Source organism: Mesoplodon mirus, assembly GCF_964341445.2.
Source record: "Mesoplodon mirus genome assembly, chromosome: X".
Classification (NCBI taxonomy): domain Eukaryota; kingdom Metazoa; phylum Chordata; class Mammalia; order Artiodactyla; family Ziphiidae; genus Mesoplodon; species Mesoplodon mirus.
Window position 1 is genome coordinate 838,345 of NC_138981.1, and position 137,231 is coordinate 975,575.

Below are 137,231 nucleotides of genomic sequence, written 5' to 3' on the forward strand. Positions count from 1 at the left end.
AACTGGGCCCGTGAGCCACAACTACTGAGCCTGCGCATCTGGAGCCTGTGCTCTGCAACAAGAGAGGCTGCGATAGTGAGAGGCCCGCGCACCACAATGAAGAGTGGCCCCCGCTTGCCACAACTAGAGAAAGCCCTCGCACAGAAACGAAGACCCAACACAGCCATAAATAAATTTTTAAAAAAAAGAAAGAAAAAAGAAAGAGTGGGTCCTTTGCAACAGGCAAATGGAGCTTTGCCGGAGACTCAGAAACCTGTGTAAGCCCTTGTCACCCTCACAAAGAAAACAGTGCAGTTGCAAAAGATACCATAAAAAGTAAAGAGCAGAGATGTTCAAAGAAAGGGCATTTCAGGCAGACAAATGGCTACATTTGCCAGCGTTGACTTACCCAGCTCCATTTCTTCTGAAGCCTTCAAATGTCCCAGCAGGAAGAGAGCTGAGGCTGCCCAGGGCAGAAAGATACGCCTCATGCTTGAAGGAGGAGAAAGCAGAGAGCAGAAGGTCAGCGCGTCGGTTCATCGTACAGAGGTCACGCCGTCTTTAAAATGAGGAAAAGAAACTAGGGAAATGACTACAGGAAACAGCCATGCTTTATTTTAAAAGATGACTCTTGTCAAAAAAAAAAAAAAAAAAAAAGTGCAGGATCATTTTTTCAGCCCCGCCGAGCACTTTTGCAGCCCCAACGGATACATCTCACTTGAAACATTATCAGATATGATCTACACCCAGGATTCTCACACTATGGTGGGTTGTGAGAATCCTGTGTTTGGAGGTCGAGGTCCAAGCGCCATCCTGCAGCCCTCATCTTGCTGAGGTTTCCTGGCTGCTCACCCAGAAGCAGGGAGACTTGGCCCCCCTCCCAACGGCCTCAAGCCAAGCAGGGGACAGCATGGTATCTATAAAGGACAAAGTTTGGGGACTTGCAGAATCCCAAGGAGAATCGTTTCCCAGATGTTACCAGGGAGATTTGTAGACGGGCTTTTTCCCACAGAAGCAAAGCCTGGATTGATCCTCAGCGGCCGGTTTATGGCCCCCATGTCTGCCCCCAAATGTGCCCCCGGGAGTGGGTGACTCTAAGGAAACATAACACCCACCGTGATAACTGTGCTTGTCAAATCATGTCAAAACTACAAAGCCCTTTCACAGATATCCACTGACAGAATCTGTGGGCAGCAGAAGATGGGCGGAATAAACACGAATTGCTCCACTGTAGAGTTAAAAACTCAGTTTCCCAGAAGCGGACAGTGGCCGATTGACTTCCAGTTGCGTATTGCAGGGCAGGCTGAGACTCGGGTCTTCCTGGCCCCAGATCAGGGGTGCTTCCACCGTGGGCATCCTTCTGGAGGTCAGAGGTCCAACACTGCTGTCCCTGGGCTGAAGTCCAGGTGTGAGCAGGGCTGGCTCCTTCCGGAGGCTCTAGGGGAGAATCTGTCTTCTTGCCTTTCCAGCTTCTAGAGGCGCCCACATTCCTCAGCTCATGTCCCCACGTGACACCAACCTCTGCTTCTCTGACTCTGAATCTTCTGCTTCCTTCTTGCAAGTAAGGGCCCTTGTGCCCACCTGGATAACTCAGGACACTCCGTTTCCAGATTCTTTTTTTGGCCATGCCGTGGCGGTTTGCAGGATCTTAGTTCCCTGACCAGGGATTGAACCCAGGCCCCCTGCAGTGAAAGCACGGAGTCTTAACCACTGGACCGCTGGGGAAGGCCCCATCTCCAGATTCTTAATCACATCTGCAAAAGGTCTTTTGTCCTGCAAGGTGACATATTTGCAGTTGCCAGGGATTAGGACGTGGACATCTTTGGGGACATTAGTCTGTCTACTACCCAGGGATTATGACGTGGACACCTTAGTGTGATAGATGATAGATTGAGAGACACAGGCATGCATATATACTCCTGTACATTGATGACAGATTGATGATAGATAAGTAGATAGATGATAGTGCAATAGATGGTAGATAGATAGATAGATAGATAGATAATTGATAGAAAGTCTCTGATGCTAGGTCAGGGCTTCTCAGTCTCAGCACGACAGGCATCTGGGGCTGGAGGACTCTGATGTGGGGCGTGCTGGGCCCTGTGGGGTGTGCAGCATCCCTGGTCTCCACCCACCAGGTGCCAGGAGCTCCCCTCTCCCCATCCCCCCGCCCCCAGCCAGGACAGCCAAAGGGCTCCAGGCATCCCCAAGCTTGCCTTTGTGGGGGGAACTCTTATCCCTTCATCTCCCCCCACTGCTCCCTGCTTCCCGCCATCCCGGGCAGCTAGAGCTTCTAGCTCTTTTCCAGAGCGGACCTTGCCCTGCAGGAACTGTTCGTTTCAGAAATTTTACCTAAAAAAGGAAATACTCAGGCAGACCACACGGGGAGAAAAGGCCTGGGAGGCCATTCTGAGGTCGGAGAAGAAAGCCAAGCCTCACCATGGCGCTTCTGCAGCAGGGATGGGGATCCTGTGAGATTAGGATTTTATGGGAACAGAGACGGGTGGTCCCCGAAGATGGGCTCTCACAGCTCCCCGGGTCAATGACGTGAAAGGGAGTTTGCCCTTTGGGAGGACCAGAGAGGCACAAAGAGAGGTGCGGAGTCCGCAGTGCTCTCTAGCACTTCCTGGAAAACTGTGACAGGCTGTCCCCCCATGTTTTGACGGCTCTGAGACGCTGGACCGCTCCGAGAAGGGTGACCCGGTGGGAAAAGCATGACGGCCGGGGTTGTGCTACCCCGGTGAACTGAGCGGGAAGGTGTTACGTTCTCTGGTCCTGCCTTCACGGGCACATAAACCTGGGCGGGGGGAGAAAGCGAGCAGGCGAGCCCTCCCCTCCCTTCTGCATTCCAGAATGGAAACAAACTGCACGTGAATCCCGGAGGCACGGTCATCTCTCGTGGAGATGACACATCAGCCCGCGGGCCACCACTGTCCACCCTCTGCGCTCAAAGCCACAAGCGGATGCTGTGCTGTGCGTTTTTCTCCGTATCAGATGTGCAGGGTGAGTCAGCAAGCGAGAAAAGCAAAGGGGAGGGAGGTTATAAAACGTGGGTGTGAATGGAGCTGAAAACGCCAGTGCTTCTGTTAGTTCTTCTATTCTGCCCACTACCCTTGCATGTGGGAATGATTTTGGTGATCTATGGATGTGGCACAAAACACCCCAAAGCTTAGAGGCATCCATGAACAGCAGCTTGTCGTGTCTCCTGATTCAGAGGCTGGATGGGACTCAGATGCTCCATTCGGTGTTGGCTGGATCCATTGTCAACGGGAGGATTGATTGAGTGGGAATGTTCTAGAAGCTTCACTCACACACCTGGCCTCTGGACTGGTGTTTGACTGGTCCCTTCCCTGACCGGAAGACTTGACTGCATGGAATGTTCCACAAGGTCCGGTCACTTCCTTTATCTTTTTTTTTTTTTTTTTTTTTTTTTTGCGGGTCGCGGGCCTCTCACTGTTGTGGCCTCTCCCGTTTTGGAGCACAGGCTCCGGACGTGCAGGCTCAGCGGCCATGGCTCACGGACCCAGCCGCTCCGCGGCACGTGGGATCTTCCCGGGCCGGGGCACGAACCCGTGTCCCCTGCATCGGCAGGTGGACTCTCAACCACTGCGCCACCAGGGAAGCCCACTTCCGCTATCTTTGATTGGCCAAAGCAAGCCACGGGCCAGCCCAGACTCAAGCGACAATGAACCCCCTTGGAGGAGCTGTAAGAATTCACACCCATCCAGATTTCTCCACAATAGCGATCTCTGTTTGATCAGGTTCCACGTGATTTCCAAAAAAAGTTCATTCTTACATGAAGTCAAGATAAGATGTGTTCACAGCAATGATAATGAACCACAGTGTTGGTTCCACCAGCCTTAATGTCAAGATTCTGCCGTACCGAATTGTGTCAGAATGTGCAGCGTGACACGACCTCTCACCTCTACGCCGGCACCAGTCTGTTTCTGAATCTGCCCAGCGCTGCTGGATGTAACGTCAAAAAGGCACAAGGGGCGCAGCCGAACGCCATGAGCTGCGCGCTTTGCTATCAGATTCACCTCAGCGAACGCGTGTCAGGGTTTACTGTGTACTGAGAACTATTACGTAACAGACAGATTTCCCTGCCCCACCAGAGAGCAGAGACCTGGGAGCCATGAACATAGCACAGCAGCATTTTTACAGCACACTGTGCCACCAGGGAAGCCCCTGTATAGGCATAACCTCTAGAGTTCTGGGTTAGCCAGGAGAACTGGCAAAGAGAAAGAGGGGCTGCAGGTGTGGAGGGGTGACTGACAAAGTCCAGGACCTTTTCTCTGGGATGCTGCCTAGATTTAGGGTTCTAAGCCTTGCCTAGGATGTGGAGTAAGTCTCCAGGGATAGTAACGCATCGCCCCCAGTTTGCCAGAGCCTGAGGGGTTAACGTCCAGGGCTCTGAAATCTGGGGTCACAATTTCCTTCTTAGTCCTTTCACCCCTCAGCCACAGGCTCAGAGACCACACTACGTCTCTGACCTGTGGGCCCAAAAGGGTGTCCTGAGCACAAGGGTGTCATCGGGGCCGTGCCTGGCCTCGGGAGCCCTTGAAGGCTCTTCCTAGGGCACCAAATACCCCTGTGCTGACGCAGTTGTTCCAAGGACGGGGCAAGGCCAGCACTTCATGTCCTGGGCACCACTGACCACATGGTCCATCTGTGTAGGACCTTTCCTGTGTTCCTAAAGGAATGGATCCTTTATAGGACAATATTGGATGAACTAAACATTCTGAGAGGACCAGAACCCAGCCTGGGTGCTCGGAAAGGGATCTCTACCTTCTCAGGTGTGGATGCCTCTAAACAGGATAACTTTGTCCGTGAAAAGGACTGAAGCCCTGACACAAGGCTACCACGTGGATGGACGTTGAACACACGATGCTCAGTGAGAGAAGTAGACCCAGGACACACAGTGTGTGATTCCGTTGGTAGGAAACGTCCAGAACAGGCAAATCCCTAGACACAAGAAAGGAGATTTATGGTTGTCAGGGGCTGGGGGAGGGGGAGGGGGAGTGGGAGTGACTTTTCATGGGGACGGGGTCTCCTTGGGGGGATGAGAAGGTTTGATAGAGGTGATGTTTGCACAACAGTGTGAAAGTCCTAAATGCTTCTGAGCTGTTCACTTGAAATGGTTAAAATGGTCAGTTTTATGTTATGTGCATTTTACACGAATAAAAACCTAAAAATATGGTGTTTTGGCTTTTTCTTTGATTTCTCCTTTCCCGGGTTCTTGGTCTAACTCTGTACCGGAACCAAACTTGGGTCCGCTCACCTGTGTGCAGTAAAGCCAATCTCCTTCACCCCCGTGGCGAGGGAAAGTGCAGCTTTATTGCAGGGCCCAGCAAGGAGAACAGGGCTGGTGCTCAAAAAACCCAAACTCCCTGAAGGGCTTCGGCAAAGCCTTTTTAAAGGCAAAGTGTGGTAGGCGTGTCCCAGGAGGTGTGATCAGCTCCTGCACAATTCTCTGGTTGACGGTGAGGTACCAGGACAGGGTCACAGGGGTTAAGGTCATCAGTCCTCAGGTGCCAGTGGGTCCGGGAGCTGCATGTTCATGATCACAGAGATTTAATTTTATTTATTTTTTCTTTATGGATGGCCCATTGTCTACCGCCTTCTACTAATGCACCCACCTTTCCCCACCGTGTGGCCCTCTCTGCCATAAACAGAGTTTCTGTTTATATAAGAATGTGTTTCTGTTCTGTTAGTGTGTTTGCCTATTCATAACCCTAATCTCAATATTCAGGAGGGTACTCCTCTATCTCTCCATTTTTTTCTTCTTAAAAATGTCTTAGGGGCTTCCCTGGTGGCGCAGTGGTTGAGAGTCCGCCTGCCGATGCAGGGGACACGGGTTCGTGCCCCAGTCAGGGAAGATCCCACATGCCGCAGAGCGGCTGGGCCCGTGAGCCATGGCCGCTGAGCCTGCACGTCCGGAGCCTGTGCTCCGCAACGGGAGAGGCCACAACAGTGAGAGGCCCATGTACCGCAAAAAAAAAATAATAATAATAAAAAAATAAATAAAGTCTTAATCCTTTTTTCTTGGCTTCCCTGGTGGCGCAGTGGTTAAGAATCCGCCTGCCAATGCAGGGGATACGGGTTTGAGCCCTGATCCGGGAAGATCCCAGCAACTAAGCCCCCGTGTGCCACAACTACTGAAGCCCGCACACCTACAGCCCATGCTCTGCAACAAGAGAAGCCACTGCAGTGAGAAGCCCACGCACCGCAAGGAAGAGTAGTCCCCGCTCACCGCAGCTAGAGAAAGCCCATGCAGCAACGAAGACCCAACGCAGCCAAACATAAATAAATAAATTTATTAAAAAAGAAAGTAGATGGTGGGTCCAGGAGCTGGGGGAGGGTGATGGGGAGTGAGTGTTTCATGGGGAGAGTCCCAGTTTGGGAAGATGAACAAGTTCTGGAGACGGACGGTGGGGAGGGTTGCACAAGGTGCCCCTGAACTGTGCACCTAAAAATGGTTAAGATGGGAAATTTTATGTTGTGTGTTTTTATCACAATTAAAAATAAATTTTTACAAGTGTACGTTCTGCCTCTGAAGTATAAAAAGAGTTTTCTTTTAGAGGAAGGACCCAACGTTGGAAGGCAGGGCCAACAGTAGGCAAAGCCGGCAAAACCCTAAAGTCTCTGACGTTTGTAAAACAGCAGAAAAGTGACATTAGAGGTCGCGCCTTAGGTACCACTGGCCCTTATTTGGCGCTGAGCTTTGTGTTACATGAAGCCACATTCAGCCGTGGTGTCTTTCCCCTCGCACTTTTCGTGGCTCCTGCTTCCCTTTTGTGGCAAGTGTCTTTTGGGATTGGCCGCAGGGAGCTGGGCGGGGCTGCCTTTGTGGGTGTTTGTAGCTTGTGTCGTGTCTAACTCTGTGGTCGCTAGCCAGCCCAGTGGGGTGTCATCTGTGAATATCCCTACCACCCACGGTCCTGACTCACCGGCCCATGATGGGAGGGGCCAGGGGTCAGTGGTAGTCACGCATCTCTGTGTCAGGGCACATGCACCAGGAGCATGTGTGAAGATGCGGAACACCGAGCCCAAAGCCGGTGCGTGGAAAGAGGCACCAGAGCCGTACCCAGCAGCCTGTCCATCAGAGTTTCAGACCTGGTTCCCGGACGCTGGGATATTTGGGAATCTGTCAGCGTTTCGAAATGTGCCCCTGCTTGTGCTCCCTCGCTCTGTTCCAAATTTACGTCTGCTTTCCTGTCGCATGTTCACTGCTTGGACCTGCCCCCCGCAAGTGAGCAGTTTGATGCTCTAAAATGCATGAAAACTAACATTCCTTTCCCCAGAAAATCACATCTTTTCTTCGCTGTTGTTTTGATCGTTATGTGGGTCTTTCCTTCTCCCTGATGCGGCAGCCAACCGCGTATATATTCAGCCCATAATATTCCTCTCTCATCATTAAGCAGGTTCCGAGCGGCTACAGAGACTTTATTAGCATTATAAGTGGGCGTGAAAAAAAAACGAAACCGATAAGCCCTTCCTCCAGAAGATCAGGAGACACACTTCGGAATACATTTCAACTTTCGTATATAGAAGTGATTGAAATTACAGCCCAAGATGCAGTAACTGTAAAATAAGCGTAGGCCTCCTGACACCGAAATTCTTTACCCTGAAAATGGATATTTTACCCCAAGCAACAGCCCTCCAGGGGATCGTCCCCGGAGGCTGACTTAGTGAAACCAGCTTTTGTAACCTTTGGAAGCACACGGAGAACTTAATCAACCGGCTCAGAGAGGGCTTTCTGGAATCCCGGGGCGGCCGTGCAAACTTTTGCTCTCCTGGTTTGGAAAACTTGGGAGGCTGTGTCCCTACTCCCCGCCACACACACCCCCCAACACACACACACAGACCTCCCCAGCTTGGTCCTAGGGCTGTCTCCTTCGAGCTCCTTGGAGCCGAAGACCCAGGTGCACCTAAGCAGGTATGAACCATGAAACGCCACGGCTATTAACCAGAGTTAAGCACCTAGAAAGGCTGCAGAAATTACCTTGGGATCAAGTGATCCCTTGCTTCCTTAACGCGGGATTCTAAAACCTCCGGGGGCCGTGCAATGATGCCCCGAGTCTGGGGGAGAAAACGTGACCTTTGCATTTCCAGATTGTGCCTTAGGTAGGATGGCAGGTGGAAAACGGGCAATTACACTGAACTTGCTGCTGATGTATTTCTACAGCCCTGGTACCCACATCCCTGTGGCTTCGGGTACTTGGGTTGCCAGTTATCTTGTCCATTTCATTTACATGGAAGCACCCCGGGTGGAAAACGCAGTTAAGGTTGTGTACACTGCTTAGCTGGGTTCATCCAAAGAACCTAATATGTGTGTCTGGCAAAGGGAGACATGGATTTTTCTGGTTTTGCCTCCTCCGATTATTATTTTTCTTTTTTAGTGGGCAAAGAAAGCAGTCCCTGACGTTCTCTGTCAATGCTTTGTCCGCATCTCAGAAGCGTTTCACTGTCCCCCAGGAAGGACCTTGAAATCCCACAGAGCAGCCCTCTCGGGGAACACAGCAAGTGGTTAGTAATCCACCACCCGGGATCATGAAACAACAGAGTGCGTCTCTACAACCACGTCTAGGACACAGGAATCTATCCTCCGCTTTGGTTTCACAGAAATAGAAACTCTGCAAAGAAGCTGGGCAGGAAATACAGAATTCAGGAGAGGCGAAAGCTAATTTGGGATAAGCAGAGATTCTCCAACAGTGAGGTGCGTCTGAATCACGCAGAGGGGAGGTCTGGGGAAAATGCAGGTTCCGAGTGGTGGATCTGGCTGGGACCTGAGGCTCTGCGTTTTTAACCTGCCCCGTGGGATGCTGATGCTCCTGGTCCCGGGACCCCTCCATCCCCGCTCTGCTCGTCCCCTGGAAAAGCGAGGTCATAAAAGGTTTATGGGATGGAGAGAAAGAAGGATTGAGGGCAAAGTGAGTGGTGGTCTCTAAATTCCGCTTAGACCTCAGCACCTTGTGGAGAATACAGTTTTATTTCCCACCCACAGTGGGTGTCGGCAGCATCCCTACCCCAGGGCCCCCAAGGCTCTAGACCGAGGAGATTTTTCAAGCAGAGACTAACGCTGAGTTGCTGACACGCAGCCCTCTCCCCGTAGAAAAGCTCCATTCCTCCCATCCTGGAAGTTGTCAGCAAGCCTCAGGGACTGTGGATAAGGGATGGAAATTTGGGGTCATTCTGGGGTCTCTGGGGTGACTGATAGAAATTTGGGATGATCCTGGGGGGGTCTCTGAGCTGAGTGATAAAAATGTGGGGTGATTTTCGGGGTTTTGAGGGATGAGGAATGGAAATGTAGGGTGAATGGGGGTCTCTGGGGTGAGGGATGGAAATTGGGGTGAATGGGGGAACCCCTGGGGTGACCGTCACAGCGCCTATCAGAGCTTCGCACTCTTGAGGGGTGCGGGGCGCTGTCTCCACTGTGAACCCCTCCCCGTCACCCCGCAATCTCTCCTGCATCTGACCTCTGCCCACGGGTTACCTGCTTTTCCAGGAACAGAAGCTCCGCTCAGACACAGCCCCGGGGGCTGGGAGGGAGTTTCCGAAACTGCAGCAGCAAAGGAGATAAACCCGGGAGATAAGCATGCCCTTCTCCTATTTAAATTAAAAAAACAAAAAAACCCAAAACTGTTACCGAGCCTGTTCTGCAGCTCCCCCTGCAGGTGAGGTAGTGCCTGGTGTGGAAGAAAAAGTGCAAATGGGAGAAGGAGGCCCCCTTCGTTGGGCCCGGTGGCCTCTCCCGGGCTCCAAATTTGGGCGAGGGCTTCGTACCAGCCCCTGGCGGCGCGGTGTCTGGCTGAGGTTGGAAACCCGAAAACGGAACGGCCAACGATTTCTCTCCTGGGTTGCATCCCAGGGCGTCCCCGGGAAGAATAGTTTCTGCATTCGAAAGAGAATCAATCTGGGGCTTCTGAGAAGCCCACCGGCCCAGAACGACCCCTGTGCCCAGTGGTACCTCTCCCACGAGGGAGGGGCACATCCCAATCCCCCACTGCTTACAGCGAGCCATCCACGATGGGGCACCAGCCCTGCTTTGCCAAAGTCCTGCGACGAGGGAGGCCCCCTTCACTGGCCGCAGCTCTTCAGACCCCAGCTCGCCTGGACCCGGTTTGCCTAGAGCGGTACTGACCCCTAGTGACCAAAACTTCCCAATCAAGGCACAAGCCCCAGGACAGGATGCCGCCCTGCTCCCTGGCGGGCAGCTTAACAACATTTACCATTCCTTGGGGGCCAAGAGCACCCTAAATATGATGCCCCGCCTGAAGGTGTTGCCCAGAGCGCCTGCCCCCAAGCTTCACCCTGAGCCCCTGAGCCCTCCGTCCACAGGGACCAGGGTCTACCCATGGCGGTGTGAGCATCATAAGAAACAGATCGATTCCCAATAGAAACCCAGTTCTCAGCGTCCCCTTGAAGACTTTGGGGTTGAATAATTAAGGGGTGACATGTAAGTATTTCAGAAGATGCAACCCCCCCAAAAAACACCCTATATTTTCACGGATCCCCAAACGAGAGAGACCTTTCACCAACAAGACAGTTGGGCAAGAAAGATTCAGGGGGGTCGCCCTGAGCTGTCCACCCTTGCACGGAGGGGTGCAGAGGGAACCCCGGACGTAAAGGTCAGCAGGGTCCTTCCACTGGATTTCTGAGACGCATCCGTACCGGAATTTGTCTCTTCTTTTAAGGACGCTGGTCCAGTCAGATAAAGGACCCACCCTAGGGACCTCATCGCAACTCATTACTTCTGCAAAAACCCTATTTCCCACTGCTGTCAAAGTCACAGGTACCAGGGAGTCAGATTTCAGTATATCTTTGGGGGGACAATTAAACCCACACCAGGGGACATTGGCCAGAGCAGCTCTGACCACCCACCCAGCCACCAAAGCATCCAGGGGCTTCCTGCACCTTCTGACTCAGAAAATCCTGAGCTACAAGGAAGGCCTTTGCACTCAGGTCCTGCTGGGCGGAACTTGGGAGGGTCGGTCTGTGCTGAAAGCTTTTTGCCTTGCTGGGCTAGGAGCCCGGCTGGCTAGCATCGTGTCCTGGGGTTTGTGCTTTCATTGGGAAGTTTTGGTCACTAGGGGCCAGTAGCGCTCTCTGCAAGCCCGGTGCAGGAGCGCTGGGCTCAAAAGTGAAACTGAAGCTTGAATTGGGCACCGTGGTCGGGGGTGGGAGTGGTGAGGGAGGCCGAGCTGTGAGCCTGGGGGGCACAGTCCAACACCTGGGAGCCCCCAGGGTGGGGAGGGACGTCTGGAGCCCCGGAATATCTCATGAGGGCAGCTCAGAGGTGGCCCAGGAGCACTGCACACTGTCCGAGCCGTCCCCCAGGAGCGACCCCTCCAGGGGACCCAGAGTAATGGGCCAGCACCAGACTAAGTCCTGCCTCTCAGGAAGTTGGAGAGAAGTGTAGCTCAAAGGCAGGACCTGAAAGTAAGGAGGTCACATTTTCCATCAGGCATCCTGGAGGGTGTGGGTCCCAGTTGGTTTTGTTTGGAGATTTCTGACTGTGTGTCCAGCACGTTCTCCTAACGGTCTGGGCAGAGGATGCTGTCCTCTGGGTCCTGCCCTGTCTTTCTTCGGTCCAAACTATGCACTACGTGATTTTGACTCTGTCTTGCCATGTTGGTCGATGTATTTTCTTGTTCTTTTCATCTCTGCTGAGGCTTTTCAGTTCTTTCTGTAAACTAAGGCAGAAGGCTGGGATGAAGAGTCTTAACGTTTTTAAGAATGGGTCTTGCTTATGTCTACCGACCTTAAACTTTATATATATATATATTTTTTCAGATTATTTTCCATTATAGGTTATTGCAAGATATGAATAGTTCCCTGTGCTGTATGGTAATTCCTTGTTTTTATATACTTTATATAAGATAGTGAGTAGAGTTCCCCGTGCTATACAGTAGGTCCTGTTGTTTATCTATTTTATGTACAGTGGTGTGTATCTGTTAATCCCAAACTCCTAATTTAACCCTCCCCTCCCTTTCCCCTTTGGTACCCATAAGTTTGTTTTCTATGTCTGGGAGTGTGTTTCTGTTTTGTAAATAAGTTCCTTTGTATCATTTTTTTTTAGATTCCGCATATAAGTGATATCATATGATATTTGTCTGTGTCTGACTTCACTTAGTATGATCATCTCTAGGTCCATCCATGTGGCTGCCAATGGCATAATTGCATTCTTTTTCATGGCTGAGTAATATTCCCTTGTATGTACATGCCACATCTTTTTTATCCATTTGTCTGTCGATGGACATTGAGGTTGCTTCTAAGGGTGGGTCTTTAACCCAGTATAACCGGTGTCATTATAAGAAGAGAAGAGGGCTTCCCTGGTGGCACAGTGGTTGAGAGTCTGTCTGCTGATGCAGGGGACGCAGGTTCGTGCCCCGGTCTGGGAGGATTCTACATGCCGCAGAGCGGCTGGGCCCATGAGCCATGGCCGCTGAGCCTGCGCGTCCGGAGCCTGTGCTCTGCAACGGGAGAGGCCGCGACAGTGAGAGGCCCGCGTACTGCAAAAAAAAAAAAAAAAAAAGAGCAGCCCAGCCCAGCCTTCCTGTGCCCTGAAGACGCTCCTTCTGGAAGTTGGGACGAAGTGGAGCTATGGTACAACTTGCCGGGCTACAGCCTCCCCAGAATGTTCACTCACAGAGGTCCTGCTTCTAAGTAGCTGCTGCTCTCACGTCTGTTTTTCTCTGGAAGAGTGACTGACTTGCTTCTCCCACCCCCCTTCTCTGCCCAGGAGGAGAGTCTGGGGAAGCAGGAAAAGTGTGACTCTGAGGGGGCGGGGGCAGGTGTCGGCAAACGGTTAGGCTCACCCAGCACCTGGGGCGGGCTTCTCAGCCTCACCCCACGGGCATCTGGGGAGGGAGGACTCTCTGATGCGGGGCGTCCTGAGCCCTGTGGGGTGTGCAGCAGCATCCCTGGTCTCCACCCACCACATGCCAGGAGCATCTCTCCCCGCAGTGTGACACCGAAAACGTCTCTGGACATTGTTATTTGTCCCCTGGGGGCAAAGTCACCTCTGGTTTGGAACCACTGCCACAGACAGACAGACAGAGGAGTGACAGCCTGATAAATGGACAGATGCATGATCGGTGGAGATGATAGATGAATGATGGATAGATGACGGATAGAGGGATGCACAGATACATAGATAGATGGATAGATAGTCTCTCATGCTAGGTCAAGGTTTCTCAGCCTCAGCACTACTGACATTTGGGGCTGGGTGACTCTCTGATGTGAGGCGTCCTGTGCCCTGTGTGGGGCAGAGCAGCGTCCCCAGTCTCACAGCCAAAATGTCTCCAGTTGTTGCCAGGTGTCCCCTGGGGGCAAAGTCATGTCTGATTTTGAACCACTGCCACAGACTGACAGACAGATAGAGAGGTGATAGATGGATGGATAGATAGATGCATGATCGATATACATGATAGATGAACGATGGGTAGATGATGGATAGTTAGGTATGTATTAAGAGATACACAGAGATAGATGATACATAGATACACAGAGAGATTGACAAGAGATAGATACATAGGTAGGTAGATAGATGATAGAGAATATAGATAGATGGATAGATGGATAGAGAGATAGAGAGATGATAGGTGATAGATAGTCTCTAATGCTCGGTCAGGGTTTCTCAGCCTCAGCACTGCTGACATCTGGGGCTGGATGACTCTCTCACATGGGGCGTCCTGGGCCCTGTGGGGTGTGGGGCAGCATCCTGGTCTCCACCCACCATGTGCCAGGAGCTCCCCCATCCCAGCTGTGACAACCAGAAATGTCCCCAGACATCACCAAGTGTCCCCTGGGGGTAGGAAAGCAAAATCCCCCCCATTGGGAGCGTCAGCAAACCTGTCTAAAGAACACATTCCATGGGAGGTGGGGTGTGAGGGCAGGTCTGGTGTGAAATAGTGTAAAGCAGAATTTAATCCTGCAGGAAGGCGGGAAAGGGAGGCGGAAGACGGGTCCTCACCCGTCTGCTGTCAAAACTGTGATCTCCGGCTCTGTGTATCAGCAACTGGGCTTTAGACGCGGAAGCTCTTTGCAAGCTGGGGGCCCCATGAAGCTCCCCGATGTCGGGGTGGGGAAGAGGAGTGTCCACACTGGGTGGTAAATACACCCCCAGCACCCGTCCCTGTTGAAGGCACACCGTGGGATCCTGTTGCCAGGTGAGGCGATGGACACAGGTTCCCCACCAGCGCCTGACACATCAATGTTCTTATGGGGGGGACGTCGGGCTTCAGTGGGTGTGGGCGTCTCACAGCCAGGCTGTGGGCAGACCTGGCTGCAGGCCCATGAGTCATCGCCGCGGCCCTGTTGATCAACCAGTGTCAGGGGAACTGCTACAGGGGGTGACGTCAGTAAAAACCATCCCAACGTAGATACGCAGCGCCTCGTCATTTCTGTTACAGCTGTGACTTTCAGACTGGCTGTCCCAAACGTGCTTTAGAAAAAGCCGCTTTGCAGAGGGGGGTGTTTTCTTTGAATTTTTTAAAATTTTATTTATTTTTATCTACCAGTTTCTTCAAATGTCTTTTTAAAATTTTTAAATTTTTAAATTTTAAATTTTTAAAATTCACCACAGATGATTAGTGAAAATGCAGAGCATCATACTTTTCTTCTTGCACGTCAACTACAGAAGCAGTTTTGTGCAATGAGAAATACTCATTTGTGTGACTTTCCATGTTAAACTGCTGTGACGTTCAGCTTCATTGCATGTAAGGTAGACCTAGTCCATCTGATCGTGTGTTCTGGAGAGTATTCTTTATTCAATAAAGTCTTAATTTAGTATAAAAGAAAGAAAAAGAAAGACATAACCTGTTTCTCATCAGGAAAAAAAGATTAAGAAGAGAATGTTTTATTGTTTCTCATCAACATTTGGAATATTTTGAAAAGGAACGATGAGGAAAATCATATGACAGTCATGGGACAACCGTGCGCGGATTCCACAAATGTTAATCAGCTGCACTGTTTCTTTCTTTTACTCATTCAGTAATCCACTCTTTCTTTTCCTTCATTCTTTCCGCAAATAAACACTCACGATGATATTCCAGCCACCTTGCAGGGGTTGTGCCTACAGCCAAGATTCCCTACCCCAAGCCGGGCAACCAGACAATCAGCAATGCAACTAAGTTTTCCAAAGCAAATTATATAGAAGGTGTAAGTTTTAATCGCTGTGGAGAAAAGCAGCAGGTGTAGGGCCTCAGGACAGGGATGGGTTTGTAAATTATCCAGTGTCTTGAGTGAGCAAGAAGGTGACAGCGGGCTCTGTGGGCAGAGGGGACAGCCAGGGCTAAACCAGCACCCCTGCAGGATAAAAACAGTCAACAAACGCGGGACGTCGAAGGGTGTGTTCTCCACCTGATACAGGGCGTCTACCCACAGCCCTCATTCTACTCAGTGAGGAGAGAGTGAAAGCTTTGTCCCCAAGATCGAGAGCAAGCCAAGGAGGATATTGCCATTTGCAGCAACGTGGATGGACCTGGAGATGATCACACTTAAGAGAAGTAAGTCAGACGGAGAAAGATCAATATCATAGGATACCACTTACAGGTGGAATCTAAGCTATAATATGAATGAATTTATTTACAAAACAAATAGATCCACAGACATGGAAAACAAACTCATGGTTAGCAAAGGGGAAAGGGTGGGAGAGGGATAAATTAGGAGTTTGGGATTAACACACACACACTACTATCTATGAAATAGATAACCAACAAGGACCTACTGTACGGCGCAGGGAACTATACTCAATATTTTGTAGTAACCGGTAAGGGAAAAGAACCTGACAAAGAATATATATGTATATAATAACCGAATCACTTTGCTGTACACCCAAAACTAACACAACATTGTAAACCAATAAAAAAAAATCTTTTTAAAACATGCAGATCAGAAAAGAGAAGTAAAACTATATGTATTTGCAGATGGCTATGAACATCTTAAGGAGTCCACTAAAAAATTCTTCGAACTAATAAACAGATTCAGCTTGGCTGCAGGATACGAGATGCACACGTAAACACACATGTGCAGTGGGCCATCCAAAAATGAAATTAAGAAAACAAGCCCGTTTACAATAGCATCCAAAAGAACAAAATACATCCGTTTTTACTGATGAGTAATTTTACCCATAAATAAATAAATAACATCAGTTTAACCAAAGAGTGCAAGATTTATACACTGAAACCTACAAAGCTTTGCTGAAAGGGATGAGAAGACCCAAATAAATAGAAAGATATCCTGTGTTCGATCAGAAGCCTTAATCTTAAGACACCGACACCTCTGAAATCTTCCGCGTGGTCTTCAGATTCAATGCAATCCCTTAAAAAAGCCCAGTTGCCTTTTTTTGCAGAAATTGACAAGCTGATCCTAAAATTCACACAGAAATGCAAGGGATCCAGAAGAGTCAAAATATTCTCGACAAAAAAGAAGGAGTGAGGGCTCATGCTTCCTTGGAGCACGTGATGGCTGCTGAGTCCCCAGCCTTGGTGGCCTGTCCCCGGGCCCTGAGGTGCTTCCAACCCACCCCATCCTGATGCCCGGAGCAGCACTGGACCGGAGGGATGGAGCTGTTGGGAATAGTTTAACATTTCCTCCTCCTTTGTGAGTTCCTGGAAGGCTGGAGTGTGCCCATCCAGGTCCACATTCAGTTCTCAGAATGTGACCTATGACAAAGGTTACACTTACCCTTTAATAAAGGGTAAAATGTATTGGGTCAGAAAAAAACAAAACAAAATACCCAAGCCCCAAACAGGGAAAGTGAGAATGAGAACACACAGTGCATTGTGCCAAAGTGACAGTCTAATGGTGAGAAGCCCTGTGAAGTTGGTGGTGGCTAGAGAGGACTCTGGCGCCCATGCCCCCACCCCACCCTGCATGCTCTCCCCAGGCTGTCCCAGAAGGACCCTTACAAGACACCCAAGACCAGGCAGCATCTCCTTTACTCTCCTTCCCCTTGTCTACACCCTGGTGGGAACTCTGAGCGAATCTGAAAAAGCCAGGGAAAAGCACAGAAGATGAAAACCAGACTGAGAGAGGGTCATACAGAGTGAACTAAGTCAGAAAGAGAAACGCAGATATGTGGAGTCTAGAAAGATGATACAGCTGAACTTACTGGCAAAGCAGAAATAGAGACACAGACGTAGAGAACAGATGTATGCAGGCCAAGGGGGAAAGGTGGGTGGTGGGATGAATTGGGAGATTGGGATGGACATCTATACACTACTATGTATAAACTAGATAACCAATGAGAACCTACTGCCTAGCACAGAGAATTCTACTCGGTGCTCTGTGGTGACCTACATGGGAAGGAAATCCAAAAAAGAGGGGATATATGTATACATACAGCTGATTCACTTTGCTGTACAGTACAAACTAACACAACAGTGTAAAGCAACTATACTCCAATAAAAATTAGTTTAAAAAAAAAAAGATGAGCACCAGGGGGTCCCGAGAAACATCACGCTGTCGCTTGTCCAGACCTTTAGTTATTCACCTTCTCTCGTGTGTGTCATGCTTGACCAGACATAGCGGCCTGCACGACGGTAAACAGGTAGTGTGTCGGGGTCCCTAAGACCACCCTCGGGTTCTATGATTCACTACAAGGACCTGCGGAAATCAGCAAGACCGTTATATTCACAGTTCTGGTTTCATACGGCAAAGGGATACAGACTGAAATCATCAAAGGCAAAAGATGCAAGGAGCAGGGTCCAGGAGGGACTAGGCTTCTCAGTGTCGTCTCCCTGTGGGCTTGTCTGGACAGGGCTTACTTCTCCCAGCCATGATGTCTGCTGACAGGCATGGGGTATTTGTCAATGGGAAAGTTCAGCCAGCCTTGGCGTCTAGGCTTTTTATTGGGGTCGGTCACATAGCACGGAGCGTCCACATGGCTGACCTGAGTTACTCAGCCCCTCCCGAGGTCTGGATATGGCGTGACCCGCAGTCCCATCATAACTCACATTGGAACACAGACCACTGGGCATGACCCAAGGCTCTAGGCAAACAAGGCAGGATGTTCCAAGGTTTCATAGGTGACCTCCTAGGAGCTGGTCAAGGGTCAGACCTTTCTTTGCAGTGGGCAGGGTGTGGACCACCCAGGGCTGCTGAGGTAACTCTTTACTACCCAAGTGTGTTCATTCTGCAGCCACTCAAATCCTGTAAGAATCAGGAACAGGAGTCCTGCCCGGAAGGAAAGCTCAGGAGAACGTCCACTGCTCAGATTTTCAGATGTCTCCCTTGAGGCTGAGCCTTACATCCAACTCCCTGATGGACGCCTCCCTTTCGTGGCTCATCAGGGAAGCCACTTAAACATGGCAGGACTGAGCCTTCCCCCAGCTCCATCCCCTTTGCCAGTACCTCCTCTTTCCCTAACTCTGATCTGTACCAGCATTCCTGCATTTCTGAAGCCCCGAAGCCCCCGTTAGCTTGGGAGACATCATCTCTCCCTCACAGTCAGGATGTACTCCCCATGAAACCCCACCCCCGCTCTTGTCCAACCCCTCATGTGATGGACCCTCCTTGGGGACACCCAGTGCTGCGTTGGTGTCCCCAGCCCCCATGACCCTTCTGTTCAGCCTTGTCCCATCATGAGCTGGAAAGCCACTTCCTACCCACTCTGGCTGGTTTTAAATCCCTGGGATACTCAGGAACGTTCTGATGAACTGAATTGAACGGAACTGGGTTGGTTGTGAATGTGAGCAAGGGGGTGTCCTCCACCAAAGACATGAAGCCCCACCATGGTGGCCACTCTGTGAAGACCTGGTGAACTATCTGGTCCAACTCTTAGGAGGATGACCTTCTCCACGTCAATGATGAAAATGGGCAGTGACACGAGAGGCCCACCTGGCAGCTGGTCTGGGCAACCTCATGGGCCACCTGCTTGGACTTTAGGGAAGGTGACCTTCTCTGTATCTACGGTGAAGGGGGCAACTCCACCACGAAGGTTTCCCAATTCCTTGTAATGAGAAACACCACAGACGGGGGAGGAAATCAAGGAGGAAAAAAAAAAAGGAAGATATTGAGCTGAAACGTTCTTGTCGTGCAATCTGGGCACTTGCTTTCGGACGAGGAAGAGACTGAGTTATCAGATCGGCCAGATGTGGGAGCTTCAGGCAGCAGCATGGAGGAACACAGGTTGGCAGGGGCGAGCGTGGTACGGTGGGGTAGTCCGGCCCCCTTGATCCTGGGGTCCTCCAAAGTGCCAAGTCACTAGGGGACCTTTTCCTGCTTCTGTTGCTGCTCCGGGCAGCTGGCGCTCCAGGTGGGTGAGAACTTGAGGGTGGGCAATAAAAGCTTCTGGGTGAATGGCACCCAGGTGAAGATGGTTACCGGTGATGGGTACGTCTCGTAGCACGTGAAGCTGCATTTTAAGATCTGAATGAGTCCCGGGGAGTGAGCCAGCTTGCAGTGGGAGTTTGTGGAGTTCCCCGCACAAGCCTGTGCCTGGGACGCGGCTTGGATTTAGTCCAAAGGCTCGGGTGGGACGCCTTCGTGAAGCTGTGTGTCCTGCGGAGCGGGTAGCCTGGCCAGGTTACAGGTGCTGTTGAAGAGGGTGGCGTTGCATTCTGTGTCTGTGTGTTGCCCGATCACAGTGGTGCGTGGTACCCCCAGAGCCACAGCGAGATCAAAACGCCAGCTTGTGCAGGGGTCACCCATGGACCCACGCCCCTGTAAGGCGTTTCCTGTGTGCCTCGAATGTGAGAGAGGTTGTTCTGAGACAAGGTCTTTCCAGCTGACATCTGTGGAAAGCTGAAATCTTTAAAAGAGGAAAGAAAACCCAGCCTGGTGAAAACCAAAAGAAGTGGGAAAGTGGGTACAAAAGGCAAAATATGGCATGATTCCATTTATAGGAAACAACCAGAACGGGCAAATCCACAGAGACAGAAAGTGGGTTCATGGTGTCCGGGGGCTGGGGGAGGGGGATGGGGAGTGACAGCTCATGGGGTCGGGGTCTCCTCTTGGAGGGATGAGAAGGTTCTGGAACCAGATAGAGGTGGTGGGATATACAACATTGCGAATGTGTTAAGTGCTGCTGAGCTGTACGCTTTCAAAGGGCAAATTTTATACCATGTGAATTTTGCCTCGACTTTAAAAAAAATCAAGGCAACAAATAAAGTAAAAGAATGAGATTTCACTGGGCGGCTTTGGTCTTCCAGCCACTTCTGTGCGGGTACCAGGAGCCGCCTCATAGGACGGGGGTGAGAATTAAACCAGGTTATGTCTGAACATGATACATCATAGCACTGATTATCTCACACTCTGCGAGAATTGTCCTCTGGAGGTTTCTCAGCATCCTCGACCAAGAGCCGGGGGCTGCGATGAACTGACGATTGCAAGCAGCAACCTTTGGGTGGGTTTCTGTGTCCCTTTGTGGTGTGCGAGAACTCGGTTTTTTTTTTTTAAGTCAAGTTTACAGAAGTTTCTGGTTTTGCCCCATCATAATGAGCAAGAAGCCAAGGGAGTTTCAGTTGAGAGGAAGCTGAATGGGGAACCGGGCTGTAGGCTGTCGATCAGTCTAAGATAGTGTGTATCCTTGGGTGCCCGCTGCGTGTCCACCCCCCTCCCCAAGGCAGGGACGAAGCGAGACACTGAGGAGGAGAAAAGTGCACCCAGGAAGCTGATGGGACGGAGGGTCCGGTGATGAACGCAGGTGCTGTAACCACTGAGGACTAAGATGTTTGGACTGTGGCCCTTCCGCGGCCCATCCCCCGTCCTGTTAAGTGAAGCTCAGCTCAGACTGCAAGGGCATTGCACAAATTGCGGATGTGAAAATCAAGGCAAGGCAAGAGTCGCTGTGGGCGTGCACTGACCCAGGAAGGTCCTCTCCCAGAGCCTCTGGGGTGCAGCTGGAGGGTGCCCTGGCCCCAGCACAGAGGATCGGGGACAAGACCCAGATGAAAGCTGGGTGGTCCAGGGTCCCGTTCGCAGGTGGAGGAAGCTGGGTGCTTTCCCACCGTGGGAGGAGGGCAGGAGATGTCAGTCAGGTGGGGAAGTTGGAACAGGTCTGGTCTGTGGCTTTTATTTCCTCTCTGATAGCAAGTGAGGTCCCAGGGGGCGGGGTGGGGGGAGTTGGGGGCAGGAATCTGAGGCTGGGTGCTTGTCTCCAGGTGTGCGGTGGCCCAGGTGTGCACACCTGAAAAAGGGAGTGGGTGGGGTCCTCCACTGTTGGGATCCATCCAGGAGGAGATGGTGAAGGTTCAGGGAATCTACTTCCTTTCTCCCTCCCTCCCTCCCTCCTCCCTTTCCGGCTCCAATAGATGAGCCAGTCCAGCCTTCGACAGAGGAGGTGGGATAGGAGGCGCGTTCATGGAAACAGCGAATTAAACGTAGGAGGTGCTGGCGGCTTCTTAGCAGAGGCAGCTGGGGTGTGAGGAGAGGGTGTCCGGTGCTTGTGGAGCATCAGCAGGCTTGGGACACTCATGAACACGTCTCCGAGAGGGGGTGTCCAGGTGATCACAGGCCAGGGAGACTGCATGTATGAAGGCAGCTGGGGTGCAGGGGAGGGTCTTTGCTGGTGGAGATGGCTCACGGAAGTCGGGAGGCCCCCCTTGTACAATAGATGCCAAAGTCACCCAGGGTGACACAGGCAAAGAGTGCAATGCCACTCTTTGGCACACAGGCCGCTTAGTTGCTCCGCGGCATGTGGGATCTTCCTGGACCAGGGCTCGAACCCATGTCCCCCGCATTGGCGGGCGGATTCTTAACCACTGCACCACCAGGGAAGCCCCCCAAAGCATCTTATAATCACTGTGATGTGGTAGCCGTGGCTTCATGGGTCACCTGAGCCACGAATTCCACGTCCTGATCCCCGTATGGTCGACAGAAAACGTCCCCCAAAACACCTATGTCCTAATCCCTAGAAACTTTGGCTATGTTACCTTACATGACAGACAGGACTAAGTGCAAAGTACTGAGATGGGGGATTATTCTGGATTATCTGGTTGAGCTCAGTGTCATCACAAGTGTCCTTATAAGAGAGAGGCAGTGCTGTGATGATGAAGAGGCTGGACTAATGCACTTTGAAGATGGAGGGGGACCATGCACCCAGGAAGGAGGTGGCTTCCGGAAGCTGGAAAAGGCAAGGCAACACGTTACCCTGTGGAGTTTTCACAGGGAAGCAGCTCTCTGCCAATTCCTTGATTTTACCCCAAAGGGACCCTGTCAGACTTCTGATCTCCAGCACTGCAAGAGATTAAGTGTGGAGTTTTTCAAATGCCAAGTCTGGGGCTTCCCTGGCGGTGCAGTGGTTAAGAATCTGCCCACCAATGCAGGGGATGCGGGTTCAAGCCCTGGTCCGGGAAGATCCCACATGCCGCGGAGCAACTAAGCAGCCTGTGCGCCACAACTACTGAGCCCGCGCTCTAGAGCCCATGCACCACAACTCCTGAAGCCCGCGCACCTAGAGCCCGAGCTCCGCCACAAGAGAAGCCACAGCAGTGAGAAGCCCGTGCACCACAATGAAGAGTAGCCCCTGCTCGCTGCAACCAGAGAAAGCCCGCATGCAGCAACGAAGACCCAACGTAGCCAAAAATAAATAATATAAATAAAAATAAATTTATAAAAAAATTAAAAAATAAAATGCCAAGTGTGTGGGAATTTGCTACAGGAGCACAAGAAAAGTAACAGAGGCCACAGTTTTCTTGGCGAGCAGGAAAATCTCCCCAGTTTCCACGCTCTGTGGGGAACTGTACATCCACGTCAGGCTCAGCCCCTACAAACTCATGACATCTGTCTGATTGTGTGTCTGTCCTTCTGCTCATTTATCAACTTCCCTCATCGGGTGTGAATAATGAAGGGATCAAACTGTGAAGTCTCCTAGCATAAAGATAATATAAATAAGGGACAGGATGTCCTTAAGTATCAATATTATTTATAAAATTGTTCATATTCATACAAACATGACTTATTTCTCTATAATTCACATTATATATACAATTTTATATGAAGATATATATTATAAATGAAGAGATAGATTTTATAATTAATACATAGGGGAATTATATAATAATGTATATATGTATATAAATGGCTCATAGTTTCTTTACATAGACCATCCCTGCTATTCTGTTCCCAACTTCAGCAGCTGCTCCAGGGGCTATACCTGCTTTTAGCACAGTCTGCTCTGGAGAAATAGTCCACTCAATTTGTAAAATGTGTATCCAGTGCCCTGATACCCATATGCTGGGGACGCATTTCTGGGGATAGAGAAACAGCTATGGCCAGGGGCTTACAGTCTCTCAGGGCAGAGAGAAAGACACAGCACAGACGGGTTCCCATCCACAGACTCTGATAACCACGCTGGAGACTCAGGGTTTGGGTTTCCCCAAATGCACTGCATGGAGCGACCCTCATCCTCAGGCTCTGGAGAAAGGATGCTGAAGGGTCAGGTGGAGGGTCTCCCAAGGATCTCCCACTGCATGAAGGAGCCCCAGCCTCAGGCGTGGTACATGGCCTTTCATTGCCTTTGACTTGGGAGTTATCCCCCCACCCCCCCACCCCTGCCACCAGGTTACAGACCAGGCAGGTGGGCAGCTTGCTCAAAGTGATTCAGAGGGTAACTGGGAAGACTGGACCTGGTGCTCAGGCTTGAGGACAGGCTCTTGGTTCTGGGGCCACCTCTGAGGCTTACTGAAGCCTGAGGACCCTCTGTCGCCAACAGTGACCCAGGCTGGCCAGGTCACCATGCTGACTATCACCCTGGAGAGAGTCCTGTGTTTTTTCCCTGGACATCCCCCCAGGGAAACATCACTGGTCTCCATGTCCAGACCCCCATGAAAGCTGATTTTCTCTTCCCCCAGCACTTCCACATCCTTCGGGCAGCCCCATGTGTGCCCTGGCGATGGCCATTCTGCTCTCCACGCTGCTGGTCCCCTCACTCCTCCTGACCCAGGAGCACTGGGATAAACGTATGAATGTGCTTGACCTCTTCCTGTTGCTCCCATTCCCACGACCCTGGGTTCTGGGGGACACATCCCAATGCCTGCATCTAATTTCATTTTATCCTCATATGCAACGGTCAACCAGCATCACGCCTCCTGTTGTGTTCCCCCCCCTTCTGGGGATGTGAATTCTCCCCCACCCATTCTGCAGACACAGGTGATGGTGGCCGACTCCCTTTACTATGGCAGGATCTGAATAAATAGCCTTTGCTGCTTCCTGCTCTGTTGACATCTCCCCTTGTAGAAAGGGCAGGAAGGAGAGGTGGGAAAGGGGTAGGGGGTGATGAGGATGTGAGAGGGGTAGGGGGACAGTGATTCCCAGCCCTGATCTCTGCTCACAAGATGGGAGACGCCTTGGTTAAGGGAGAATGGAGACGCGAGAAGAGTAGTTTCTGACTCCTGAGGCTGTATGTTTCAGATCTTCCAACCGTGGAACAGAACTCCAGTCTAAATGTGAAGTTTGACCCAAAGACGACAAAATTAACTTGGGACTGCCAGGAAAACGCTACCTACGGGGAATGTGTGTTGATTCACAAGGAGAAGGGTCAGATTAAAAAAAAGGTAAGATGGATTGGGTGTGCTCAATCACTGGTCTTTGTAGAGCTCTCGTCAAGCAGGACAAATAAGAAACATACGCCTGACATTGGGACACATCACAGACTCACGGTTCCAAGTGTACCAGCAAAGTGTTGCTCGTGTCCAACATGTGTCCAGAGGGCTGATTCCCTGAGAGAACCCCATTCCTCCCTCAGGCATCCCTATTCCAATTAACCTGGGGGCTCCTGGCTGCTTGCAATGGCAGCCTTTTGCTCAGTTAGTCCATCTGCAAGTCTTAATCCTGAGAGAGAAATAGCATTAGCTCTGCCTGTTCAATGGAAATAAAGTAAACAGACTGACTTGGATACAATGTAAACATGACACCTGTGAGAGAACGGTGGGTATGAGATAGGACAAGAAAAGTCAATCCCATAAAAGAGAGTGTGAAGTTCCCATACAGTTTAAAGGGATGAGGGCTCTCATATTAAAAGGTGAGCTCTGGGACTTCCCTGGTGGCACAGAGGTTAAGAATCCGCCTGCCAATGCAGGAGACATGGGTTCGATCCCTGGTCCAGGAAGATCCCACATGCCGCAGAGCAACTAAGCCCATGCACCACAACTACTGAGCCTGAATGCCACAACTGCTGAAGCCCTCGCACCTAGGGCCTGTGCTCCACAACAAGAGAAGCCACCGCCATGAGAAGCCCGCACACCGCAACGAAGAGGAGCCCCCGCTCACCGCAACTAGAGAAAAGCCTGCGCGCAGCAACGAACACCAAACGCGGCCAAACATAAATAAATAAAATAAATAAATTTATTTTTTTTAAAAAAAGGTGAGCTCTATTCTGACCTTCTGAACGCTGCTAGGTGGTGTCTTCCCAAAGAAGGTACCTGGGGGAGATGTCACAGAGGGAGGTGGATGTCATCACAGGGTCAGGGTAGGAGCAAACAACATCAGGATGTAACGAAAGAAGACTGGTTCTTAATTCACTGACTGATGACATCTTTTCAGGTCAAAGACAACGAATGTCAGTGCACCTTTCAGGACTGTTCTCTCCATGGGGGAGTCACGCTCACTGTCGAAGTAAATATCAACCAAAGACGAATTTCAGAAACACTGGTCTACCTGAACCCAGGTAGGGAAAACATGGTGGTGATTCTTCTCCTCCCCACATGAGCATCAGGGTACATTCCCCCACTTTTTTCTGCTCTATGGAGATAGAATTGACACATAGGAATTGCATATATTTAAGATGTACATTTGGTGTTTTGTGTTTTTTTAAATCTTTTTGGCCATGCTGTGCAGCTTGTGGGATCTTAGTTCCCAAACCAGGGATTGAACGTGGGCCCTCAGCAGTGAGAGTACACAGTCCTAACCACTGGACCCCCAGGGAAGTCCCACATTTGGTGTTTTGATGTATGTATACTTTGTGAAATGATTACCACAATTGAGCTATTAACGTATCCATCCTGTCACATAGGTTTTTTTGTTTGTTTCTTTGTTTTTTTGTGGTGAGAACCCTGGAGATCTACTCTCTTAGTGAATTTCAAGTGAACAATCCAGTATTTTAACTATAGTCACTATGTTGTACGTTAGATCACTGGAACTTACTCACCTTATAGCTGGATATTTGTACCTTTTGATGAACATCTCCCCATTTTCCCCACCCTCCCCAGCGCCTGGAACCCCCATTCTATTCTGTGTTTCTATGAGTTTTCTTTAGATTCCACATATAAGTGAATCATATAGTATTTGTCTCTCTCTGTCTGACTTATTTCACTTAGCATAATACCCCCCAGGTCCATCCATGTTGTTGCAAATGGCAGAATTTCCTCCCTTTCATGGCTGAATAATATTCCTGTGTGTGTGTGTGTGTGTGTGTGTGTGTGTGTATCACATCTTCTTTATTCATTCATCTGTCCACACAAACACTTAGTTTATTTCCATATCTTGGCTTCTGTGAATAATTCTGCAGTGAACATGGGGGTGCAGATATCTCTTTGAGATCCAGATTTTATTTCCATGGAATATACACTCATAAAAAGGATCGCTGGATCATATGGTAATCCCACTTTTAATTTTGGGGGGAATCGCCACACTGTTTCCCATAGTGGCTGCACCAATTTACATCCCCACCAACAGGGCACGAGGGTTCCCTTTTATCCACATCCTTGCCAACACTCGTTATTTCTTGTCTTTTTGATGAGAGCCATTCTGACAGGTGTGAGGTGATACCTCATTGTGGTTTTAATTTGCATTTCCCTGACAATTAGTGATGTTGAGCATCTTTTTAGGTACCTGTTGTACATTTGGATGTCTTCTTTGGAAAAACGTCTATTCAGATCCTTTGACTGTTTTTTAATCCGATTATTTGTTTTTTAAAAATTTGGTTTTTGCTATTGGGTTGCTTGAACTCTTTATATATTTTGGATATTAACTCCTTATCAGATACATATGGTTTGCAAATACTTTCTCCCATTGCATAGGCTGGCTTTCTGCTGTGTTGGTTGTTTCCTTTGCTGTGCAGAAGTGTTTAGTTTGATCCAATTCTAGTTTTCTACTTTTGTTTTTGTTGCCTCTGCTTTTGGTGTTAAATCCAAAAAATCATTGCCAGGACCAATGTCAAGATGTTCTTTCCCTATGTTTTCTTCTAGGAGTTTTACAGGTTCAGATCTTATATTTAAGTCTTTAATCCATTTTGACTTGATTTCTGTATGTGGTGTGGGATAAGGAACCAATTTCATTCTTCTGCATTTGGATATGCAGTTGTCCCATCATCATTTAGTAAAGACACTAATCCTTTCTCCCTGGTGTGTTCTTGGCAGGTTTATCAAATATCAGTACACCATAAGTGTGGGGATTTATTTCTGGGCTCTCTAATCTGTTTCAGTTATCTCTATGTCTACATTTATGCCATCATAGTACAGTTTTAATTACTGTACCTTTGTAATATATCTTGGGATCAGGCAACATGAGGCTTCCAGCTTTGTTCTTCTTGCTCAACATGGTTTTCACTATTTGGAGTCTTGTGGTTCCATACGAATTTTAGGACTGCTTTTTCTTTTTCTTTAAAGAATGTCATTGGGTTTTGTTTTGTTTTGTTTTTTGCAGTACGTGGGCCTCTCACTGCTGTGGCCTCTCCCGCTGCGGAGCACAGGCTCTGGACGCGCAGGCCCAGCGGCCATGGCTCATGGGCCCAGCCGCTCTGCAGCATGTGGGATCTTCCCAGACCAGGACACGAACCCGCGTCCCCTGCACCGGCAGGCGGACTCTCAACCACTGCACCACCAGGGAAGCCTATCATTAGGGTTTTGATAGGGGTCACATTGATCTATAGATCACTTTGGGTAGTATGGACATTTTAACACTATTAATTCTTTCAGTCCATTAACACAGGGTGTCTTTCCATTTATCTGTGTCTTTTTTCATTTCCCTCATCAATGTCTTGTAACATAGAACTTACAAGCCTTTCACCTCCTTGGTTAAGTGTATTCCTAGGTACATTACTCTTTTTGTTGCTATTGTAAATGAGATTTTTTTTTCTTAATTTCTGTTTCAGCTATGTCATTGTTACTGTGTGGAAATGCCACTGATTTGTGTATGTTGATATTGTATCCTGCAACTTTACTAAATGTATTAGTTTCAATAATTTTTTTGTTTAGTCTTAGGGTTTTCTACGTATATGATCATATCATCTGCAAACAGAGATCATCTTACTTCTTTCTTTCTGATTTGAATAACTTTATTTCTTTTTCTTGTCTAATTGCTCTGGCTAGGACTTCAGGTACTATGTTAAATAGGAGTGTTGAGAGTGGGCATCCTTGTACAGTATCTTAGAGGAAACGCTTTCAGTTTTTCTCAATTGAGTATGACATTAGCTGTGGGATTTTCATATTTGGCCTTCACTGTGCTGAAGTAAATCCTTTTTATACCTATTTTGTTGAGAGTTTTTATCCTGAATGGATGTTGAATTTTGTCAGACACTTTTTCTGTATCTATTGAGATGATTATGTGGTTTATCACTTTCACTCTGTTAATGTGGTTCATCACGTTGATTGATTTGCATATGTTGAATCATTCTTACATCCCAGGGATAAATTTGACTTTTAACATGCTGTTGGATATGGTTTGATAACATTTTGTTGGGGATTTTTACATCTATGATTATTAGGGATATTGGCCTGTAATTTTCTTTTCTTGTGTCTTTTTCTGGCTTTGGTATCAGAGTGATGAGTGATGCTGACCTCAGAAAATGAGTTTAGAGGTGTTCCCTCTTCTTCTCTTTTTGGGAAGAGTTTGAGAAGAATTGGTATTGATTCTTCTTTGAACCATGAAGCCATCCGGTCCATCCCCCTTTAAACTCCACGTACAAATTATTTTGTTTCTGTCTCTTCCCAGGTGCGGAGGGCACAGCTGCCCAAAACTTCTCCTGTCTTATCTACAATGCGGATTTCATGAACTGCACCTGGGCCAAGGGCCAAGCAGCGCCCAATGACGTTCAATATTTTTTGTATATAAGAGACTCAAAGTAAGTGTTGACCTCATGTAGACAACCCTGAGAAATACAGTGAAGAAAGAAATATGCCCTGATTATCCTCTGAACACTTTGGAATCTTACAGGAAAAAAATCGAAAGAGAATGTCCTTGTTACCTAAAAGACTCGGGAACCCATGTGGGATGTCACCTCCAAGACCTCTCGGGATTAACTTCGTACAGTTACTTCCTGGTTAACGGTACCAGCCAAGAAACAGGAATCCAGTTCTTCGATTCGGTTTTGTTGTTAAAAGAAATAGGTGAGAGCAACCACCTGTGATTTAACCACTGCCTAGTAGGTCCGATAGAATTTGCATTGAAATCTGCATAAGTTTCCTGGAGATGCTGTAACAAATGACTACAAACTGGGAGGCTTAAAACAATGGAAATGTATTCTCTTGCAGTTCTGGAGGCCAGAAATCCAAAATCAAGGCATTGACAGGGTTAGTTCCTTCTGGACTGTCTGAAAGAAATTCTGCTCCCATGCCTCTTTCCTAGCTTCTGGTGATGGCCAGGAGTCCTTGGCTTATGGATGCATCATTTTAATCTCTGTTCACATGTCCATCTTCCTGGTATATCACAAATCTCCCTTCCTTCCTTTTATACAGACACCAGTCATTGGATTTAGAGCTCACCTTATTCAGAATGACCTCATCTCAAGATTCTTAATTACTCAATCAAACATGTCCACAAATTAGAGAGACAACCACCCGAGAAGAGCAGACATGGTAGCTCCACACCCTTTGCCCATGCCTTGCCCTATGCATCTCTTCTGTCTGTCTGCTCCTGAGTTATGTCCTTTTATCGTAAAACAGTGATCTAGTAAGTAAAATGTTTCCTGAGTTCTGTGAGCTTCTCTTGCAAATTAATCAAACCCATGGAGGAGGTCAGGGGAATCTTTGATCTATAGCAGGTCAGTTGGAAGCACAGGTGATGACCTGGATTTGGGATTGACATCTGAAGTGGGAGGGCTGAGCCCTTCACCTGTGGAATCTGACGCTACCTCCAGGTAGATAGTGTCAGAATTGAGTTGAATTGTAGGACACCCAGCTGGTGTCAGAGAATTGCTTGGTGGTGTTGGGGGTCAGAGGGAAGTCCCACACATCAGAACTGGGTGCAGAATCCTAAGTCCAGATCACAATGATAGGCCCAAAGAGTTATATCCCTTACTTTGTTCTGAGCTGGAAAATCCAGTGTAAGTATCTTAGGGATAGAGCATCTCATCTCTAAAGTTAAAGACGATCAGATCTACTCAATGTGGATGTGGAGTCCATGAGATTCACAGTCACAAGAGAAGCTTCACACAGCCAAGCTGTCCAAACAGACCTTCAAAGGGTCCCACAACAGAATTGAGTCTCAGCTTTTAGAATGGAACAGACGCCCATCAAAATGCAGTCAGATACAGAACTTCCATCCTGTTGATTGCTGGCATGCACCGTCATGGGGTCACTGTTTGGATATCTGTTCAACGATGAAGGCCACTAAAGTTCCTTGACCTTTTCAAACATGCATCAACTCCCCCATTTGGAAACCATAACTTTGCTAGCTCCATGTGGACCCGATTCCTCCAAGCCCCCATCTTTCCCTCCTTCCCTCCCTTTGGGTAACCTGCTACAAGGACAAGTGTACACCCAGTTGAATCTACCCAGATGCCACCTCCTCTTTCTCTCCTTAGGATCTGACAGTCCAAGCCCCTCCACCCATCCTGGACCACTGTGAATTCACGTCTTCTTCTTCTTTTTTTTGCCAGCTCTTTCTCTTCTTTCTACCGCTCTGCTGCAGGCTGGTCTCTTGAAGATACTCCCGTATGCCAAACAATGTCTTCTCTTGAATGCCAGCCTCCTCCTTCTACCTGCAGGCTCCCTGACCCCATAAGATAGTCCAGGCCTCTTAAGGCTAAAAACATCTCAAACCAGCCTCTCTCCTGCCCTCCAAACCTATCACCACCTACCTCCTCAGGTCTTCTTTTTTAAAAATTTTATTTATTTTTGGCTGTGTTGGGTCTTCATGGCTGCACGTGGGCTTTCTCTAGTTGTGAGGGTTACTCTTTGTTATGGTGCAGGGGCTTCTCATTGTGGTGGCTTCTCTTGTCGTGGAGCACACGCTCTAGGCACGAGGTCTTCAGTAGTTGTGGCGCATGGGCTTCAGTAGTTGTGGTGCATGGGCTTCAGTAGTTGTGGCTCACAGGCTTTAGAGCACAGGCTCAGTAATTGTGGCTCATGGGCTTAGTTGCTCTGTGGCATGTGGGATCTTCCCAGACCAGGGCTCGAACCCATGTCCCCTGCATCAGCAGGTGGATTCTTAACCACTGCACCACCAAGGAAGTCTCCCCAGGTCTTCTTGAACCCAAACTTCCTCCCTTCTGCACATGGCGGCCTGATGATTGATCATCTTCCCCAAGAGCCAACACTCAGACCCACCCTTGCCTCCCAGTGACCTTGGTGAGCTACCATCAATGTTGGGAAGGCAGAACTGGGTCTCCTCTCTGTGGTCCAGGGGAAGCATTCTGGATTAGAGGTGTCTGCTGGGTTCTCATTACAGAGCAATACAACCCACCCACCAATATCACCGTGCACTGCAACGAATCACACTGCTTCATCCGGTGGGAAAAGCCCAGGACCCGAAAAACACTGTCCATCAGGGAGTTCCAGTACCAGCTGGACATCCAGAGACAGGTGAGTGGACACTGCTACAAGCAGGGCACCATGCCTCAAGAAGCTTGGCAGCCACCCCCATGACCCACCGTGAGAATGTGGGGTACATGAGGTGGGCTCAGAATGGGTGAACATCTGGGAAAATTCAGGGTCTGCTCCAAGCCCACCTGCACCCAGTGCAGACAAGGAGGAACCCTCTCCCTATGTCCACCTGGACCCAGTGCAGACAAGGAGGAACCTCTGCTCCAAGCCCACTTGAATTCTTATTAGTATCCATTTCCAGCTGAGGTTCTAGAAGGAGCCATGAACAGGGGCACCCTCCCTCCTGTGGACATGCTCCATCCTTCTATGTGGAGTCCACTGTAGGTTAGGGGGGACAAAAGGAGCTCAACCCTTTGTTGGGCCCTGACTGTTTCGGTTTTTCCTGACTGCACTCAAAGGGAGAGATTGGATGATAACTATGAAAAACCTTCAAAATGGAGAGAAATAAACATTCTATTTTGGTTTGGGTTTTTTTTTTCTAGAGTAATACCGGAAGCGGTAGAAATCAACTGGTGAGTTACAACTCTGACCCAAAATATCACCCTTGTAGCTTAAGTGTACAATGTTGGGCAATGGACACATGCCAACTGCAAACTTGGTCCAGTGGTGGCCAGGATGGGGATGGGGTAAAAACCAGAGGATGGAGGTTCCCTAGAGTACCGTCCAGTCAGTGATATAGGGGCACCCCCCAGTAGCCCCCTGGATGGGGTCTCCCTCTTCTATCCATGTTGGTCAAGGAAATATTCCTTGGAGTGTCAAGGAGATGATGTCTTCTTCCAAAATTCCTCTCGAGGTTGATCATCAAAGTACTTTTTGTTGATCTTTTCTAAGTTTCACCATCACTCTGACCTCAGTGTCCTCCTCTGTCTGATGAGGAAGTTGAACTTGGTCCTCTTAACATCCTTTACAGGGGCATTATCCATCCATGGGTTGGTTCATACTCACTGTAGCTCTTGAATCATTTCTGCCTCTATACTTACGATCCTAGCAACCCCAGGAGTGGTTACTCGGAAAATGGCAGAATCACTCATTGTCATTATCCCCTTAAGCATTCCTCCCAAGTTCTCAGGACGTAAAATACCACATTCATGTCCAAATTGGGAGAGTGTGGCTTTGAATCTTTCTCTTCAGTTGGGCAACTGAAAAGACACCCGCACTTTGTTTCTCAACACAGGCAACAACTCTGTCTAACTTTCTGTTTTCTCCAAAGATTGTGGTGTCCGGTGACTCGGGGAATAAATACAGCTTTCCGAGACCAGGGTTCAGAGCCAAACATACTGTGAAGATCAGGACAGCAGATGCCCGGAAAGCCCACTGGGGTGCCTGGAGTCAGCCAGCTGAGTTTGGTACGTGTCCAAAGATCATCACTGGACAGATCCTGGCATCCTGAATTCATCTCTGAGCCATTCTGGGAGGGGTTCCTGTCCACCGGCCCCTGCAACACTGTTCCCCTGGCAACAGCAAGGGCTCGTGAGAGGGACCCTTTAAGAATAACTAAGAGCCTTCCTAAGCCTCCGCCCCACCAGGAAATGACCCATCCCTCCTGGTCACGCCAGACAGCTATCACGGTCCACCTCTGGTCAGGATACAGCTCACATCCAAACTGGCTCCGTTTCTTTCTAATCGGGGGAGGGCTAGCGTGACAGATTTTTTTTTTTTTTTTTTTTTTTTTTGGTGTGTGTGTGTGTGATACGCGGGCCTCTCACTGTTGTGGCCTCTCCCGTTGTGGAGCACAGGCTCCGGACGCGCAGGCTCAGCGGCCATGACTCACGGGCCCAGCCGCTCCGCGGCATGTGGGATCTTCCCGGACTGGGGCACGAACCCGTGTCCCCTGCATCGGCAGGCGGACTCCCAACCACTGCACCACCAGGGAAGCCCTAGCCTGACAGATTTTACTGCCTTCCTCCTTCTAACTTTGATTAGTTGGCAAGAATATAATGGTTTGGCCCTAAAGCCAATCTGATACTTAAGAGTCTACCTTCCCTTACATGCAGTCTCAAACACCTTCAGTGTTTTAGCAAGCATAGCATGCATACGTTGGTTTTGTTTTTTTCTGATCCAAGATCAATGCCTTTGATACCTGCCGGTGTAGAATTTATGAAATGAAATAAGGATTCAGCAATATTTCATAAGCTGGAAGGGAGAGCTGAGTACAATAAGGAATTGATTTGCCATCTTGCATTTGTCAGTGGGTTCTTAGCCGTGACACCAAAAGCAGGAAAGATAAAAGAAAAAAATAGGTAAACCGGACTTCATCAAAAATGAAAACTCTTGTGCATCAAAGGACACGCTCAAGACAGTGAAAAGACAACCCATGAAAGGGGAGAAAATATTTCAAATCATTTGAGTAGGGCCAAGCCTCCAAAGCATAAAAAGTATTCTGAGAAACCAAGAACAAAAACACTGACAACCCACTTTAAAAATGGGTTTAAAATATGCCCCCACCACCACCAACAAAATAAGAATAGACAAAAAGAATAGACTTTTCCCGGAATAGAGCTCTAAACAGATTTGGCTGACATCCATGTGACTTTTTTTGGTTTCATTTCCCCTCCAGAGTATGCACTTTTGACAATTAACATATTGCTTTATAAAAATAATGTACCGTAAAGAGCACTTATTCTAAATGACATGCGAAATTAAAGCTTAAGAATAGATGGGACGCAATTTTGTTTAAAACCGCACGCCTGGAAATGTGTATTCATCCTTTTTTGGTCCGTTTTTAAATTGAATTCTCGGTCTTTGGGTTGCTGTGCCTTAAAATCACTTTATGTGTTTTGGACGTGATCCCGGGGTCGTGTTGTCTCACGAACATCTTTTTGTGAAAGTTGCAGGACTGGGTCCTTTCTTTAGATGTCCGTCCTGCTCTGGGCATGTTTCCTCCTCCGTGAGCTAGTGAGGACATAAGCTGGCTGAGTGGTGACCGCTCATGCCCCGGCCCCCGGCATACTTGGCGTGTTCCCCTCTCACTCCCCAGGCTCTGCGGAACCAGAATCCAGCCTGCTGCATGTCTACCTGCTGGTGGTCCTGGGGACCCTTGTCTGTGGCTTGATCGTCAGCTGCCTTTTCAAAAGGTAACCCCAGGTCGTCCTAGGTGGGCATCCCGGTGGTGAGCGGAGGGGGCCGGTGTTTATTCCAAAGGCAGGCCCAGTCGGCTGGCAAAAAAGAGAGGGCAGCCTGCAAACATCCCAGGCAGTCCTAGCAGCCAATTGGCGTGTGGGTTTTCTGGAGGAAAACTTGTCTGGAAAAAGGGAAGGAAGTTGGAGAGATGGAAAAACACACAGGAGAGAAAGAGCTCTGATGCTCCATCCGTCAGTGGCAGGCGGGCTGGCAACCAGCAAGGGTCTTTCCTGCCCCCAGACTCCTGCCGGGCACCCCTCACAGCTCTGCTGTGCTCCGAGTTCTGCCTGCCTTCAGCCCCTGGAGCTTCTGGGGTTCTCAGAATGTCTCTCCTCCTCTGACTTTCATTTCCCCCAGCACAAGTTATTCAGCCCTGGCTCCCAGACCACTGCAATCAGCCTGTCCACGGGCACCTCTGCAGGCATCTTTCCTGTTGTGTGACCCTGGCATCATGCAGGGTCTGTGACCACCGGGCAAATGCTTTGCAATGAACATGCAGACTAAAGTTGCATGCGTATGGCATGACGCACTCTGCAAAGCATGGGGAGATTTTGCACCTGGAGACCCTCCTGCAGGATGTGGGGATGCTGTGGGAGTCCACCTGCGGCCCCTGTCCTGATGCCCCTGTCTTGGTTGGGCGTCCTGTGCTAAATGTCCCCCAGGACCAGGCAAGACACTGGTCTGCCTTGTGAAAGCAACTGAGAGGCACCCCTGTTCCCAGGGACACTGGACCTGGGAGCAAAGGGGCGTTTGGGCAGCCCGGTCACTGGCTGTGGTAACAGGGACAGATCTCATGCTTTACACGGAAGACTTATCTTAAAGGAAAGCTGTGTGAGTTTCCTGTAGCTGCCGGAACCAGTGACCACAAGCCAGAGGCTTAAAACCACAGGCATCCATCCTCCCCCAGTCCTGGGGACCAGACCTCTGAGGTCAAGGTGTCCCAGGGTCACGGTCCCTCCAGGGGCTCCAGGGGAGGGTCCTTCCCGCCTCTTCCAGCTTCTGGGGGCTCCAGGCGTCCCTGGGCTTGTGGCCGCATCCCTCCCGTCTCTGACTCTGTCTTCACGGGGCTTCTCCTCTGTGTCTGTGTCTCTCCTCTTCTGTGTCTTAGAAGGACCCTGTCATTGGATGTGGGGCCACCCTCCTCCAGGGGGACCTCATCTCAGACCCTTCACTGCATCACACCTACAAAGACCCCGTTTCCACATAAATTCCCGCTCCCAGGTTTCAGGGGTCAGGAGTTGAATATATCTTTGGAGGCTACCTTTCAACTCAGTACAACCTCTCCTGATGATGTCACAGGATTGGAGGTACCATTCGTGTGGTGAGAAAGAAAATAAACGCCCCTGTGAACATGCAGCAGGACTAGGGTGCTGCGGGACCATGGAATATGCTGGTTAAAAGATAGCATTGAAAATACGTGACATCCACAGAAGGCGGCCCAATCTGGAACCCGTGGGTTTCAAGGTTGGATAAGCCTCCTGGTCTTTAAACAGCAGAGACCCCAGACTCCTCCAAGCTGCTGGAGACTGAACATGTCCCCCACTCCCATCCCTGGGCCCAAGGGAGTGAGTGAAGGTTCTAGAAAGACCCTCACAGAGTCTATCATTTTCTCCATGGTCTAAGCCTGGAGTTGGTCCTTCTGTGATTCTGAAAGGAAATTGTTCTGAAGAAATGAGCCTGGATGGCGTGTTTGCACGTGACATGACAACGTGTCCCCTTTGGGTGCAGGAAGGAAATTGGACGTCTAGGTCTTCTCTTCACACATTTTTTGTCTCACCAGGTTCCTAGGGACGCACAGGTTATTCCCGCCAATTCCACGGATCAAAGATAAATTGAACGATAACCATCAAATCGACCACGAGGTACATATGGGGTGGGGGGCAAACCAGGATGGAGAAGAGGGAACAGTGACCCCAGAATCTCAACTGTGTCCACCCAAAGGGGTCCACAGGAAGTGGCTGCCATCCCGTGTCCTGCTCCCTGGCCTTCTCAGGGATCAGGGACGGGGGTTTTACCTGCGAGCTGTGTCTGGGGAAATTGGGTGGGGGCAGAGGAGAGACGGAAGATGGGGAAAGAGAAAGAGAGAGGTGGAGGCAGACTGAAAGGGTTCTGACCAGACCTCCGGGAGGGGACAGCTCCAGACAGGATGAAAAAGGACAAGGGACAAGGGACACCCCCATACGTGAGACCGCCCTTGGGTGCACCCATCACGTCTGCCTCTCCGTGGGGCGGGGGCTACGTCTACCGACTCTGCTGTCCAGTGTCTGCTCTGCATATCCCCCAGCTCTCAGCTTGCTCACCCCCTTTCTTGAGCTGGGCATCTCTCCTCTCAGGAGCACCGACCCACACCCTTTCCGGGCCTCTGGGACCTCCAGGGTCCTGCCCACCCCAGGGGGCCAGGATGAGCCACGTCCCACTCCCCCTGAGCTCCGGGTGGCCCTAGCGTGTGTGGTACCCTAGGCTCAGATGTCCCTCCCACAAGCTCATCTGCCAGCTACAAGATCTGACACAGAGAGCCGTCTCCGATTTCTAGCTAAACCCCCCGTGGCCACTGCTCACGGGGCTCCTGACACCTCCATCCTTCTCCCCATCAGATCCTCTGGGAGAAGTTTACACATGATGTGGGAAAAGGTGACAAGGAAGAGGTCTTAGCCGTGGAAGAAGTCACAGAAGCCCCAGCGAATGCGTGAATTCCAGATGTCTGTATCCCCGGGACTTTCTGGAAGTTGTTGGGTTTTTTACAGTTTCTTTTAATGTTTTTTCAATGTTTTGCTTAATTTTTTTGAATGTAGGTTTTTGTTTGTTTGTTTGTTTGTTTGCGGTATGCGGGCCTCTCACTGCTGTGGCCTCTCCCGTTGCAGAGCACAGGCTCCAGACGCGCAGGCTCAGTGGCCATGGCTCACGGGCCCAGCCGCTCCGCGGCATGTGGGATCTTCCCGGACTGGGGCACGAACCCGTGTCCCCTGCATCGGCAGGCGGACCCCCAACCACTGCGCCACCAGAGAAGCCCTGAATGTAGCTTTTTAAAATTGTTTTGAGCATTTTTCTACCTTTCTGTTTTGTTTTGTTTTTTTACTCTAAAAAATAATGTGATGTTTTGCAAAGACGCTTTGTAGTTGGAGGGATGTTTCGAGGCCCGTCGATCCTGACCACGTGATGCGCCTTCCAGCTCCTCCAGGGAAACACCATCCCTTCCTCACAGGAAGGGGTCCGAGCTGCTGCTGGCCGCTGGGGCTGGGATGAGGGCCTGTGCCGCCGCCCGCTTCCACTGGCAGAAGATTTACATCCTCTTTTTTTCTCTACTAGCTGCAGTTTAGAAAGGAATGACTGTCCAGTGGCTGCTCTAACAGGACCACAATTACTGAGTCGACACAGAGGGTGCCTACTTGTTATAGCCTGTAAGCCCTCCTGCCTGCTTATAAGGGATGCTTGTGGATTATGTCACACCCACCTGGGTAATCCAGGACCAAGTCCCCATCTCGAGATCTGGGACTTAGTCACATCTGTAAAGTCCCTTCTGTCAGAAGGCAACATTTTTATAGGGTCCAGGTATTAGGATGTGGACCTCTTTGGGGACATGATTCTGTGCACCACACGGAGATCAGAACCTGAAGGTCCTTGGGGACATTATTCTGTGCACCACACGGAGCCCAAGGAGGGAAGCTTGGTTGAGCGGCTGTGATGGGCGAGCTCAGAGCCGCCCTCACTCCCCCGAATTCGCACCTGACCCCCTGGGCTCTGTGTCCCCTCCCCATACCTGGCCTGTGCATCCCTCCCATCTGATTGGACCCTAAGTCAAAACCAGCTGAGTTACATGCTTTATCATAAACCAGCAAAGTCTGTTTTCAATTCCAGTCTTTGCCTGAGTCCCGTGAGCAGTTTTAGCAAATTATCAACCCTGCGGAGGCGGGTCATGGGAAGCCCTGATTTATAGTCAGTCGGTTGGAAGTCCAGGCTGCCCGGGACTCCCAACTGGGGGTCTGAAGGGAGTAAGGTCTGGAGTCTTGGGGAGCCGGTTGTAGGTGTTGGAAAATGGCCCAGAAGACCGCACACACCCACATGAAAGACACAGCAGCTGAGCATTTTAGGGCACGGATGTCACATCTCAAGAGAAATGAGTTATTTATGTCTGTGAGTCTCTTTCTGCTTTGTATATAAATTCATTTATTTTTTAGATTCCAAAGTGATGATTACCAAAGGAGAAAGGAAGTGGGGGAGGGGATAAATTGAGTTTGGGATTAAGAGATACAAACTACTATACATAAAATTGATAAGCAATGATTTACTTTGTAACACAGGGACAATATTCAATATCTTGTAATAGAGTGGAAAATAATCTGAAAAAAATATATATATATATAACTGAATCACTTTGTCGTACACCTGAAACCAACAAAACATTGTAAGTCAACTAGACTCCCATATAAAATAAACATTAAAAAAGAAACTAAGGTCATTCTAATGGAAAAAAATGAGTTCTTGGACTGATGCCCCAGGCACTAAGCACCTAACGCCCCTGTATCTTTCTGTGGCCCCGGTGGTGATCGGCTCAGGCTGCAGGTGCCTGCCCGTCTCTGCCACCCGGGAGGCCCAGCCTGGACCCTCCTGGTGACTGTGTGGTTTGCACAGTGGTGCCCCTGTGCTCACACGAGGGGTCAGCGGCTGCAGAGGCAGACTTTCAGGAACTTGCAGGCCAGAGCATTGCCCAACAGGATGTGTGAGGCTGGCACAGCTGGGGTGGTGGGACTGGTCCCAGTGACACCAGCCGCCTCCCCGCATCCTCTCCCCGTGGGAGGGCAGAGGGCGAGCATGTGCTTCCTGGGGACCCCTCTCGGGGCAGCTGTGCAGCTGCCTAAGTTGCAGCCTTAAATAGACAGTTGAGGCACTCGGTCAGCAGAGACTGACCTGGCACAGGTTCACACGCCGGGCTCTGTCCTAGGATCACGGGGTACCAAGGGGCACTGGAAGGGGGAGACTGAAGAAAACTCACGCCCCGATGGAGCTCCCCTCCTGCTGAGGCAGCCGACCACTGGACAGCAGGGAAAGCCGTGGACAGCGTGTGAGTGACATGTTCCGGGGGCAGAGGGGAGACGGGGCCGTGTGTGGCCTTGGAGGGGCTGCCAGGGAAGGATCCTAGGAAATGTGGTATCCAAGGAGAGCCATGGCCTGATGGGGAACTCTGAAGCATGTCCCAGGGATGATCTCACTTTGGCATGAACCCTCTCCACGGGGTTCTAAAAGAAGGACTTTCCTTCTTTTGGGCTGGAATTTCAGACAGGAGCTGACGCTGCCATCATGAGTCAGAATTCCTTCTTCTCTGGGAAACCTTGGCGTTTGCTGTTAAGACCGTCGCCTGATTAGATGAGGCCCGCCACCATATGGCGCATCTTCTCTTTACTTCAAGTCAGCTGGTTGTGGACTTGAGTCACACCTAGCAAACACCTTCCCAGCCACCCCCAGGTAAGTGTTTGAATGAGTGGGGCTGTCACCTGGACATCCGGACACACGAACTGACCACCACAGGAATATTTACAGCAGGTGGACACTGCGACATGTCCTCACATGGGGCCGTCCAGGCTCCGGTGGGTCCCTGTGCTCTTCCTGGAGACTGCCCACCAGGAAGATGGACACCTGCCCCCAACAACTGTACCCCCAGCACCTGTCCCCTCCCACAGCATTTGCTCCTGACAAAACCCCAGGGAAAAAAATTGTATGTCCAGGTCCTGAAGCGACCTCCCAGCTCCTGCACGTGACTTCAGAGGCATGAAGTGCCCCTAAATTGGTTCACCCAGGAAAAAAAAAGTCCTGATTTGAAGCATTCGCAGATTCCTGTGGAGTAAAGGTTCCCAGTGCAGCTACCAAGGGCTTGACAGCAGCTCCCAAATCTCCTGGATGGTCAAGGTGGCCTCAGATCCGGTACCAGGGGGCTGCAGCTCACCCCTGCTTCATGAGGAGAAGCACTGCTGACGTTCCCATCCACCTACCCACCTGTAAGATCAAGCACGTGAGCCGGGAAACTCACCTCCCCTTTATTCCTCCAGTGCATCACCCCCTCACTCCCAAGTGCCCCAGGTCCCATCCTATGGGCCATTCCTTCAGGTCAAGACCTGTCATCAGAAAGGAAGTGCCGCCCAGAAGCCTGAGAGACTAGACTGCCCTCCCCAATGACCAGACGTCCGTCTGCCCATCCGAGGGCGAGGGTAGAGGAGGGGATATCTGTGCAGTGGGAGTGTAGCAACAGCATCAGGGCACACACCGGGTTGAGAGGGGACAAAGGAACTCGAAATTGCCTTCCGCTTTGAAAGTTTGCCCTAGAGTGGTCCAGATGGGGGAAAAAAATTCTACGAACAAAAAAAAACAACTTCTGGTAACAGCTATCCAACAGCAAACAGTGGGTACAGGGCCATGCGGAGGACATGGTGAACTAGAGACATTTTATTTTTAGGATTCTTTCTATTCCACTTTTCTTCTCCATTCTTTCTTAACATCTTGACTTCCTGCATTTATGAGCAGATCCATATCAGTCATTACCACTTTAGTATGAATTTGCAAAACGCCTCCCAGACAGGCATATTTTATTCTAAGTCCCCGTTAAAGGAATTTAAATTCAGGGGGACGAGGGACTGGACACATTTTTTGTTGTTGTTCAGGAGATGTTTTCAGTGGCCCCGAAATAACACCATGAGAGTTGGTGAAGTCGTCATCCGGAAGATCAAGAACCCTCACAACCTTCTCTCTCTCTGATTGATTGGTCTCTGCAAAGCCCCCTCCCTGGGTCATGCACACGAAGCGCCCTGATTGTCAAAGGCTCCTGGGAGACTGGTCCAGCTCTGCCCTCTTATGGGGACTTCAAGCTAGAAATCATTTTCACCAAGGCCACACAAACTTAGTCAAGGTGAAGATGCTGGGGCCATGTGAGCAGTGTGTTGCTGTGAGCACCCAGATTTCAACTTATTTAAAACAGAGAATACCTGTCCATACAGGTAAACAGGCAGACCTTGGAGGTGCTGTGGATTTGGTACCAGACCATCGCAATAAATCGAGTAGTTCCATAAAGTAAGTCACTTGAATTTTTTGGTTTCCCAGTATATTCCCCTGTATGTATACACCACATCTCCTTCAACCAATCATCTGGTGATGATGCCGCATTTTATTTTATTTTATTTTTTAAAATTTTATTGGCCATACTGCATGGCATGTGGGATCTTCCCCAACCAGAGATCAAACTCATGCCCCCTGCACTGGACTGTCAGGAAAGTCTTTTTTTTTTTTTTTGGCAATGATGTTGTATTTTAATCACAGGGCAGCCTTCCCTATGGGCTGCAATGCCCAAGGCCCACCTCCCCTCCATCCATCCTGACCCTCCTTCTGCTCCACCTGGGCTGGGGGCCACGGCAGGGGCTGGGGGCCACAGCAGAGGCCGTGGGATGTGCCACTGGGGATGGCGGGGACTGGGCCCCAGTCATGGTTGCCATCGTTGTCTTTGCAGCCCATGCTCCTCGGGGCTTCTTTACCTTGACAACAGGGGCCCTACCCCCACCTGCTTCTGGGAGAAGCATCCATCACACACCTGGGCTGAGATGTCTATCAGCATCCAGTTCACGTGCCCAGGTGGCTCCTGTGCAGTCACGTGATCGATGAAGTCTTGTGAAGGTGTAACAGGGACGAGCCAATTCTGACTCCACGTTGGATCTGTTTCTTTCACTTTAACCCTTGCTTCCCGCTGCTTTTCTCACGAAAAGGATACTGTCTATACACAGTGGTCTGCCTCGGGGAACCCTGCTGCCCTGCCTGGATGTTAAACCAAAGTGTCTTTGTTCAGGGAAGCATCCGGACCCTGCCCACCTGCGGATGGCTGCGAGAAAGAAGAAATGAACGCACCCCCTCCCCGAGGCTGGCCATTCCAGGGGATATTTTCAAAACTTACGGCCTTTTTACTTTACTTCCTCATCTCCTCCCCCTCTCTGTGCTATAAAAGAAACTGGCATCCAAACCCCGATAAGATAGATGGTTATTTATAGACACTCGTCTGCCATCTTTCCAGGCTGCCGGCTTTCCAAATACAGTCGTACCTCGTTTTCAGGCAGAGCGCGCTTGGACTCAGAAACACCTTGTAGTTGAGGGTGAGCTCTCAGCCCCGTGCTGGGGGGAAAGGGTTCTCCCAGGAAAAACTAAAGTTGGGCAAGTGCTGACTCTCGTGGAGGCCAGAGAGGGGATTCCGGGTGTCTTCACGTGCACAGGCAGGGTGAGGGGTGTCCAGACTCTGCCAGGGACCAGGGAGCAGGGGCAGTGATGGCTGGGTGGGGGGGAAATGGGGACCTTTGGAGGAGAATCTGAGTCTGGTTGTACAGGCGGGAGGGCCGGGGTGGGGGGAAGCATGGACAGTGTCCTGGGGTAGCAGCAGCACATGACCGCAGACCCGGGGGCGAAACACCGCAGGCGTCCATCCTCCCCCAGTCCTGCGGACCAGACGTCTGAGGTCAAGGTGTCCCAGGGCCGCGGTCCCTCCAGAGGCTCCAGGGGAGGGTCCTTCCCACCTCTTCCAGCTTCGGGGGCTCCAGGCGTCCCTGGGCTCATGGCCGCCTCCCTCCCGTCTCTGCCTCTTGTCTTCATGGGGCTTCTCCTCTGTGTCTGTGTCTCTCCTCTTCTGTGTCTTAGAAGGACCCTGTCATTGGATGTGGGGCCACCCTCCTCCAGGAGGACCTCATCTCAGACCCTTCACTGCATCACCTCTGCAGAGTCCCTGTTTCCAAATCAAGTCACATTCTGAGGTTCTGGGGGGTCAGGAGGTGGACTTACCGCTTTGGAAGGAACAGAGTTCTGCCCACTCGCCCCTCTAAAGAGGCTCCTTCCCGACTGTGTGCACCCCCAACCCCCAGCCCTGCCCTAAAGTGCCCCCAACCTGCACCCACAGCCCTACCTCCATCCACTTCCCCCAAGCATCCGCAAACGTTCGCTCCTGTGAAAACCAGACACTTAAGCCTCCGCAGGCCACGCGCATCTGTCAACCAGATCCAGTCTCTCTTTTTTTGTTGTTAACAACCCTTTAAAAATGTAACAATTTATTCTTAGCTCACAGGCCCTCCAAACACAGGCCAGCGTTTGTCCGGTAACCCCAGTGCATGCCCTCTTTGAGGTGAAGGCCAGGTAAATGAGAATTGTAAGGAAAAACACAAATTAACATTAAGGAAAAGAATTTTATTTATCTTTAAAATTAATTTTTACTGGACTAGAGTTGCTTTACATTGTTGTGTGAGTTTCTACTGTGCAGCCAAGTGTATCAGTTATACGTATACACCTGTCCCCTCTTGTTTGGATGTCCTTCCCATTCAGGTCACCCCAGAGCACTGAGTAGAGTTCCCTGTGCCTGTACAGCAGGTTCTCCTTAGTTACCTATTTTATACATAGTAGTGTGTATAGATGTCCATCCCAATCGCCCAGTTCATCCCGCCCCCCCCACCCCGCCTTGGTAACCATACGTTTGTTCTCTACATCTTGTGATTCTGTTTTTACTTTGCAAGTAAGTTCATCTGTACCATTTTTCTAGATCCCACATATAAGTGATATTATATGATATTTGTTTTTCTCTATTTAGAGAGAAACACACACCACAGACAGAGTGTGGGCCACCTCAGAAGGTGAGAGGCCAAGAAAGATCGTTTAAACTCTCTCTTCTGCGACATTAGGTCAAGTACGACCTCGCTCCAAGCTGCAAGCGAACCTACTGGCAGAAAGCTGGGAGACGCGTGGTTTTTTTCTCCGGAGAGAGGCAACTGGTTAACGTAGATGGGGCCCCGATAAACCGGGGGGTTTAGGACAAACCCTCCGCGGCCCACGGGGCTGTCAAGACCTGCTGGTTCAGGAAATAGAGATCGTTTATCCAGAGAACAAGGCTGGGGCTGGTCGTCCCCTCCGGGCTGTGCGAGAGGGTGGGACTCTTCCGGTCCCTGCCGGGTCTCAGCCTGTGATGGGCGTCCCTTCCTGGTGCTGGGCTCCTCCAGTGATAAAAATGTGTTCTTCCCCTCCAGTCATTGTGGGAAGGTTTTCTGGGTTCACAGGACGCTTGGGGTTAATTATATTTCCCCAACAGCGTGAGGCTGAGAATCTGCTCACTATGGCATCACGCTACGTGGATCCCCCAATGTCATAAATGACCTCCACCCCGTTCTAGGGACCCCTCTGCACATCCCCACAGACACCGAGTGACTGGGCCATACCCGCCCTGCAGGGTCTTTGCGTGTTTGCCATACCTGCTCACAGAGCAATGCTTTCTTTGTTTAGCTGCGTGCAGACTCGGAACTCCAGGCAACAGTCCCCAGGTGCGCACAGGGGATACGCCATCACAGCTGTGTGACTTTGGGCAGCCTGCTTGCCCTCTCTGGGCCGCATCTGTGAAATGGGATTGAAGACAGTGCTTGCTCCACTGGGTTGTGGGAATTCCAGGGAGGCCCACAAAGTCCCTGAACAGAGCCCCGAGGCTTGGGGAGGGGAGGGGTGGAAGGGGAGGGGCTTGCGCAGAGAGTTTTGTCTGTACTGGGTCTGGAGGGGCCAGGATGGGGTGGGGAGGGAAGAGCCCGGAATAAAACCAGCATTTTCCTGACTTTCTCAGAGCCCTGAGGATGCACTTTCCTGCCTCACCCCAGCACACTGATTCCACCTCAGGGCTGTACCGGGGACCCCAGTGCTCTGGGGGCTGATGCCTCCCTGGGATGGAGACGCTGGGGTGCTACAGGAAGACCACCCACAGGAGGAGGGGCCAGACATCACCCCCCCACAGGGACGCAGGGGTCCAGCCCTACAAGACAAGACCTGCCAGGGCATCTCACACGGTGGGAGGGTGTCCAGGACCAGGGACCCATGACCACCCACCTGGACTCAGGGAGCAAATCCAGAAGCCCCTTCCCCACCCTGCCAGCTTAAATTCTGAAGTCCAGCCCGGCCGCCCAGACCAGACAGACCCTGCTCTGTGACCAGCACAGTCACTACCCACAAACCACAAAACACCAGATGGTTGTAAAACCCCCTAAGGAAGGAACACGGCTGAGTTCATTAATAAAGGGTCCCACTTCTTGCTGAAACAGAAAAAGAAATTCATAGATGGGTTGGGGGTGCAGGAAGGAGGGCAAGGAAAGCGGGGATGAGGGTAGAGTCTGGAGCCCAATCCTCTCCCCATGGCAACTGCAACTTCTCTGTTTTATATGCGGAAAAAAGAAATTGAAAAGTGGGCTCTGGGTCTTTGGAAGCCCTGGTTCAGACAGGGAACCGGTTCTGTGTGGCTACACTACATGCCAGCTAAGACCAATGTTATCAGTATCAACGTATCCATGGTAACAGACGCACCACCCAACGCAGGATATCTCATAAGAGGAGGGTAACAGGGGAAACTGGGAGAGGGTGGGAGAGGGGTCCATGGGAACTCCGTGCCTTGCGCTGAGCGTCTCTCCGAAAAGCGAAACTGCTGAAAAACTTGTCTGTTAGTAAAATGAGGAGAATAATAATATTAAAGGCCCAAGGGGGAGAGGCTAGGGGAACAGCAGAAAAACAAAAGGCGAATATCTCCAAAGCGTATTAGGGTCTTTGGAAGGAAAACCGTGTCTCGGCAGACTCTCTCTTTTAGGTGATGAAACACAGAAGGAACACAGAATAGTGACAGTTCAGGAAATGTCATTTGCGGACAGACCGCAGTACAAACTGAGTCACCGCCAACTCGCACTGTTTCCGGAGCTGTCTCTCTGTCTCTGTCTTTCTCAGTGGAGTCCCCAGCGGGCAGTGGCTGACCTGCAGGACCTGAGGGTCCCGGGGAGGCCCCCCCCTCATTGAGACACAGGGGACAGACCCCGGCCGTGGGTGGAGTCTGCCGCCTCTGGGGTCCACGCCAGGGACCCCGGTCCATCGTGGGCGGCCAGGTCAGAGGGGGAAATGGCACGTGGACTCGTTGACTCACTCCCTGACCCACAGGCCACCCTGCAGGGGGAGGGCCTGTCTCTCCCCCAGGGTGCTCTCAAGGCGTCCCACCCCTGAGCTTTCAGGGCGATGCAGCCCTCAGGGTCCCTGGGACCAGCCAGCCCGTGGGGTTAGTACTCTGCGTGGTGACACTGCGCACGGGGTCTTTCCCAGCCCGCATCACCCTGTGCGGTCCTAAAAGTTCGGGGCAGCCGGGGACCCCATGGCTGAGGGCGGCACAAACATCTACCAGGGCTGGGATCTCCTTTTCTAATCCTGGGGCGGAGGGCGGTGAGTGAGGAGGGGCAGTCACATCTCTCCTAATTCAACCTCTCCTAGGTAACAGCTCGAAGGTCTTCTGGAAAACCTGCCGGATGGGGGGGATGATTTGAACTTCCTGACTGCGGTCTCGCGAGGTTTAGCACGTGGACAGACCCGTGTCACAAGCACGATGTGGAACGCTTCCCTCTGGATTCCCGGTGCCTCCCTCAGCCAGGGGACACCCCGGCCCCTGTAGATGAGACGCACCATCTCCCAAGTTTCCTAGAGAGGGAAGCCCACGGTATGAATTCTGTTGTCGGGCTTTCTTTCAGCTCAGCGTGTTTTTGAGATTGGTCCACGTCCTTGAGTATCCGGGTAGCTCGGTGCTTTTCATGGATGAGTCTCACTCTACCGCAGCGCATGGCTATGTCACAGTTGCTAGGTGCATTTTCCCACTGATGGGCGTTTTGGTCATTCCCAGTTTGGGGTGACCAAAAAATCAAGCCGCTGTATGACATTTGGGTACAAGTCTTTCTGTGGAAGGGAATCTTCCTTTATTTGGGGTAAATACCTGAGAGTGAAATTCCCGAGCCGCATAGGAATTGTATGTCTGACTTTATAAGGTCTAAGAACTGCCTGCTTTTTGCTGTGTCCTCCCCAAAATTTATATGCCAAAGCTCTGACCCCCAATGGGATGGTGTTAGGAGGTGAGGCTTTTAGGAGGTGATTAATTAGGGTTACATGAGGTCATGAGAGTGGGACCCCCATGATGAGATTAGTGTCCTTAAAAGAGAAGAAGATGCACCAGAGCCCCTCTCTCCATCACGTGAGGTCACAGTGAGAAGGTGGCCAGCTATGCCAGCGCCCTGATCTTAGACATTCAGCCCCAGAACTGTGGGAAATAGTGTCTGTGGTTTAAACCACTCGACTAATGGTATTTGCTATGGCAGCTCGAGCAGATTAATGCCAGACTGTTCTCCAAGGCAGCTGCACTATTTTAGACCCCCACAAACAGCGCTTGAGGGTTCTGGGTCGTCAGCATCCTTACCAGCTCTTGTTATGATCCTTTTCATAACCTTCCCGCTGCTTGTTTCTATATATTTATGAGCTTTGATAGAATGCCTACCCTTAGATATCAAAACGTCTGCCTGCCTAAAATAGTGATTCCAAAAAGTAGCTTTATTTAGTTATTTATTTAGGCCGCACTGCATGGCTTGCAGGATCTTAGTTCCCTGACCAGGGATGGAACCTACGCCCCGTGCAGTGGAAGCGCAGAGTCCTAGCCACTGGACCGCCAGGGAAGTCCCTGTCAGTAGCTTTTAGCTGAAAAGAAAGAATGATTTCTCTGCTCAGTGATACCGTCTTATGGGCTCTGCCCTCCCTGGGAATTTGGTTACAACTTTGCTGGTTTAATTTATAAAAAACCTTTTTGAATCCTATACCATACCTGTGTGTGAAGTTAAATTTTCATAACACCCTAAACATCCCCTACCCCGCAAAATCATCTTGCCGTATATTCAGTGTGCTCATCAAGTGCGTCTAAAACCTATAGCAGATGGTACCCCGTAATGGACGTCGTTCGAGCTCTCTGATGAAGGTGCAGGTTTGACAAGAGTTCTTGTGACCCCCAAAGGGGTTTTGTTTTCTTATCTTGTCATGGAGGATCAATAGACATACAGTGAATTACACATGATTATAATGTGAAATGCAGTCAGTTTTGACTTAGGTAGACACCTGTGAAATCATCACCACAGCCCCTATGGTGAGCATCTGCATCACCGCATCAATTTCTGGGTGCCCCTTTGTAGCCCACACACTCTTCCCTACCGTGTCCCCCATCCCCAGGCCACCTGGGCGTTGTTAAAGTGGCACTTCATTGACCAAAAATTATAGGTTCCACATCTATCCTTGTCAGAACAAAAACTTTTTTATTTTCGGCCGTTATTTGAGTCATTTTCTCTTGTATCACACGTTGTGTAATTAATCATGAAGACAGTGAGGGTTTCTGTCTTCAGAATGACTGGAAAATCTGCTGATCACATGGTCCCCGCCTCCGCAGGTCCGTCTCAGAGCATCCTTATGTGGCATCACCACGAAGCCCCGTTCCTACTTACCCCACCTCGTTCCTGCCTTACTTGTCCTGGTTAAGCATCACCACCGTACGTGACGGTTTTCTCCATTTTTGTCACCCTTCGTGTGCGAATGTAAACTCAGTCAGAACAAGAGCTTTGTCCATCTCTTCTTCTTTTTTCCTTTATCCCCAGCGCCTTGGACAGCACCAGCTCCGGCACAGATCTGCAGTCCATATCTGTGGAATTTATAAATTAAAATGCCGACCGATGCATCCCTTCCTGCCCGTTCTGGCTCCTGACATCTGATGGAGCTTGGTCACCATCTGGGTGGAGGTCTTACTCCCTAACTCCCAGGTGTCTGGAGGGAGCGGGTGCCATATTTATTTGTATTATTTTTTCTGCGGTACGTGGGCCTCTCACCGTTGTGGCCTCTCCCGTTGCGGAGCACAGGCTCCGGACGCGCAGGCTCAGCGACCATGGCTCACGAGCCCAGCCGCTCCGCAGCACGTGGGATCTTCCCGGACCGGGGCACGAACCCTTGTCCCCTGTATCGGCAGGCGGACTCTCAACCACTGTGCCACCAGGGAAGCCCCAAGAAGTCACTTTTAAATAGCTGAACTTAGGGACTTTTCTTCCTAAATGAAGAGGGGAAAGGAAAGAAAGAAGAAGAGGCTTCAATGGGGAAAAAAAAATGGGTTTCTTTCAAACCCGGGTCTATGGCAGTGAAAGCTCCCGCCAGGGAATTTCCTACAGATGGGTATCTTTAGGAAAGACAGATGGGTTTCTAGGAGAACAAATGGTGCAAAAGAAAATCTGTGATAATGTTTGTTTATGCCAGTACGAGTGGTACTTTCTTCGAGGCCATAAAACTTCCCTGGAGACAGAATTTATGATGGTTTCAACTCTTTCCTGGGAGTGAAGTGTCCCCAGAGGGAATTGATGGCATGCCTCCCTCCCAGAAGTTTTTGCTTTCAGTTTGATAAGAGAAACTCCGAGAAGCCTTTGTTTTCCTGCATCTGGTGAACCCCAAATATCTTCCGCTTAAAATAATTTCATACCCATCCTGGGGTTCCGAGGGGGTTCCCACATTTGCAGACAGTGCTGAGAAGAGAGCCACTTACCATCTTCCCTTTGTTCTGCCTTTACAGGGCGGCCTCTCTAAGAGAGACCCCGTAAGCACCGCTCCCTTTCTCTGCAGCCCCCCTGCTTGGGTCATAGATGCTCAAAGTTGAGCCCTCAGCGGGCAGCAGGCTCAGCTCAGCCCCGGGTCCCACTGAGCCCCTTTAGGGGTCACCGGGCTTTGTCTCTGATGGTGAAGCTGCGATTTCCCGAATGCCTCTGTCTCAGCTCAAGGAGCCGGTTGGCACCCGCCCCGAGGAGAGGGCAACGTCCTTCTTCCTAATGGAGCTTCGGACACCTTCTCAGTACACAGTGTAGTGACCTAAAAGCGTCCCCCTAAAAGTCATTCCACCCAGAACCACAGAATGGGACTTTATTTGAAGCAGGGTCTTTGCAGATGTGATGAAGTGAAGGGTCTGTCTTCTGTGTAGAAAGAGTCGGAATAACCCCAACCTCCCTTCCCAAGGGCATGGGGACCCTGCCCGAGATGTGGGCACAGACGGACAGCTGTGAGACCCAGGTGCAAGACGGCAAAGCCCCTTAGGGCCCCGCCACTGCGGGGAAGGGTGGGGGGATATGGACCGAGGAAGCGGGTCCCCTGTGTCCGCCCGGTGTCAGGATGCTCTCCTGCGAGGTGCATACCCTCTACCTTCTCCCTGTTCCCAGCCCGGCGTTTGTCACCAAAGTCCATCACAAGATCCTCTTTTCTTTTAAAGGTTTTCCAAAGAGGAGGAGATAAAAATGAGCACCGAATGCCCGATTCTGCCGTGACGGTAGAGCACACCGTCCGCATGTAGGTGAAGCTCGTGTTCTATAAAATCTGGAGAGAATGGAGCTCCACGCAGCATTTCGGTGAGTCTCCCGGGAACGCCCGAGGCCACCGATGCCTGGCCAGGAGGGAGGGAAACAGGGGCCCTTCCTTTGAATCCTACTGCTTGCCCCTCCTTCTTTATTTGGGGGGGGGCAGTTTCTCTTTTATTTCAAATAGTTTCACCTTCATTAAGAGCTTACAAAACGGTCGAGTATATGCATTATCTCATTTAATCTCCATTTTGCGAGGAGGTAACTGTAAGTGCAATTTTAATGTTTGTTCTATAAATTAAAAACTTGCACATTAATAATTGAACTGTTAAAAGATTATGTGTTCCTGGACACCATCCTCCTATGGAATGGTCACAGTACAGAGGTTGGTTGGTAGGAAAGAATCTTCTGTGTCTTAGAAGGACCCTGTCATTGGATGTAGGGTCACCCTCATCCAGGAGGACCTCATCACAGACCCTTCACTGCATCACGTCTGCAGAGACTCTGTTTCCAAATAAGGTCCCGTTCCCAGGGTATAGGATGGGGACACATCTTTACGGGGGTCCACTGAGCCAACTGCAGGGCCCCTCCCAGCAGAGGGGCCCCAGGGTGGGTCCCGCAAGCTCTCTGATTAAACACATTATCTGCAGCCTGTCCTGCGGCCCTACGCCCCCTCCCATGTTTCTGGGGTCACCCTATGGGGAGGGCCCCTCTCAGCTGCAAGCACAAGGACACAAGCTGCTCTGGGTCACTCCTGCCTCAGTCTCACTGGGATGTCTCTGAGGCTCTGGCTGCCGGTCACCCCCCACCCCAGGGATGTCATCCTTGTGGGGTCAGCCAGGGTGTCCCCACTTCTCTCCCCACATGAGGGGGCTCTGACCTCCAGAGTGCCTCCCTCCCTCAGGGGGCCGGGAGGGGTATCAGAAAGTGAGTTGCCTGAAAATCTGACAGCCGCCGTCTGTCAGCACGGCTGGCTTGGCTCCGGGCAGGAAATGCCAAGGGTTGGCCCCGTAAGCTCAAGGTTGGCAGACCCACTGGGCACCTCATGCAGCCTCATGCCTGTCCTGTAGGACCAGCAGAAGCCCCACAAGGTCGGGATCCACCCAGTCCCTCCCTGCAGGACTCCCTCGGGATTCACTGGGAGCCAACAGGGCATGAGCTCTAAGTATGCACCTGCTGAATGCCTAAAAGACATACAGGCTGCCCACCCTTCCCCAGAGAGCAGCTACCAAATCCATGTTTGAGCCTCCTTCCCCATAGGCAGTGGGTTCATGGCTTGCAGAAGGGGTCCAGGCTACACGAGTCAAGTCAGAGTTCCCCCAGAAAAGCCTCATTTGCAATTAAAATGAAAACAACACACACACACACATATCTTTCTCTCATCCTTGACATATCACAATTACACATTCATTCCTTTGGCTATGCAGTGCAGTATTGGAAGTTAATATCCATTGAGAAGGAAGGCATTGTGTGGTATTAGCTGTGTCCTCGTGGAAATGTAATTGGTGGGTCCTCTCTTGTGAGCAGCAGGGTGGGAAAGATAGGGACAGTGAAAAGGGGTGGGGTGGGGTGGGACAGGATCTCAGAAGAATCGATTCTTCACTGCCAAGATTCCCACCTTCCTCAGGCCCCTGTGTCTGGAAGTTCTCTCCTCCCCTGCTCAGCCCTGCTTCCCCCACCCCATAGTCTGATAACGGGTTGGCAGCCGATGTGTGCAAACCTGACCACCCGGTCACTCCTGACCCTCTGCGCCTCTGCCGCAGCAGGTTTCCCAGAGAACTTCCTTGTGGTCCGATCGGGCTGCTGGTGAGGGCAGCGGTTTTGCCCAGCATGGACCTGAAGTTCCTCTGTAAAAGGGAACACCCACCGCCCCCCCCAGAAAAAAGAAACTCGAGAACAGCATGACGGAGGCCACACACAAAAGGGCCCACGCCTGTCACCCTGTGCACGCAGAATGGCCAGAAACCCAGATTCAAAAAGCAGATTTGAGGTTGCTTAGGGCGGAGGGAGGGGAATGAGGGTGGGGGGCGGCTGCTAATGGGATGGCCCGTCTGCTGCCTGAGCGCCATACGTGGCCCAATACCCGCACTGGTTCTCTCCTGATGGCCGGGTCAGGGGGGAGTTTGACTTTCCCGTGTGCTTGTGGGCTTGACGCTTCCTGAAAAAGGCAGTCATTATTTTGTGCCTGAAAGAATAAACTTTAAAAAGAGATTAGGATTGACATAAACACGCTACCATGGGTAACAGATAGCCAGTGGGAACCTGCGGTATAGCACATAGTGCTCAGCTCGGTGCTCTGTGATGACCAAGGTGGGTGGGATGGGGGAGGGGGATGGAAGAAAGGTCCAAGAGGGAGGGGATGTATGTATACATATAGCTGAATCACTTCATTGTACAGGAGAAACTAACACACCAATTATACGCCAATAAAAAATGAATAAATTAGTGTATTGATTAAAAAGAAGAGGCTTTCAAGAAAGAGGCAAAGCCAGGGGTCTCTGCAGAGAGCACACGTGTGTCTGGAAGACGGGTCCTGAGGACGCCACCAGACAAAGTGACTGTGAGCTCAGTACCGGTTAGGGGCTGTCCCTGGTGTCACAATTCAGAACCACCTGCTGGGTGACCGTCCAGGCACAGGCGATGGAGGCCGGCTATAGTCACAGCCACCACACGGGGGCAGCGGTGAGCGACCCGCCCATTTCCCGGCCCCAGTTTCTCAGCTTCCCAGGCCCAGAGGGGGGTGGTCTCTGGCCCGAGGGGTCGACTCAGGGTGGTGGCATCAGCCCTGGCTGCAGATGCAGGCTCTGTCCCCTTGGCCAGCTGGCTCTCCACACCTGTGCAGGATGTGTTGAATGCCAGGTGACCACCTGGAGGGCCTGGAGCGTGGGCATCCCTAGGAGACCACCCAGGCAGGGGGCTGTGGGCGTGTGGAGGAAGGTGGGGGGCATCCCATGCCCGCTGCGGACGTCTGTGGACCACTGCATACACAAGGACCAAAATCATTGATGGAGCGTCTTGGGGTTATCCTACAGCATGCAGCCCTGGGGGACATCTGGAGAGACCTGGGGAGTCCTGGGGGGGGGCTTGGGAATGTGTAGGGTCCCCAGGGTCTCCGTCTGGGGGGATAAGAGTGCTTTGGAACCAGACAGAGGTGATGGCTGCACAACATTGTGAATGTGCTAAATGCCCTCAGACTGTGCACTTAGCATGAATTCTGCAGCTTGTGAGTTAAACGTCAATAAAGCTGTTTTTAAAAAAGAAAAGAACGAACACATCATGGGCATCTTCATCTCCGAGATGCCTGCAAACCAGGTGGAGGGATGGGTTTTCGCCATCTCTTGGAGGGCAGACAGACAGACAGCCTCCGACTTACGACAGATGGCCCCATCCTTGCCGTCACACTACCATGTGCAGACTTTGGAGCTGGCATCTGTGCTCCGCCCTGACCCTCCCCTGTCGGGGTGTGACCTCTTTCCCTTTCAGGGAAAACTGTTTATAATAAGTAAAGAAAACGAAAAATTGCCTGGATGTTTATTCACGGATTTGTATGAATGCAATGGTGTGGGCTCTGTAGAAGTTGTAAGGAGACGTAGATTCATTTCTGCACCTAAGGAAAGATATTCGTGGTGTATTTTTAGTAAAATTAAAAAGTGACAGGACTTCCCTGGTGGCGCAGTGGTTAAGAATCCACCTGACAATGAAGGGGACACGGGTTCGAGCCCTGGTCTGGGAAGATCCCACATACCGCGGAGCAACTAAGCCCATGCGCCACAACTACTGAGCTCACGCGCCACAACTACTGAAGCCTGCGAGCCTAGAGCCTGTGCTCCGCAACAAGAGAAGCCACCGCAATGAGAAGCCCGCGCACCGCAACGAAGAGTAGCCCCCGCTCGCCGCAACTAGAGAAAGCCGACGCGCAGCAACGAAGACCCAATGCAGACAAAAATAAATAAATAAAGTTATTTTTTTAAAAAAGAAAGAATGAGCGAAGGCATTGAGGAAAATAATCACAAACTGCCCCCCAAGGTGGCCAACACGGGGCACCCCCAAAACTCGATATGAACAACAAAGTCACCTATCTCCCTGCCCATGTTCCAGCCACGGAGGGAAAAAGGAAAAAGGGAGTATAGACAGGATGAGGATGGAAAACGCCCAGCTGCGGACAGTTCTCTTCGGTGGCACGTCTCTACAACCCCACATTAAATATCCGGGCTGGGTTCCGTCCACACCCAGAAGAGACCCATCTCCCAGGCGGGGCTCGCTCAGGCTGCTGGCCAGGGAAGCGAACAGCAGAGTCACGCCCTAGACACAGAGGGAGATGCCCACTCTGATTTCCTGCGATGCCCTGAGCCCAACTGAAGTCAACACTACGAAGAAACAGGCGTTTCACTAAAGGCCGCGGCCGCTGATAAGGAAGATTTCATTTAGAAACTTCCATGTTTGTGGTTGGACCAGAGCTAAGAAGCCACCTCTTTCGAAAGACGTGTGGTGCTTCAGAGAAAAGATGAGATCTAAGTTGAGGAAACGCACGCTATCGCTGTGGCCGAAGAACCCGTGACCCCAAGATACCCTGAGTCATCACCCCAGAGAGCCTCTGGCCAAGGCGCCACCGGAGACAACCTGGACCTGGAAAGATGGGCTTCTCGTGGGAGCATCAGCTCTGGCTACAGATGGGCTTGGGCCCGTCAGACTCTTATTTACACGGATGGGTTTACAATAAAAATCAGAACCTGGCAAGTCAGCCCAAGCCTGGGTTGGCTACCGGCAGGTTCCAGAGAGTACCTGTGCACCAGTGGGACAGGGACCCTATGGGAAGGGTGAGTTTGCTCCCTGGCATGGGGCCGGGGACCCGGGCAGGTTTCAGGAGGCCCGAGGGAGGGGGTAGGGGTGCCTGGTTAGTGTCAGGAGAAGAGTGTTATTTTTTATAGCAGAGTCCAGGGCGGCTCTAACAACCACAGACTGAGGGCCTAAAACCACAGGCATCCATCCTCCCCCCAGTCCTGGAGACCAGAAGCCTGAGGTCAAGGTGTCCCAGGGCCGCGCTCCCTCCGGAGGCTCCAGGGGAGGGTCCTTCCCGCCTCTTCCAGCTTCTGGGGGCTCCAGGCGTCCCTGGGCTTGTGGCCGCGTCCCTCCCGTCTCTGCCTCTGTCTTCCCGGGGCTTCTCCTCTGTGTCTGTGTCTCTCCTCAGAAGGACCCTGTCACTGGATGTAGGGCCACCCTCCTCCAGGGAGTCCTCATCTCAGATCCTTGACTTTATCACATCGGCAAAGACCCTGTTTCCTAATAAGGTCCCGTTCTGAGGCTCTAAGGGATGTGAATTTGGAGAGTACCATTCACTGAGTACAGTTATTAAAAAGTGCAGCGAAGATCCACACCCCCAGCGGACAGGGAGCTGGTGACCCCTAAGTGCCGGGGCCCCCAGAAGCAGCAGCTGGGAGGACAGGTCTGCAGGCTCCCCAAGGACGCAGAGGGCGCAGCTCACCTGAGCCGTGTCCGGAGCACCAGGCCAGGAATCTTAGAGCAAGGCGTGTCCCCTCCTCCAGGAAGACGCTCCGCCACCACGGCCGGAAGTGCTTTTGCTGGGAAAGGTCATGAGGGCAGCCTCTCCTCTCGGGAGAATCCAGGAAGCGGTCGGAGTCACGGAGACCAGGCTGGCCCGACCCCGAGGGCACGGCCAGCCTTGTGCCGGGAAGTGGCCCTGGAGGGTCTCTGGGGACCTCAGACCGCACGGGGTACCCTGTATCTCAGCCTGCGAATTTCTTTATTTTTCTTTCTTTTTTTATTTTTTAATTTATTTAATTTCTTTCTTTTTTTTTTTTTTTTTTGCGGTACGCGGGCCTCTCACTGTTGTGGCCTCTCCCATTGCGGAGCACAGGCTCCGGACGCGCAGGCTCAGCGACCATGGCTCACGGGCCCAGCCTCTCCGCGGCACGTGGGATCTTCCCGGACCGGGGCACGAACCCATGTGCCCTGCATCAGCAGGCAGACTCTCAACCAGTGCGCCACCAGGGAAGCCCAATTTTTCTTTCTTGTTTTTAAAAATATTTATTTATTTATTTGGCTATGTCGGGTCTTAGTTGCGGCACGCGTGTGGGATCTCAGTTTCCTGACCAGGGATCGACCCCGAGCCCCCTGCATGGAGAGCGCGGAGTCTTAGCCACTGGACGGCCAGGTAAGTCCCCTCAGCCTGTGATGTTCACTTCTCGCTCTTGCCCTGGGCTCTCAGACTGGCAGGACTGCAGGTCCCGACGTGCACCCCAGCCCTCCCATCTGCAGCTTTGCAGAGCTGGGCATCGGCCAGCGAGGTAGGTGCGGCGCAGCTCAGGGGTGCGGGGTGGTCCCCCGCCCCAGGTCATGAGCTGCGGTTCGGAGCCTCCTGCCTGAGACACACCCCCCTCTCCCCCCAACTCCCCGCCCAGAGCTGTGTTCTCCCTCCCCGGAGAGGGGGCCCCCTCGCATCCCGACCCTGGCTTCCCCGAAGGTCCTGCTCTCGGACCAGGTGATGACCACCTACGTATGGAGAACACATGCAAGATCGAGGGACTTCCGGTTTAGAGGCGTGGGGGGAGGGGGAAGGCGGGGGTGGGGGTACTTCCCGGAGACATGAATTTCTCTCTGCACGTTTTTCTGGACGGAAAACTGGATACAAGTCTGCCCGTGAGAGAGAGGTTCCTGAAACACTTCAGAGCAGGGGTGGGTGTTGGCGTCTAAACCAGAGTGGATTTGAAGTGGGTCCGGGGTCCCCCAGGGGGTGGGGATGGTGGCCCCAGGAAGGTCAGGTTCTGCCCTCTGGATGGACCCGCTGGACACAACAGGGTGTGTGAGACGCAGGCCACAGGGTGACGGGCTGAACCCCGCCAGAAACACGCGTGTGTCTGTAGCGACAGACAGATGGAACGTTTGCCCTTAAATAAATAAACACACATTTAATATTTAATGTATATGAATGTCCTTATACACCAGGGTTAATCAATAGGCATTAGTGCTATATAACATTGATGCAAACATTAATTAATGTACACCATGTAAGTCATACATTAATGGACCTGTATGATTATAATAATATACTATATACATGTAGTCTCTTTTTAATTTAGTTATTATTTACCTTTTTTTAAATTAATTAATTAATTAATTTTTGGCTGCGTTGGGTCTTCATTGCTGCACGCAGGCTTTCTCTAGTTGCAGCGAGTGGGGGCTGCTCTTCTTTGCGGTGCGCGGGCTTCTCATTGCGGTGGCTTCTCATTGCGGTGGCTTCCCTTGTTGCAGAGCTCGGGCTCTAGGCGTGCGGGCTTTAGTAGTTGTGGCACTCAGGCTCAGTAGTTGTGGCGCACGGGCTTAGTTGCTCCGCGGCATGTGGGATCTTCCTGGACCAGGGCTTGAACCCATGTCCCCTGCATTGGCAGGCGGACTGTCAACCACTGCACCACCAGGGAAGCCCACTTTTAAACTTTTTATTTTATATTGGAGTGTAGTTGATTACCAGTGTTGTGTTAGTTTCAGGTGTGCAGCAAAGTGATTCAGTTACCTATATATATTCTTTTCCAGATTCTTTTCCAATTAGTAGTTATTACAAGATATTGAATAGCATTCGATACACGTTCAATGTGCTACACGGTAGGTCCTTGTTGGTTATCCATCCTATATATAGCACTGTGTACACATATTCTCTTAAATACGTGAGCCTACTTGGATACAAGGTGGTCCTGCAACTGTTTCATCATAGAATCAGTCACTAGTACTTTTAGCATTTTACTGTGGTGTTTGGAGGACATGAAGCAAAAAAGCATCATCTCATGGCCAAACCCTGCCCCACAAACGTTGTTGGGAGGATGGGAAGCCCGGGCGCCTGGATGATAAGGATGGGAGCCCATCACTTTTATGTCCACGGGCAGGTCGAAGCTCTGTGCCGAGGCCTGCGTTCTGGTTACACGGGTCCAGCCGGAGGCCGCGTGGGAAGGGGTTTAGCGGCTGCGTTTCTGGGCAGTGACCGTGGCCACAGGGAGGCAGCCCCCCGGGAACTGATCCACTGCATCCCGCGGGGGGCGTCCAGCCCCTCGGCAGGTCCCTAGGAGCCCCGTTGGGCGCCCGACGGGCATGCGGCCTTGGGCTGTCGTCTGCCGTCCACGGGGCCACGGGTTTCCTTGGGCGGAGGCGCTCCGGCCCCGCCCTCCTCGCCGAGCCGGCCATGCCCCCGGGGCCGCGTGGCAGGTGCCAGGCGCTGGCCGGACAGGCTGCTATTCTTGTCTCTCCCGGCCCAGCTGCTGCGTGCCCTGGCCTCGCCCAGCCCCTTTCCCGGTTCCCCGTTTCTGTTCCCCGTAGCTCCTTCCCCACATGGAGGGCTGGATTCCAGGCACACAACGCACGCTCCCCGCGCCGCCAGCCCCCGGGTGCGTGTGGGCTTTTCTGAAATTAGTCATTGCTTGTCTGACGGCACTAAACCGCTGATGGGGACGGAGCCGGGGTCCCCGGAGTGGGTGGCCGAGGGGTCTGCGGTCCCACTGAGGGAGACGGCTCAGCACGCATGCGCCCCTGGGCCTCTGTCGCCTCCTCTGGGTAGCGCCATCCTCCGCCTCGCCCGATCCCACCCCCCCATCCAGAGACAGCCCCCCCAAACACTGAACCTCAAGTCTTCCCCCGGGTTATAGGGACACTGCCGGGGCTGCGGGCGGATATGGGGGCGTGGCCTTCATGAAACAGACCTGTCACCAGTGGCCCCTGTTTGTCCCCTTCTCACCCCACGTACACACGCCCAGGGCCTCCCGTTGGCAAGGTTCCCGGGGTTTGTGCTGTGCCCGCACGTTTGGGCTGCCTTGGGGCTGGATCTCCCCACGGACAGTCAGGGCTCAGCTTTTTTGGATCGGCGGAGCCAATGAGCACCCGTCCTTGGCCTGGAGGCCCCGCGGTGCTTTTGTGTTGTGTCTTCCTTTTTTACTGGGGTTTTGGGCTTTTAAGGGAAAACTAAAAGGGAAGGAAGGAGAGGAGGAAGGGAGGGAGGGAGGGAAGAAAGAAATGGAAGAAAGAAAGAGAGAGAGAGAGAGAGAGAGAGAGAGAGAGAGAAAGAAAGAAAGAAAGAAAGAAGGGTCGTGGGGCATCCCCCCCAGACCCAGGGGTCAGAATCCACATCTGAACATCACCCCCTCAGCATCTGGGGGCACACTGCCAGGAAAGGGGTCCAGCCTGGGCTCAGCCCCGTGGGTGAAGTCCACTCTGGACTGACTGTCGTTCCTCAGCTTTGTCATCCATGCCCACCCCTGCCCCGCACCACGTCTGCCTAGACACCCCCTGCCCCGGCATCACTGTGCTTCAGCCCCAGACGAAGAGGGACCCTGGGCAGACAAGAGGTGTCCACCAAGAGTGGTCACTGCCTAGCATGCATTTCAGAATTGCCTCAGTTCTTAGCAGGATGCACATCAGCCCTGAAGAGGGCTGAGGGGATGGGCGTCTGGTCCTTCCCTTGCGGAGACACGGCTTTTGTCTCTCAGAGGGGCTGGTCAGCCACCAAGACTCATGCTCTGTGGGAGGTGGGCGGCCGTCACGAAGGACCCCAAGCTGCTCGGCTTAAATCCACAGACCTGCATCCTCCCCCATCCTGGGGACCAGACGTCTGAGGTCAAGGTGTCCCAGGGCCGCGCTCCCTCCAGAGGCTCCAGGCGAGGGTCCTTCCTGCCTCTTCCAGCTTCTGGGGGCTCCAGGCGTCCCTGGGCTCGTGGCCGCCCCCCTCCCACCTCCGTCCTTATGTGGCTGTGTCCTCCCTGTGTCCCTGTCTCCCAGGGGCCACCTTCTCATAAGGACAGCAGTCCCGTGGGACATAGGGACCAGCCTGTTCCAGGGGGAGTCTGTGTTACCTTAATCCGCTACACCTGTGACAGCCCTGTTTCTAAATAAGTCGCGCTCTGAGAGTCCAGGTGGATGTGCCTTGGGGCTGTGGAGTAGACAGGCAACACTGGAGGAGACAAGAGGACCTGCCTCAAGGGAGAGGGTGGAGGGACGGACACGTGGGGCTGGAGCTTGGGAGCGGTGACAGGCGGATGACGGGTGTCGGGCGAGGGCAAGGGATGCCCAGGAGGGCCCGGGTGAGGGGAGGCCACCTGGGAGCAGGTTGGTAGGGGCCAGGCTGAGGGCTGCGTGAGTCCCGTGCAGCCAGCGCATCGGGGGCCCGGGGTCACCTCCCTGTCCCCTTGGGCACGAGCGGTCATTCCAATGGGACCTCGAAGGAAGGGGGCCAGGGCCCCGGCCATTCATGCTGACCGGCTTTACCCACGACACCGCTCCAGGAAACTGCCCAAGCGGGGGTGAATGGCGGGAAGCCATTAGGATTGTGACAAAGAGGAACCTACAAACAGAAGTGAGAACAGGAAAAGAAGACTTTGAAGAGAGTGTGTTGCGTCCAGGAGATCACAGAGCTGCAGTCATGCTCCTGACCCCAGACCGTCACTCTGAGTTGAGGGGTGGAGAGGGCTCCTGGACCGGGTCACACCCCCCACACAGGCTGCCCTCCTCCCGGGCTCACTGGGGCTTAGTTTTTAGGGGTGGGGCTGACCCCGGAGGCTATAAAAATACTGGTGAGAGAAGAAACAAGGTTCTTTCTCTTTCGGGAGACTGCCTGCAGCACAGCCGAGAAGCGAGGAGAGCTCGGGGCCCGGCACCCCCAGGCCAGCTGGACCAGCACCAGGAGAGGCTGCCTCTCTCCGGCCAGACCGTGCTCTGCATCCCAGGTGAGACCCCGGGGCCGGGCTGGGGGGCAGAAAGCAGGCAGCGTCATCGACTGCTGTCCCTCGAGACTCAGTACTGACCGCCAGCGCCGGGGGCGGGGGAGGGGACCCCCAGGATTTGAACACAGCTCATGGCAGCTGAGATGTGTCATCCGGGGCACCACACAACGGATTCAAAGCCTTTATGCCCGAGGAGGACGCTGAGTGTCTCACTGACCCCGGTTACGGGATCCGACAGCGGTGTCACCCGGTACCAGGCTGGATGCCCGGGGCGTCTTGACCACCTCTGTGTCTCGCGCCGGGTCTTATGCGTTGGCCGAATGGATGAACGGTACGCAGTGGTTTTCCCCGGACGAGAGGCTTCCCCCTCATCACAGTGCCCCCGACTCTTGCAGGCTCACATTTGCCCCCAGACGCAGGCAGGCGAGCTGCCGGGGCGCAGAACCCCAAGGCCCCTTATCTCGCCCCGCTCCTGCTGAGTCCCGCCCCATCCCCGGCCTCTGGGGGCGTGGCTCTGCCCAGGCACGCCCCTTCCCGTCGCGATCTGGGGGCAGCAGGATACGACGATGACCCTCATGCAGTGTGGGTCTTTAAAGGACGTGAGCTTCTCCGAGCGGCGGGGAGAGATGCCTGCGGGTGGTGCGCAGTGTCTCGAGGCTGGAGCCGTCTGCACCTGTGGGGCTCGGCTCACCTGAGCAGACGCCAGGAACAGACACCCACCCCTGCCTCGACACCCACGGGGGCCTGTCTTCATCCATTAAAGAGGAGCCCGAGGCTGTGCTCATCTGATACTTGGTCACAGTTCTGATCTTTTCCTGCCCGTGGATCTGTTGCTTGGGCCTTTTGTAAGCACGGCATTAAACTGCTCTGGATCGTGGGGCTCGGCTTGGAGGCACCCTCCTCTGACGCTTTGTGCCCGACGCCTTGCCCTCCTCACCCTAATCCCTGTATTACAAATGGATTGCGTGGCATCTGTCCCGGGATGCCTCCCCGTGATGGACAGTTCTGGACCTGACCCGTTGCCTGGTCCTGGAAAGGGGTCTCTCGGGCTTCCCTCCGCCCAGTTTAGCAAGAAGGACGCTGGGTGTCGGCTTCTGGTGTCAAATTTGTGTGAAAGTTGGCTCTTTTGGGGGACCAGGTCAGTCCTGGGGGATCTGGTGGGAGCCCCAGCCCTGGATGGGGGAGCAGGTGAGACCCCAGATGGACGGAGTCCGGGTTGGGTCTCATGATGGGGGTGCTGGACAGGCCCTAAATGAGGTAGGGTGCGTCCTGGGCCCCCTCCTCAATCCCAGCCAAGATGCTCCAGGTGGGATGGCGGGGAGTGGCGGTCAGGTCTTTGGGCGACCCTGACCGGCACAGAGAGCCTGCGGCCCTGCTGAGGGTGTGGCCCCCGAGGCAGCTGAGGGTCCAAGGCTCTGCTTGGGTGGCAGCCCCGGGCCGGCCTCTAGGCGCCAAGGGCATTTGCATGAGTGACTCGGGTTGGGGGGGAATGGGTGGGGTCTGTCAGGAGACCCTGCCGCTGGGGCCCGGAAGGTGCAGGAGGTGGACCCCCGGGGGAGGGTCCAGGAGAGCCGGCCTGCAGAGGGGGGCTTCATGGGGACCTGGGGAAAAACTCTGGCAGGAGCGAGGAGACAGCGTGGGATTTACTGACCGTAACTCGTCTGTTCAGGAAACTCCGCGTCGTACTTCATGCTCTTAACTAAACTTCCTTCCACTGTTTTGTGAGCCCAGCGTTTCCTGGTGCTGCGTAGAGGGTGCTTTCTGGGTTCCGGGATGGGGCGGGAGCCAAGGGTGAGCTCAGACCCCAGGGCGGGAGCACACATACACACACACACACACACACAGAGGCATGCAGGCATGCAGACACATATGTGCAGACCTGCATACACGCAGGCATGCATGTACACATGCACACACGGACCTGTGTCATGTGTGCACACAATACACACAGATACATGCACACACACATGTATGCACACACACACAAAGACCTGTGTCATGTGCGCACACACAGAGACACACGTATGCACACACACAGAGATGCACAAACACATGTAATGTGTGCAGACACGCATGCATATGCATATAGAGACATGCAGTGCACACAGATGCATATACAAGACGCAGAGATATGCACAGATGCACACGTGCACACACGCATATGCACACATGCACACACACGTGCACACGCACGGGAGGCTCTCCTCCCAGAAGCAGCTCCCTGCCCTCTGAGCAAGACACCCCCTGGGGGGCTCAGCTCCCTCCCTGCAGCCACCCCATGCGGCCACTGTCTCTTCTCCTCCAGCTGGCGCCCACCCTCCTGTGGGAGCTGCCTTGGCCATGGCTTTCGTCTGGCTGGCGGTGTTCCTGGTGCCCGTCTCCAGTCTGCTGCCACCGGACCACGGTAGGAAAAGCCGGAGGAAAACCACGTATGGTCTGTGGGTCCCTGGGGCTGTGTTGTTTTTCAGTGAAACTGTTTACGTTGGGGTCACGGTCGAGCCACTCGGCTGCCATAAGAAATAGTGCAGACACCTCCCATGTAGCCTTCCCCTCAGTCACCCCGGCGGGTTCATCTTGCAAAACTGGTACCTCACAGACAGGATGTTCATCCTGATACGGTCAAGACACTACATCCAGAGCTCTTGGTGTAGCTAGGGCGCTGGGACCCATCAGTTTTCCTGGATTTATCGTCACCCTCTCTCTGGGTCAGAAGAACCCCGAGCAGACATTAGGGCGATGGGCTGAGCTCTGTCCTTCCCAGATTCATGCGCTCAAGTCCTAACGAACAGAACCTGTCAATGGGAGTTACTTGGAAATAGGATCTTTACAGACGTCCCTGAGTTCAGATGAGGTCATGTGGGTGGATCCCCGTCCAGAACAATGCGTGTCCTTATCAGGAGGGGAGATTTGGACCCAGGCATGGACACAGGGAGAAGCCAGGTGGCGATAGAGGAGAGATTGGGGTGCAGGAACAAGTGCAGGAACGCCTAGGACTGGGGTGGCGCAGCCCCCAGAAGCTGCAGAGGTTCTCCAGCTGGAAGGGATTCTCCCCCTGAGCCTCTGGGAGGAACCAATCCTATAGCATCCTGGCCTCCGGGACTGGGAGATATAAATCCAGGTGTCATGAGAGATGCGTCGTCTGGAGCTTGGACAGGCAGATGAGCAACACGTAAGATGCGTTTGGGGCAACTCCATCCTGTTTTTCTCGCGTTCGTAACGGAGATTTATGGGGGATAGGGTGCAAACCAGGGTGTCCGTGGCGTCCAGGAAGTTCCCACCATCTTCAAGCACGATGGTGATGGATAGGAAACAATTCACGACGTGATAGTGAAGTTCGACCGTGACACGCGTTAAGGAGGCGAAAAGACAGTGATATAGATTCTGAAGCTGCCGTGCCCGCCTCTGACTGCCAGTGTCCGGCTGACTTCGGGTGACAGGTGTGGCTGGGAGAGAATATCCCAGGTGGGGCGGGGTGCAGAGCCAGTCTGCTGCTGGTGGAGAGCGCCCACGACCAGGCAGCAGAACCCCCAAGGGAAGCCACGCCCTCGGCCCCGGGGTACGGAGTCTACGTTTCCTGGGCGCCCAGTAGTGAGGGCACCCAACTCGGGGTGCAAAGACCGGGATGCTTACAGGAGTACAAGAGATATGGTGCCCTCCAGGCGGGCATGCTGCCTTGGGGAGGGTCTGCAGGGAAGCCCCTCCCATCAGGGCTGCGCTGACCCGGGACAGTGACCAAGCCTCCTGTCCAGCTCGCACAACGCGCACATGTGGAGCACAGCTTCAGGCAACGGGAGCTGAGCTGGTTCCCCCCACACCATGGATGCTGGGTGCTTGCATCAGGCACGGTGCCCTGCGCTGCCGTGACGGCCACAGCACTGCCTAAGCACAAGAAGTTCCTTCCTTCCTCAAAGAGTCGTGGAGTTCAGATGGTGTGAGTGTGTGTGTGTGCGTGTGCGTGTGTGTGTGTGTGTGTGTGTGTTGGGGCATAGGTATCATTCTTCTGGGGACTGCTGGCTTACTCAGCTCAGGCTGCCTTAACAAAATACCATAGTCGGGAGGACTTAAGTGACATACATTTATTTACCCCAGTCCTGGAGACCAGACGTCTGAGGTCAAGCTGTCCCAGGGCCGTGCTCCCTCCAGAGGCTCCTGGGGAGGGTCCTTCCTGCCTCTTCTGGGGGCTCAGGCGTCCCTGGGCTTGGGGCCGCCTCCCTCCTGTCTTCACAGGGGGTTCTCCCCGGGTGTGTCCCTGTACCCAAATTTCCCCTCTTCATAAGGACACCAGTTGGATTGGGTTAGGGCCACAGTATGGCAGCGGGACTTCATCTTAATTAATTACATCTGCATTCATCCTATTTCTAGCTAAGGTCCCATTCTGAGGTTAGGAATGCAGCATGATTTGGGGAGGGCTGGGGAAAGGACACAGCTCAGTCCATCCCAGGTGGCTCTGTTCCATGTACAGACCCGGGATCCTTACATACTGATGGACCCGGGAAGCTCCATCATCTCCTTGGAGGAGTTTGTAGAAGGATCACACGGGAGTTTTTAGAGGTCTGAGCTAAAAGGACCACACATTGCTTCTGTCCATTTCCTGGACTCCAAGTCAGTCACGTGGCCATACCTGGTGACCAGAGGGGCCGGGAGATGTGGGAGGTCTGGGAGGGGAGGGGGCTTTCTCCACGTCTGAGGCTCCCACCCCCGCCTCCTGTCTTTGTCTGCCCCTCTTGTTCTGGGCTGAGGCCGCTGCCACCTTTGTGGTGACTTCAGGCCCATGGGTATTCTGGGGTCACTGACCACAGGCAGGAAGTGAGTAGCTTTCTAGGAGCCAAAAGCTGAAGGAAGCAGTCAGCATGTTGTACAGTTCTAACATCTCCCCCCAAAGCGCCCTAAAACTACAACGTTGGTCAAAGTGCATTAGAGGGGCCGTGGGTACAGGACACCATGCAATAGAAGCGTTGAAACCAGACACCTTGTCTTGTTCGAATCATACGAAGAAGTGGTTAGTCTTTCCCTACTGAGTCTGAATTAGCGCCAGGATTTTCATAGATTTATCAGGGGAAGGATGTTTTCGTCCATGTCTAGTTTGCTGAGAGTTTTTAATCCCAAAGGGGTGTTAAACATTGTCAAAATGTTTTCCTGCTTCTGTTGAGAAGATCACCGGTTTTCTGTTAAAGGGGCAAATTATAGTGATGGTTAAAATAACCTTGCATTCCTGGAGTAAATCTCTTGAGTCAGGAGGTGTTACCACTTTTATACTTTACCTGATTTTATGTGCTAGTATTCTGTGAAGGAATTCTGTGTCTAGGAGTATAAGGCGTATTGGGCTTCAGTTTACTTTCAATGTTTTGATTTTGGTATCGGGATAAAGCTGCCCTCATAAAGTGAGTCAGAACATGTTTCCCGCCTTTCCTCTGTTTTTGGAGAGTTTGTGCACATTGTTACTATTTCTTTTTTAAATTGCTGGTGGAATTCAGCCGCGAAGCCGTCTGTGCCTGATGCTTTCTTCTGGGGACGCGTTTTCATTGTATATTTCTATTCCTTTAAAACTTAACGGGATTATTCAGGTTTGCTACGTATGTCAGTACTGCTAATGTGTGTCTTTCAAGAAGTTGGTTCATGTCATACGTTGTTGAAGGTATTGGCATAACTTTTGTTCAGATTACCCCCAATTCTTCTTTCAGTGTCTTTCAGGATGTGTATCAGTGTCCCCTCTTTCATTCCTAAAATTGGTCTTTTTTTTTGTTTTTTTCTTGATCGGTGTAGCGAGAGAGAGGCTGTTCAATTATATTGTCTCTTGTACAGAACCAGCTTTTGGTTTCCTTGACAATCTATATAGTTTTTCCATTTTCTTTTTCACTGATTTTTTTTTGTTCCCTTTATTTTTTTTAGGGATTTTGCTTTAGGTTTAATTTCTTTTCAGTTTAATTTGTTCTTCTTTCTCTATCATCTTCATATGGAAACTGATTCTTGAGTTTAAACTCTATTCCTAACATAAACATTTAATGTTAAAAATTTCCCTGTAAGCATTGCTGTATCTGCATCACACTTTTTTCTTTCTTTTTTTTTTTTTGCTTTCATTTTCATTCAGTTCAAAATATTTTCTACATTTCCTGTGATTTCTTCTAGGATGCACATGGTAATTTATCAGTATGTCGTTTTGTTTGCAAATATCTGGTGTGTTCCAGATTTTAAAAGACTGATCTTGAATTTAATGAAGAGAGAACTGTAGTCAGAGAATATATACACAGTGAATGATTTAAACCTTTTTAAAAGGACTGACACTCCCCATGCCCGTACGAGGTCTACTTTGATGAATCTTCTGTTTGTAGTTGATAAAAATGTGCATCCTGGGATTTCCCTGGTGGTCCAGTGGTTAGGACTCTGCACTTCCACTGCAGGGGACGCGGGTTCCAGCCCTGGTCAGGGAACTAAGATCCCACAAGCCGTGCGGCTCGGCCCCCACAAAAAAAAAACAACAAAAAAATGTGCACCCTGCCATCATTGGTTTGAATGTCCCAACAATGTTAATTAGGTCAAATTGTTGATATTTCAAGTCCTGCCCGTTTTCTGTCTGTTCTATTAGAGAGGGAGGTGGTGCTTATCCTTCATGTATTTTGAAAATGAGTATTGAGAGCACATATATGAGGATGAATTGGCCACTTAATCACTTGAAATGGTCCCTTCTTACCCCCGGAAATAAAATCCTGGGATAAAATCCTAGGTTTTATACAACTGGAGTTTGCATAACATATGCTTTCCTATTATTGCCATTTAAACTATATTGAAAGTACCTTTCTTGCAGACAGTATACCATGGGGTACTTTTAAAATCTAGGCTGACAAACTTTCCTTCTCACTGGAGTGTTTACACGCTTTGCATGCAATGAACTTATTAATATGATGGAATGTAATTCTACCATTTTGCTATTTGTTTGCTGGTTGTTTTTTTTTTCTTTCAGTTTTTCTTTTTTGTTCGCCCCCTCCTTTCCTGACTTCTTTTCAGTTACTTTTTTAGTGCTTTTTTTTGTTTTTGTGTTTTTCTCTACCATTGGCTTTGGGGCTAGCCCTCTTTGTTCCGTGGCTTGTGTGGCTCCTCTGGGATGATTCGTTCAGTACATACTCTCTTCAAATAATGTTATTCTACTTCACATAGAACATAGGAGTCTCAAAACAGTATACATTTACTTCCTGCCTCATCCGTTATGCCCTGTCGCACATGTACTTCTATATCTCTATAAGCCCACGGTACACAATACAATATTTTTCTTTTAAAGAATTATCTTTTTAAAACGTTAAAAAATGGGAAAGCTTTCCATGTTTGCCTACATTTTTACTATTTCTGGTATGCTTTGGTTGCATCTCTGCTCACCGTGTTTCCACATTCCTTCGTGAGTTTCCATCTGGTGATTTCTCCTTCAGACAGAAAAGCCTTTTTTGAAAACATTTCTTACAGACCTGCTCTTCTGGCAAAAAAACAAACAAATTAAAAAATACAAAAAAACCCTTTCACTTTCTGTTACTATAAAAAGTCTTTATATTTCACCTTCCATTTATCGCTAAGATATAGATTCTAGGTTGACCAGGATTTGTACTGTTTTCTTGCAGCATTTGGAGAAGTCGTTCTGTTATCTTCTGTCTCCCACTGTTTCTAAACAGAAATCAGCAGAAATTTTTATCTTTGTTCTCTCATAGGTGCTGTGTCTTTTTTCCGTTGGTTTCTTAAGATTTTCTTGATACCACTTTTTAAAAAGGCATTTGAGGATGATGTGTCTTAGCGTTTGTGTTTGTTGGTACGTGTGTGTCTGTGTATCCTAGGTAGGGTTTTGGAGCTTCCTGGGCCTGTAGGTTTATAATTTACATTAAGTTAGGAAAATGTTTGGCCATAACTTCTTCAAATATTTTTCTTTGGGGGCTTCAGTGTAGATCATTTCCATTGTCTTCCAGTTCATCCAAGTGACTTTTTTCATCTCAGATGCTATATGTTCTACCTTTAAAGATTCTGTTTGGTTCTTCCTTTATATCTTCCATTCCTCACTGCATAGTGTTCATGTTTTCCTTCAAGTCCTCTAACATATTTATAATGGCTGTTTTAATGGACTTCTCTGTTAATTTCATCGTCGGCCACTTAGGGGACGATTTCTATGACCTGATATTTCTTCTGGTCACAGTGAACACATTTCTGCTTCTCTGCGTGTCTAGTAATTATTGGGTGCTGGATATTGTGAAGGATGGGTTGGTGAGGGTCTGCTTTGGTTGCCTTCTTTAAAGATGGTGAGTTTTGTTTCAACAGGCCATTCCTTTATTGGTGGGTCACCTTGTTTTGAAGCTTTTTCAAGGTGAGTCACCTTTAGTTTTTTCTCTCCGACAACAAAGGCATGACTCTTCTGGGGTCTTTACTGACTTCTCAGTGTTCAGCAAGGAATCTCCACCTTGTCCCGTTGGATTGCGAATGTCTCCCACCCCAAAATACACTCTCAGAATTGTTCGTCTTAGTTTTCAGAAAGCCTAAAAATAGTTGATTTATATATTTGGCCCAGTTTTCTAGGGGCTTATGGTGAGAGATACATCTGAGACTACTTTATCATGACTGGAAGAGTATTTCCCACCAACTATAGTTTTTCAGAAGCTCTAGGGTTGAGAACACTATGTCCCTTTTCTTTCAGAGTACTGGACGGTCACGAGTATATTGCAGTAAACACTCTTATGTGTATTTGCATTGATTTTGTTTCATTTTATCTTTACAGATTTGCTTTTACTTTCTTCTTTTTGCATTAAAGTTCTTTTTTATTTGTGAGCACAACTGTAATTGGGTGGATAATAACCACTCTAAAGGACCATAGGTAGATTTTATGGAAAACATAGTGACAGAAAAATCCCTTGTTACGTTAGTTAAATATATATGGGCGTATTTATATAAATATATATAATTTTATATATGTATATTTCATATTAGATTATGAAGATTATTTAAAAATTTTAATTTTAAAATAGTTAAAGTTGTAAAGTTATAAAAATTAAAAACAAACTGAAATGTAATAAAAATACACTAAAACTCATATTTTCTACTGCATCACTCATAGCTGTTTTAATGATATTTACTGTTGTTTTGGAAGAAGTGAATATAAGTTCTGAGGCATAAGAATCCATTAAAAATTACATTTTCACTTGTAAGAAATTTCCCTAGGGAAGTTGTTTTTTAAGGAATAAATTATCCTTATAGTTTGGGAGACCATAATGCCAGAAACCAGGATATTCATAGGGTTTGGTCTTACTTGTCAAACTAAGGTTTTTGATCCTGATAACTGATCACAGTGCTTGCGGTTTATAAACAGTCATTTCTGCGAAATCCTCTAAATGAGGGGTCACAGATAACAGCTGAAGAAATGTCTGATGGACCTTTATAGCTCTGAGTTGTTGGCCCTATGTGATTGCTTCATGAAGCAAGTCATTGATAAAACACGTGGAATCCTTTGGTCTGCAAACTCTGACCTCCGTCCCCACTGACAGCATTATACAAATATATATGTGCTTTGATTACACTTCAAAATGTATTTAGATGTATGCATTTTGGGTGGTTTTCCAAGAAGATGAGAATTCCTCTGGCACTCTGTATAAGAACATAAATATCATTGTGTAATGATCAGGTCTCCTACTTTATGAAAATATATATTCCATTATATATACTTGTATATAAGTTTGTATATTTTTATATATTACATCTCATATATGCATGGTATATATTACATTTAGAAATATATTACATTAAAATTTATATATTTTTAATATATCACATTAAAATTTCTTTTTTTTTTTTAAGATTTTCTGATGTGGACCACTTTTAAAGTCTTTATTGAATTTGTTACAATACTTTTTCTGTTTTATATTTTGTTTTTTTGGCCCCGAGGCATGTGGCATCTCAGCTCCCCAACCAGGGATCGAACCCGCACCCCCTACATTGGAAGGCGAAGTCTTAACCACGGGACAGCCAGGGAAGTCCCTACATTAAAATTTCTATTGCAACTTGCAAAGCATTCCGAAATCTCAGTCTGTAGAGCAGACACTGAGCCAACTCTCTAAGCCTGAATTGGTTTTCAGTGAAAACGACCTTCTTTGACCTACATGGTTAAGAAAGGTACATTTCACATCAACGCGGACGGCAGAAGTGATCTGCTTTTCTGACTTTCTTCCCCCATTGTTGGGAGGGTGAGCTGGTGAGCTCACTAAGGTCCTACAGATTCGGGGCCTCTGCCTGCTTCAGGCAACCACTTCTCCATGTGGAACTCAACTTCCCAAGGGGTAAGTGGGTAGGACAAAGTTTAAGCGTTGTGTGCCTCTCCCCAGACTCTTACCCTATAGACATTTCAGATCCAGACCCACCAGTTAAGAACCTAAGGATGGAGCCAGAAAGAAAAAGATTGACCTGGGACCTCCATGGAAACATTTCCGAAATTATGTGCTTCATCAATTCAAAAGTTTTCACTAAGGTAAACCGTCTTCTCTGCACTTAGCATCACAGAGACACGGGTTCTACTCCTGGGCTCAGCTGTGGAATGTGGGGTCCTTTACGGGCACTGCGGCTTGGGGCTCCTGATCTGTAAGACATCCAGAATGGTACCCACCGGAGAGGGTTGGTGTGGAAATGGGCTGAGATACTGCAGGTAGAGAGCTGAGCCCAGTTGAAAGTGAGACCTCGGGAAACACTGTCCCCCTCCACCATCCCCTGCCCCCCACTCAAATCCCCTCCTGTATCAGAGGGTTCGGAGGGCGTGAGAACTGTGACACATCTCACGGGAAGGCCGTGGTGAGAATTCCAACCGTTGAGCAGTTTCATGAGAAGGACGCACCTATCAGCATCCTTGGGAAGAACCTTGGTTCCCTCAAATTACTCCCAACTGAGTACCATCCAAATCACACCCCATGTTAGTCTGCTTGGGCTGCTGCCGTAACACAGCACCACACACGGGGCGGCTTAAACAACAGACATGTATCTCTCCCAGTCCTGGAGGCTGGAATCTGAAATCCAGGTGTGGGCAGGGCTAGTCCCTCCCGAGGCCTCTCTCCTGGGCCTGTAGACGGCCGTCTCCTCCCTGTGTCCTCACGTGGTCGTCCCTCTGTGTGTGTCTGGGTCCTGATCTCCTCTTCTTACAAGGACAGCAGTCCTATGGGATCAGGACCCACCCTAGTGACCTCATTTTACCTTCATTCCCTCTTTAAAGACCCCCAACTCCAAATACATTTCCATTAAGGGTTTGGATTTCAATACATGAGGTTTTTTTTTTGGGGGGGGGGGGTTAGGGCACAATCCAGTTCATGACAAACCCCTATGGGATTTTAATGGAGCTTGGCCAGTTGACCCTAAACTCTATCTGCAAGAACAAATGTTGCAGAAGAACCAAGAAATTTTTTAAAATTAATTTATTTATTTACTTTTGTCTGCATTGGGTCTTCGTTGCTGCGCGTGGGCTTTCTCTAGTTGCGGCGAGCGGGGGCTACTCTTCATTGCAGTGCATGGGCTTCTCATTGCGGTGGCTTCTCTTCTTGCAAAGCACGGGCTCTAGGCACACGGGCTTCAGTAGTTGTGGCGCACGGGCTTAGTTGCTCGCAGCATGTGGGATCTTCCCGGACCAGGGCTCGAACCCGTGTCCCCTGAATTGGCAGGCAGATTCTTAACCACTGAGCCACCAGGGAAGCCCAGAACCAAGAAATTTTGATAAGGAAGGCTAGCGATTAAGAACTTGCCCTCCCAAGTATCAAAATGTACTAAGAAGCTACCATCGTCCAAAGAGAGGTATTGGCTTGAAAGGGGTGGTGTGGATTAAAGGAACACAACAATCCAAAAACAGAAACAGGCATTTGGGGGAATTTTCTACATCATTAAGAAAATAGTTCTGATCAGTGGAGAAATGACAGTCTATAGAAGAAACGGTACTTGCCCAGTTTCCAGAGGGACTAAAATTGAGGACTTCCCTGGTGGTCCAGTGGGTAAAGCTCCATGCTTTCAATGCCAGCGGCCCGGGTTTGATCCCTGGTCGGGGAACTAGATCCCACGTGCCGCAACTAAAGATCCCTCACACCGCAACGAAGATCCCACGTGCCTCAGCTAAGACCCGGCGCAGCCAGAATAAATAAATAAATAGGACTAAAGTTAAGTTGGATGATTCCTTCACACACGACATCAATAGAAATCAAATATATTAAATACATATTTAAATGTATGTATATTAAATATATAAAATATCTAGCTATTTTTCTAACGGCTGAAGTAGAAGCCAATATAGCGGACAATTTCAAAATATGGGACCCTCTTGGGATTCCCTCGTATGCTGTATCTGCATCCTTGGGTGGCAGTGACCACAGTTTGCTCCCTTGAGGACAAGGACCACTCAATTCTCAAACCTTCTTTTTGCTTCTCAAATTTTCCTGCCTCTTTTCCTGTTTTTTGTTTTTTTGTTTTCAAATCAAAGCAATACCTGCACAGAGTTTAAAGAGGAAAATAGTCGTACGGGGTTCATTATGACAAAATAGCAACTTTTCAGTGAGACATCACTTTTTCCCTTTTTACACCTGATGCTGTTGTTCTAGACCTCTGCATCTCTCTATAACACACATTCTTGATTCATTCAGTTTAGCCAAAATGTGTTGATTTTTCTCCTAAGTGATCCCCAACTCACCTCCCCAGCAGTTGCCATCCTCAGCTCACACTCTCTCCTCTCTCGACAAATATTCAGTTTATTATAACCATATAAACACTGTTCACACCTGAGCCATGTGGTTAATGGGGATTTTTCTTTCCTTTCTTATACAAATGTTCGTTTCTCCTAAATTTAATAATTTCCGTTTCCTTAAGGTTTTATCTGTTTGCCCAGTTTGTCCATCACTACTTTACCATCACATTCTTGGCCAAATGGCTAAATATCATCTAAAAATATCAAGGCATTCTGCCAACTCTGTCTTAGAACCTTCTAGGATGTTTTTTCCTTTTGGTGAGTGATTTCTTCATTTTCATCTCCCTCTCTCTCTCTCTCTGCATGAATACCAAGCCTCCGGCTTTGGATGTTGAGGAAAACTAAAGAAAACCTATAGTTTTCTTTCTTTCTTTCTTTTTCTTTCTTTCTTTCTTTCTTTCTTTCTTTCTTTCTTTCTTTCTTTCTTTCTTTCTTTTTTTAATCTAAAGTCTCAGTGTCTTATTAGTTCTCCCCTAATTATGAATAGATTGTTCTGTCTCTCTCAGGCACGGAAAAGCACGTATTGCAGTATTCCTGACTTGTCATGCCAAGCTACAAACTACAGCATCAAGGTGACCAAAGGTCAGCCATTCTCCACGTGGATTCAGTATCCTAGTCAAGGTGAGGGGAAGATGCTCTTTCAGGGTTTCCTTTGCTTTCAATCATCCGTTAGTGCTCTGAATACCAAAATAATGGCTTTTACCTTGGATGGGTATCCAGGGACATAGCTTCGTGGAAAAAAGACCATCTCGGAGGGTCTCCTGCAGTTTCACGCATGGCACCTGCCTGAGTGAACAGAGCTGTAGAAACACAGAGCAGTTTTGTTGTTGTGGTGGTTTTGCTTTTTTGTTTTGTTCTGTCTTTTTAGTTTGAGAACAGAGTTTTATCATTTTCCTCATGCCAAGCAAGCAAATTGGCTGATCCCATATACAGCTTGGACAAAGAGAACACCAGTAGCAAGTCTGAACACTCCTTGTGCTCTTTGTCAGGAAGTTGTAATATCACAAAACTGTGCTCTTCTGAGAATGGGAAAACGAGGAAGATAAACTCTGGCTCCAAATTGTTGCAAATGCAGTTTACGTTGTTGGATTTTTCTTTTCCCCTTTCATTAAAAAAAAAAAAAAAGTGTCTTTCGTGACTCTAGCTGATCCAGGTTTCATCCAAAATATGTTACTTCTTAAAAATAGGGTTCTGATGGCAACGGACTTTAGCTGAGGAGTAGGCAAAGAGAAAGATAGTTTCTAAAAAACTGTTGGGTGTTTCTTTTTTTTTTTTTTTTTTTTCTTTTTTTGCGGTATGCGGGCCTCTCACTGTTGTGGCCTCCCCCGTTGCGGAGCACAGGCTCCGGATGCGCAGGCCCAGCGGCCATGGCCCACGGGCCCAGCCGCTCCGCGGCATATGGGATCCTCCCAGACCGGGGCACGAACCCGCATCCCCTGCATCGGCAGGCGGACTCTCAACCACTTGCGCCACCAGGGAGGCCCCTGTTGGGTGTTTCTTAGGCTTAGGGTTAGGTGGGCAGGGTTGGGGGCAGGAGGGGTCCGGTGAGGGTATATAGGGTCATGGGGGGGCGGGCCATGGGCGGGGAGCCTTGCAGGGACCGGAGTTGTTACCACTGCAGAAATGGTAAGCGCTACATGGATGTCTCTATTATTATTATTTTATTTTTTTTTTTTTTGCGATACGCGGGCCTCTTACTGTTGTGGCCTCTCCCGTTGCGGAGCACAGGCTCCAGACGCGCAGGCTCAGCGGCCATGGCTCACGGGCCCAGCCGCTCCGCGGCACGTGGGATCCTCCCGGACCGGGGCACGAACCCGTGTCCCCTGCATCGGCAGGCGGGCTCTCAACCACTGCGCCACCTGAGAAGCCCCTCTATTATTTCTTAGAACCGCGTGAGAATTCATAAGGATCGCTAAAAAGGGACTCACTTAAAAAAATTTTTTTTTAATTTTATTGACGTATAGTTGATTTACAACGTTGTGTTAATTTCTGCTGTCCAGCAAAGTGACTCAGTTATACATAAATTTTCTTTTTCATATTCTTTCCCATGATGGTTTATCCCAGGAGATTGAATAGAGTTCCCTGGACTCTACAGTAGGACCTTGGTGTTTATCCGGGACTCAGTTTTTTTTTTTTTTCCCTCTTCTTTGCAAGCCCAGAAGGGAATCCCAGGGCGGCTGCAGAAAACCTGACCTGCTGGGTTCACGACGTGGATTTCCTGACGTGCAGCTGGGCGGTGGGCCGGGAGGCCCCGGGGGACGTGCAGTACAGTCTGTACCTGGAGAACCTGGAGTAGGTGTGACCTGGGGCTCGCCGGGGCTCCCCCGGGCTGGAGCGGGGGCTCCAGGGCCGGTCGTGACGCAGCCCCACCCCTCACAGCTCCTATGAGAAGTGGCCGTGCTCCCAGTACACGGCAGATGAGCAAGGGACGAACGTCCAGTGCCGTTTTCACAACATCTCTGTGCTGTCCAAGGATCAAACGCGTTTCCTGGTGAACGGCACCAGCAGTAGCTCCGAAATCCCCTGCTCTGAAACGAGCGATAGATTAGCCAAAATCGGTGAGTAAGACGATGTGGCACCTTCTTCGTGTGCCGCACTTGGCTGGGAGATGCTGCGTGCTGTCCTGCAACCGAATACCCCAGGCTGGGGGCTTAGATTACACACTTCTCTCCCACAGTCCTGGGGCTGGGAGTCGGAGCTCGCGGCGTGGGCGCGTCAGTTCCTGGCGAGGCCCTCTTCCTGGCTTGCGGGTGGCTCCACGTTTGCTGTGTCCTCACACAGTGGAGAGCGAGCTCTGGTGCCTCTTCCCCCCGCTTCTTTCTTATTCTTTTTTTTTTTTTGCGGTACGCGGGCCTCTCACTGTTGTGGCCTCTCCCGTTGCGGAGCACAGGCTCCGGACGCGCAGGCCCAGCGGCCATGGCTCACGGGCCCAGCCGCTCCGCGGCATGTGGGATCTTCCCGGACCGGGGCACGAACCCGTGTGCCCTGCATCGGCAGGCGGACTCTCAACCACTGCGCCACCAGGGAAGCCCTCTTTCTTATTCTTATTTCTTACTGGGGTAGAGTTGTTTTACAATGTTGTGTTAGTTTCTGCTGTACCGCGAAGTAGAGTTCCCTGTGCTGCACGGCGGGCTCTCATTCGGTATCTATGCTACACACCTTAGTGTACGTATGTCCGTCCCAATCTCCCAATTCATCCCACACCCCCTTGCTCTGATTATAAGGGTACTGATCCCATCGTGGGGGCCTCACCTTCAGGACCTCATCTAGCCCCGAGTATGTCCCCAAGGCCCTGCCTCCAAAGCCGTCCCACTGGGCGTCAGGGCTTCCGCACGTGAATCTGGGGAGTCACAGACACCAACTCACAGCAGCTGTTCTGTGTTCCCTGGACCTAAGGAAGCATCTCCAGAACGCACCTAGCAGGCGGCTCTGTACCCCCCATCCACCGAGGACAGCCGCACCGTGAGGCTGGGGGTCTCACACGGGTCACCCCTCTCCAGGCCCTGTGTTCAAAAATAGCTCAAAAATACTTGTTCTTTTTGTTTGAATCTATCGACTGCAGGTTTTCAGAACACCAAACCCATCTTAGCGAAGCTCTGTCAATACTTTTTACATTAAATTAGACCCCCCCTGCCCCCCACATTAGGACAGCTTCAAGCCCCATGAAACCTGGCCCCTCGCCACCCTGGCTGGTCCACGTGTAGCCGGGAAGCATATGAGCAGAGAGGTGGGTGCAAAAGGGGAGACGATGGGGGCCTCCGGTTCAGAAGCCGGGATGGGGCTCCTGCCTTTGTCTGTGGTGTCCCCCCGGCCCGGAGCCAACCTCACTCTGATGCCACATCCCTCACACACCAAGCGCCCCTGGGAGAGTGCAGCCCTACACGTGTAGCCCTGCCCGCGACTCCGCACCTGTGCTCCCGCTCCAGCCCTGCTGTCCATGTGGGGTGTCCACAGCCTGGTTCCCAGCAGGGGTGGTGGGGTGATGCCAGTCCCTGTGGCAGTGGGAGTGGAGGTGGCCGGAGGTTTGAGTGCACATCAATGGGAGGACCCGGGACTGGGGACCACCCCATGGTGAGCCTGGGTTTCCTGCCAGGGGTCCAGGTGGGATGCTGAGCAGACACCATTGGGGTCCTGGTGGGGGGTCAGACCTGTAGACCTAGACGAGGTCCCTCAGGAAACTGATGGAGCTGGAATCAGGGATTTAGAGCACCCCAGGGAGGGCAAAGGGCGGAGCCCTGGGACAGCCCACAGAGGGGGGCCTGAGGGTCCTGGAGGAGCTGGGTCCCACGCTGGGCCGGGGGGGCAGGTGAGAAGAAAGCAGGGGATGGGACCCGGTCAGAGTCCAAGTCTGGGGCAGAAGATTCCGGGTGAACTTTTGGGAGTGGAATTGACGGCCAAGGTCATGGGGGTAGGACTGGCCCCGGGCAGCTCGGGGAGGGGGCCAGGCTGCCCTGGAGGTGGGGTCTGAGCAGAGCCCATTGGTCCAGTGGGCAGGAGGGAGGGAGCTTGCAGCTGGACCGCGCTTTGCTCCCCCTGCTGGAGAAGCGTAGCCCCAGGGACTTGAATCGCCGAGAGGGAAAAGAACAGGGCTGCTCTGAGGGGTGTCCCCGCACAGACAAGAAGAAAGCTTTGCGAGGGCCTCCGAGTGGGTGAGGGGTCCCCCCGGGCCAGTGTCTGAGAGCTGGTCCGCAGGTTCAGTGACCCTAACCATCCCAACAGTTTTCTCTCACTGTCTCTGTCTCTTGATACTTTTTAACCTTGGAATGACATTTTCCTCTCTTTTTCCCCCTTGAGTTTGTAGGAGGCCTGTTTTAAAGGTATCTCCGGGGGGCGGGGGGATTCTTTTTTGATGTGCTTTACTCATAAAAGTGTTTTTTTCTCCCCTAGAGGTATTAGCTGCTCCCAACATCACTAGCAGGTGGTGTAACCAAAGCTACTTGTTCATGCAGTGGGAAGTGAGGAGTCACCTTAATGATGACTTCAAGTATGAACTGCAGATACAGAAGGTAAACGGCTTCCTGGGTGGGCATCTCTTATACTCTTACACCCCCCTGGATTCTGGGGCTTTGGGGGTAGGTGAAACATTCAAAAAAAAAAAAAAGAGGAACTGTAAAATAAATGAGCTTTAGCAAAACTCTAAGTGTTTGGCCGTTTGAATGACACCGCTGACATTGGAAAGGAAGTCAGGATATGGAAGGAAATGCTTGCATATGTTCCGTCAGGTTTGGGGTAGAGGAGGGATGTTTACCTGTCAACACTCAGAAGATACACAACCCTACAGAAAAAGAGCAAAAGGTTGAAACAGCCACTTGGTGAAACTCTCTCTGACCGTATGTCACAGAGCCTGCAATTCCCCTGCGAGAAATGAAACCAGTAGCCCCCAAAGATGGGACCTAAGTGTTTGTAGCACCTACGTGTATAATGGTCCCTAAACAGGACGCGACCCTAGGGAAGGGATGAACAAAATATAGCCACACAGTGGAATCCTATCTGCCAAGAACTGGAGGGTCCCGTGTGTATGTTTAAAAGTGTTATGAAAGAAACGATTTACACAGGAAAATTCAGGATGCTCTGTAGCGACAGATCTGAGGGCTGGGTCAGGGGTGCAGGGAGGAGGGCATGGAGGAGAAGCTGGAGGGGATTTGGGGGTGATGGACACGTTTCCTGTATTGTGCCGGTTTCGTGCACACGTTTGCCAAAGTCAGCAGATTATATGCTCTGCTGGTGTGCTTTGCTGTATGCAAATCATACCTGAATAAAGCTACTATTAAAAAAATATGCTGGAGATCACCGGTATTCTATACTCAACGGCTGACATAGTTAGTGACTATGTTTATTTTTCTGTGTGTGTTACATTTATTTATACTTTATACTCAACTTTTTCATAAGCCTAAGACTGCTCAAAAAAATGGAGTCAATAGATTAAAAAAAAAGGACCAGCTATTTTTGAGCTAGGTGGTATTTTGTACTTAATTGTCTACTTGTAATTATTTATTGTTTATTTATTTCTGTATTTATTTATACTCAAAAACTGCTTGTACTCATTTTTTCTTTTTTTTTATTTTATTGAAGTATAGTTGATTTACTCTGTTGTGTTAATTTCTGCTACACAGCAAAGTGATTCAGTTATACCCATATATACATTCTTTTTCATATTATTTTCCATGATGGTTTATCACGGGATATTGAATATAGTTCCCTGTGCTACACAGTAGGACCTCGCTGTTTACTCAATTTTTCTATAAACCCAAAACTATTCAAACAAATCTATTAGTTAAAAAAAGACGGAGCACTTTGAGTCAATCAGTATTTTATACTCAATTATTTACTTATATTTATTACATTTATTTATTATCTATGTTCAGTTACTGCTTATACTCAATTTTTCCACAACCTTAAAACTACTCAAAAAATCTATTAATTTAAAAGACCAAATATTTTTGCATTAATCAGCATTTTATACTCAATTATTTACTTATATTTATCTTTTATGTGCATTTACCTGTTTGTGTATATTTATTACTTATATTCATGTTCTGATTATTTCATACTCAACTCTTCTATAAACCTAAAACTGCTCAAAAAACTAGTCCATAAACTAAAAGAAAATGAGTATTTTTGAGCTCATTGGTATTTTTATACTCAATTATTTACTTATATTTATTCATTATGTCAATGTATTTATATACTTATTACTTATACTCAATTACTGCTTATATTCAAGTTTTCTATAAACCCAAAACCACTCAAATAAAGTCAAATCTATTGATTAAAAAGACCAAATATTTTTGAGGTAGTTGGTATTTTATACTCTACGATTTACTTACATTTACTATTGTTCTCTACTGATGTATGTATTATATTTATTATTTAGGCTCAACTAGCGTATGGTCAATTTTTCTGTTAACCAAAACGGCTCAAAAAAATCAAGTCTATCAATTTTATTTTTTTAATAAAAGACCAGGTACTTAAAAGATTTTTTAAAAAATTGAAACATAGTTGATTTACAATGTTGTGTTAGTTTCAGGTCACAGCAAAGTGATTCAGTTATATACACATATTAACTGTGTATGTATATATATATATATATATATATATATATATATATATATATATTCCAGATTCTTTTCCATTATAAGTTGTTACAAGATAGTGAGTAGAGTTCCCTGTGTTCTACAGTAGGTCCTTGTTATTTATCTATTTTATATATATAGTAGTGTGTGTCCATTAATCCCAAACTCCTAATTTATCCCTCCCCCTGGTACTTTTTAGTTCATCGATATGTTATACTCAGTTACCTCTATTTATTATTTTTGTGTAAAGAAGTATTATTCTATTTATGATTTCTACTCAATGACTGATTATTTTATCCTCGATTTTTCTGTAAACCTGAAGATGCTCTGACAAATGAGGGCCCTTCTTGGGGATGGGGTCAGGCACCCATGCTCTGCTTTTCTCTTACAGGGTATGGAGCTCGCCTACAAACAGCAGGTGGGTGTCCCCCCACCCCCGCCCCAATCTGACATCCCAAGCGCAGGTTCCTTATGTCTGTTACTGTCCAGTGACTCTGAGATGAAGCTCCCCAGTCCATAGACCAGATGCCATCACCTGCCTGGTGCTGCCCTAAAGGTCCACCCCCCGGCCCCCAAATCCCTCAGGATGCGGTGGAAGTGTCACCATGCCCTAATTCACTAACTAACTGCCTCTAACGTGCAGAGGCAGCTGCTTCCATACCGTAACTACCGGCCACAGACCCCATGACCCCGTCTCTCCTTTGTCTCTCTGTCTCTGTCTCTGCCTCTTCCTCCCGTCTCTGCCTCTGTCTTCCTGGGCTTCTCCTCTGTGTCTGGGTCTCTCCTCTTCTGTGTCTTAGAAGGACCCTCTCACCGGATGTAGGGCCACCCTCCTCCAGGAGGACCTCATCTCAGACCCTTCCCTGCATCATGTCTGCAAAGACCCTTTGTCCGTGTGAGATCCCATTCACGGGTACCAGCTGTTAGAATATGAACTTATCTATTGTTTTAGGGGAGACGATTCAAATCAACAGTAGATATTGTGTGTGTGTACATACAGAGGACCACACAGTGTGGACAACAGAACTTCATTCTCCCCCAGTCCTGGGGACCAGACGTCTGAGTGAGATAAAAGTGTCCCAGGGCTGAGTTCCCTCTGGAGGCTCCAGAGAGGGTCCTTCCGGCCTCTTCCAGCTTCTCTGGGCTTGTGGCCGCGTCCCTCCCGTCTCTGCCTTTTCCTCCCATCTCTGCCTCTGTCTTCCCGGGGCTTCTCTTCTGTGTCTGTGTCTCTCCTCTTCTGTCTTTTAGAAGGACCCTGTCATTGGATGTAGGGCTACCCTCATTGAGGAGGACCACTGCATCACATCTGCAAAGACCCTGTTTCCAAATAAGTTCCCAGGTTCTGGGGGGACGAATCTTCTTGGGGGGACCCCACTGAATGTTCTACGGGCTCCATTCACTGCCTGACACCCGAGATGCCACCACTCTTCTTGACCTCACCGGCGGTGGCCACCACGGATGCTGACCTTCTAGTGATTAGAAAGAATATTTTTGTTTGGATGCCAAGAGCCTGGGCTGAGACGCAAAGGGAGCTTGAGGTTCCAGGCCCCTCTGAGCACCAGGCACCTTCCTGTCTCCCAAGGGGGGCTGGCCGGGCTCTCTCTTGGGCGGCTGTCTTAGTTCCCTGGGGCAGCCGTAAAAACGACCCTAGACTGGGTGACTGAGAACCACAGACATTCACCCTCCCCCAGTTCTGCAGACCAGAAGCCTGAGGTCAAGGTGTCCCAGGGCCGCGCTCCCTCCAGAGGCTCCAGGGGAGGGTCCTTCCTGCCTCTTCCAGCTTCTGGGGGCTCCAGGCATCCCCGGGCTTGTGGCCGTATCCCTTCCATATCCACAAGGCGTCTCCTTGTGTGTATGCATGTGTCTGTCTCCGAGTTTCCCCTCTTTATAAGGACACCAGTCATAGTGGCTAGGGGTCCACTGTACCCTATCCGACCTCCTCTTAACTCATCACATCCGCATCAACCCTATTTCCAAATAAAGTCGCCTTCTGAGACGCTGAGTGTTAGGACCCCAACACGTGAATGTGGGGAGGACCCACTCAACCCCATGAAGGCCCCGTTCTTCCGCCACGGACCAGGAATGGACTTTCCCCTCTACTTTCTTTTAAACTGCAGACCTATAAAGCCTTCTTGGAGCTGAACAATCCTGGGACCTACACGGTGCAAGTAAGGGCCAGGGATGCCACCTTCTCCCATTACAAACCTTGGGGCCCGTGGAGTGTCCCCCAACACTTCGGTGAGTGGGAGGGTCCCTCCTGTCTCTTCCAGCTTCTGGGGGTTCCAGACGTCCCTGGGCTTGTGACCGCCTCCCTCCCGTCTCTGATGGACTCTGTGTGTCCAAGCTGTTCCATGGAGCTGCGCTGGGCGCGCGGAGACGGCTATCGCCAACACTCTGAGTTACAAGAAAAACCTTTTAATGCAGTTAAAAAAAAATCGAAATTGAGGCGAAAAATCCGTGATGTTTAATCCATATATTAAATTCAAGAACTAAGGCAGCGCGCACCCAGGACGCAGCGCGGCAGGGAGGGAGGGAGGTGGGGAACAGACCAACCTCGGCCCGGCCCCTCCCAATAGGCGAGGCTGACACCCCGTTCCCCCCGCCCGCGACCCGAATCGATCCGAGGGGTCGGGGCTACCAGCCCCCAACTCCAAGTGTCGGTCGGTGGTCGGGGAGTATCGGGATTCTGGCAACTTGGGAGGGATTCCCGCGGGGCCCGGCCCGGTGCGCACGTGGCCGCTGTCCCCAGGTGGACGGCGCTCCTGGACGCGCCCCCCGCCCCCAGTGCCGGCCACCTCCTCCCCGAGCCCCCGGGGAGGTGCCGACCCCGGCCCTCCCGGGACCTGCCCGACGCGTCCCGCCCCTCTTCCCTAGTGTGTGAGGAGGGCGCGCGCCTCCCCGTCTGGATGACGTCTTTGCTGATCGCGCTGGGGACGCTGCTGGCTATGGGGCTCGTGCTCCGGTTTTGCAGGTGAGCCCGCGGGCCCCTGGTTTGCGCGGTCGTTTTCTGGAGCGCGATCCACAGGCCACGCAGCCCGCGCTGCCCACTCTCCGCTGCCCCCGCCCAGCGCGCCCGCCGGTCGCAGGCCACCGCCTCTCGTCGCCCCAGTGGTCTTTTCCCAACCAGACCCTGGTTTCTGCCATCTGGTCCCTGCCGCCCGCGGAACCCAAGGAGTCGGGTCCCCCGTGCAGCACCCTGCGGGCCCCTCCCTCCCCAGCACCTGTGCGGGGTCTGCAGTCAGACTGCCCTGCTGGTCCCCACATGCCCGCGCTGTTCGCTCCCTCACACCTCATCCCGACGCACCCCCCTCCACCCGCCCCCCCAGGACGGGGCTCCGGGACCCCTCCCCAGCCCGGCAGGCAGCAGGCGCGCGGCAGCGTCAACCAGGCCGGTTGCGGTCCCTTCCACTGGGACCTGCGCGCTGAGCCGAAAGGGTGTGCCCGGCACAGGCCCCGCCCAGACCTGCGCCCCCACCCCCCGCCCCGCCTCACCCCCCAGCCCCGAGCGCCGGCTCCCGCCTCTTCTGTCTGCTGGCTTCACGCCCACCCCACCCAGCCGCTTCAGGCTGAGCCGCCCCGCCCAGGGGCTTGGTTTGGGAGCGGATGGGATACCGCCCCAGGGAGGGGACCACCGGCTCCGCGCGGAGGCTGTGGGGAGGGGGAGGTTGCCATGGTGATAGGATGGGGTCTCGGGAGAGGCGACGTGGTGGGTGCGGTGCAGCTGACCGAGCAGATGCAGCTCTGCTAGGGCTCCGCTTTCGCATTCCCGCACGTCTCCTGCAGGGACCCCTCCCAAAGGAGGCTGGAGTCCTGCTCCATCGGGGCCTCGCTGGGGTCCTCTAGTGGACGCCGCGTCTCCCCTGCGCTGGTGGGTGCGGGTTTCAGAACCAGTGTCTCTCTCTCTCCTCCGAGGTTCTCGGTGATGCAGAAGCTGTTCCCTCCCATCCCTCACATCAAAGACCATATCAATGGCAAACTTCAGAACGGAAGGACGGTACGTGGTGGCTCCCGCCGGGGGACACATCTGGGGCCAGGTGCCCGCAGCCCCGCCCAGGGAGCAGGGCACTGCTGGCCCTGGAGGGTGGCCTGGGACGCGATGGGCAGGGGAGGAGCCGGCTCCGGTCCTGTGACACGGGCGGTCACCCCGAGGTGCGGGTCCGGGAGCCTCCCGCGAGGTGTGTTGTGTGCTGGCCCAGCCCCCGTGGCTTTCCAGGGTGCACTTGCCCCCCCTGTGGCTCTGCCACTCACCTCGCCTCCCTCACCCCGCAGATGACCTGGGACCCCGACCAAGACAGCCAGGAGGAGTGTCCAGTGGTCGAGGTGCATGTTCCGGGGGAAACATGAAGCTGATGCAGAGGCCCGGTTTTCCGCCAGGCAGAGGGCGCACAGCCTGGTCATGGCGGGTCGTGGACGTTTCAAGCGGGGTCAGGGATGCGCAAGCCTGGTGCAATTGACACGGGGTCGCCTCCAGGAAGAAAGGACAAAACACGGGTTGGGCTCATGTCTCGAATACAGGGCTGTTTTCCTCATCCGTGGCCCCCGGAAGTGGGGGTCACCCCCCAACGCCACTGAGACCCACTTTCCAGCCTCCTGGACTTGGCTGGTGCTCACATGTCCACTGCGTTTGCTCCTTCCCAAGTCCGTTAAGGGGCCCTGCCTGCCTGGTTTCTCTGTCTTTAACTGAACTTTGTTTTCTTGCTGCATTTCCCCTTTGTAAGCCCCTTAATTCACTTGCGTGACAACGCGGGGCCGGGGGGCAGTGTCTACATCCCTCCCCTGGCTACGTGTGCGACCCCAGGGAAGGCACACGGGAGACAGGCGTCAAGGAGGCAGGAAAGGGGGTGTCAGGGCAGCGTGGCCTGTGGGCCTTGGGGGCCCGCAGGTGCCGAGGAGCGGCCCTGCGTCCAGACATGGTCGTGGTGGGCAGTGAAGACACCCACGGAAGAGGACGCCCACATGCACAGCCTGGCCCACAGGAACCCGAGTCTCCAAGAGGCAAGGCTTCCCTGGAGGACCTCTAATTTCGTTCCCTTGTTTACACACTTAACATGTCAAGTTCTTTAGGGAAGAATTCACCCCAAATGTCAGATGCACACTTGCCAAGCTTTGCGGAAGGCACCCCTGCCGAGTCTGCAGGATGGCGCACGGTCGATGGCCCGAAATGCACACGGGTGGAACCGTGTCCCAGTTCTGACCCCGGCAGTCAGCACAGGCCTGGGTAGAGAGACGACGTCCCCTTCCAAGTGACTCCACCCCAAGGGCTGGGGCCCAGGCGGGTCAGAAGCCCAGGCGGCTCCTCGGGACTCCTCTGTGGGACCCACGTGGGTATGTGGTGGCTGGTCCTGTCCTGTTCCTCACCCAGCACCAGCAAGGTAACCTTGGGGAAAGCCAGCTCCAGCTTGTCTTCTCTGACCGACCTCACCCTGGGCTGGAGATGGAAGCTCTGCTTTCTGATGAACTCAGCCAGCCTCGGGGCAGTCCTGCTGTGGCCTGCAGCTGGCTTCCCCTCTCCAGCCCCTGCAGTGGACCCGTCTGACCTCTGCAAGGTCACTTGGTGCTGGAAGCTCCACGTGGACCCAGGGGACAGTTCTGTTCTTGGGCGGCTCTATGTGCATTCCCCCCACGTTAACGTACCAGGACCCTGGGGTCAGCCTGGGAGAGACGCTCAAAGCAAGTTCTCTCCATGCAGTAGACATCAGGCTTCCCGCAGATACGGCTCCAAGGGGGGGAAGGATGCTTGCCTGCCTGGGGCTGGGGGTCGGGCACACCTGAGAGGGAGCTCGTGCCCACCTTGCAAGGGATTCCCCCGCGAGCCCAGGGCAGGGGTGGCCCGCGGGACACACAGCTGCTACCACCCTGGGGGGATCCTCGGTGGTTAAACCCCAGTGACAGTTAAGCCTGGAAGGGCGGGCGCTGGGGGACGGGAACTTCAGGTTAGGAAGCCCCAGGGTCCCCGCATCCACGTGCTCCCCCCAGCACCCGAGGGCAGCCCCTGGGACAGGTCAGGCCACAGGTGGGCAGCCAGGGCCTCCCCCTCCCCAGCTTGAGACCCTGCCGTTTCCTGCTCCCACCCCACAAGGCCGCTCGATTCATAAACAAAACCAGCGTCCGTGTGTCCTACTTTTATTGTTTCGCAGCAGAATGCCCGACGTAAAACATAATTGCAAATATTCGGTTGTGCAAAAGAGAATAGTGCTTAAGTACAAATGGAGACAAGGTTTTCTTAAATAAATACTTAAACACGAGTCGGTCCTACAAGCACCTGGAGTCTAGGTCTGGCGGGTAGAGGCGCCTCACCGCCCGTGGACCCACGAAGACATCACGATTCCCCTCCCCCCGTAATCAATACATGGACCCAGGGCCGATGGTCTCAAGGAGCCCTCTGCGGGGGCCGCCCCAGCCCTCCGCGAGGACACTGGAATTTCTTGAAGGTCGACGGTCCGTAACAGGTACTCCTCTATGTGGAGGTGTTGGTCGCTGTGGCGGGCGGGCGGGCAGGGCGCCTAGATGACCTTCTTCAGCTCGTCGTACAGGACCAGCACGAAGGCGCCGCCCATGCCGCGGAGCACGTTGGACCAGGCGCCCTTAAAAAAGGCTCTGCCGCCCTCGTCCTTGAAGATCTTTCGCCAGCAGTCCAAGGTGCCCCTGTACATGATGTCGGCTGCGGGGAGAGGGCACGGGTCATGGAGAGGGTCACACACGGCGCGAAGCAGACCCCGGAGACACGGTACCGATGCTGAGCCCCAGCTGCCGCCATCCAGGTGGCTAGGCGTTTCGACCGCAGGAAAAGGAAGCTCTGGACACCCACCGTTTGGGTGGGGATCAAACGCAAACTCGAGCCCCAGCCTCCCTAGGGCCCAGCACACTCGAGGGTCAAGGGCAGAGAGGTGGCTGGCACCCGGCCCAGGCCTCCCCCACGAAGCCTGGCTACTTCCCTCTGGGACGAAATGCTGCCCCCCCGCCCCCCCGCCTCGGCACGAAGCACCTCACGTGCTGGCTATGCACCTCCGAAAGGCCGAAAGCCGGGCCACTCAGCGATGCCCCACCCCCAGAGCACGGGCGGCCGGGAGCAGGGCAGAGACGGTACCTCCTTTGCGCCCCGACTGCATCATCATCCTCCGCCTTACGGTGTCGAAGGGGTAGGAGACCACGCCCGCCACGGCCGTCACCGTCTGCGCGATCATCCAGCTCACCACGATGTGCGTGTTCTTAGGGTCAGGGAGCATGCCTGCAGGGTCACCGTGAGCGTCAGGCCCCGGGGCCGCACACGTGGCCGCCCCCAGCTCCATGCTGGGTCCCAGCACCAGCTGACACTAGACCGGTCAGACTGGGGTCAGCACACCAGCCAGAGACGGGGAAGCCACCTGCAGGCTGGGAGGACGGCCCCAGAGACCAACCTGGTACCCGGCGGCAGGGGCCTCTCTAGAGGGAAACAGATGGGCTGTGAACTGTGTCCTCCCCCCAAAATATGCTAAAGCCCCAAGGCCCAGGACCTCAGAGTATAACTGTACTAAGAAATAAAATCTTTTACAGAGATAATTAAAGTAAAAATTAGGTCATCAGGGTGGGACCTGATCACATAGGAATGGTGTCCTTCTAAGAAGAGACTGGAGCACAGACACACACAGAGGAACAACCCTGTGAGGACACAAGGAGGAGACGGCCGTCTACACGCCCAGGACAGAGGCCTCGGGAGGAACCAGCCCTGCCCACACCTGGATCTCAGATTCCAGCCCGCCCAGCACCTTGACAATCAGCCCCGACAGCAGAGCGCACTCACCTTTGGCTGTGTCATACACGCCGAAGTACGCGGCCCGGTAGATGATGATGCCCTGCACAGAGACGTTGAAGCCCTGGTACAGCCCCCGGATGCCGTCAGACTTGGTGATCTTCACCAGACAGTCTCCCAGGCCTTTGAACTCCCGCTCCGTGCCGGATTTGCCGACGTCAGCCGCCAGCCGGGTTCTGGCGAAATCCAGGGGGTAGACGAAGCAGAGGGAGGTGGCTCCGGCCGCCCCGCCGGAGGCCAAGTTGCCGGCGAAGTACTTCCAGAACTGCGTGTGCTTGTCCACGCCCCCCAGGAAGATCTGCTTATACTTATCCTTAAAGGCGAAGTTGAGGGCTTGTGTGGGGAAGTAGCGGATGACATTGGCCAGGTTGCCCCTCCAGAAGGACAGCACACCCTGCTCCTTGGGGATGCGCACGATGCAATCCACGATACCCTTGTACTGTTTGTCAGCCGCGATCTGCTTGCTGGCGTGCTGTACCTGGGGGTAGAGAGACAGGGGTTTTACACGAGGGCCTAAGTCAGACGCCCCCAAAGACCCCCAACGAAAGGCGCTGTCTTCGTAGGACAACATGTGCATGGGGCCTTTAAGCTGCCCAAACGTCCTACCGGGAGAAAACCATCTTTTGGTCACTACGGGTCCCTGCAAGTGTTACAAACAAGAAACTGGCAAAGATGTTTCCATTAGCGCTACATTTCTGACAGCCCCGCACGAGAACAGCTTATTCTGGCTCAGAGCCGCAAAAAGGGGTACAAAAAGGGGAAAAGAACCGAAGTCCAACGAAGGGCACGAGGACTGCCCTCGCGACCCGCGCAACGCCCAAGGTCACGGCCTTCGCGCCGCGGGGCCCGTCCACGCGGCTGCCGCATGCGCATGCGCGCCCGTGGCCCCACTTCTGCGCATGCGATAGCGCCCGCGTGACGCGCGCCCGGGCAATCCCCGGAAGCCGGCGGCGGGCGGACAAAGCGGCGCAGCCTCCCGCTTCCGGTGCACGCGGCCTGCCCGGCCCGCTGTCCCCGCGCCCCGGACCCTCGCACCTCGCCCGGCGTCCGCGTGTGCGCAGCCGGCTCCCACCTGTAGCAGCAGCTTGACCCGCTCGATCGGGGCCACGGCCGTCTTGGAGATGGCGGCGGCGATGCCTCCGGCCAGGAAGTCCTTGGCGAATGAGATGGCCTGTTCCGTCATGGTGGCGTGGCGGGCAACGCAGCGGGAAGAGAGCGGAGGGGAGGCGCGGAGAGCCGGAGGGGAGGCACCGCTGGCCTGCGCTGCCGCCGCCGGGACCGAAAAGACGGCGCGGCCAGCGCGCAGCCGCTAAGGCGCCCACGCCCCGCCCCGCTCCCCCGCGCGCCGCGCCCATTGGCTGCGCCGCGGCCCAATCCCCGCCCCTTCCCTCTCGCCTCGCCCCCACGGGCTGCCGGGAGCAGCTCTGCGCCCCGCCCCTCGCCCTCGAGCGCCGCGCCCATTGGCTGCGCCGCCGCCGACGTCCCTCCCCTTCCCGCGCTCCGCGCCCCGGAGCATGTAGGGAGTCGGACCCCGCCCATGCGCCTTGCGGACTGGGGGGCGCGGCGGCCGCCTTGACCTTATGAAGGTCACGCCCGGCCAGGGGCATGCGACCGACGGCGGTTGCGTAAGGGGAAGGCCGAGGGTCGCAGAGTCCCACGCCGGATGTTCATCCTGCCCCGGCCCCGGCATCTGACGCTCGGACTCCTGGGCTCGTCCCGGTGATTCCCGAGTCCCGTCCGCGACCCCCAGTCTATCTCCGCTGACCATTGAGGACCGGCTGCGACCCTGGACTCGCCTTAATGACCCCTGTAGGCTCCCGAGTCCCGGACGCGACCCCAGGGATCGCCCCGCGGGAGGAGCGACAGTTCGCGGGGTCAGGGCCGGAGTAGGAGGCCGCCCCGAGCCCCCCAGGCCCGGTTTCTCGAGGGCTTGCCTGTCCCCTGCCCGGTAGACCCCGGGTCCGCCCGTAGGAGCGCCCCCGGAGGACCCCACCCTGCCGTGGGGTCCCCCGACCCTGACCCCGAGACTTCGGGCGCACTGGGCGCGCCGGGCACTGGGGGGTCCCTGGGGTCCCTCTCCACCCACCCGGCCGCTTTCCCTGGGCCCTGCCCTCCCGGGGCCCAGTGGGCCTCAGACTCGGGTCCCCATGCCAGGCCGCGCGCTGCGACGTGGCGGCTCCCAGAGCGACAGGGGTATGTGTGCTGCCCGCACACGCTCACTCACGCATGCACCCACGTGCCCATGCCTAGACGTGTGCCCACACATGCCCACGCACACCTGCACGCACACGCAGACAGGCACACATGCTACCCGCAGGAGCACATCTGCCCCCCCTCCCCCCCCAGGAAGGCTTCTGAGACCTAGGTGTTTTGAAATGCTGTGAACTTTTTATTGAATTATAACTAAATGGCACAAGTCGTAAGTGTATCGTTCTGTGAATTTTCACAAAGTGAGTGCAATGGTGTCTCAGCACCCAGGTCAAGAAAGGATCTGTTTCTTGGTGCAAGGATGCGTCCTTTCATTTCTTATTTCCCTCCCGGCCTGTTTCTTCTCTCTCTCTCCCTCTTTTTTCTCTTTGCTCCACCCCCCATATTTTCATGAGGGGTTTTCCTGCATCCCCTCCAGCCGGTGACGCTGGGTGGATGGATGCCAGGGGCGGGCCCACCAGAGCCCAGGGCACCCGGAGCCTGCCATTCGTTTTCCCGGCCCCCGATGTCCTTGCAGGGCCTTGCTGTGCCCTCTGCTGACCTCCGTGGAGAAGCAGGTAAGAGGCGGGGCCTGAGGCTGGTGCCGCTGCAGAGGGTGGGGCGGCTCAGGGCACGCACTGGGCGAGGATTGCTGTGTGTGTGTGTGTGTGTGTGTGTGTGTGTGTGTGTTTGTGTGGGGGGGGCGGGCTTGATGTTCTGGCGCTTTCTGAGGCTTCACGGGACTGGGGGACAGAACAGAGCTGGGGGGCCCTGCCCGGCTCCCGCTGGCAGCAGCCGCAGGGCTCTGGGGTAGAGGACAGGGCGGCCGTGGGTTCTGGGCAGCGACAGGGCGCTGGCTCCGTCTGGGCACTCCCAGGTGAAGAAAGCATCTCTCCTGTCTGCATTTGTACGCAGGAGCCACCTGACTGGGCGTGGAGGTACCCTGTGATGGTTATCACTGCCCGCTGGGCCGACAGGGGCCGACCGGGGCCAACCAGCCGAAGCTGGTCCTGCAGGCTCCGGCTCTGAGGCCCTGGAAGGAGGCGCTTCTGTTGGAGAGCCTCTCCAGCCCCGGGGGGAGCGGTTAACCTCTGAGCGATCCGCTCCCCTCCCCCAGGCAAGGGACACCCCTCCCTGTGCCCCACCTGCATTCCCAGCGCCCGCCCCCCGCGCAGGTCAGCACCTTGCTGTTGGGAGGAATGAATGGGTGTGACCTCTCCTCCCTCATTGCTAACTGGGGTTCAGAATGCGTTTTTCTTTAAAAAGCATCTCATGTGGGCCTTAGACGCAGACCCATCTGTCTGCCCAGTGCATATGTGCATCTGTCGGGGTGGGGCTGAGCGGGGGTGACCCAGCCCTCGTGCTTCAGGGGAGCTGACCCGGGAGGGCGGCAGGACCACGCCCAAGAATACCGTGTACCTGGGGAAGCGCACCGGGGATTGGAAAGGGAGAAAGGAGGCTGAGAGGTGGGGTTGCGGCGGGGAGAGGAAGGGGTTATGTTCTGGGATCCCCAGGGGCAGGGGTGGGGAGGGCGTGGGACGCCCCCTTCCTCACGCTGCCCCAAGGTCTTACTACGAGCTGGACAGTATTAGGAGCTGAGTATCTGCAAAACGGGTGGCCTAACGAAAAGCAATGGAGGAGGTGCTTAAAGGTGATGGGGTTTCCACTGGCGGCTCAGAGTGAGCCACAGAAGGGGTGAGGGTGGCATTCCGGGGGGGTGGCCTTTAAGTGACCTGGTCTGGTGAGGGGCCGGGGGCTGCTCAAGGAAGGCGCCTGCCTGGTGGGGGGACCCGGAGGGGACCACACGCTGCTGTCTCGGGTGTCATCCTTATCGTCCCCTCCGCCCACTGCCCGTCCACCCCAGACAAGTGGAGAGGACAGAGATGTCACCAGTGATGCGTCCAGACAGGCCCGGTCTGCAGTGGGCACTCGGACGTCTCCTGAGTGAGTGAATGAATGGATGGATGGATGGATGGATGGATGGATGTGACCCGGAGGGCGGGGGTCAGGTCCAGGGCAGTTCCAACCTAGAAATCCCTGTTGATTAAAAGACACAGGCATGTGCTGGCAGCCACACCCGTACACTGTTTTAGGCCAGCGTCCCTAAAAGTCCTGCTTTTCCATGTATTTCTAAGAAATGAAGAGACAGGTTGTGTGTAAGTCACACTTTCTTTTCTCACCTTTTAATGTCTTATCTTTTTTTTTTTTTCTTACTGCAAACTGTTCCAGCACAAGGAGAGTGAGCAGTACAAGGAAGCCATGGGCCCTTCATTGCTTCCACAAACGTCATCTGCCCGTTACTCTTCCGACTGGGCGTGTCCCTCGGGCGCATCCTTGGTTTACGGGCACAGTCGTGGGTCAGAGCCCTGTCTGTAGCAGCCCCCCTGCCCGCAGCCCGCAGGGCTCCCAGTAGCCAGGACTAAGGGGGGGTCGGGTACCACCCCCTCCCCCCGGCCGAGGCAGGCGCTCTGACACCTCTGGTTACAAGTGCAGTTTCTTCTAGCAAACCCCGGGTCCAGACGGCTGGCGGCTCCCTGACCGGCCGGAGCGCGGGCGTCCCACGTGCCCTGTACCAGCCCTGCTGCAGTACGGTGCCCTTGGCTGAGGCAGGATCACCTGCAGGGATTCACCTCTCCTCCCGGGATGGGAAGGGGACGGTGAACAGGGTGGGCGTCACCCCAGGTCCACCGTGCAGCGGATGTGGCCCTGCCAGCAGCCGAGCACCGCCCTGCCCAGGTGAAGGGACGGGGCGGGCAGAGGGGACCCGGGTGGGCGGAGCGCGCTGCTCTGCGCTCCTGCGACCCTAGCTGCAGGTCCACACCGGGGCCCCTCTCCTCTGTCCCTCTCAGGAGAGCTGCCGGCACCCCATCGCGATGGCACAGCGCCCTTTACAACCAGTGTTTCATTTCCTCCCTCCTCTGTCTTTGCCTCACATGGAGACACAGTTTGTGATTTTTTTAAAATTGGAGTCCATCCAAAATTATATACTCGTGTGTGTGTGTATATGTTATAAATATATACTTATCCATTTATATATGACATACATAGTTTATATGCTCTAAATATATAAAATATATTTTTTAAAGGATTTTTTAAAAATTATTTATTTTTGGCTGTGTTGGGTCTTCGTTGCTGAGCGTAGGCTTTCTCTAGTTGCGGTGGGCGGGGGCTACTCTTCATTGCGGTGCACGGGCTTCTCGCTGTGGTGGCTTCTCCTGGAGCACAGGCTCCAGGCGCATGGGCTTCAGTACTTGTGGCACACGGGCTCTAGAGCGCAGGCTCAGTATCTGCGGCGCACGGGCTTAGTGGCTCCGCGGCATGTGGGATCTTCCCAGACCAGGGTTCGAACCTGTGTCCCCTGTGTTGGCAGGCGGATTCTTAACCACTGCGCCACCAGGGAAGCCCCTAAAATATATCCTTACACCTAGAAAATTATACATAACGTCTCTATTCTTGGAAGTTATGTATCTAACAGTCTGCGGTGGTTTTAGCTGGAAAGCTGACAGGTGAACTGTCACCACTCACAGGGGACCTGTGTGAAAGGACCCCATTTGACATTCGGAGCATTTTTTTCTAACAATAACGGTGTACACGTAACAGACAACGTATACATTGCTATGCAGTCACCGCTGTACTCGCCTAGTCGTTAAGAGACGCTTAGCCTCACACCGGTACCTGGAGGACGTTTGCAGTAAACAAGCATCTTGACCCCACAAACTTCCCCCCGCGTGGGCTCCCGGACGCGGTTTCACCAGGGACGGGGGCAGAGGTGGGTTCCGCCGCCCTGCGGGTCAGAGAAGGTCCACACGGCCGGGAGGGCAGAGGACAAACGCACTGAAAATATGAGTGAAGCCCTGGGGAATAGGGTCTAGATGTGCCGAGATCTAGTCACCAGCTAAGAGGGAGCGAGGGAGATGCTGACATCACCTGGGGACCTGGCCTGGCGCGCGCATCCCTCGCCGGCCCCGGGGTCCCCCCGCCCGCGCATCCCACCCCCCGCGCATCCCACCCCCCGGGCGCGTCCCCCGCGTCCAAAGCGCCACAGACGCGCGGAGACAGCCGTGCTTTCCGCCTCCTTTAATCTGTCCGGTGACACCTGCTCTGCAGGAGCCCCTCACTCCCGGGCGCTGGGCCCCGCCGGGTTCCCGGTGCCCCTCAGGGCGCAGCTCGGGTGCCCAGGACCACGCACAGCAGGGCCCCCGCGCGCGCCACCCGCACATCCCGGAAGCCGTGTCGCTGCAGGAGGCGCCGGTGCTCGTCGGGGCTCCGGGGCTGCCCCGCGCTCAGGGTCCGCAGTCGGGGGCTCCGCGACGCCCCCTCCTCCTCCGCCGCCGCTTCCGCCACCAGGAGGCCACCGCCTGGGAGCCAGAGACACAGAGACAGAGAGAGACGGGGTGGGGGAAGAGGCTCAGGACCCAGGCTGCGGGTGCCCCGGGCTCCCCACTGAAGGGACTCGCTGCAGGAAGACACGGACGGCAGGGATTCTGAATGCAGGGACACAGCTGCAGCCTCCCTGATGCCATAAGGAACCGCACAGGGACTTCCCTGCAGCAGCATCCCGGGCAGACCTGCGTGGCACGGCGATGGCACCGCACCGGCCACGAGGGCGCCAGGAGCACGATTTTTTTTTCTTCTGACTTTTAATTGGTTCAGCGAGATTATCTTTTTTTTTTTTTTTTTTGAATTATACTTGATTTGCAATGTCGTGTTAGTTTTAGGTGTACAGACAAGTGATTCCGTTATACATGTATGTATATAAATATATATATATTCTTTTTTATAGTCTCTTCAATTATAGGTTATTCCAACATACTGAGCAGAGTTCCCTGTGCTGTACAGTAGGTCCTTGTTGGTTCTCTGTTTCATACAGACTGGTGTTTATATGTGGAGCTGCATTGCTGGTGCGAACAACCTACATGCGAGCCTTGAGAAGTAGAAAGTCTGCGTGTGAGTGTGCACACACACCTGTATCTGTCCACCTCTCTGTATATGTGTTTTCAGAAGTGCTTGTGACGAAGGGGGAACCAAGCCGGGAGAAGATAAGCCTTGGGACAGAAAGCAGGAGGCAGGAGGCAGCTTACGCTTGCTTCTTCCTTCTGTCTGGGTTACTGGGGGAGACCCCCAGAAAAGGCACAAAGCAGGTGGTGGCACACGAGCCCCAGCTCTGCACGCCGGTGACGGTAACTGGGAGAATTTTGGTGTAAAATCTCATTTGGGTTCTAAGCATTTAAGTAAACATGAAGTTAACAAAATTGGGATCATAGCTCCACACTATTAGGTATAAAATCAGCTGCAAGGATATATGGTACAGCACAGGGGATAGAGCCCATATTTTATAATAACTAAAAATGGAGTGTAACCTTTAAACATGGTGAATTACTATACGGTACACCTGTAACGTATATAACATCGTACAGCAACTATACTTCAATAAAAAGAATTGGGATCGGGCTTCCCTAGTGGCGCAATGGTTGAGAGTCCGCCTGCCGATGCAGGGCACGTGGGTTCGTGCCCCGGTCAGGGAGGATCCCACATGCCGCGGAGCAGCTGGGCCCGTGGGCCATGGCCGCTGAGCCTATGCGTCCGGAGCCTGTGCTCCGCAATGGGAGAGGCCACAACAGTGAGAGGCCTGCGTACCACAAAAAAAAAAAAAAAAAAAAAAGAATTGGGATCATATGGTGTGCTCACTCTGTTTTCTGTCAGTTTTTATGTTTTTCAGACTCATGAATACACGGGCTTATTAACTCAGCGGACTCCAAGAGCCCTATATTAAAGGAGGTCTTTTTTTTTTTTTTTTTTTTTTTTTTGGCCTTGCCGTGCAGCTGGCAGGATGTTAGTTCCCTGACCAGGGATTGAACCCGCGCCCTCGGCACTGAAAGCGCAGACTCCTAACCACTGGACCGCCAGGGAATTCCCAGGAGGTCATGCTCAGTTCTTATCTGTGACCCCCACTGTCCCCAGGGTGCAGGCAACCTTTGCAATCCCAGCCACGGGGGTGGAGGGAAGCCCTGGTTGCCGGTGCCTGCCAATTTCTGAGCTCTAAGTATTTCCTCCACTGCCAATTTCACGCTGACAGCTTGGGATGAGCTGGCTGGCAGGACTGCTGAACATTTAACAAGCGGTTCTAGCCAGCAGGTCTAAGCTGCAACACACCCATGCCCCCCACCGCCCCCAAAACCCTTCGCAGTATAAAGGCAACTTGGAACTGACTGTCCCCAGGTTCAGTGCCTGTCTCTGAGGCGGGTGAGAATCCAGCTCTCACATCTCCCGGCCCGGCCTCGCCCCCGGGGGCACCCCTGTTTTGTGATTCCTTCCTTCTCAACTGTGTTCCATCCATTATGTGGGGACTCTGTTCTCGGGCTGGGGCACAGCAGGGAGCAAACAGGAACCGGCCCTCCTGGGGCCACATTCTTGGGGAGGGTACCCCGAATGTCCGTGTGATGCTCCTGTGACCACATGAAAACCTGCATCTCACAGGCTGCGTGGGTGTCCTGGGGCGGCTGGAACAAAATACTTAAAACCACAGACCTCCCTCCTCCCCCAGTCCTGGAGACCAGACGTCTGAGGTCAGGGTGTCCCCGGGCTGAGCTCCCTCCGGAGGCTCCAGGGGAGGGTCCTTCCAGCCTCGTCCAGCTTCTGGGGGCTCCAGGCGTCCCTGGGCTCGTGGCCGCGTCCCTCCCGTCTCTGCCTCTGTCTTCCCAGGGCTTCTCCTCTGTGTCTCTCCTCTTCTGTGTCTTAGAAGAACCCTGTCATTGGATGTAGGGTCACCCTCATCCAGGAGGACCTCATCTCAGACCCTTCACTGCATCACATCAGCAAAGACCCTGCTTCCAAATAAGATTCTAGGTGGACGTGAATTTTGGGGGGATCCTCTTCATCGTGCTACAGGGACCAACAAGAATGCCTTAACTACATTGTTGCTCGGGGGACTAAAACTGGCTCATTTAAAAAATTTACTTAACCTTCCATGCTTTTATTAATATTTTCCTAGGCATTTCCCTGGTGGTCCAGTGGTTAGGACTCCACGCTTCCAATGCAGGGGGTGCGGGTTTGATCCCTGGATGGGGAACTAGGATCCCACGTGCCGTGTGATGCAGCCAAAAAATATATATAAAAATAAAATAAAAGAGGATATATGTATACATATAACTGATTCACTTTGCTGTACAGCAGAAACTAACACAACATTGTAAAGCAACTATACTTTAAAAAAGGAATAAATAAATTTAACTAAAAAAAAAAAAGGCCCTCTGGGTACCCCAGATGGAGGTGCTCGTTGCAGCTTGCAGGGCTCAGACCCCAGGGGAGGGGCTGCAGTCGTACTGAACCACACAGGTCCTGGGAACAGGTCACGGCTATAGGACACGGGGCCCCAGGACGGCTGCCACATGGTTACTTCCTGCAAACACCACCTGCATGGACTCGACCCTTGCTCTGGTTTTTGTCCAAAATAAGAGGTCGGGAATGGGGGTCGTTTTCCTGAGAGGTGGAGAACAGGAGGGGCATTTGGGTGTTGAAAATGACCCCGGATTGTTGAATATTTTGTTTCATAACCGCAGAGAAGAGGCAGTGGAGGTGCCCCGGGAGACGCCGGTGTCGCAGGACGTGGAAAGAGAGCTCGTCTTGCGCCGCTGGACGTGGGGACCCAGGGAGGGGCCCGGGCGGCTTGGTGCCCTTGACTCCACGAGCCTGATGACCCACGTTGGCCCCGAGCGCCATGGGGAGAGGCTGGGTACCACAGAGCAGCCCGGAAAATCATCATCATCGGAGGAGGGAGACCCTGAGCCCGGCGGGGCCTGGGGAGGGACACGGCCGCGGGGGGGGGGCATCCACGAGCCCGAGACCCCAGACGCTGGCACCATAAAGTTCAGAAACGCATCACTGACACCCGACAATCAGGTACATCCTCAGGGAGCCGGTAAACTGAGCCCCAGACGGCGGGCTGGAGAACGGGGGAGCTTCCTCTATAAAATGTACTCTTTTTTTAAAATTGGAAACTGTCTTTATGTGTTAAAAAAGGCAAGTACATGATGTGGTCTCACCTGGTTTGCAGCTGCTTGAGATCCGGCTCAGTAGCTTGTGGAGTTTGTCATCCGGCCAGTCCTGCAGAATTCTGGAAAGAACGTACAGATCTGCTTCCGGGAGGCTGTCTTTGAAAATGTCACCTGGTTTAAAAACAAATGGGATTGAACCGTTAGGGCCACAGGAACTGGTCCTGCACCCGACGGAAAGGAGTTGCGCCATGTTCTACAAGGGATGAAACCGAAAGAGACGCTGCCTGCAGTGGGGAGATCTGTGTTCTCCAAAGAAGAGACGTTCAAGGGCTGACCTGGGGACGCGCCCTCTGGAAACAGGGTCTCTGCGGATGAAATGAAGGCAAGGGTCTGAGATGAGGTCCTTCTGGAGGAGGCTGGCCCTACACCCAATGACAGGGTCCTTCTAAGAGACAGAGAGAAGAGACATAGACACAGAGGAGAAGCCCCGTGAAGACAGAGTCAGAGACGGGAGGGAGGCAGCCACGAGCCCAGGGACGCCTGGAGCCCCCAGAAGCTGGAAGAGGCGGGAAGGACCCTCCCCTGGAGCCTTTGGAGGAAGTACTGCCCTGGGACACCTTGATCTCAGACGTCTGGTCTCCAGAACTGGGGGAGGATGGATTCGGGTCATTTTAAGCCCCCAGTTTGGGTCATTTGTCCCTGCATCTACCAAATGTGTATCTGTAACTGTGGACACAGACACCTTTTCTACTGGTTACTCCTAACCCTGCCTAGTTCCACAAAGGATTAGATGTAGCTCACATTTACACACACAAAACAAAACAAAACAAGAAAGAAATAAAACATTTCGAATTGGCATGAAGAGAGAGTGAACACGGGGGTGCAGACAAGTCTGCACGGGGTGGCCCCAGACAGCTGCACAGAGATGGACAATATGCACTTCTGTTTTCTTTGCTTTCGTGGTTCTCTTTCCTATACATGGTGAATCAGTAGCATAGCTTCCATCGTGCTGCTCCTAGATTTGAAGCTTTAGGGTGTGTGTCTCTGTCAGCTCAGGCAGAAGCAACAAAGTCCCACAGACAGGGGCTTCAACAACACACGTTGATTTCTCATGGTCTGGAGGCTGCACATCCGAGATCAAGGTGTTGGCAGGGTCAGTTCCTGGGGAGGACCCTCTGCTTGGCTTGTAGGTAGTGGCCTACTCGCTGTGTCCTCACAGTGGGGAGAGATAGATGATAGATACATACATACATACATAGAAAGAACAGATAAATGATAGGTGAATGGATGGATGGAGAGATAGGTGATAAATAATAGATAGATGATAGATATATGATTGATATACAGAGAGGTAGACAAATGATTGATAGATTGATAAATATTGAATAGATAGATACAGATAATAGATAAATGGTAGATACACAGATGATACATAGATTGATAATAGATATGATGGATGGAGAGACAGATATAGACATGTGATAGATAAATAGATGATAATAGAATAGATATGATGGATGGATACATAGATGATATAAACAGATAATAGATATTAGATAAATAGGATAGATAGGACAGATAAATGATAGGTGGATGGATGCATAGATGATAAATAATAGATGATAGATATATAGATAAATGATAGATGACTGATATAAAGACAGGTAGATAAAAGATAGATAGATATGATAGATGGATACATAGCTACATTGATAGTCACGTAGATGATAGATGAATAAATGGATGAATGGATGGATAGATAGCTAGATGGTAGATATAATGCATGGACAGACAGACGATAGATGGATGGATAGATAGACATGGGTGGACAGATACACTGATAGATGAATAAGTGGATGGATGGATAGATGATAGAGAGATAGATAAATGATACACAGATAGATGATGGATGGATAGACAAATGATACATAGATAGATGATAGTTGGATGGATAGATGGATAAATAGATATGGATGGACAGATAGATACACTGATAGATGAATAAGTGGATGGATGGATGATAAAGAGATAGATAAACGATACACAGATGATGGATGGATAGACAAATGATACATACATAGATAGATGATAGTTGGATGGATAGATGGATAAATAGATAGATATGGATGGACAGATAGATACACTGATAGATGAATAAGTGGATGGATGGATAGATGATAGAGAGATAAACGATACACAGATAGATGATGGATGGAGAGATGATAGATAAACGGTACATACATAGATAGATAGATGATGGATAAACGATAGATACATAGATAGATGTTCCTGGTGTCCCTTCTCCTAAGGACGCAGTCTTGCTGGATTAGGACTCCACCCTTGTGACCTCCTTCACCTTAATTACCTCCAGATAAGAGTCACACTGTGGGTGGGGCTTCAACATAGGCACTTGGGGACACAATTCAGTCCACAGCAGGGTGACTGGCTTTTGTTTTTTTTTTCCTCCGGTACGCGGGCCTCTTACTGCTGTGGCCTCTCCTGTTGCGGAGCACAGGCTCCGGACGCGCAGGATCAGCGGCCATGGCTCACGGGCCCAGCCGCTCTGCAGCATGTGGGATCCTCCCGGACCGGGGCACGAACCCATGTCCCCCGCATCGGCAGGTGGACTTTCAACCACTGCGCCACCAGGGAAGCCCCTGGCTCTTTTTTTTTAAGTAGGAAAGTATCAGGCGGTCGTGGGGCACAGGTCCGTCTAGCACATCCACTCTCAGGCCGGGCCGCAGTGTGGATGAGTCACCAGATGCCAAGAGTTTCCTTTCAATCTGGTCCCACCGGGAAGTCCTTCCTCACATCCACCCCAAGGCCTTCCTGCTGTAGCCCCCGTGTCACTTCCCTGTGAGGCCTGGGTCGCTGGTCGACATCTGCAGACGCCGATCTTGGCCCGTGCCCATCCCCACCTGCCCTCCCACCTGGCTACTCCCCTTGCTGAGAACTTCAAACTCCTGTTCTCGGGGTTTGCAGATGCGCCCCTGTGTGCAGATGTGCACTCACGCGCCAAGTTACATGCACACACACAGACACATATGCATATAGAGATAGATCGACACACAGATACATACATGTATAGAGACACACAGAGACACTGAGATACACACAGACACACAGATACACCAGTATATATGCACACACAGACACAGAAACACACAGAAACATGGATATAAGACACATACAGACACATACAGACACACAGAGAATACACACAGATATACAGATACACAGATACAAACACATTCAGACACAGGAACATGGATACATACACACACAGACACACAAAGACAGAGCTACACACAGACACACGGATACATACATATACATGCACCTAGACACACAGAAACACACAGATACACACATACAGACACAGAAACACACAGAAACGTGCATATATACACATACATACACACAGACCCAGATACATACCCACAGACACAGAAACACACAAACAGAAACATACACACTCAGACACACAGACAGCAACACAGAGAAAGATGGATACACACACACACACAGACACACTCACATATACCGACACATACAGACACACACACACACCCCCGCTCTGTATACGAGATAACACACACACACACACACACTCTGTATACGAGATAAATAAGGTCACCCATATGCTGACACCAGCGGACATGAAGCCACACTAACCTGGCACAAAGCAGATCCGCTCTGTCTGTCGTCTGCCACGCTGAAAGCCCCCAGAGAGCTCAATGACCTCTGGGAGGTCAAACACAGTCACCTGCAGATGCGGGTACTCCTGGGCGAGCTCATGGGCCAGGATGCCCGTGCAGCCTGCGAGAAGCAAAGGCAGACTCTGGACCCTACTGGCATGTATGAAACCCTCGGAGTGTCTCCAGAGTTCAGCTCTGGCAAAACCAAAACGATGCTCTCAGATGCGGCCTGAGGCTTGTGCCCTGAAATGAGGTCAGCCAGTGGGGAGATCACTGGTGTCTCAAAGTCAGGGCCTCGTGGGCAGGTGCTGGCCCAGAGCAGGTGAGTGGGGTGGGCACAGACTCGTGGGGAATCCTGGCAGCAGAGCTCTAGGGAGTTGTACTCTTCCCTGCCCCTTTCTGCTGCGGGAATGCAGACACAATGGCTGGTGCCACAGCAGCCACTCTGGGCCACCAGGAGGACAGGTGTGCAGAGGGTGGGGAAACGCAAGCTGGCAGCTCAGGAGCCCTCCTGGACACCCATCCCACTACACCCCTTGGGCAGGGCAACTCCTCCTCCTCCGTCCACTGTCCTGGGGAAAGGATTGGCTGGGATGGGGTGGAGGGTGTGTATGGCATAATTAGACCTGATGCAATGGCAGCAGACAGGCTCCACAGCCCCTCCCCTACTTGGCAGCCACCAGGAAGGGTCCCATAACCTCTACGGGGGTCCTGGGCCATCCTTGGGACCTCCTAGAACTTGGGAATATCAGCCCAAGCCCCCGCACCCACCCTGGATATACTTAGGTCCTCAGATGGTTTGTAGAGATAAACCCATTCTGCAAGTCTTATTAGCAGGTAAGGTGCTCTAGATTTACTACAAGAGAAGAAAAGCATGTAGCCCTTTGTACCCGACTCCTGGAGGGGGTGAATGTACCTCCCAGGTCGCAGGCAGAGGTGAATCGGGACAGGTCGAAGGCCGTGGCCACGTGGTGGGCGGTCAGCTTGCTGAGGCTGTGCATGGCCCTCATGAACTGCAGCGTCATCTCCCTGCTCTGGTGGTGGAAGCACGGTCTGAGGAGACCCACCCGGAGCCCAGGCCGTCCTGCACCCGGGATGAGGTTCCACCCGGCACTTGTGTGGGTGGGGAGCTCAGCAGGGATCATGGAGAGGGGGCTGGGGTGGAGCAGGGCAGGGCGGGGAGGGGTCCTGGGTAGAGCAGGGTGGGAGGGGTCTGGCGTAGAGAAGGGTGGGAGGGGCCTGTGGTAGAGGAGGGTGGGAGGGGTCTGGGGTAGAGGAGGGTGGGGATGGGTCCTGGGTAGGGCAGGGTGGGAGGGGTCCGGGGTAGAGGAGGGTGGGAGGGGTCCAGGTAGAGGAGGGTGGGAGTGGGCACTGGGTCTGAACTGTGTGCAGCTTGGCGGTGAGGCTGGAGCATGTCCAGGAGGGCAGCTCCACTGCACCCTGACACAGCACACTCTCTGGGTCTGACTTCCAGTTTGCAGGGGGTCTCCTCCCGGGAGACTGCCGACTCCCCACTCGGGTCTCACTGGACCGAACCAGGAGGACTTAGGGGGTAACGACCCCGTGCCCCCTCAGCTGTCACCTCATGAGGATGATCTGATCTGATCGTTTACAGAGACCAGGGCTCCCTGCCCAGCTCCCCCGTGGGGTCCATGTGTGCTCGGGCCCCACCCGGGCGGGAGGGAATGAGTCCCTGGGGCAGAGGAGGAGGCCGGCAGGACAGCGTGCAGGGGACCCGCCTGGGCCTGACACTCTTAGGGCTCCTGAGGGTGGGCAGGAGGCGAGGGATGGGCAGGGAGTCAGCCGAAATCCCAAGGGGCGGGGGGTGCAGGCCGGGGCCCGAGGGGGCCGGACTCATTGCCTGAGGCCACGATGGTTCTGCTGCCATTTCACCCAGATTTTGGGCCTGGGGACCTCGGCATCTCCCAGGACACTGTCCTCTACGACCCCTCGAGGCCCTCCAAGACCACGCAAGACCCTCAGATATCACCCAAGACCCTCCAAGACCCTCTGAGACCACCCAAGACCCTCCGAGACCCTCCAAGGTCAGCCAAGACCCTCTGAGACCCCTACCCTCCCACACAACAGTGAACAGGAGTCGTGGGTGCCCGGGGGCGGGGGAAGGGCCGGGAAGCCCTTTGCACACCGTACGCTGCGCTGAGAACCAGGAGTCTGTGCGATGCAACGCCACGCGGGCAACACGGTGCCTTGATTCGAGGCAGCCCCTTCCTAGAAAAGCCCTCTTTTCAGGAGCTGTGACCAGCCAGCCGCACCCTCCCCGCCACGGCGTCCCCGCTGTTCCCCATCTGCAGCCTCCCGCTGGGATTCCCGCGTCGGCCAGAGTCTGAGATGTTTCCGTGCCCACTGGTCCTTTCGCAGCACAGATGGGGCGTGAAAAGGAACACGGGGGTTACAGTACCTGGGACAGGCGTTCCCCCTCCATCGCCCGCAGAGCCCCGCGGGTCTGGTCTGCCCCCTCCCGCACGGCCAGGTCCAGACGTGTGAAGACGCCCCAGACGTGGGCGTCATTGTACTCGGCCAGGCCCTGGAGAGAGTGTTCGCCGTCTGACACCAGGTGCAGGGTCGCCACCTCCGTGTTGCTGTAACCTGAAAGGACGGGGCGTCGTGTGACGGCTCAGCTGACCACGGGGCGAGCCACCGCCAGCGTCATCGGGATGTCAGCACAAGCATCGTCTATCTGACTAAGTGCCAAGCGCACGGACGCCCAGAGGCGGCCCAGAGAACGACACAAAGATGCTGCTCTTCCTCGAGGTGACCCTCCAAGCCCCTGAGACGGTCACTTAGCCAGGCTACAGTCCCCAGTGAGACGTCCCCGTCGGGGAGAGGGCGTGGTTTGGTCACGTGCTTGGCACCTTCAAGTCAGCGGACTTTGGGTAAAGGAGGTGACGGTAGGTAACATGGGTGGGTCTCATCCCATCAGCTGACGGCCCTGAGAGCAAAGAAGCACCAAGCGGCCAGCCGCAGGGGTTCAGACGCACCGGAGCCCAAAGGCACGGACAGCGACTGCTCGCAGCCCGTCTGTCCGTATCCCGTGGGGTCTGCCTCTCCAGAGCCCTGAGGGGTAGGGGGCGGCCCGCTCTCCTCCCACTTCCTGGCGGGCTGTCCATCCGGCCCGGCCCCCAAGGGCCCTTCCAGGACACCCCTACCTGCAGAACTGGAGGCTGCAGGCAGAGGGGACTGTGGCTGAGACCCCCTGTACCCCCACAGCTCCACATAACACCGGTCATCGGACAGACAGAACGGCACGGTGTCTACGGTTCTCCTTTTCTGAACTTTTAAAAAGTTTATTGAAACCAACTGTCCATTCGGCACTTTATTTTCTAATTAATTAATTAATTAATTATATTTACTTTTGGCTGCGTTGGGTCTTCGTTGCTGCGCGGGCTTTCTCTAGTTGCGGCGAGCGGGGGCTGCTCTTCATTGCGGTGCGCAGGCTTCTCATTGCAGTGGCTTCTCTTGTTGCGGAGCGCGGGCTCTAGGCGCACGGGCTTCAGTAGTTGTGGCGCACGGGCTCAGTAGTTGTGGCTCGCGGGCTCTAGAGAGCGGGCTCAGTAGTTGTGGCGCACGGGCTCAGTAGTTGTGGCTCGCGGGCTCTAGAGAGCGGGCTCAGTAGTTGTGGCGCACGGGCTTAGTTGCTCCAGGGCATGTGGGATCTTCCCGGACCAGGGCTCAAACCTGTGTCCCCTGCATCGGCAGGCGGATTCTTAGCCACTGCACCACCAGGGAAGCCCTATTTGGCACGTTACATGTTGTCTTTGTTTTGTTTTTTTGTTTTAGAAACTGAATTTTTACTGTTGCTTAAGTTTCTTTTTTTCTTTTTTGTGGCGGCACCGCACAGCACGCGGGATCTTAGCGGTGGAACCGAGGCCCCCTGCAGTGGAAGCGTGGCGCCTTAACCACTGAACCGCCAGGGAAGTCCTCACACGTTTTTTAAAGACTCTTATCTTTAATTATATAAATATACATTTTGAAAACCTTTTTATTTTATATCGGAGCATAGTTGGTGAGCATTGCTGTGCTGGTTTGAGGCGCACTCAGAGTGAGTCAGTTGTACGTAGACATGTATCTGTGCTTTTTCAAATTCTTTTCCCATTTAGGTTGTTACAGAATACTGAGCAGAGTTCCTTAATGATTGAGTGTTCTTAGTTCTGAGGCCTGGGGTCCTCAGAAGGGCAGTACCCACGCGCGCAGACGCACAGGAGTGGCTTATAGGGCTCAGGTGAGGACCCTGCAGGGCGTCTGCCAGCAAGACTTCTAAGACACTCCTCAGGTAGCAGGGATTGAAAGTCCGGACCTCGGACCCTTTCTCCATGTTTGGTCATTATTTTCAGTTGAAGAGAGGGACTTCCCTGGTGGCGTAGTGGTTAAGAATCTGCCTGCCAATGCAGGGGACACGGGTTCGAGCCCTGGTCTGGGAAGATCCCACATGCCGCAGAGCAACTAAGCCCGTGCGCCACAACTACTGAGCCTGCGCTCTACAGCCCGCGAGCCACAACTACTGAAGCCCGCGCGCCTACAGCCCATGCTCTGCAACAAGAGAAGCCACCGCGATGGGAAGCCCACGCACCACAATGAAGAGTAGCCCCCGCTCACCACAACTAGAGAAAGCCCGCACGCAGCAACAAAGACCCAACGCAGCCAAACATAATAAATAAATATATTTTTTAAAAAATGGAGGAGAACGTTACTAAGATGCTCTGGCTGGGGGGAAGTTCTGCATCCTGCGACCCAAATCTTCAGCGTGTTACTTGTCCGCCTCTCGTATGAGGGGCGGCTCTGGGGGGCTTCCGCCAGCACCCTGCTTCCCTGCTCACCACAGAAGGGATGCTGTGTCTCCTGCTCTGGGGTCTTCTGAGCCCCTGCCTCTCTCCATCTGCTCAAGGACCATCCGTAGCACCCTCTGCTCTGAGAACACCCTCGAGAGCTCTGTACCCCCAGCAAACCCACAGTCACCCTTCATCCGTCCATTTACCACGTCTGCCGGCTACTTCGTTTTATCTGTCTTTCTCTCTATGTATCTACCTACCCATCTATTACCTATCAGTCATCTACATGTATGTCTCTCATCTAGTAATCATCTATCTTCATCATCATGTATCCATCTATGTATCTATTTATTTACGTATCATCTAGCATTTGTGTATGTATCTACGTATCTATCATATCTATTAACTTTTTATCATGTCTATTCATCTATTATTTATCCATCCACCCATCTATTATCTATTTATCTATCATTTGTCTATCCACCTATTATCTATCATCTCTATTAGCAATTTATATCTATTGATCTATCAACCTATCTACTACCTATTTATCCACCCACCCATGCATCCATCATCTACTTATCTATCATCTATCCATCTACTTATCCTATTATCTATCCATCCATCCATCCATTTATCCATCCACCTGTCCTCTATGTAGGTATCACCTATCAACCTCGCTATCTTTCTATCCTCTACTTCTTCATCCATCTATCTGCTTATCTACATATCTATGCACCCACCTATCAACCAATCTATCCATCCATCATTTATCCATCCACCCATCTATTACCTATTTGTCCATTCACCCATCCACGTATCGTCTGTTTATCTATCATCTATCTATCCATCCATGTACCTATCTATCATCTCTATTATCAATCGGTATCTGTCTATCCATCCATCCACCTCATCTGTCTGCCTATCTAAACAAATAAGTAAGAATAAACAGCTATCTAGGCTGTGCACACATACATACCCTATGGGCTGTTTCTCTCGAGAACCCTGGCTGATACAGGCCCTCTGAGCGCATAAAGAAGTCTGTCTACTAACACATCACACACACACACACACGCATACACACACACACACGCACACACACACGTTTCCTTCTTCCATCCATCCCCTGCTCCTGAGCCTCTGGGGCATTCTTGAGGCAGAGGGAAGATGGATGGTCTGTCCTCCCCGCCTCGGCTCAGAAGCCACTGTCACTTGGTGACTTGGTCTCGCAGGCAAAGGTGCTGGGAAGACACCCAGGAAGCCCCTCACCTCTGTGCGTCTTCTCCAGTAAACCCAGGGCCGCGCAGACATCCAGCAGCTGCTCAGTCCTGCCCGCGCAGGCGTTGAGTTTGCGGGCGACATCCACGGCCTTCAGGGGGCCTTGGTCTTTTAACACATCAAACAGTTTGAGCTTGCAGGCCGTGAACAGGACCTGTCCGTGAAGAACAGTTACCGTTAGATGCACAACGTGACTTATCAATTCCTCTTTATTCCCAGGGACTCCAAACAGGGAGGGCAGGACGGTCAGAAACATCGAGCTCGTCAAGGGAAACTTCTGCAGAGGAGAGTGGGTTTAGGCTCCAGGTGGTACAAGGTTTGCTCCAGGTAAGACCAAGTCGATGAACACCAAGCAGAGAAACTGTCCCAGCGGAGAAAGACCAAAGCACTGCTGTCAGGGGCTGTGTGGCGTCCCCCCAAGGTTCCTACGTCGACACCCCAAGTCTCAGGACCTCAGGATGAGACCATGTGGGGACGGGGCCTCTGCGCAGGACACACCCTCACGTGACACCGTAAACCTCCCTGGAGCTCTCACCTCGTTGTGACGCAGACACCTCCAGGGGCAAGTAAAGGGGCACCTTCGGAAAGGGCCCCACCTGAGCTGCGTCCAGAACTACCGCGACTGACCTGGGGCGGGGTGTGGGTGACACTCACTCCAAGACCCCCGACAGAGCCCGGCTTGGTCGGCGTGGTCAGCCATTGGGAGACCTTTGTAAGGAGACCCGTGTCACACGAGGGTGGATGGACAGATGGGGAGGTATGTAGATAGGTGACAGATACAGACAGGTGATAGATAGGTGAATGGGTGGGTGGAGGGATAGACAGGTAGGCAGGTGATAATAATAGACATGTAGATGATCTGTACAGATAGAGGGAGATGATAAATAAATGGGTGGATACAGAGATAGGAATAATAATAGACACAGACGATAGATACAGATAGACATGACAGATAAGCAGGTGGACAGACAGATGATAGATAAACAGATAAACAGAGACAGACAAATGATAGGAACATGGATGGATGAACAATGGAGAGAAGATAGATGATAACAACACATATAGAGAGATAATAAATGTAAATTATACACAGATAAGTAGAGGGATGGGTAGACAGATGATAGTTATACAGATAGATAACCATAGGTATACATACATTGATGATGTAGGTAGATAAATATAGATAACAGATAGGTATAGATGGGTAAATCGTAGCTAGATTAATGGTGGATACAGAGAAGAGAGATAATGATATATATATATAATGATATGTATAGATAGATGACAGATATAGATAGACACAGATGATACATAGATGGACAGATGATTGATAGATTGGTGGATAGATAAGTGATAGGTAGGGAGACGGATGGATGAACGGATGGACAGAAGGTAGATAGGTGATAATAACAATAGATATAGGTAAACAGTAGACACACATAGACGACGGACATAGATTACACGCAGATCAGTGGATGGATGGACAGATGATAGGGACATAGACGATAGTGACAGTATATACAGATTGATGCTATAGATGACAGACAAATGAGATGGATGGACGGATGGATGGAGAGATGCTAGACCGACAGACCGTGGAAGCACAGCACAACTCCACCGACTGCCAGCCTGACGGGCTGCACCAGCATTTCCAGGTGGATCAGAGAACCTGACCTACAACGCAGCATAACCACCCTCTGTCCTAGGCACACAGGTCCCCTCTCCTGAGGAGGAGGTGACAGGAAGGTGGCCGGGGTGGAGCGGGGGAAGGTCAGGCCCCCAGTCCTTCCCCAGCCAGTGTCCTGTCTCTCCACGAGCCACTGAGGCTGCCCCTGCAGGGCCCCAGCACGAGCAAGGCCGCCCCCTGCTCCAACCCCCAGGAGCCCAGAGCTGCAGGAGAGGGTCTGCTGGGGAAGGGGGAGGGCCGGGCCATGTGTCACAGCTGGGCGGGTGCACAAGTGCGTCCGCAAGAGCCCATCGGGCCCCAGGCCTGGGGCTTCCCTGAAACACCTGCACACAGCTGCCTTGCACGTGGGCAACCTGTGGTCAAAGGTACCTGCTGGTTCCAGGAAGCATCGAGCTGGCCCAGTGCTGCACCCTCCCCTGCCCAGGACACCCTCTGGCTGGGACGGCTGCCCGGGATCCCGAGGCCACAGGACGATGACGACACACACGCTGACCTGGTCTGCCCTGCAGGCAGCTGGTGTCCTGGGGGCCACAATCCACCTGCTGCCCGGCCAGCAGGGCTGCAGGGTCCCAGAGGCGGCCGCACGGCCGGCATTCCAGCCCCACCTCCCTGGGCTGGGGACATAGTGTGGGCCCCTCGCTGGGGTCACGTGAGCCCTGCTTACCTTCAAACACCCGCACAGACCCCGCCCTGCCCCCTCCAGGCACAGACCACAGTTATGGGCTCAACGGTGGCCCCAAAAGGATATGTGCATGCCCTGACCCCCAAAATATGGGCATGAGGCCTTATGTGGAAAGAGGGTCTCTGCAGAGGTGAGGAAGTGAAAGGTCTGAGACGAGGTTCCCTTGGATGAGGGTGGCCCTACATCCAATGACAGGGTCCTTCTAAGACACAGAAGAGGAGAGACCCAGACACAGAGGAGAAGCCCCGGGAAGACAGAGGCAGAGACGGGAGGGAGGCGGCCACAAGCCCAGGGACGCCTGGAGCCCCCAGAAGCTGGAAGAGGCAGGAAGGATCCTCCCTGGGGCCCTCTGGAGGGAGCGCGGGCCTGGGACACCTTGAGCTGTGGTCCCCGGGATGGGGGAGGATGGATGCCTGCGGTTTTAGGCTCCCCTGTGTTGGGGTCATGTGGTCATGAATCACACAAGTACCTTGGATGCTTTGAAGCCGTCCATCAGCTCCAGGAGGCCCGTGGGGAACGGGGGCCGGCTGTCCGCCCTGTTAAGGGCTGCATCCAGTGCGCCCGGAGCCTGTGACCGGTCTCCGTCCGCCTGCTCGCCACCATGGCCGCCCTTGGCGCTCTGACCTGGGTCCGAGCCACCTGCCTCCATGTCACTCAGGTTCTCGAAGGTGTCGACGGCGGGGATGGAGTCGTGCCTGACCTGCCGCAGGTCCTCGGGGCGGGGCGGGTAGTACAGCCGTGCCAGCTCCTTGCAGAAGTGGTTCAGGGGGAAGCCCACGACATTGAGGAAGTCCCCATGCACGTACTCCACCAGCATCCCGCCCAGCGCCTGGATCCCGTAGCCGCCAGCCTTGTCCCTGGGGCGGGGGGCGGGAAACCACAGGGGGAGGGAAGGAGAGTAGAGAAGATGGCAGCGATGTTGACCTTCCTGGGGTCAGCAGACCTGCAGCCAGGACCCCTGCAGGGGAACCCGCCAACCTTGGACCCGGGTGGCTGTGCACTGGGGCGTCCGGGCCCAGATCCCAAGTGACCCCTCGGTCCCACCCCTGGGACGTGACAAGGGGCACCTGGCGGCCACTCAGGAAGCTGCCCCTCACCCCAGGCCTGGTGCATGGCCACCAGCAGGCTCTCTGAGGGGAGGGGGATTGCTGTCAATGACCCAGGTCCCCGGCTGTGCTCTCCTGCCACCTGCATCCCCGTCCCTCGGATGTCCATTCATGTGGGTCCTCGGCCCAGGTCTTCCCCGGGCGCCACTGCTGAGACCTCCTTACGGGGGAAGAGGGGCCCGTGAAGCCCCTCCCTCCGCCCTGACTCCCCCGCCTCTCCCGCTGTTCCAGCGACAAGGGCAGTGATCTGGGGCTCCCCCCGCAGTGAACCCACCCCCATGGTCCCCACGCCTGCGACCACCCCCCGACCCTCACCCGGGCCCTTTCCTGGGGGAAAGGGGACGGGGGAGCTGGCATGCCTTCTGGTTTGGCCACTTGGTCCTGCTGCAGCTGCAGCGGTGAAAGGCCTGACCCTGCCTCTCGTTTTGGTGTGTTGTCCTGATCAGACACGCCGATACCCAGCAGCTCTGCTCTGGACAGCCGGCACCACCCAGAGCCCCGTGCCCTGCGGAATCCTAACTCACAACGCGATGGTGTCAGGAGGTGGGACCTCGGGGAGGTGATGAGGTCATGAGGGTGCAGCCCCCGTGGATGGGATTAGTGTCCTTCTAAAAGAGACCCCAGGGAGCTCCCTGGCCCCTTCCTCCAGGCGAGGACACAGCCAGGAGTCACCATCTATGAACCAGGAAGCAGCCTCACCAGACGCTAAATCTGGCCCCGCCAGGATCTCAGACCTCCAGCCTCCAGGACAGTGAAAAAAAAAGTCTCTTGTTTACAAGCTCCCTGCCTGTGGTGCTTTCTTAGGACCCCAAGCAGACTAGGATGCCCAGACCTGAGGCTCCTGTGAGGACTCATCATCACAGAAGAGGGTGAGAAGAGGGCCGGGCACACAGCACACCCCTCACTGCCCTGCAACGGGGGCCCCCACGCCCGCCAGAAGGACAAGGCGGTCGGGGAGTTCCTTTGCTGTGGCTGCTTCCACAAGATCAATACCCCAGGGAGACTCTTCTCCCCTGCCTTTACCTTGAACAGGCCTGAGGCTGGCTTTAACCAGCAGAACATGTGCTCGGACCCTCGGTCTCAGGAGCCCGGGGCTTCTGCGCTCACCTCCCCACGGCTGTCGGTGCCCGGCCCCTCGCGAGCACCCTGAGCCGCTTCCTGAAGGTACATGGGGAGGCTGGTCCCTGGGGCACCGTCAGACCCGTGGTGAGGCCACCAGCCACCAGCTGGAGCCGAGCCCAGCCCCAGCGGGGGTGGGGAGTGAAGCCAGCGAGGTTTCAGAACAAGCTGAGCCTCCGTGACCTTGAGAAGATTGCTGCCTGGACCCGGCGCGCTTTGGGGCGGTCAGTGTGACATTGGGGTCATGGTGACCTCTGCCCTCCAGGGACCGGCACCGGCTGCCCCACCATCATGGGAGCAGGCATGGCGCCCTGGGAGGGCTGCATCCACGGGACGGGGACCCCTAGGAAGGCATCCTTCCAGCACCTTCCAGGCTCCGGGGCACCGGGCTCGTCAGGAGCACTGGCCCCCAACACAGGCTGAGCCACGCGCCCGGCGTGCCTGCCGCCCACAGCGGGGACTCGGCACCGCGGCTCCCAAGAGAGACTCACATGGGCTCCCCGCTGTGGATGTACTCCCACAGCAGCTCCTCAGACAGCTCTGAGAACTTCACCGTGGTCTCCTCATAGAACTCCGAGACCTCCGTGTCCAGCCGGCCGTCTGCAAGGAAGGAGCCCGCAGTGAGAGTACGTGGTCGGCGCCAGGCCCCCACGTCCCCAGGTTCTAGCCGCTGCCCTTGGGGGGAGTTGGCCTGAGCTTTGCGTGGAATTCACACACGGTCGTTAACGGTTCCTTTTAGACAAGGGCAAAGAGAAAGAATAAAACAGAAAAGAGGGCAACAGAATGGGCAAGCAGGAGAAAAAGCTGCCACCCGCAGAGCCGGATGGCACGGGCCTCTGGTTTCTGTGCTAATTCATGGAGGAGAGTTACCACAGGGTCATGCTGCAGTCTACACGAGGCTTTCGGCTGTGGGGCTGGAAATGCCCCAGGCACACAGTACGGTGGCTATGCGTTGCGGCCAATCGTGAGGGCTCTCCACACCAGCCGTCCTGGCGTGAATGGTGCCCCCCAAACGTCACGCCCTCTGAAAACCTCAGAACCGGACCTTATTAGGAAACAGGGTCTCTGCAGATGTGATGAAGTGAAGGGTCTGAGATGAGGTCCTCCTGGAGGAGGGTGGCCCTACATCCAATGACAGGGTTCTTCTAAGACACAGAAGAGGAGAGATACAGACACAGAGGAGAAGCCCTGGGAAGACGGAGGCAGAGACGGGAGGGATGCGGCCACGAGCCCAGGGATGCCTGGAGCCCCCAGAAGCTGGAAGAGGCGGGAAGGACCCTCCCCTGGAGCCTCTGGAGGGACCACAGCCCTGGGACACCTTGACCTCAGACATGTGGTCCCCAGGATGGGGAAGGATGGATGCCTGTGGTCTCAAGCCCCAGGTAAAGGAACCGCACTGTCCAGCAAGTGCTTTCTCCCCAAAGAGCACAGGTTAAAGTCCAGGATGGACCAAGAGGGTAAGAGTAACCCAATCGCTGATTAGCAGACAGACGCGCGGTCACCCACCTATGGGATGTGCTCGGGGGGCCCAAGGGCTCACACTCAGCCTCAGGGTCCTTCTTGGACCTAAAATATCTTTTAAGCAGCTTTAAAAATTGTGCATTAAAAAAAAAAAAAAAAAAAAAAAAAAGCACTTTGAGACTTCCCTGGCGGTCCAGTGGTTAGGGCTCTGCGCTTCCACTGCAGGGGGTACGGGTTTCATTCCCGGTCGGGGAACTAAGATCCCACAAGCCACATGGCTCGGCCAACACACACACACACACACACACACACACACACACACACACACACACACCCCACACCTTCCAGACCAAAAACCTCAAAGAAAGCATCTGGGCCGGTCGCGTTGGATGGGCTTTTATGACGGCCCCCGCCCCCCAGCATGGTCTCCATCGGGCGCTCAGGGTGAACCCCAGGATTTCCATGTGGGACCCTGACTTTCCCAGGAAGGACGGGAAGGCAGGGTCACGTGGAGCAAAGACAGAGCCGCCCTGCGGACCCGGGTCCCCGAGGACCCCCGGCTCCCCTCACGACGCCCGACTCCGGGGGTGGGGACGGGGACGGAGGTGGCCGTGGTACCTTTGCTGCAGCAGTGGACGATGGCCACGCCCGTGAACACACTGTGCTCCTTCCCGTTCAGCCTGCAAGACACGACGGGGCCCAGCGGGCGACCGTGTGGGGTGTCCGAGACAGCGCCATCCCTGCCACCACTGGGCGCGAGCCCCGGGTCCACCCGCCGGCCCTGGCCACGCAGCCTCCGGGGAAACCTTCTCGCAGCGACCGCGCAGGTCCAGGCGAGAGGGCGCTCGGTGCCCTCGGAGCGGGGCCTGGGGGATTGGGGGGCCGTCTCACGGGATGCGAGGACGGAGCACCTGGGCCCCGACAGGAGTCGCCGGCCACGCCAGGAGGACCCAGGTCCTGGCAGCTCTCAGCGGCTCTTTCTCGAGTCCCTCCGCTCTCCTGGGCGCAGACACGCAGGGGGGCTGAGCCAGGAAGAGACCCTGAAGGTGGGTGATGGTGTGGCCCCCACCGCCTGCCCAGGGGCAGGGTTCTGGGACGCTGAGAGGGACAGGGCCTGCCTCCCATGGCGGGAGCTCAGGGGCACTGGGCTCCTGGGGAGACAAGTCAGGGGGAGTCGGGATGAGGAAGGAGAGGAGGGGCAGACACGGGTGCTCCCGGCCGAGCCCATTAGGGCAAAGCCAGCACAGCGTAAGTTCGAGGGCGCCGGCCCATCCTCGGACCTGAACCTGGAGGGGCTGCTGGTGGGAGATGGGGAAGGTGATGCACGGACACCCACACCCCACCCCGAGGAAGCGCGGCCCCTCCACTGGGCCCAGGCTCCATCCGATGCTTCCCCGTAGGACGGCCAAGACCCACCCACCTTGACAACATGTGGTAGGCGTCCTGCTTGTCCACAGGCTTCTCCAGGATCATCGCTCCCACCGCCTGCAAGGGAAACGGGAGGGAGAGCGTCATTTTCTGCTCCCTGGGCTGGTCTGTGCAAGCTGCGCTGTCCACTTTTTAGATTCACATTTTTTTTTTTTTTTTTAAGCAGGAGAGATTTGTATACCGTGAATTTCACCATTTTGAACTAAACTGTGTGGTACATTTCCAGGGTTGGACGAGGACCACTGTTGAGTCCCAGAACTTTTTCATCATCTGGAACACTCGATCCCCATGAGCTCCCCAGCCCCTGACACCCCTAACCCGCTCTCTGTCTCTGTGGATTTGCCTGTTCTGGACATTCCCTGCAAATGGAATCACACACTGTGTGTCCTTCTGGGTCTGCTTCTCTCACTGAGCATCCTGTGTTCAAGGTCCATCACGTGGTAGCCTGTGTCAGAGCTTCACTCCTTTTCATGGCTGAGTCATAGTCCACTGTGTGCATGGACCCCATCCGTCCATCACAGGGGGGGATATCTGGGTTGTTCACACCTTTTGACTGTTGCGAATAATGCTATGAATATTCACGTACACATTTTTGTCTGAACACCTATTTTCAATTCTTTGGGGTCTATATCTAAGAGTAGATGTCTTAGCTGGGGCTGCCCGAGAGCAGTACACACGGGGCAGCTTAGACAGCAGACATTATGTCTCCCAGTCCTGGAGGCTGGAATCTGAGATCCAGGTGTGGGCAGGGCTGGTCCCTCCCGAGGCCTCTCTCCTGGGCATGTAGACGGCCGTCTCCTCCCTGTGTCCTCCCAGGGTCGTCCCTCTGTGTGTGTCTGTGTCCTGATCTCCTCTTCTTATAAGGACACCCGTCCTATGGGATCAGGACCCACCCTAGTGACCTCATTTTACCTTCATCCCCTCTTTAAAGACCCCAGCTCCAAATACAGTCATGTTCTGAGGTCCTGTGCACTAGGACTTCAATATAGGAATCGGGCTGGGGGACACAAGTCAGCCCGTAACACAACTGCTGGGTCATAGAGTAATTCTTCGATTAACATTTTGAAGAACCTGCAGAGTTCACTTTTTTACTTCCATGTAGCCTTAACCGTGAACCAGAAAGGATGTCTGATTCTCACCTGCACACAGGTAGGTCCCATCCACCTGGGCTGCACAGAAACAAATGCCACGTGAGGGCAAGGCAGACCCTGGGATCACCCCATCTGGCATTTTCCAACCCTGGAGTTTTTTTTTTTTTTTCTTTTAATTGAGGTACAGTTGATTTACAATACTGTGTAAGTTTCAGGTATACAACAAAGTGGTTCAGTTATACATATACATATATATATGTATATATATATATTTCAGATCCTTTTCCATTACAGGTTATTACAAGATATTGAATATAGTTCCCTGTTCTACACAGGAACTCCAGACTCTTTCAAACAGGTGGTCCCTCGCCTGGAGACCATGATGGTACCCTAACCATGAGGCCCAGCATCCCTGGGAGATGCCTGCCATCAGGCCAGCGAGGGTCTCAGACAGAGGGTTGTCACCAGCATGGCAGAGCTGCCGTACCGATCACTGTGACCTCCCACCAAAAAGTCCAACCCTCAGTGGCCAAAACCCCTATCTTAGCGAGAACCGTTTCCCTCCAAAACATATGCCGAGGTCCTGATGCCCGGCTCTGTGAACAGGGCATTATTTGGTAATAGGGTCTTTACAAATGTAAGAAAACTTAAGATGAGGTCGTACTGCAGTAGGTGGGCCCTCATCCATGATGACTGGTGTCCTTATAAGAAGAAGGAAACTGGGACACAGAGGAGAAGGCATGTGAAGATGGAGGCGGAGATGGGAGAGATGCGGCCACATGCCGAGACAGAGAGAGAGAGAGAGAGAGAGAGAGAGAGAGAGAGAGAAGGAGAGAGAGGCCTGGGACGGATTCCCCCTTAGGTCTTTCAGAAAGAACCAGCCTTGCCGAGGCCTGGATTTCGGTTACCAGGGACACGCCCGCCACACGGAGAGCCAGAAAGCAGACTCACCACGATGGTGTCTGCTCCGATGACAACATCAGGGGCCCGCAGGTCCTTCTGCAAGAAATCCAGACTCAGCTTTAGAAAGGACGACTCTGCATGTCTTACACGTTTTCATGCCATGACGCACATGACACAGCATCGCTGCTCACTTGCGAATCCAGCCTCACTTTGGAAAGCAAGATTTCAGCGTCCTCGACACAGCAAGCAAGGAAGACGTGACTCCAAGACACTCATTGGAAACCTGCACACAACCTTCTGCTCTGGCTGCACTTAAATTCTAACCTTTCCACGGCCGGAAATCAGTCCATCCATGTTCGTTGATTTATACCAATACTTCTTACAGCATTAACTTGAATACATGGGTCATATATGTTAACTGCGATTAGGTATTATTATAACACATAGTAACAGGTAAGCTACTTTAATTCTATATCATAAATGACACTATTATATTAATTAGTATATTATAGAGTAACACGCTGCAATAGATAAGCTACATTAATTCCATATCATAAATGATACCGTTACATTAATTACAAGAGTATATTATATAATAAGACCTAATGTATATATTGTAATATATATATGACATAGTAACACTCATAGGAATGCAGAGGCTGTATTGTTTCTATATCATAAGTGACGTTGTTATATGAAATCCCATAGTATATTATACAGTAACAGTAATAGATAAGCTAGGTTATTTCTGTATCATACATGATGCTGTTACATTAAACATAATATATTCTATAGTAACACTTAGTAATAGAGAAACTACATTAATTCTATATCATAAACGATGCTATATATTAGTTACAATAGCATATGACACGGTAACACCTAGTAATAGATCAGGTAGATCGACTCTTTATCGTAAATGGTACTGTGATATGAATTGCAATAGTATGTTACATTGTAGCAAAGGAAGAGATAAGCTACGGTCTATAAACGATACTATCACATGAATTACAGCAGTGTACAACACAGGGACCCTCAGCTATACAGACGCTAGACTAACTGCATGCTGTAAATGGCACTTATTTATAACCCGTATGTTTAAAACCTGAAGACGCCCTCCTAGCAGGAGACCCAGGGAGAAGCAGAAGCAGAAGCGCTCGCCTGGTGCATCCTGCCGGCCACCTCCAGGGCCTTCTGCTTGGCCGTTTCCACGGCGTATGCGTACGGGGTAGAGAATGAGGCCTTATGCAGCTTCTCCTTGAACCTGGAAGGGACCACCTCGAACCTGAGGCCCTGAAACAGGACAGAAGGGGTCAGGAGGGTTTATGGGAGGAACTTGAGGATGCTGACGGATGTGCAGGCTCTGCAGGAACTGGCCTTTCCCCGCGCAGCCCACCTCCCCCGACCATCTGGTCTAGGCACTGGATGCTGACCAAGCGCCAAGCCCCGGCCGCAGGGGGCGCGGGACTTGCAGAGGCCCCGGGGGCGTTGGCGGGAAGACCTCTGCACACGCAGAGGCCAGCAGGGCTGTATTGATTGGGATGCTGGGGCCTGCAGCCGCGAGGGGTCAAAGGGCTCCCAGAGAGTCCCAAAGGCTTTGCCTCCACAGGGGTCAAACTACTGAAGTGACACCGCCTGCAGGAAACGCCACAAAAATGCCACTAACGAGGGCTGCGCGAGGGTGAATATGGCTGCTTTAACTTGGTCCCCTAACACGTGTGACCAGGCAGCCCCTGTGGAAGGCAGGTCATGGACACAGCGACATCCAGAGTGGGATGGGGACGGGATGGCGGGTCTTGCCCACAGAGGGTAAAACTCCCATCCCCATGGGGAACCCCGCGGAGCACCCAGCTGGCTCTTACTTTCTCTGCATCCCAGCGCTCTCCCCTCCATCACGGACCTCCCGCATCCCCAGGTCCCCCGGGACCACACTGTGAGCCCCCTTCGGGCTCTGTACTACCCCAGCCGTCCCGCTGGAGGTACGGACGGCACCCCTCACTCTGCACCTACGGCTCCTCTCCCCGCCCATGTCCAGCCAGGGCCGCCTCCACTCCCCTCTCCCCTACCCTCCCACGCCACACAGCACAGCACCCGCCCGACCTCCCCCGGGAGGTACAGGCAGCACCCCTTACTCGGCACCTACCCCTACCCCAGCCCACTCCCCCCACCCAGGCAGGGCCTCCCCATCGAGACCAAGCCTCCGCTGGAGCCTGTGTCCGCTCCTGGACAGACTCGGCTCAGGCCCACAGACTCCGGCCGGCAGGGCACCAGGTCACCGGGCCCTGGCTGGAAGACGCTGGCCCCCAGATCAGGTAGACTCCTCCTTCCCCCGGGCCCACAGGCCTGGACCACGGTCACTAGGGTCCTGCCCCCTGTTCCCTCAAGGCCCCAGCCTTGCAGAGACCCCAGACCCCCAGTCACTAGGGCCCAGCCCTGCAGACCCTGGACCTTAGACCCTGTCATTAGGCCCCATCAGGAAGCCCCGGCCTGCACACCCCCACCCCCACTAGGCCGCCTCAGTCACTAGGCCCCGGCCCTGCAGACCAACCAACCCCCGTGCCCCCGCCCCCAACTAAGCCCAGGTCACTAGGGCCCTCGGTCACTCGTCTCCAGCCACCAGACCCTGCCCCCCCCATCACTGGACACTCCCGGTTACTAGGCCCCGGCCCTGCAGACACCACCCCGCCCCCAGCTAAGTCCTGGTCACTAGCCCCCGGGTCACTAGGCCCCTGGTGACTGGGCCCGGGTCACTAGGCCCGCCCCAGACCCCGGCCCTGCAGACCCCGGCCCAGGCCGGGCCCAGGCCGCTCACCGCGTTGCTGAGGATCTCCTGGCGGCGCGGGGAGGCGCTGGCCAACACCACGCGCTTGTGCTGCAGCTTCCCGATCACCGGGCACAGCACCATGGTGCCGCCGCGACCCGACCCAAGCTCGACTCCGCGCCTGCCACCGCGGCCCAGGCTCCGCCCCGGCTCCGCCCCAACCAAGCCCCGCCCCGGCCGCTGGAGCTCCGCCCAGGCCTCACCCCCCCCATGAAGCCCCGCCCAGGGCCCGATCCCCCTCGGAGGAAGCGGCTCCGGATCGCTTCCGTGCTGGCCCCGAACGAAGCCCCGCCCCACCCACGAAGCCCCGCCCGTACGCTTGCCCCGCCCCCGCCCGGCAGCCGGCGACGCGAGCTGGACGCCGGCTGAGGGCCTGGGGCGAGAGCGGTCTCCAGGTCCCCAGAACCCGGAGACCAAGGGGCACCTTGGGAGCACTAAGCGGGCGATGGGGAAAAAAAAAGGAGTGTCCGTGTGAATCGGTGGAGGCGTCCCCGCGGGTGCTGTGGGAGACGGAGATGAGGGGTCCCCGGAGCGCGGTGGGGGGAGGAGATGGGGGTCGACGGGGCGCAGTGGGCGTGCGGCACTTCTCAGCCTCAGCGCTAGTGCTGTTTGGGGGCAGGTCATTTTTGTGGGGCTGCCCTGGGCGATTGCAGGGTATTTAGCAGCATCTCTGGTTTCTGTCCACTAGATGGCAGTAGCTGCCCTCCCAAGTTGTGGACAACCGACCGTCTGCGCATGTCCTATCCACTGGGGGACCGAATCGCCCCTCGTTGTGTGCCAGGGCTATAGATAGATAGATGATACATAGATAGATAGATAGGTAGATAGATAGATAGATAGATAGATAGATTAGGTGAATAGATGATTGATAGATACAATGGATGGATGGGCAGTTAGATGGACGGATGGCTACAGATACATAGATCGTAGATAGATAAATAGATGTTAGATAAATGCTAGATGGATAAATGATAGAGATAGATTATTTATTAATATAGAGACAAATAGATATGACGGATGGATGGGTGGATGGATGGATGGATACATAGATAGATACACAGATAATTAATAGATAGATGACAGATAGAGTCATTCTAGTCAGAGATCTCAGCCTCCCACTACTGACATTGGGGGCTCTGATACGGGGCGTCCTATGCACTGTGGGCTGTGGAGCAGCATCCCTGGTCTCCATCCACCAGGTGCCAGGAGACCCCTCGCCGTCACGGTGACAACCAAAATGACCCCTGACTAATACATAGAACATATATATAAACTAATACATACCTATGTGTATGTAGATGTACATGTGTCTGTATATATATATGGTATATCATGGTATGTGGTATATATCAACGTGACACCCTAATGTATTTTTTTAAATTTTATTTATTTATTTATTTATTTGGCTGTGTGGGGTCTTCATTTCCGTGTGAGGGCTTTCTCTAGTTGCGGCAAGCGGGGGCCACTCTTCGTCGCGGTGCGCGGGCCTCTCACTATCGCGGCCTCTCTTGTTGCAGAGCACAGGCTCCAGACGCACAGGCTCAGTAGCTGTGGCTCACGGGCCTAGTTGCTCCGCGGCATGTGGGATCTTCCCAGACCAGGGCTCCAACCCACGTCCCCTGCATCGGCAGGCAGATTCTCAACCACTGCGCCACCAGGGAAGCCCCTAATGTATGTTTTGATGGCATCGTAATGTCCTATTTTTTTCCCCTTAACCTTCTGTGCTGGGTGATCCCGCACGAGGCATCGGATGGTCGTGCAAACCAGGTCCCTGTGCACCAAGCCCCCCAGGTCCCCACCCTAACCCCATCAGAGGGCTGACCACCCACCAGCAAGGCCCTCCACAGTGAGTTCTGATTCTCCATGTGGACTCACCCTGCCCCAAACTTTACCCATCTTGGGGGAGTCATTTCCTGATTGGTTGAACTTTACGTTTCCCTCAAATGTCTAGAGTTAGAAATAATTCTTCTTTTTCTTCTTCTTCTTTCTAATTCTAGGCATTTCAAGGAAATGTAAAAGTTCAACCAGTCAGGAAGCATCTTTATCACTGAATCATCTTCCCTCAGAGAGTGACAATGAATATTTAGCTGGAAAGGTCAGGATGGAGGCATAAATACCTGTTTTCAAATTGCACAGCAGAAAAGGTGTCAAACTGCCCACCCTCCAGCCAAGCTTGAGGCCCCCTTACTGCTTCTCCTCTGTCAATGCTGGTGTCACTGAGTTTTATCTGGATGAAGACATCAGAGAAGGTATTGCAAAGGCAAACTGGAAAACCATTTAATGAAGGATCACTGTCCGATGGGGTCAATTTCCCCCGAGTCTCCAGAACCAACCCCGAAGACTCCTGTTCAGTTCAATGCACAAGCCGAACATCTTGCTTACAAAAATAGACGGTTTATTCTGAGGAAGTTCTAGGTGTACAGGGCAGTTGTCGGCATAGTACAGAGGCTCCTCAGCCACCTTCCCCATCCTTCCCCATTATCTTAACACCCGACATTCCCACCATAACGAAGAACCGACATCGGTCCATTTCGAAGGAGGGATCGGTGTTGGAATCTCGCCCGTTTTCCCAGTGCTCTTCTGGGATCCAGTCTGCGATCCTTTCATTTTCCTTAGATGTTCCAGCTTCCATCTTTCTCAGGATTGTGGACGAGGAAGGGAGCAGGCTGACGGATGTCTTGATGGTTTTGACTTACGCTGTAGGAAAGTCTTGGTGACAGACAAACTCAACAAGGTGACGAGGAAGGCAAGAAAGGAACGGTGGTTGGCACGGGACACACTGTAAATTAGGGATGTAGCCAGGGACGTCCAGCAGGAGTTACCAGCCAAAGCTGGGTCCCCACGGGTGTGGGACGGGACTCTGGGGCAGGTGCTGGGTTCGACTCCCTGCTGGCTAACTCACCAGCTCCGGGCCACCATTGTGGCCTTTATCTGTGAGTCTCACAGCAGTAATCCTACACATCTCATCCCCGCTTAGGACCCTGCCCTGCACGTTTATTTACATCCACTCCTACCCTAGAGGTATTTTAACAGCACTAAGGAATCTCATTGGCATTACAGGATCGTATAGGTTTCCAAAGACAGATCAGACGATGGAAGAAAAAATAAATCAATTGTCTTCGTGCGAGAGTTTCCAACAAACCACCTGTTTTCAGCATGGATATTTTAAAACAGGCTCAAGTAAAGAGAATGATATAATGAAACCCTGTGTTCCCTTCACCCAGGCTCAAGCATTACGAGCCATCGGCATTCTGGCAGTTTTCGTTCATCCAGTCCCCAAATACACAGGCACAAATGCACACACGCGTGTGCACACACAAAGACGTGGGCGCATGCACGTGTACACATGTGTGTGAAGTGTGCATATATGGGTATGCACGCACATACGTATGTGCATGCCTGTATTTGCTCTCATATTTTAAGGCAAGCATCAACCGTCGTAGCAGTCCGCCCAGGACTATTTTCATTCACACCTTCAGCATTTTAGGATCTCTTTTAACATAAGCCAAAGCCCCATCATCCCACCCAACCAATCCTGGATTCCACCTGTGCCCCGTTCGTGTTCTCTGGCCCGGTTCACGCCAGGAGCCCAGAACAGCATGATTCTGCCGTCCTTGAAACTCCAGGGAGCCTGGTGGGAGGGTAATGGGACGGCTGGGCCGTGAGATGGGAGGGTCTTGGTCAGGCAGGGGTCTCAGGAGTCAGAGGGAGAAACCTGTCCGCCCAGCACACAGGGAGAAGTCAGGGATGTGGGTCCCTGCGTTCCTTTTCCCACACCCTCCCAAGAGCTGAATCACAGAATCACATCTTGTTTTTTTCTCATGTCTATGTACATGCAAATGTGTTATCCTTTTACAGGAGGCTTAAGAGGGCAACAGATTGAACGAGTGTGTGGGGAGAACACACACGTACACACACACACACACACACACAACATTATTAAAAGGCTGAAAGAGGGGCAGATCCCGCCCTGGGATTTCAGGTGATCTGACGGACCTCTCGGACAGGCTGACGGTCACCTGAAGTTCTGGATGGAAACTCCCAGCAATTCGAAAGACCCTGTCGGACCTCCTGAACTGCGGTGGAATTGGGGGCCCCTAGAATGCAGAAGTCACGGGGGCGTCGACAGCCCTGGATGGCTGAGTGGCCGCCAGCCAAATAAGGGCTGGCAGAGCCCTCTGTGACCCAAAGGCTGGAGGGACGTGACATCCACTGGGGGAGGGTATTACTACCTAGACTGGCTTCCTCTGAATTCGAGCTGTGATGCTTAAGCACAAAGCAGCAGCAGAACGTCCTGTGAGGGTGGTTTGAGGTTTTTCACAGCTTTGTAGCATCAGACACTGGAGGCCCGCGCCCAGACGTGGGCGGCACTGTCTCTCCGGCTCAGGGTTTCCGCCCCCGGACTGTTGCTCCCTCGACCTGGCTTTCTAGGGTTCGGCTTTGGGACAGTCGGGAAGAGTCGGGGGACGGCACGCCATCCACGGACCATCCAGGTCCCTGACACTTGCCCTTTTCTCGTCCCTTCCGCCCACGGGCTCAAGTCCTTCCTCAGGGGCACGTCCGTCTGTCCCTCTGAGGCTCCCGAGGGTGGCTCTCAGCTCCCTGTAAACACAGACACTGGCTCGGACACTGTCCTCTGTGGAGATGCCCCAGCTGCGTGGCCTGGGGCGGAGGAGGGTGAAGGGGCCCTCCAGGCCGCACCTCCAAGCCGCACCTCCAAGCCGAGGGACTGGATTCCACAAAGCAGGTCCCACCCTGGGAGCCAGCACCAGGCACCGGGCCCTCCTGCAGTCACCCAAGCAGGTGCCAGAGGCTCAGTCTCAGAATTCCAGAGTGTGTGTGTCTCCTGGGGCAGCCATAACAAATTCCCATAAACTGGAGGCTAAAACCCCGGACAGACCTGCATCCTCCCCCAGCCCTGGAGACCAGACGTCTGAGGTCAAGGTGGCCCAGGGCCACGCTCCCTCCAGAGGCTCCAGGGGAGGGTCCTTCCAGCCTCGTCCAGCTTCTGGGGGCTCCGGGCGTCCCTGGGCTTGGGGCCGCCTCCCTCCCGTCTCTGCCTCTGTCTTCCTGGGGCTTCTCCTGTGTGTCTGGGTCTCTCCTCTTCTGTCTCTTAGAAGGACCCTGTTGTTGGATGTAGGGCCACCCTGATCCCATAGGTCACACTTTGCGGTTCCCAGTGGACGTGGACTTCGGGGAGACACCGTTCACCCCAGTGTACGTATGTCTGCTTCTCTTCCAATGTGACCAGGTGCTTCCAGAACATCAGCTCACAACCCCCATCTGCAACTCTGACCCACGGAGGGGACGTCCCCTGCCCCACAGCCAACCCACCCTGGAGGTCCCTGAGCCCCCGCCTGCCAGCCCCTCCAAGGTCTCACCTTATAGGCTGCAGGGCTGTTTTCCTTTCCCAAGAGAGCCCTGAGCTCAGTCCCTTGTGATGCATCTCCTTGTGATGTGCAAAGCACCCAAACGTTTGTTCTTTCAGGCATATCCCGGCCTCCCGGGAACCTGCTGGTTTAGCATCCTGGGCACTCCAGGGACTGGGCCCCTTATCTTCCCAAAGCAGCCCAGGTAGTGGGGCTGGCACAGGTGTGTCCCAGGTGCTGAGCAGACATGCTACGGGCTCGTGTGGTCAGTGCTCTCCCCTGGTCCTCCAAGGATCCCATGGGTCAGGCCAGGAGCGTCTCCAGACCCCAGGACGACTTGCCGTGGCCCGGGGTTCTCAGCTCGGAGGTGGAGCCAGAGAACGGGCCGGGGGGGCCCCCCGAGGCAAGCTGTGCCCCGAGGCGGGTCAGGGAGATGCAGTTGTAGCTGCAGACACTCGGAAACCTGTCATCCGCCCAGAGACCCTCGGTCCACACCTCCGGGACGGACGACATTCCAGTCTGGGGGCTGTGGCTTGGGAATATTTAAGGAGAACCTGATCCCCGCCGGGAAGCCCCCGTGTTTGCTTGGCTCCGGGGGGCGGGGGGCAGCAGGTGATGTCAGGGGGAGCGGGTGATGTGGCAGGGACCCATGGGCCCCCAGAGCACGGGGCCCGAGGTGGCCTGCCCAAGGGCACGTGGCCAAATCCCGGTGCCCGGAGCGACCGCGGTGGATTGCCCGCAGGGCGGGGGAAGGGCCCCGCCCCCCTCTCCGGCTGCCCCGCCCCAGCCCCCGAGGGGCGCCCGGCTCAGAACACGCTCTCCTGGCGCTGGACGCCGGGCCGGCCGGCGGCGTCCAGCCCCTCCCCGGAGCGCACGGACAGCGTGCGTCCGGAGCCGAGGCTCTCGAGGTGCCCCTCGGGGCTGCCGGTGGGCAGCGGCCTGTAGCCCAGGTAGTGCCGCATGTGTAGCTGGAACTCGCGGGACGCGAAGTAGTAGACGAAGGGGTCCAGGCAGTTGTTGAGGCAGCTGAGGCAGAGTGTGAGCTTGTACACGTGGTAGTAGCTGCGGCCGAAGAAGAGCCGACTGACCACGTGGACCAGCAGCACGAAGTTGTTGGGCGCGAAGCAGGTGACGAAGGCCAGGAGCACCACGGCCGCCAGGCACACGGCGCGCGTCCTCCGGGCCTCCCCGTGGCTGTCGGCCGAGCGCAGCAGCGTGAGGATGGTGGCCGTGTAGCAGGCCACGGTGACCACGAAGGGAACGAGGAAGAGCACGAGGAACAGGGTGAAGAGGAACACAGCCCACATGGCCACGCTGGGCAGCATGGTGGACTTGAGGACGTCGAAGCAGGTGACGATGCCCAGCACCTCCACGGCGTAGGTGAGGTCCGTGCGGGCCAGCGGCGACAGGGCGGCCAGAAGCAGGAGCCACGTGCCGGCGCAGGCGGCCACGGCGTAGCGACGGCAGCGCCAGCGCGCGGACGCCAGCGGGTACACGACGCCCAGGAAGCGGTCCACGCTGATGCAGGTCATGGTGAGGATGGAGGAGTACATGTTCGCGTAGAAGGCCACGGTCACCACGTTGCACAGCAGCTCGCCGAACACCCAGTGGTTGCCGTTGCAGTGGTAGTAGATCTGGAAGGGCAGCACGCAGGCCAGCATCAGGTCCGTGACGCTCAGGTTGATCATGAAGATGACCGAGGGCGTCTTGGGTCCGATGTGGCGGCACAGCACCCACAGGGAGAACAAGTTGCCGGGGATACTGATCAGCGCCACCAGCGAGTACACCACCGGCAGGACCACCGCGATGGCCGGGTCCCGCAGCATCAGGAGGGTGGCGTTGTCCGGACGCGTCAGATTCATGTCCATCCTGGAGCCGGGGGTGTGGGGGCCGACCTGGAAGAGAAGAGGGGCGCCAGGGGTGAGAGGGGCGGACGACGGGGTCTGCCCGCACAGGGACGGAGAGACGGGAGGGTCCCCGGCTCCCGAGGGGCGGGCAGCTCCCGGTTCCCCCTGTGCTGGCCCTCCCTCCCTTCTGGTCCCTCTTCCCTCCCTGCACCTGTATCCCAGACCCAATAGATGCTAAGTCCTCAAGGGCTGCATCACCCACACAAGCTACAAGGAACCATTTGAAAACACCCACCACCGGCTGCCCGGCTCCTGACCCAGCATGGGGGTCACGAACCTGCCCCTCCATCCTGCACCGGGTCGAGGGGGGAAGAGACCCCACACCGGGACATGGAGGCCCCGTGTCCTGTCCCTGCAGGCAACAGGTGTGGGATCAAGTCTGCTGGGGCCAGAGGACACAGGACTCTTCCTGTAACTGCCCACAGCCTGGCTGCACCTGGGTCACTGCACTCCTGCCCCTCCCCCAGCAACTTCCTTCGTTCCTGTGACTTGGAAGCATGGGGAGCGTGCTGTGAGGCACGGCGCGGAGGCTTCACTGCTGGGGCCGTGAGGATGCAGGGCTGTGAGGCCGAGGTACAAGGTTACAAAGTTACCAAGGGAATGACTCTGTTTCCAACCTGCAAAGTAGCTTCCCTCGGATGCTCTGAGCCCCGATTTCTTCGCTGGCACACAGTGAAGTCAGGGTCCCCGCGCCCCAGGGCTCTGCTGGGTATCGCAGGCTACCCTCCCTGACCACACGGGTGTGCTGTGCTGCTGGCATCGTGGTCCCAGCAGGATAGTAACTGTTACCCTGTGCCTGGCCTCCTGCCTTTGGCCCATAACAGCTCATCACCCCAACACTGCAGCTTCATTCACTCCCTTCCACATTCGGGACCGCAATCCCAGAGGACCCATTGTGGCTGCTCCTTTGGGGTGGGGGGGAGGGATGTTGGGGCCCCTGAGACATCATCCCCATGTCTTCCCTCCCTCCCTCCCTCCCTCCCTCGCCGGTGATGTCACAATAATCCTCTTATTGTGACATCACCAGTAGCACCAGCGGGACATGAAGATAGAAAAGGGGCTTGGAGGTGTGCTGGTGACACGTTCCCAAACTGCAAAGGGGAGTGGATCCCCTGCCCGGCTCTGGCCCTGATGGGGGGTCCTGGGGGCTCCCCCCCAGACCACACAGAGCATCCTCTGGTCCTCCCCCAATGATCCAACAGAGGAGCCTCCCCCGGGCTGCTCCCAGCCGAGGGAGCCGGGGACCACGGTTGAAGGGAGCGGTGTTTGTCTTGCAAGCACCTGCTTCCAGGTGCCACGTCCCCGCCATCCCCGCCGTCTCTGCTGTCCCCGCCGTCCCCGCAGGATGTGGTTTTGGAACCCCAGCTGCCTCCTTGCCCTCTGGGAAGTGCACAGCAATACAGGAGCCCACGGAGAGGCCCAGGTACCTCGCGGGGCTGGCAGCCCATCCTGCTGCAAACCATGGGGAAGACGGAACGGCTGATGGGCGTGTGTGTGACATCTTTGTTCTTGTCTTGACCCCCTCAGTGAGCTCCCAGAGCTTTCCCCAAGCGCAGGACGGGCTATTTGTGGGCAAAGGAGGGTGCAATCGGAATATATATTACAGGCGTGGGGGAAACTGCCCATCAGGTCACGGTCTTAAGAGCAGACGCTGAGGTTTCCCGGAGAAGAAGGAATTCTGAGTCCAGACAGCAGGGTCAGCTGGTGCCTGGGTCTCTAGCCCCGCCCCCCGCCCCCGTGACAGAGAAGTCTGCCCAGCTGTCCGCACACCCCACTCCTGACTGCCGGCCCCTCAGACCCGCAGAGAGGGAGGGCCCGGGCCTGCGGGGACAAGGGATCCCTGGGGCTGCCTACACCCCGCCTTCTGGGCACAGTGGATCCCCGTTTCACTTTCTTTCTAATTTCTTATGTAAATGCAAACCAAAAGCAGCTCACAGTTCACTTCTGTTGGTTTTCAAAGTCTGGGTGACGGCTTTGCTGCCGTATCGACCTGGATGATACCGGATTTCTCTTTCTTTGAATGCTGGACAAAAGAGCTTTAACACTTAAAGTAGGAAAAACAGCAACAAAAATACCCCAACAAAACAAACAATCAAACACAAAAGAAAGAAAGAGAAGCACGGCGTGTGTATTTTCTCACTTTCAAAGATGGCACCCAAGTTGGGCCACCTGACCACAGGGTGGGAACAGCTGGTGGGGGTCAAGGACATGGCTTAAGGATGCTATAAGGGACCGTTAGGTGTGCTGCTGAGCTGAGGATCTGCCCAGGATGCCACGTTCCTGTAAGGGGTCGTCTGCAAGCCAGGAAGAGGGTCCTCACCAGAATGTGACCCTGTTGGCACCTTGATCCCAGACATCCAGCCTCCAGGACTGGGAGGAATAAATGCCTGTTGTTTAAGCGGCCGCGTCTACGATATTCTGTGATAGCTGCCCGACCTGACCCAGACAGACATTATACTGATGGCCTCAGCCCGTGGCTGCAGGCAGCTCAGCACCATGTGAGCTGTTGTGGTGACATGGCGATGGTCACAGGTGTGTGTTCCCTGCACCGCACCTCACAGGACCCTGCATCTGGCTCTTAGGTCTCACTGATGGATTCACCTGGGTTTTGACACTCCACTTGAATCCAGAGTTTCCTTCTGGCTGCATTCACCTGGGGAAGCCCTTTGCCCCCGAGGGTTTGGGACTCGGAAACCGGAGCTGCAAGCTTGTGCAAACAGCACGTACATATAAAAGTTGGCCAGGTCTTAGCCAGCCTGGGGGTCTTTCCCTGGAGCCCAGCGTACACCCCACGAGAGGAAACTCTGCCATCGGCTTGGGGTTTCGAGGTCTGTGTTTCTCACCGTACCTCTTACTTCTCTTCTCGAGATCCCGCTGGGGATGACCGCGTTGCTATTTTGCCGTTGGTCGAGGCTGTCCCTTCTGCATTTGATGGCGAGTGTGTACGATGCCGGGGCTCCTGAAATCAGGGCGTGGGGCTCAGCCGGGCGTCAGGACCCTAAGACACCCGCGGCTCCCATCCCCACTGCAGTTTGACTTGTCCCGACATGGTCACAGCGGCGTCCATCCCTGGGTGTCTGTTAGCGGGAAACGTGGTCCTTGAGCCACCGGCGAGGCCAGGACCCAGCCTTCGACTCTGATCTGATTGCACCTCCCCTTTCAAGCCTTCCTGCCCTGTCTTTCTTCCTCTGCAGGAGACGTGCCATCTGTGGTGAGTGTGTGCACAGCGAACTTCCGCAAACCCACTTAAAAATGGCCCGAGTTTCGCTTTGAGTGGGAAGCTTTCTGCTCTGCCGGCTCACGGCCAGGTGCCGTCCTACGGTCATTGGGGGGGTTGGGAGCTGGCCCCTCCTCACAGCCACCCACCTCCATCCATCCTGGGCTTCAGGAGGAAAAGGGAGCCGTACTTCTCGGGGTCCCCGTGGATGCTGCAGCGGGACCCATGGAAGGGAGAGATACCGATAATTTACAGAGGACGAGGGGTGACCAGGGAGGCTGCTGTGTGTCCCCGGAGGGATGGGGGTGGTGGTCTGAGAAGATCGACGATGCACAGAGCTTCAGAGAGAGAACCCATCCCCCTCGAGTGGAATTCCGAGGGCGGGGTGGCATTTGGGGGGCCTTTTTCCATTTCTGCTCGAACGGTTATGAATGCCACCGACCCCCGGGGGTTTTGATCGGTCCTAACCTCCAGGTGGGAGCTTCAAAAGTGTGTGAATTTGCATAACACGCGGCTGCCCTGCATGGGTTGCAGAAAACCCATGTGGGTGTCAGGAGGCTCCGGCCACCCTCTGCAGCCCTGGAGCTGCTGCCTTCCCCCCACCGTGGGCCCCCCAGTGCTTTCACCTGTACCGTCTCAGGGGAGGGCAGGCAGCCCCCTTGGGGCTCCAGAGCCCCAGCCTGCCGCCGGCTGCAGAGATCACGGCTGATTAATAAAGAAATCACCTCTAACAGATGCCGGCTTCTCTGAAACCCACAGCGTTTGTGGTTTGGACCTGGAGGAGGTCTGGGCGGTGGCAGGATGGAAATTTTGTGAAACGAGCAACAAACAGCCGCTGGTGGCCACCAGACGCTCCCCAGGCGCTGGGCGAGCAGAGGTGGCTCTTGCAAAAGGCACTGGACACAGGGCTGCCCGAAGCTGGCAGCCTGGAGGCGGCAGGCGGGAAGTTCTGGCTTGTTCTCTGTAGGAAACCACATGCAGTTCTGAGACACAGACTCAGTTGCGTCTCAGGTGTCCAGGGCTCCTGTGCGTCGCCCCCTCCAGGTCCCCCACCCCCCATCTTGGTCTCTTTTTTCTTAATAGTCTTATTGAGCTGTAAGTTATATATCATCAAGTTCCCCCATTTACAATGGACACTTCAGGACTTGCCTGGTGGTGCAGTGGTTAAGAATCTGCCTACCAACGCAGGGAACATGGGTTCGAGCCCTGGTCCGGGAAGATCCCGCATGCTGCGGGGCAACTAAGCCCGTGCGCCACAACTACCGAGCCTGCACTGTAGAGCCCGCGTGCCACAGCTACTGAGCCCGTGCGCCTAGAGCCTGTGCTCCGCAACAAGAGAAGTCACTGCAACGAGAAGCCCGCGCACTGCAACAAAGAGTAGCCCCGGCTCGCCGCAACTAGAGAAAGCCCGCGCAGAGCAACAAAGACCCAATGCAGCCAAAAATAAGTAAATAAAACAAAATTTTTTAAAAATGCACACTGCAGCAGTTTTTCATAGATTTGCAGACGTGCACCCACCTTCATCACATGATCCCAGAACATTTTCATCGTCTCGAAAAGAAACCTTGCACACCACGGCCGTCACCCCACACTCCCCTGCCCCAGCCCACATGGTTACATGTTTACAAATTAAGTTTGACTTCACGTGTCGTACGAGTGACCATGTTTAAAGTGGACCATTCGGTGGCACGGAGCACATTCACAAGGTTTTGGGACCATCGCCTCTATCTGTTTCTAGCAAGTGTTCATTATCCCGAAAGGAGACCCCATTAAGAGTCACTCCCTATCTCCCTCCCCCAGCCCTTAATCTGCCTTCTGTGTCTGTGGGTTTGCGTGTTCCGGACGTTTCCTATCAATGGAATCACATACTGTGTGTCCTTCTGGGTCAGGCTTCCCTCACTGAGCATGATGTGTTCAAGGTCCATCCACGCTGTAGCCTGTGTCAGAGCTTCACTCCTTTTCATGGCTGAGTCATATTCCACTGTGTGGATGGACCCATATTGTGTAGCCATCCGTCCATCCATCCACCCATCCATCCATCCACCCATCCATCCATCCATCCATCCATCCATCCATCCATCCATGGACACTTGGGTTTCCACTTTCTGTTTGTTGTGAACCAAACTGCTTATCAGTCACACCCAGCCTGGGACCACCCCCGACGTGAAGTTTGGAGATGCTGAGTACAGTGGCCCTTCCATCTCTGTTGAGGTGGGTCTTACTCAGGTGGGGAGGTGAAAAGCAACCCTGAGTCAAAGGGATGAGTGCCATTTGGGGACCACTCCCCCATATCTTTTCAACCATCACAACCAGTGTTTCCGGAGTGCTAGGGCTAAACTCACAGTGGTGAGGACTAGAGGGTCTGGACCCTGGGAAGCTGTGACCGGGCCTGTGCAGTGTGGACTGGCCTTCCTTCTGGGTTTCTTGGGTTTCTGTGCAACCCAGGTTGTGGTGCTTTGCTAACGCAGCCCTGGGAGCCTCAGCCCCAAAGCGTTCAAGGACCACTGCTTCAGAGAGCTGGTGATGTCGGAGCCTCCAAATGGATGGTGCCTTGTGGTACATAGAATATTCACTCCTGAGATACACATGGGCTGAGCAGCCCTGACCAGCTGATCGCTGCAGGGACCAGTGGTTCCTCTCGTACCCGGGACGGCTCCCACCCCACAGATTCTGTTCAACAGACTCAGGATGACAGAGCCACGCTGAACTAACAGCTGACCTATGTGGGAAGAGCTGGGAAAATGAACGGCATGGGGTCTCCCCACCCAAACACGCAAGTGTCCTCATGTGTCACATCGGGGATATAGACTCATCCTCTGAGGGTTGCCGTGGTACCAAGTGACCCAGTGATGGTGAAGCATGTCATAAACTGGGGTGTGTCCATAAATATTAACTAGGTCAGTAACTGGGGGGTGTCCTGGGTTGTCCTAACAAATGACCACAAGCTGGAGGCTTTGCAATAACAGGAATTCATCCTCCACCAGTCCTGGAGACCAGACGTCTGAGGTCAAGGTGTCCCAGAGACGCACTCTCTCCAGAGGCTCCCAGGGAGGGTCCTTCCCACCTCCTCCAGCTTCTGGGGGCTCCTGCCGTCCCTGGACTTGTGGCCACCTCCCTCCCGTCTCTGCCTCCGTCTTCCCGGGGCTTCTCCTCTGTGTCTGTGTCTCTCCTCTTCTATCTCTTAGAAGGACCCTGTCACTGGGTTTAGGGCCACCGACCTCCAGGAGGACCTCATCTCAGACCCTTCACTTCATCACATCTGCAAAGACCCTGTTTCCAAACAAATCACATTCATAGGCTCTGGAGGCCAGGACGTGGATATGTTTTTTGCAGACCCCCACTCAGCCAACTTCAGGCGTCAAGGAGATTATTTCTAAGAGTTCTTTGACCTCACTGCATCCGGGGTGAGGGTTCCAGCTTTAGCCACATCCCCTCCAGCACCAAGGCTGAGGCACGTTTTTGGAGAGAAGACCCCCTCCGCCCACCCCGGGCACCCATGCTGCAGAGGTGGAGGGAACACAAGGCTGGTCTGGAATCTAACCATCACGCCCAGAAATTCTGGCCATTCCCTCAAGGGTCGGGACGTCAGGGAGGCTGTGCGCCCTCAGCATCAGCCTCGTGTGGAAGACCCGCTTCTTGCCCGCGACCCCAGGACCTGGTTGATGCTTCCAAAGCTGCCCGGCAGAGGAAGCTGCACTGGGTTTTCTGGTCGACCATGGGAAGCTCACAGAAGACATAGGAAACTGTGGTTGTCGTGGGTGAACTCCGTCTCCCCCCAAGTTCATAGGTTGAAGTCTTAACTCCCTGTAGGTCAGTGTGTGACTTTAGTTCCAAGGAGGGTCTTTGCAGATGTAATTAGTTAGATTTAGCTGAGGTCCCACTGGAGCAGGGTGGGACCTGAGTCCACTATGACCGGTGTCCTTATAAAAAGGGGACATTTGGACACAAACACACAGAAGGAGGGAGACAGCCTGGTGGGAATAGATGCAGAGACGGAGGTGATGCTTCTGTAATCCAAGAAATGCCAAGGGTGGCCAGGAAACACCAGAAGTTGGGAGAGAGGCGTGGAAGAGAGTCTCCCCGACAGCTTCCAGAAGGAACCAACCCTGCAGATGCCTTGACTTCAGACTTCAGGTCTCCAGAAAGGAGAGACGCTGAATCTGTGTTGTTGAAGCCCCCCAGTTAGGGGTGATTTTTTTCCAGCAGCCCCAGGAGAAAAATGCACAAGGGAATAGAGAAAGGATTGAGCCGATAGACTCCAGAAAGCCAAAGCAATGATCCTGCAAAATAAAAGAGAGGGAGGGATCTCAAAGAAAAGATGGAGCCTGAGAGGTTGAGATCGTAGGAAACAGGAAGACATGAAGACACGGCCAACAGCCTCAGGGGTGACATTGGTAGCGGGGAGGAGGGATAGAAATACTGAAAGATGTAAAAACTGCATGGCAAGCAACATCAACATATATTGAGGTGACCTCCCCCACCTTTTTGGCCAACACTCTCAGGGGGCGGGCATATAAATGAGCTTTGTCGAAGCCCAGGATGAATGGAAGCTCCAGCCAACATGGAGCTGCACCCAAGGACTGAAGAAATACTTCAGGTTCTCCTGGTCAGGTCTCCTGCCCACAGTGGGGGAGCTTTCCCCCCAACACCCCTTATTCCAGAGACCCACAGTGCTGGGGGACACCCCCCAGGACCCAGACACAGCATCCCGTCCAGCCCTGGTGGGGACAGGGGTACAGGTGTATGTTTGTAGGCAGAGTCACACTGGCTTCAAGGAGAATTCAGCTTTGGGCCAACTTGCGTGGCCAGAATTTTAGACATGGTCCCGTGGTCCCCATTCACACACTGAAACTTGTTGGAGCAAGAGTCTTGGCTGACAGACTCGATATATGAGGGGTCCTGAGGGTGACAGAGATAGTGGACGGACCCCAGGGGTTCTCACCCAGGCAACACTGTCATCCCCACAAGGGGACACTCAGCAATGTCTGGAGACATTTCTGGTTGTCACAGCTGGGAGAGGGGGAGCTCCTGGCACCTGGTGGGTGGAGACCAGGGATGCTGCTTCACACCCCACAGTGCCCAGGACGCCCCACATCAGAGAGTCATCCAGCCCCGATGTCAGTAGTGCTGAGGCTGAGAAACGCTGACCTAATATGAGATACTATCTATCTATCTATCTATCTATGTACCT

The 137,231-nt window shown here is 53.1% G+C and overlaps 6 protein-coding genes and 1 long non-coding RNA gene across 14 annotated transcripts in view; 3 read left to right on the top strand and 4 right to left on the bottom strand.

Moving 5' to 3' along the window:
• Positions 1 to 515, bottom strand: part of CRLF2 (cytokine receptor like factor 2) — a gene marked incomplete at its 5' end in the record, with an annotated part of 14,061 nt that extends 13,546 nt beyond the window's left edge. The window contains one exon of the mRNA XM_082610375.1: positions 389 to 515. Coding sequence (XP_082466501.1) covers positions 389 to 515 — 127 coding nt within the window. The remainder of the gene's footprint in view (positions 1 to 388) is intronic.
• Positions 516 to 19,057: 18,542 nt separating this feature from the next.
• On the top strand, positions 19,058 to 39,237 carry CSF2RA (colony stimulating factor 2 receptor subunit alpha; the record flags this gene model as incomplete). 3 transcript variants are annotated; one of them, XM_082609768.1, is made up of 12 exons in its annotated part: positions 19,080 to 19,116; positions 23,781 to 23,888; positions 24,340 to 24,482; positions 25,471 to 25,594; positions 28,858 to 28,987; positions 29,080 to 29,252; positions 31,534 to 31,667; positions 32,171 to 32,200; positions 32,899 to 33,034; positions 34,666 to 34,762; positions 36,589 to 36,670; positions 37,403 to 39,237. In XM_082609768.1, 12 exons carry the CDS (start codon positions 19,080 to 19,082, stop codon positions 37,496 to 37,498), a joined length of 1,290 nt encoding a protein of 429 aa, XP_082465894.1. In that variant the 3' UTR covers positions 37,499 to 39,237. The 3 variants fall into 3 exon arrangements, with proteins under 3 accessions (XP_082465896.1, XP_082465894.1, XP_082465895.1); XM_082609769.1 differs by having other exon boundaries at positions 19,114 to 19,243; XM_082609770.1 differs by lacking the exon at positions 23,781 to 23,888 and having other exon boundaries at positions 19,058 to 19,116.
• A 17,351-nt stretch (positions 39,238 to 56,588) lies between these two features.
• Positions 56,589 to 87,761, top strand: IL3RA (interleukin 3 receptor subunit alpha). Of its 4 annotated transcripts, none has more exons than XM_082609406.1 (13): positions 56,589 to 57,176; positions 61,606 to 61,722; positions 64,025 to 64,123; positions 72,060 to 72,202; positions 74,950 to 75,064; positions 76,603 to 76,735; positions 76,823 to 77,001; positions 79,331 to 79,449; positions 81,908 to 81,934; positions 83,634 to 83,754; positions 84,391 to 84,487; positions 85,429 to 85,510; positions 85,786 to 87,761. In XM_082609406.1, the coding sequence occupies exons 1-13, from the start codon at positions 57,068 to 57,070 to the stop codon at positions 85,858 to 85,860; spliced, it is 1,416 nt and encodes a 471-aa protein (XP_082465532.1). In that variant the 5' UTR covers positions 56,589 to 57,067; the 3' UTR covers positions 85,861 to 87,761. The 4 variants fall into 4 exon arrangements, 3 of the variants coding, with proteins under 3 accessions (XP_082465532.1, XP_082465533.1, XP_082465534.1); XM_082609407.1 differs by having other exon boundaries at positions 72,075 to 72,202; XM_082609408.1 differs by having other exon boundaries at positions 72,084 to 72,202.
• Positions 87,624 to 90,614, bottom strand: SLC25A6 (solute carrier family 25 member 6). Its single transcript, XM_082609413.1, has 4 exons — positions 90,378 to 90,614; positions 89,297 to 89,783; positions 88,604 to 88,744; positions 87,624 to 88,177 (listed from the first exon to the last, which is right to left on the bottom strand). The coding sequence occupies exons 1-4, from the start codon at positions 90,486 to 90,488 to the stop codon at positions 88,020 to 88,022; spliced, it is 897 nt and encodes a 298-aa protein (XP_082465539.1). The 5' UTR covers positions 90,489 to 90,614; the 3' UTR covers positions 87,624 to 88,019.
• Positions 90,615 to 90,736: 122 nt separating this feature from the next.
• On the top strand, positions 90,737 to 94,953 carry LOC309796377. The gene is made up of 3 exons (XR_014292435.1): positions 90,737 to 92,070; positions 92,408 to 92,667; positions 93,722 to 94,953. It is a non-coding gene; the product is annotated as an uncharacterized lncRNA (long non-coding RNA).
• Positions 94,954 to 95,072: 119 nt separating this feature from the next.
• LOC309796371 (putative bifunctional dTTP/UTP pyrophosphatase/methyltransferase protein) lies at positions 95,073 to 121,684 on the bottom strand. Of its 3 annotated transcripts, XM_082609402.1 has the most exons (14): positions 121,539 to 121,684; positions 119,888 to 120,019; positions 118,775 to 118,822; positions 116,725 to 116,789; positions 115,923 to 115,984; positions 114,335 to 114,443; positions 112,088 to 112,475; positions 109,877 to 109,957; positions 109,241 to 109,403; positions 105,604 to 105,791; positions 104,101 to 104,218; positions 103,162 to 103,305; positions 99,535 to 99,657; positions 95,073 to 95,850 (listed from the first exon to the last, which is right to left on the bottom strand). In XM_082609402.1, exons 1-14 carry the CDS (start codon positions 121,629 to 121,631, stop codon positions 95,648 to 95,650), a joined length of 1,917 nt encoding a protein of 638 aa, XP_082465528.1. In that variant the 5' UTR covers positions 121,632 to 121,684; the 3' UTR covers positions 95,073 to 95,647. The 3 variants fall into 3 exon arrangements, with proteins under 3 accessions (XP_082465528.1, XP_082465530.1, XP_082465529.1); XM_082609404.1 differs by lacking the exon at positions 119,888 to 120,019; XM_082609403.1 differs by lacking the exon at positions 109,877 to 109,957.
• A 6,038-nt stretch (positions 121,685 to 127,722) lies between these two features.
• On the bottom strand, positions 127,723 to 128,784 carry P2RY8 (P2Y receptor family member 8; the record flags this gene model as incomplete). Its single annotated transcript, XM_082610488.1, has 1 exon — positions 127,723 to 128,784. The coding sequence occupies one exon, from the start codon at positions 128,782 to 128,784 to the stop codon at positions 127,723 to 127,725; it is 1,062 nt and encodes a 353-aa protein (XP_082466614.1).
• Positions 128,785 to 137,231: the final 8,447 nt, after the last annotated feature.

Coding starts and splice junctions, on each gene's coding strand:
- IL3RA (XM_082609406.1), top strand. CDS start 57,068: ATGTCGGGTCTTAGTTGCGGCACGCGTGTGGGATCTCAGTTTCCTGAC. Junction 76,736..76,822: donor CTGTACCTGGAGAACCTGGA/GTAGGTGTGACC, acceptor CACCCCTCACAG/CTCCTATGAGAAGTGGCCGT. Junction 83,755..84,390: donor GAGTGTCCCCCAACACTTCG/GTGAGTGGGAGG, acceptor CCTCTTCCCTAG/TGTGTGAGGAGGGCGCGCGC.
- SLC25A6 (XM_082609413.1), bottom strand. CDS start 90,488: ATGACGGAACAGGCCATCTCATTCGCCAAGGACTTCCTGGCCGGAGGC. Junction 89,784..90,377: donor GGGTCAAGCTGCTGCTACAG/GTGGGAGCCGGC, acceptor CTCTACCCCCAG/GTACAGCACGCCAGCAAGCA. Junction 88,178..88,603: donor GCAGTCGGGGCGCAAAGGAG/GTACCGTCTCTG, acceptor CTCTCCCCGCAG/CCGACATCATGTACAGGGGC.
- LOC309796371 (XM_082609402.1), bottom strand. CDS start 121,631: ATGGTGCTGTGCCCGGTGATCGGGAAGCTGCAGCACAAGCGCGTGGTG. Junction 105,792..109,240: donor ACTGGAGAAGACGCACAGAG/GTGAGGGGCTTC, acceptor CCGTCCTTTCAG/GTTACAGCAACACGGAGGTG. Junction 95,851..99,534: donor CTCAAGCAGCTGCAAACCAG/GTGAGACCACAT, acceptor TCTGGCTCCCAG/GCGGTGGCCTCCTGGTGGCG.